Source organism: Diplotaxodon limnothrissa, linkage group LG10 (genome assembly GCF_057381915.1).
Source record: "Diplotaxodon limnothrissa isolate DT_005_m linkage group LG10, D_limnothrissa_male_GT1.1, whole genome shotgun sequence".
NCBI classification, from domain to species: domain Eukaryota; kingdom Metazoa; phylum Chordata; class Actinopteri; order Cichliformes; family Cichlidae; genus Diplotaxodon; species Diplotaxodon limnothrissa.
The window spans coordinates 11236744-11380922 of record NC_140605.1 but is presented as its reverse complement, the minus strand read 5'-3'; the positions used below and the strand labels follow the sequence as shown (position 1 = coordinate 11380922).

Sequence of the window (144179 nt, the reverse complement as noted above, 5' to 3'; positions counted from 1 at the left end):
GGGTGCTTGGAGAGCTCTGCATCCCTCTTTAGATGTTTTTATCTGAGGTTTCCATCAGGCCTGAAAGGGATTAAAACCACACCCATACGCTAGAGATGCAACATGAGGAAAGTGTGATCACGATAGGAGCTCATGCATGCATGAAACAAAACAAAGAACAATTAATAAGCCACGATTTCTTTAGAAGAATGTTCAACAAAGACAGCCGAGCCCACAGGCACTACCTTTAATAAAGCAAGAATGCAGGAATGCATGACGCCTTCTCTTTTCCAGCTTTTTTTCTCCCCACATCAGATTCAAGCTCCAGCAAGCACGTGCTACAAATAATCAGTTTGTGCCAGTGTCAACACCCCCTCACCCACCCCTCCTCTGGATGGGAGAAAAAAAAAAATCTATACGTAGATGATTTTCACAAGTTGTGAAAGCTGTACAACTTCCTTTTAAAACCCATTTCCTCATTTGATCACGCCCCTTTTAACACCAACAACACATACACTGCTGTCCATCTCGCCCTTACATCAAGGACATTTTACTACAGTCAGTCAATTTTTCATCACAGCCAGCAATTCTTCAGTGTCCGCTGGTTGTCATGCTACCTCCCTGAAACCTGAAAAATCCATCATCATTGAGCACATCAGCTTTGCTCTACTCTTCAATTTTCATGATGACTTGTCACATGGCAGTCATGCACCATGAAGATCAAGCAGTCTGCATGTGTAAACAAGCAGGTACTGCATATTTTGACTCATGATGGGGCGGCTGTAGCTCAGGTGGTAGAGCAGGTCATCTACTGATCGGAAGGTTGGTGGTTGATTCCTGGCTTCCCCTAGTCTGCATGCCAAATATCCTTGGGATATAGGGCTGCCACAAACGATTATTTTGATAGTCGACTAGTCACCGATTATTTTTGCGATTAGTCGACTAATCAGATCATCATCCATTGGACGTAAAACTACAGCTTATTGCACCAGCAGCATCTGCTCTTATATAACTATCATTAGCTTACAGCTTTAAGTGTTTAAGGTCTGTGCTAACTAAAAATAAAGACAAGATGATAGTTTATTAAATTTTAATGAAATTTGCAGATTGTTTCGGTGAAGTTTAATAAACTCCTTGCTATCTAAAATATACCCCAGAATATGCTCCAGAATATACCCCAGGACACTGGGGTATATTCTGGAGCATCTCACACTTCTGATAATCAGTTGTCTGCTTGACGTTTATTCAGCTGTGATTAAACTATAACTTTAATCTCAGACAAACTGATTTACTCAGGAACAAATAAAATACTAAAAAAAAAAGCCAAACAATAACATTTTAAGTTATCTAAGTGACTCATATATATTTAACCTGAGTAGCGAAAGACGGTGGTGGGTTTGAAAACGATTTGCCGGGAGTCCGGTGTTCTCGCGGCGCTAGTGAGCCTAGCCCCCGGCTCGCTAACGAGCTAGTGGGTAACAGATGTCTCCGAAAACGTCGGAGCGCTTTTGAAAATATGTGGTGTCCTGATAAACTGAGCAGATATTTGAGGTTTACACAGCTACATTCTCGCCTGAAAATATGTTAAACGTTTATTTTGTGACCCAGAAAGAATAATAAGAGTAACATTAAAACTAACTAGCTGCCGCCATTGTTGGAAACTGCGCTGGGCCGCGCTATGAATTCTGGGACACAGCTGCTTCTTCTTCTTCTTCGGGGTTTAACGGCAGCTGGCATCCTTGTACATGCAATGCTGCCATCTTCTGTTTCAGTCCGTTATTACACTCTTAAATCCTGCCACTTATTCCTGCGTCTTTTGTGATCTTACAAAGCTTCAAACGACGCTTCGACTATTAAATCAGTCGTCGACGATTTTGATAGTCGACGTAATCGTGACTAGTCAACAAATCGTGGCAGCCCTATTGGGATATTGATATTGCATTAAAGTTGTCTATTGAAGATGTTCATTTGAGGATCCTTCCATTATGTTAACTTTTATTACAAGTACGGTCAGAAGGATTTCATACACATTGCATATTTGTGCTTATTTCGAGTTGATGTTCGGTTCATTAAGGGTCTTAAGCGTCACTGGCGTGACTGTCCAGGTGATACATGCTGAGGGAAACTAGAACATAGAAGGATGATTGCATGCATGCTTACAATACATATAACACATATAATCTAGGAATGTGTCAGGCCTGAGGCCTTAACTCATTTGGTGTCTCACTATATTTTACTCTACTTGGCAACAGATGACCACAGTCAATAATTAGCCCCAGAGACCCTGAGGGCTTGAAGTTTATTACCTTGTATGGAAGGTGTTATAGAAAAGAGAAGTTCTATGTCTGTTTGTAGCCATTAAAGATGTACAAGATGTACCATTAACTGTGACTAATGTCTGGAACCTATTTTTCTGGGCCCTCCATGGTTTGTCTCACTGCTCTACATTGATCGATTTCGCGACAATACTAACCCCAAATTGCTCTCCGGTGTATCCATCGGAGTATGAATGTGTGTGAATGTTAGCTATAAAGCACTTAGAAAAATGTGCTTGTGCGAATGGGTGAATGCACAAGTTGAGTAAAGCGCTTTGAGTGTTCAGATGAGTAGAAAAGCGCTACATAAGAACCAGTCCATTTACCATGATCTAAGTGTTATTTAACACATAAAAGCAAAGACACAGCTCCCTAATGCTGATTAAAGAGTTTGACATCGACCTCAGGCTGGAATTGACCTCACCGGCTTACAGGCTGTTGATACAACAGCTTCATAAAATAATATTTGGAGACAAAGAGGGGGACAGCTCTGGTTTCACAGCCAAGGAATGAACTTGAGATGTCTTCTTTCGTGGCAGCACTGGACCAACTCCCTAACACACGGAACAATGATGTCCAAACAAGGCTCAAACTTGTACTTTCTTACCGAATTTCCTGTGGTTTTTAGAATCAATTTGCTTCTATTACTTTATTAAAAAGCTTTAAATGTGCTACATATATTAGTTTATAATTTCTTCCCCTGTTCTAAGCCTCGCATGGCTCAATAAAAAGCATGCTCATGTATCTCAAGGCGCCATAAAGCCATTAAGAGACAGTGATTGCAAAATATCGATCAGGGTGCTCCACCAGAGCTGGAGATGGGTGAGATCAGGTCAACAACCAGTTAATGAAAACAAGGGCTTCGAAGTCCAGCCAGCACACTAAAATTTATACCCCATCAACCCATCAGCTTTGAGAGGACAGCTCGGAAGAGAAGATGACATCTTCTAATAAATCCCCACTAGTCATACTCGTAATCCTAAAGGGCACACATCAGCTCTTTCCCTCCAGTGTCATGCTTACCTGCACCATGGTGACGACATGGCAAGGATTCAGCAGATATATCAAAGTCTTGGTTGCAAACTTGAAGCCAACCTCCACTCCGAAAGTCATGCACAGGGTAACCAGCAACAGGTTCTTGCCCAGACTATCCTCCTTTGCCCTTATGCAGTCTTTCCCGGCTACTCTGAGCTCTTTAGAGATGTTTATTTTCTTCAGTGCCACCAGAATCTCCACCAAGGAGATGAGGACGATGACCAGACTCTCGCTGATGCGCTGCTGTGGAGCGAGGAAGGCAGCACACTCGGGGCCCCCGTTGCCCTCAAACTTGGGGTCCACCCCGCCGTAGATCCAGTCCAGCAGGCTGTATATGTTATATCTGGACATATTCCTCTTCTCGTGTTGGAAAAGATACGAACAGGATGGAATAAAAGACGCCACACCGACCTCTTGGCGAAACATGAACTGCAAGATTTGCCTTTCGCAGCTCGCCTCGTGGTCGACAGATAGACATGTATAGACTGCCGCCCCGGTTCGTCTGAGCTAGCTAAACTACCTCATCCACAAACGGAGGAGGAACTTCAGCTAGCGACAACAGACAGCCGTAGTCAAGATTACCAGTGGATGCTGCCGGTGGTGGTGTTAGAGGGTGCTGCCAAGCCTCTCTTCTTTCACGTTCCTCACACACTTAGCTCGCTAGCATGGACAGTTAAACTGTAGTCGGCATCATACAAAGCAAGCCAGTGCGCTGGCTATCAGCTCTCAGACACATCAAGCTGGAGAGCTGGTATAGTTAGCATGTGTTAGCAACAGCGCCGACAGCCGTTAGATAGCTAGCTCATCTACCGAGCCTTACTGAAACGAACAGGTATACATTATAGATTTTACCCCGAGTTTTGCCTTACAGGCTCATCACAATGCTAAAGGAAGATAAGATAAGATAAGATAACCTTTATTAGTCCCACACGTGGGAAATTTGTTTTGTCACAGCAGGAAGTGGACAGTGCAAAAGTTATGACGCAAAAATTAGAATACAATAAGAATAAATACAGTACACAGCTGTACAGAAGGAAGCCGAAATATAAATAAATCTTACATCCAAAATGAAAAAAAGAATGCAGTTTTCCTCTTATGTGAATTTCCAAATTAATCGATACCATGTTCAATTATATGCTAATATTAAAGTTCGAGATATTGATGTCTGTATATCTAAGCTATGTTGTTACGTCTCATTAATCACTTGATGTTCACAGGTGATATTTACGACTGTTTGAATGTGCAATTAAATTGTAAAAAACTCAAAAGAAACTAAAAAAAAAGTTTATTGAGTGACCCGAGGAATTAACTTGGTTCAATGAATATACACACTGCCTGAGTCTCTCTTCTGAGGGCACATAAAACAGTCTCTTCTTTGACACACGTGACACTTGCCGATGGGGCGTTCAGGGAAAATACGGAAACCTAATACTAAGCATCTCGTTGCATTTGGGAGAGGAAAAATTTAGCAGCCAGTCAATACAGGCATAGTAATGTTTCTGTTTAAGTCTCCGTTGCTTTATCAGTACAAATCACTAATGCTTTCAATTCAGTTCTATTTAACTTTATTTATTTGGCACCAGTTCACAAAAATAATCCCCAATGTGCTTCTTTTTTTAAGATGAATACCAGTCATCATCCTTATGAAAAAGCACTCAGAAAGTGATAGTAGGGAAGAAGAGATTTTCTTGAAGTGTAAGAAATCCATCAGAAGCTAGTTCTGCTACCAAACCATCTATTGTAGCTGGTTGAGAATGACGGGAATGAGAAGACACCAAAACACGAGTACAAGGACACAAACAAGAGAAAATACAATCTATGTGCGTGAGAGAGAAAATGACATGCTTTAGTCATATATCAACACTTCTCCACAAGGGCAACATCTAGGCTAAAAACAGCTGTTCACTTAAATGCAATTCATACATATACAGTGGGGCAAAAAAGTATTTAGTCAGCCACCGATTGTGCAAGTTCCCCCACCTAAAATGATGACAGAGGTCAGTAATTTGCACCAGAGGTACACTTCAACTGTGAGAGACAGAATGTGAAAAAAAAAAAAAAAAAAAATCAATGAATCCACATGGTAGGATTTGTAAAGAATTTATTCGTAAATTAGGGTGGAAAATAAGTATTTGGTCAATAACAAAAATACAACTCAATACTTTGTAACATAACCTTTGTTGGCAATAACAGAGGTCAAACGTTTACTATAGGTCTTTACCAGGTTTGCACACACAGTAGCTGGTATTTTGGCCCATTCCTCCATGCAGATCTTCTCGAGAGCAGTGATGTTTTGGGGCTGTCGCCGAGCAACGCGGACTTTCAACTCCCGCCACAGATTTTCTATGGGGTTGAGGTCTGGAGACTGGCTAGGCCACTCCAGGACTTTCAAATGCTTCTTACGGAGCCACTCCTTTGTTGCCCGGGCGGTGTGTTTTGGATCATTGTCATGTTGGAAGACCCAGCCTCGTTTCATCTTCAAAGTTCTCACTGATGGAAGGAGGTTTTGGCTCAAAATCTCACGATACATGGCCCCATTCATTCTGTCCTTAACACGGATCAGTCGTCCTGTCCCCTTGGCAGAAAAACAGCCCCATAGCATGATGTTTCCACCCCCATGCTTCACAGTAGGTATGGTGTTCTTGGGATGCAACTCAGTATTCTTCTTCCTCCAAACACGACGAGTTGAGTTTATACCAAAAAGTTCTACTTTGGTTTCATCTGACCACATGACATTCTCCCAATCCTCTGCTGTATCATCCATGTGCTCTCTGGCAAATTTCAGACGGGCCTGGACATGCACTGGCTTCAGCAGCGGAACACGTCTGGCACTGCGGGATTTGATTCCCTGCCGTTGTAGTGTGTTACTGATGGTGACCTTTGTTACTTTGGTCCCAGCTCTCTGCAGGTCATTCACCAGGTCCCCCCGTGTGGTTCTGGGATCTTTGCTCACCGTTCTCATGATCATTTTGACCCCACGGGATGAGATCTTGCGTGGAGCCCCAGATCGAGGGAGATTATCAGTGGTCTTGTATGTCTTCCATTTTCTGATGATTGCTCCCACAGTTGATTTTTTCACACCAAGCTGCTTGCCTATTGTAGATTCACTCTTCCCAGTCTGGTGCAGGTCTACAATACTTTTCCTGGTGTCCTTCGAAAGCTCTTTGGTCTTGGCCATGGCGGAGTTTGGAGTCTGACTGTTTGAGGCTGTGGACAGGTGTCTTTTATACAGATGATGAGTTCAAACAGGTGCCATTCATACAGGTAACGAGTGGGGGACAGAAAAGCTTCTTACAGAAGACGTTACAGGTCTGTGAGGGCCAGAGATTTTCCTTGTTTGAGGTGACCAAATACTTATTTTCCACCCTGATTTACGAATAAATTCTTTACAAATCCTACCATGTGAATTCATGGATTTTTTTTTCACATTCTGTCTCTCACAGTTGAAGTGTACCTCTGGTGCAAATTACTGACCTCTGTCATCATTTTAGGTGGGGGAACTTGCACAATCGGTGGCTGACTAAATACTTTTTTGCCCCACTGTATGAGATCATATGATTGTTGGAGCTTTCTTTATATTATTGTAGGGTCTTTACCTTACAATATAAAGCAGCTTGAGGTGATTGTTGTTGTGATTTATCACTATATAAATAAAACTTAATTAAATTAAATTGAATTGAACTGAACTGAATTCATGCAGTTATTTGCCATCTTTTCAGCTCTCCATGTAAACCCCACCAATGCATGCCACCAAACTTTTCTCCATCATCTCATATCTATGGACAAGAAAGGCCAGAGGAACATAAAGGCTATATGATTAAAATTATAATGGGACCAAAATACTGCCTTTCGAAAACCAGGTTATTAAGGATGAGGAACAGGCTCATGAAAGTCCTCGGAGAACTCATTTGTAAGCTGCTTTCTTTCTTCCTTGCTTAGCATTGAATTTCCGTTCTAGAAGAGGGTAGTGACGTCTGCACTCTCCTCACTAATTGGTTTGGAGTGCACTTCAGTGTAGCAAATATTTTTCACAAACATGCAAGGAGAGACGCTGTGGATTGGATGATGTCGTGGGGATTGGATGAAAATGGACTCATAAGGCAAGGAAAGAAAGAGCAGTAAAAATAAGACCGGGGATGAAACTAATGTGTCTCCTAAGGTGCTCGCTTTGATTTGCATGTACTTACTTTTTTTTTTTTTGCCATAGCTTGGTGGCATGTTTGACTACTTGTAGTTGTGGCCAAAACTGCTTCCTTGTGGAAAATGGAAAGGACGAGCACTGGAGGTTCATTTGAAAAGTTATGACATAGATAAGATATAATTTCTTGGTTATCTAATTTCCTGACATCGACAGTGAGATCGCATAAGGAAGAAAAGATATGAGTTAAAACCAGTTAGAGCGGTATTACAGCACCTGCATAAAATCATCCTGTATACTAGAGTGCCATTATCTGATCATTCATTTCTACTCCAGCTCTGTTTTAGCCACATTTATCTATCTTTTATTATTATCGGAAAAGCCACGTAAAAATGTAACTAAGCAGTATGGAAACAGGTTGCTGTGGAGACAGGCTTCTATTCAGGTACCAGAGAAGCTGCTCACATTTGATAAGGCAACTCGGCAGAGCCTTTCTCACAGTGCTGTCCAGGAAAATAAACTGGACCCAATTTTCAACATCGTGAAAAGGGTAATACAGTATGTTCTCTCAGTCCCACGAGGGAAAATGCTCTGACTCAGTTTACAAGCTACAAAGTCCAACAGGCCTCGCTTCAGGATGTGGAGCAGAGCGGAAAGAGGGCTAAAGATCAACTGGCCTCCTTGCACGTGATCTCAAGGGGAAAAGAGTGAAACGTTTTCCTGGCTTGAGATCAGAATCAGAATCAGGATCAGAAAGTGTTTTATTGCCAAATGTTGAGCAGGTTTACAACATTAGGAAATTGCTGCGGTACTTAGTGCAAACATACTGTCATATAACGCTTAAATAGACATAAAAGAATTAAAAGTGCTAAGTAGATAGAGTAGATAGATGCTGAACACCTCAAAAAAGAAAAAGAAAAGAAAAAGAAAAGAAAAAACAGTCAGATAGAAGCAACTTAGTGAATCTAACCCTTTAGGCCTGCTGGAAAGAGATCATTTAGATGAAACTAAGATGAGCAGGAAACAGGGAGGAAAACAGAAGCCTGGCTTTTGTAACAGAGAAAATGGATTTCGGGACTGTTAATGCACCTCTTCTTATTTGATGACTCAGGTTCAAGGCTGTGTGGGTACACACAGAATATCAAAGCTTAGGAAGAAAACTGAAAAGAATATTTTTGGTCAGAAGCTTTTTCAACAAAGCTGCCATTTTAACATTAGCCTGAGATTTACTTTGCACCGCTAAACACATGTTTTTCCTCTCAATGTTCCCTCCACGATACATTATCTGCAAAAAGAAGAATTTGTGTACCGAAAAGTCTTTAGAATTCGGACGCTTTAGGATTTACATGACAGTGCTGTCACTACTCAACCTCATTTTAAAATATAACACGGACTGTCCTATAAAAGCACACACACAGACACATAACATCCTGTCCCACTCTATGCTATCAAAGCCATTTGTAATGTCCTGGATCTGCGCATATCGCATCGCTTTCTCAACAAAGCAAGTCCTCATTTCAGTTTCACTCAGACTACAGTTTAAACTTCTTTCATAAAGAACAAGCAGTTTCTCGGTGTTGTCAGTGTCACCAGGGGGCGATGTTACCATTTTCCCTGCTCTGTGTGGATTCACTCCACATGAGGCCCTTTTTCTTCTTCTTTTTTGTTAATGTTTGAAAAAGCCTCACTTTACTGAGAATCCCAACCCTCTTAAAAAGAAAACAGGCCAATTGCTTTTATAGTTCTGGCTCCTTAGCTGGTTAATGTGCTTTAAGTGAAAAGACTGCAAACAGTATTTTGTTGTCTTTGAATCATTTTCACTTTGACAGAGAGAGCTTGGAGCCAACTCCACACTGTGCAGCTGCCAAACCTCATTTTCAACTCCCATTATAAAATTCAATTTATAGAAATAATTGTAAGACATTTCAGTTTAACATGAATTATCATTCCATTTGGATTCTGCTTCCTACATTCTGTGTCTATGTGTTTACAATTCATGTATATATGTTTAAATTAGGCTAATTTCCTTGATGAGCTGGTTGGCATTCATTTCTTGCAGCAGTCTCAATTTTGCATGCACACAGAAAGAAAGAAAAAAGGGGGATCAGACATGGCCAGCTGTGCCCTCGAGGTGATGGCTTCTACATGAACAACAGATAAATAGTTTTGTGACTCTGTGTTTGTGTTTGGCAGAATAGTGAGAAAAATCAATGGACTCCTGAGTGGGGAGGCCTTGCTTTCATAGGCCTGCTCCTCCTCTTTGCACTGCAGAGTGGGACTCAGTCAAGGATATTAATCTCAACATCAGTCATGCATGGGGAACACCCCACGAGGTGAATGAGCCTGCTCATCCATGCATCTCCTGGGGGGAGGTAGGGGCGCTTAGAGGAGGGACTGGAATGGGTAAATGCGTCAGGGTATCATCTCGGGAGATGCCATGTGGGCCGACTTGAGGCGCACAGTCAATGAAATTCAAACCGAGGCAGATGCTGGCACCATCAAAACCCAGCGAGCCACATTATAATGTCAGATAAAGCTGAGAAATGCACAGTTCAAACTGCGAACAGCAAAGAACAATGTGTGTGGGAAATGCTGCGCTTTATTTCTCTTATATGTAAATGTAATTCCTCTGCTTGCAGCCTAATCCCCCAGCCATCCCTGAAAAGCCACACAGGTAGTATTATAATTCAGGGTTCATTTTCTCATTACCGCCAATATGCCACAGTTCATTTTCTCCTCTCTGCCTCTCTGTTTAAGCCGTTCGAACTGCGTTATCTTTCCAAGGACGAATGCAGCTGTTGAGCTGTTTCCTCTACGAGGATCCTCCACACTGACTGCAGGGCATCTGAGCTTTCCACTCTGCAGTTAATCTAATGTACCGCAACTGTCAAGTGTGCTAACAGCTACAGAAACAGGCCAACATAGTTCATTTTTACCCGCTAATCGATACTAAAACATGGGCAAAAAATCATGGGGCATAGGAGGGGGATTTGAAATGAAACTCCCAGCGACACGGTACAGCAGAGCAGGGGGGAGCTTTCTCACCCAATCCATATTGCTGCTGTGGTATCTGTTCTACAAGATCAATACATTTCTTAAGAAAAGGTAAAGTAATAGCAGAGATTTCAGAAAAGTCTTGTTATGTTTGCTCTGTAAGTCAGAGAGTAAGAACTCACTGGGTATTGTTACAGCTGTCTGCAGGGGTTTGGTTGACTCAGAGCGGTGCAGAGGAGGGGTGGGGGATATACATGCAAGAGCATTCGAGTAAGGGCAATAGGTTTGTGTTGCCTTACATGACAGCAATCTCTGCATTTCTGGCCATTTGATAAATAAAAGTGTCCACTCTGTTTGCATTATAAAAGCACAATTCACACACACACACAAAAAAGGACAAACTTTATCACAATGCTGATGGTTTTCCTTTGACTTCAGCTCACGTCTCTTATGTGTCCAGTGTCTCAACTTCATTTAAGACAAGTAAACAAGGCAACTTTTCTCCAAATCAAGTTTTCTTCCCTTATCTTTCCTGTGGTCGTGACATATTTCTTTCCAGCCCCGTTCCTTATAGTCGCTCACAGCGTGCAGCCACGGGGACTTTAACTCGTTTCAGCATCAGCAGAGTGCAGCATCACAAGTTAAAGCCAGATGAACAGCCTCATTGCAATCTTTAGAACAGTCCGTCTGCTTTTATATGCTTGATAAATCATTAGAGATAGCGAGGCAGTCTCTTCCCAGGCAGATAAAATGACAAACCATCAAATGAGACGCCTGAGAGAGAGAGGGGGGCTACGTTTTTTTTGGAGGGGGACAATTTTCTTTATGGATAGATTACAGTGAAATGTGTCACACACAGGCATGTAATAGAAAATTACAGCTTGTTTCATGGACATCATAGTTCAGTATTATTAGATAGGACATTGCGTAAAAAAAAATAAATTAATGTGTGCAGCCCATCTGACCTCTCGGGATAAGCTGATGTTTTCATGCTGTGACTTTAGCATATTGATGAAGACTTTTCATACTATCATTACTTTGCAGGGGGTCCAGGCCCTCCAAGAACATAGGAGTGAGTCAGAATTTGGCACTACTTGATACTAATTTTTTCCAGCATATTTGCGCCCTAACGACTTATAAAGTACCGGAGATGTCTGTATAAAATTATCAGGTCTGAAGCAGGAAAGTATTAAAGAAAATTTCAAATTGCACTAGAGTTAAAGAAACAAGCACTGGTAGAAGATCAAAACATAGGTGCAAAAGGAGACCTTTGAAATGCGGCACCTTATTTTGACCAGCCATCTATGGTGATATGACCCCTGAAAGTTTAGCCAAAATAATATTAATAATTAAAAAACATTTTCACCAGTGAACAACAACTGGTAGCACCTGGTGCTATTGCAGTCATAACATATGACATGATATTGTTGTTAAGAGGTGGCTGGTTTTCTTTTCTTTTCTTAATTTTCTTTTCTTTAATGTGTTTTTCAGCCATGAGAGTTTCATGTGCTACTAATAAAAATTGGGCCACCCATGTACGCTATGAGGGCCTGTAACTTGGACCATTTTCAAAGGCGTAATTTAGCATGGCTTGATTGAAAATACAAAATTGCTGAGCAAAAAAAATCAGCTTATTCAAAGGGAATTTTTAAAAAAAGATTTGACTGATTCTTTATCAAACAACCAAGATCTAAAACAGAAATTCTAAAATTATTCTCTGGGTGATAAATCCTGTGATTTGACTGTGAAGTTAAATTAGTCCTTATGAATCAGGCTAATTCTGCTTTGTACATGCCTATCATGCCACTAAAATGCCTACTACACGTGATGCTTTTCAGTTCCTGTTATGTTTATTTTCCAAAATATTTACTGATTGATGAAACGTTTTCCACAGAGCTGTTTCCACTCGCATGTTTTTTCCAGATTAGCATACTTCTTTTCTGGTAAACACAAACCATCGAACGCTCCATAGTAGAAGAAACTAGGCATGGATAGAGGCAATTCCAGCATTACTATCACTTGTATTGCAAACAAGCAAGCTAATTAACAACAAAGCTACAAGAGGCAGCCCTGAAACAGCCTTCAGGCAAAGTATCTGCCTGCAGGGTTACAGTACCTAAACTAATCACTGAAAAGCACCAAGTGCCAGCGGTGTCTTCTTCAGTACAAACCGACGAGCTGAGCTGACGTTCTGTAACTGAGAAAAATGCTAAAATTGCAAGGTGTGACTGAAGGTGGATGAAAGACATCGAAGCTGATGTAAAGGTTCGATATTTGAGTTTCGCCTCACACGTTTTGTTCACAACCTTTTCGTAGAAAACCTACATAACAATTAACAACAAGTCTTAACAAGTCTTTACAATGACCCACTGCCACATGGTCATATTACTGTACTGTGAATTTTACATAGTATTAGGTATGTATGAAGAATTAGTGCCCTGTATTAGTTACACCTTGCTAGTACCATCTTGGGCCTTCTTTTGGCTTTAATTCTTTGTGGCATGGAGTCAACAAGATGCTAGAAACATTGCTGAGAGATTTTTGTCCATATTGACATGATAGCATCACACAGTCACTGCAGATTCATCAGATGCACATCCATGATGTGAATCTCCCATTCCACCGCTTTGGACTGGATGGGTTTGAGATCTGGTAACCCTGGAGGCCATTTAAGTACAATGAATGTCATGTTACTGTCTTGTCGTCTTCAGGAAACCACTTTGACATGATTTGAGCTGCGTGATATGGTGTGTTATTGTGCTGGAAGCAGCCATGAGGAGATGGGTACACTGTGATTATAAAGGATGGATACGGTCAGCAACAATACACAAGTAGGTTGTTGTTTTTGAATCATGCTCAGTTGGTACTAAGGGGTCCAGAAAGTGCTAAGAACCCCCCCCTCCCACACACACACACACACCATTACGGCACCAACAACAAAGCAAATCATTGATGGAAGGCAGGAAAGCGTTAAATTCTGACCTATTACTATTCAAATATTGCAGCTGTAATCAAGAGTCAGGACCAGATGTTTTTTCCAGACTTCCAACTTCTAGCCTCAGTTTCCCGTCCTTACCTGACAGGAGTGGCATTCGGTGTGGTCTTCTGCTGGTCTGTTCATCTGCTTCAAGGTTCACAGATGCTCTTCTTTTTTTTTTCTTTTTTTTGGTTTTTTTGTGTGTCCCGTTTGGATCTTTAGCCATCAGAATTGTTGTCTTAAGGCCAAGAAAGATGCCAAGCGGATTTATTTTACCAAGTGGATCATCATGGCCTTGCCATATTGGTCCATTTGATTGACCTTTATTATAATTATGAATTTATTTTATTTTCAGTTGCTACAAACAGGACAGACGTGACTGGGGGACAGGACAAGGAGAAAGAATGAAAGAAAGAGAGGGAGAGAAAGAAAACCAAAGGGGAGAAGAGACGGTGAGAAGGGGGGGAAGAAAGAAAGAAAAACAAACAAAACACCTGGATCACCTGTATGGAGAAAAGAAACAGAAGAGAAAGCAAACAACAAAGAGCAACATAATAAAAAACAGCACCATCACAATAAACTAGCTAGCAGTAGATAACAGTAGATACTAAATAATAAACGATATTGTGCAGCACGCAAGATAGACAGCGCACAATGTGCTTTGAGGCAGCAGCCAAGAAAGCTGTAGTCCGCGTCTGTGAACACCCGTGTGAACACCTGTGTGCATACCTGTGTGGATCAGCATGCTTGTATTCCAAAGGTTTCTCCATGTAACGATCTGCTAGGGAGTGTGGGGAGCCATAGCCCCGTCCACCAGGGTATGAAGCAGGTATGGAGGAGATCCAGGCCCCAGATATCCAGAGGCCCCAGAGTACAAGGACCCGAGGAGGACCACCAAAGGGGGGGAACCGTGCCACCCTCCTGGGAAGAGCTGAGTAGAGCCCCAAAGGAGAGGTCACCCCGCAGCTACGGAGCAGAGGCCAGTGGCGTGCCCGCAAGTTCTGCCGGCAGCCAGCTGTGCCAGAGAGGACCGAGCTTCAGGCCCAGAGGCCCGAGGGCATCCCACCCCCCGGAAGGGGCCCAGCTGGGCCACAGGCGCCCGGCCCCGCCAATCGGCCACCAGGAGTGAGCCGGTACATACATGAGCGCCCAGCCCCAGACGACAAGGACCACCAACACACCAACGTCTGAGGGCATCAGCCACCGGCAGGGAGTGTGGTGAGGGGAGATAGGCCTCCGTACTTTAGAGGGCCTGTGATGTACCCAGAGAGGTTGAGTCTAAGACCCAACCTGACATATAGACACAGACGAACAGGCGCACGCGGACACAAACGTGCATTCCCACCCCATATGCACAACCAAATACTCGGCACTCACCCAACGTGTAGACAGACACAAATAGACACTGCACAGACAGTCGCACTCCCCAAACATACTCTATATCCCAGGTCCAGGTACCCCCGCCCTCAGAGGGGCAAGCCGCACCTAGACACAGGAGATGTAACCCTTCTCTCTGGGGTGGAGGCACACGGACCACCTCCTACCATTGATGTTTCTGTTTCAAAATAATTTTTTATAGGATAAGGGTCTTCTGTGTACTTTGGAATCAAGTGGGGGTTTTTGAGCTACTGTTGCCTTTTTATCAGGTCACAGCAGTGTGACAGTTTGTCTTCTGACCTCTGGCATCAACGTGGCATTTTTACCCATAGAACAGCAGCTGACTGGATACTCTTTCTTTTTCTTTTTCAGACTATTCTCTGTAAATACTTGAGATGATTGCACAGATAAATCCCAGCAGATCAACGGTTTCTGGATCCAGCCCACCTACCACCAACAACCATGCCATGTTCAAAGTTACTTAAAACACATTTCTTCTTTATTTTAAGTTATTATCAATTTGATCTTCAGCAGGTTGCCTTGATCGTGCTGCCATGTGCCTGGCTGGTTAGATATTTGCAGTAAAGAGCAGCTGACCAAGTGTGCCTAATAGAATGGATGTTAGTAAAGGTCAACACCAAAGAAAGTACTATACCCTATTGACAGAGCTACTTACATTTCATTCATATGTTGTTTGTAAAGTTTTTTTGTTAGTAAAAGAGAAATGTCACACTGTGCCTGGTCTTCTGCTTGCAGTGGACAGTGAATCATTTTTATACTGATTGTTCCAATCCAGTCATTTTCAACAATTTAGTTCCTTTTTCTGTTCCAAAGTGAGTTGCAGCTAACACCAGTCTTTGCAAAAACTAAAGTTAATACTCATGAGAAGCCACAGCTATGGCTCCAAGATAGCAAGCTAGTACCCTTTATTGTTTCAAGGCTATTATCAGTAATAAAGTTCAATATCTCTATGAGTGTCAGAGACACCACGATAAATAACAGTAAGGAAGATGCTGAAAGCTGATCGAAGTATGTATCAGTCCACATAGATGCTTTTCCAACCGTCTGACAGCTGTGACAGTGTCATTCCCAGGAGATATGTATTTAGCGATAAAAGTCATGCAGTAAGTCATATTAAAAAACTGTTTTTTATAGAACAAATTTGCTGCAGTCACAAACTTGGTTCACAGGCAGTTACTTCAAAAAGTAAGAAATATTTTTGCGAGGTTTCCAGTTTACATAAGGATATCTATGATATCTATTCCTCCATGCATGGCTGAAGGTGTCTAATGCATGAAGAAGTGACATTTTAACTTGTCCAAACTAATTCATAGATATCTTTAATTCAATAATAGTCATCTGTAGGCTAATGCAAGTAGTGCTAACAATAATTAGCACATTCATTTTTTTAGTTTTTACCCTAAGCATTTGCATTATGGATACGTGGCCTAAATTTGTTTAATCATTGCAGATAGTTCATGCTGATGAATATATTCAGCTTGGATATGTAGCCTGAAACCATTTCATCATTGCAGATATGTCATTTTAATAATCGTATTAATTTGGGATTTTAAGTTATGTCAACTAAATGTAGCATATTTGTGATTCATATGTTGGTTTAAGTATTTTTTTTTTAAATGCTTTAATTCAATTCAGCTTGTTATTACGCATAAAAACTAGGTAACATCACATAAATGACAATCCATAGCATCAATAAAAAATGAAATAGAAACTAAAGGGAAAATAATAAACGGTCATTTTACATTCATAGCCTCATGACAAGAGTAAATAGTTAAAACATATAATAAACTTAGTATAACACATTTGCCTATACTGCAAGTGTGGCATTAGGGTAAGTGACCCATCTGGTGCCATTATAATGTCTATGTTATATGTGAAAATCTGCAAGGAGGTTTTAATAAAGCACCAATTTTCCCTAATTTACTGAACCAGGCAGCAGGCAGGTCTCTGTTCCAGCCTTCCATACTGCCCCTCACTGAGCAACAAGAAGGAAGATAACCAGCTCTGGTTTGAGTCATCTGGATCTTATTAAGCTCTTGGTTTGATACACTGGACCAGATTGCTGAACACTATTCAAGAAAGTGTAAGAGCACGCTCAAAACGCCCCTATTAATGTCAGCTAACCATGAAAATTAAATGTTGACACCCAGTAATTTGGTGTTTTTAACCTGCTTCCACCACATTTAGCAAGAGCGCAGATTTGTTTGAGATTTTAAACTCGTGGATAACAGCTTTAGTGACCAGTGGAAATGATTTTTGATATCTAAAATTCAATTCTATAGATACTGCTATATTTCAGCTATCACACACCCAAGGAAATGGCAGACAACATTCAAAGTAGCAAACACATATTATTTGGTGCGTTAAATAGCAGTTGGACAAACAAAGCCAAATGTGCTGGTCCCTTTTTTCTTCTCGTGCTTCATTTTATTTATTTATTTCTTTTTCTTAAAAAACATTTTAAACCTCTTTTGCTCTCTTTCTGTCTCTCCTTGTCTGTGGTGTTTGTCACTGCTACGTCCCAAGAGGCATGGCTTCTGCTGGTCACGCTGGTTCTCTGGCTGGTGCACCTGCTCTCCGTTAACTGCTCACTCACCCTCTGAATTTAAACACCAGCTCTTCCACCCACTCTTTGCCAGATCTTTCTGCCAGCTCTGTGATTGTATCAGTCAGGCTCCCTGATGTTTTGGGGTTTTTTTTCGTGATTCTTTGTGCTTTTTTTTTTTTTTAAATCAAGGGACATGTCTTGTTTTTCGCTGCGCTTCAGATCTCCTTCCTGTGTGTCATCACAAATCCTGACCTCTAGCCCCTGCATCAGAATTATGTCCACTTTTTTTTTTTTTTTTTACTTATTCTCTTAATTAGGGAACTCTTGAATAGGTGTTCTGGTGGCTAAATCATTACAAATAACCAACTTGGAAAAGTAATAACACCTCAAATATATCTGTATCTTAATTTAAAAAGGGTCAGTGGTTGATTAGTGGAATTAAACTAGAGATAATTCGACTGTGTGACTCTATTGTTGCAGAAGCACCATATTTTCGGAGTGTTTTGAAGATGTTTGCATTACTGCAGTTCGACTTGTCTCTTGTTTTAAACAAAAACTTCAAGGTGAGGTTGTAGTTGATTGTGATTGGTTGTTGATACTAAATCCATGCCAGCAAAGGCACCTGCCTCCAAGGATGAGGAGTGCAGACTGTCAAACATTAAGCAAGCAATAACCTCTGGTGCTGAAAAATAAAGCCAAAGCACAAGTGCCAAAAAAAATGCAGTTGTGGGAGTTGCAACTTGAGGCTGTCTCAAAATAATCATGGTTTCATCTCAGTTTCACGTACAATGGGAACACGGCTGCTTTGATTGACAGTTGGCAGCTGCAGTCCATGGCCAGGTCTCACTTATACTAATTTGAGTCGCTAACTGAATGAATGGACAAATATTACAAGTTTCTGTGTTATACATTAAGTATCTGATGAATGGCGTGCGATCCAGGCTGTATTCCGTCTCTCTCCTGGTGTCAGCTCCTGTCCAAGTGGTAAACTTGATGGATGAATGAAAGGATATATAATGTGTGTGAAGAGGGAAAGGACACAGCTTAAGTGAGCTTGCTTGCATTAACTGATAAGATAGCAGTCAACATCTCATCTAAATACCACCCCCCCCACCCCTCAAAAAACAATCAAGCAATCCAAAAAAACCCAACATGGTGCACGTTCTCACTTTAATGTGGCAAAAACTCACAATAAGTAGTGACGTGTTGTACACAACAGTATATAACGTTCTAGATTCGGGTGTGTTAAAGAGTTGGCTATTCCCCTTTTTCTGGTAAGAACACTTTTTTGTGCCCGTTTTCAGTAACTTTAATTAGCATCCCATTCAGTATAAAGCCTATTCACGTGGTTGCCGTGCCACTTAACAGAGTATGCAGCATGCCGAATTACTCAAATAAACAAATTAGTCCTAAATTGTGAGTCAGATTGCCAATCGTAATTCTATCAATCCTTTGGCCAGATTGTTGAACCATAACTAAACAAGAATAACCTCAAGTGTTGGATTACAGGATTACATCAGCAGAGCTGGCTACTTCCTCTCTGCTTCTTGTTGCTTGGGAGACTCTTCTAGTCTTTTTGGTTGTCACATAATTATGTTTGGGTTAATGTCACAATCTTTTTATACCTTTTTTTTTCTCTGTCAAGGTTAGTTTATGCTACTGCCACACTCAGCTGCACTCATTCATAGCTTCACTCGTATCTGTACTGAAGGTCATTTGCTGTATAATGGTAGAGCTTCTGAAATATTAATATAGTTTACTTAGCATAGAATAGCTCTCGAGTTAAATTTTCCATCTGCCTTTGAAGATCCAGTATTTGTTTAATTATTATTTCTTTTATAAGACTTCTCCTCTTGAATAATCAGGCCTCATTTTATCTTAAAGACCTCAGAGTATCTTATCATCCCAACAGGGCACTTTTCTCTCAGACTGCAGCCTTATTTTTGGTTCCTATTATATTAGCCTATTAGTAGCCTATTTAATAGTAGAATGGGAGGCAGAGCCTTCAGCTTTCCTGCTCCTCTTCTGTGAAATCAGCTCCCGGATTGGATTCATGAGGCAAACACCCTCTCCACTTTTAAGATTAGTCTTAAAACTTTCTTTTGGGATAAAACACATAGCTACAGCTGGACCCAGAATGATCAATGAATTATGCTGCAATAGATCTAAGCTGTTGGTGGACTTCCCATAATGCACTGACCGTTTCATCTTCACTTAACTTTTTTTTTACTCTCCATGTGTTTATACACTAATATGCATTTAATCATTAGTTATTATTAATCTCTGGCTCTCTTCAACAGTGTGTCTTTTCTCCTTTCGCCTCCAATTGGTTGTGGCAGATGACAGGGCCTCCCTGTGCCTGGTTTGCCTGACGTTTCTTCTTGTTAAAAGAGTTTTTCTTTTCCACTGTCACCAAGCGCTTGCTCATGGAGACAATCTATCAATCTATCTATCTTAAACTGAAAATGAATTGAATTGAAACAAATTCTCTGGGATGTTTGGTTGTGCTTTGTTTTGCAGTGGTCACATGTCAGCTGCAGTTGTTCCTCTCTTCTACATAATCCATGTGACTTTGGTCCACTTTGTTTTTGCTGTCTTGCTGTTCTAAACGTGGTGTGTCTGGTTTCAGGCAATGACTAGGCTGGGGTTTACACAAACCCTATTAACCTTGTCCGTTCTGCATTCATATGAATCTGTTCCACGTGAGCTGGCTGGCTGTAATGTTAAGACGTGTTTCTGCACCTTTGAATTACATTAAAGTCACCCCCCTGAGCTAGCTGCATTCTGACGGTATTGTCCCTTGTGCAGAGTTGCACGTCTGTGAGATTGAAGACTCCCCTGAGTGGCTTTTGGTGGACTAGACTTGAGGTTCAGTAGCCTATTCTCTATAATGGTTTTCATTAACTGAAATCAGACATTTATCTGACCAAACACTCAGTCACACTAGCAGAAGCATGAAAGCACTTCAACTTTATTTACTGTAAAGAACAGCGATTCCCGGACAAAAGGATGGAGACAGCTTGTCAGCAGCCCCACACAAACCCTGTGTAATAGAAAGGTGAAAGGTTAAAATAAAAGAGCTTATGCCTAACAGCTTTGCTTCACAAGTAATTAGAGATGAGCGTCCTTTACCACAGCAACCCATTTTTTTTCTTTCTTCTCTTTTTACATCAGTGAGTTCCATCCTTCATCAAACCAACTTCACGTCACAAAAAGAAGCGCATTAGCCCTATTAGCAAGTTAGGTGTCATCATCTACTGGCTTACCATAGTAACTGGTCTCCAATTTGCATAAATTATACAATAAATTTACTGATGGCATGTGCGATCTATGCAACTTGGCATCTTACTGAAAGAAAAGCATCCTTTGTGTGATGTCAGGTCACTGGTGAAGTGAAAATAAAACTTATCTTTGATGCTTTACTCAGTGTCCTGCTAATTCCACTGGGTTCACAAAACATTTGTGTGTCATCACGTTGTTCCGAGATGTGTGTCGGGACTCTCATTTTAGCAAACGGAGTGGTTATCCCAGTGGAAGATGGTGTTCACTCCACTGAGTGTGAACAGGTCTTTAGTGTTGCTGTAGTCAAAGCCTTTTTCCACGTTTGAGCTCTGGGAGATGAACAAAACAGGCGCGCAGACAATAAAACAAAGCACTTTACGGGCTAAGAGATAGCGCGCACAATATCCTTTTAGTGTTAATGAGTAACTTCATTTATCATTGCACAAGCATGAAAACAACCTTTTGTGTCTATGTCGTGGGCGGGGTGGTGGTCTAATTTTCTCAGGCGTGTGGTTGTAGCTAAATTTAAAGGTTGTAGTTTTACACATGACGCCGTTCCTGTGCAGTTGAAGGTACCTACAGGGCAGTCAGAACTGGACTCCAGCCAGACAGCAACAACTTTCAAAGTCTGTGGACAACAGCACAGCTGCCTTTGTCAAAAACACAAGCTAGTGTTCATCAAATGTTCATCATCAAAACTCTTGTGCTGTGCAGATTTTACTTCATTTTTAATTCTCTGCTGTCACTTCAGTTGCAGTTACTCTTTGTAACACTGATGCCTCCCTCCCCTCTAAAAGCCGTCTGGCAGTTTTTGGCAGTTTACTCATAGTGAAAGGCTCTCGAGGGTTGCATTTTTTTTTTTTACTTTGTAACGTAATGTGTGTAATGTAATGTCTGGCTCATGTGCCTTCTGGCCAATGTGCAGCATTAAATCAAGTTTTACAGGTAACCTCCAGTGTGTGTACATCTACCAACAGTTTTTTGTGTGTAATAGAAAACTGTAATTTCATAAATCCTGACCATTAAAATGTATGGGAATAACACTGCATCTGTTAATTTGGACAATTCATTAATAGCAGGCAGCACATGTTAAATAACCATATAAATGAGGTACAACATTAAATATAGACTATTTATCATGACATATATTAAAATCGTCAGCATACACTTTAAGCCAGATGTTGTGCCCTTGCTGTTTTGTCTGATTTGTGTGTAATCTACAGTGGCTATAAATGTTGTGAAATATAATAAATTTTAGGTGACTGTGCTTTGACTTGAATGTGTGCAATATGTTTGTTCCCTGTAGGATGTCTTCAGGCTGTAACTGAATTTTCCCCTAATCAACCACAAACAAAAAGGACCCGCATGCACAGCACAGACAAACACACAAAGGGTTAAACAACAATAGTCGTCAAATGAGCCTCTAAAGGAGCATCAGGTGAGTCCAGCTTGTTGAAAGCGTGCACCTTTGAGGCTCGGATGTCACCAAGAAGGGCCTTTTAACTCCAAGACAAAATACACGGTCCTTTTAATCCTCATTTCCATTTGCTATATCCCATACAGTAAGCACATGAATGACAGAGAGCAACACAGAGTCCAGTCACTGAGCATATAGAGACCACTTCCTAACGAAAACACAAAGTCCACAAAGTTCCCGGAGCTGTCTTTGTAGAGGAAGTCTTTGATCTCTCAATGCGTAGAGACATGCAGTGAAATTGCTGGAGAGAGAACACAGTGTGTACGACTCTGCTTGCAGACAGCTGCTTATTCACAGTTAGGTTTGAAAAGTGCACACAAGGTACGGATCGTGTTAATAGCTCGATGAGTATTATCTCTACTGTACATCTTTATAATACCATAACACGTAGTGTTACAGAGCTCAATGTAAGACAGCAGTACTTATCAAATGTAAAAATAAATGACATGACATATCAATATTCACAAAAACTATCGGAATTAATTTCACAATATCTACAAATTCACAACTTAGTACTATTCTGAGCAATTATTCTGCGCAATTAGAATTGTTGCCATTTAGTTGAATCATTTGTTTAGTTTGCCTATTTTATCTACAGCTTTCTACGCATCAGGAGTTTTGCATAAATGCTGTTGAGGTTACGTCGTATAAAACATAGAATATTTAATGCTGTACTGAATAGCATAAATATATTAATATAGTAATATAGTCTTAATATACTCTATCTCATATGGATGACATGTTTCTGCTGAAGTTAACTCTGGCCCTGTGAGAAAAGGATTTACCACGTGACTAACACAATCATAGCAGAGCCTAAATGGCAACAGTACAGTGGAGTCCTGCTCATCGAAATCATCCCAGGAATGTTCAAATCAATCAATCAATCAAAACGAAATAAAACAATTACCACAGGTGTACATGCAGACTCTTCAAAACACAGTTTTTTCTTACAATTTCTAGTTTTAAAAACTGCTCAGATTCTTATTTCTGCACTATGACATGTGTTGGCTGCTATGGTCTTTCCAAGCAGACTGGATGACAATGATTACGCTGTAGTTTAGCGGCAGAGTGAAGTGGTCATGGTCTTATAGCTCCGGAAGTGTTTTACCCTTGTTTGCTAGTCACAAACACACAACATATGCGGATTTAAATTTTTTTTATAATTGAAGAGGTGTAGAGAAGTATGTTATTCTGTAAATATTTAACTTGATCAGTACAGTCAGTACAGCTTGGCAGTCACACTAATTTCATGTTGTGAATGGGGTTAGACATGAGTTTATGAATGCTGTAGTACACATGAAATCACAAAGCAAATTGATCTTTGGTTATCACATTATACCAGATCCTGACATGACAAGGGTCTTTGGGCATATTAAGTAAAGTGACTGTTTCTGCTTAGAAGTACGTACCTACAGTACATTTATCCCACTACCCAGAAGAGTCATACACAAACATTAATGCTGTTTAGCAGCAGCCAGCAGGGTTTATAAACCCTCAGTGGATGTGTAAAATGGATCATTTTGTTTGAGACTAAATTCTAAAAAAAAAGAAGAAATAAAGAAGAGGAAACAGGGTGTTTTCATTGAAAAGTGTATAAATCAATGAAATGTATCGGATTAAAAAAAGCTATACTGCGCCGGGATGATGTGTGGTGTTCAGAAATATTTAGAGGTAATACGTATCATTAAGACACAGCGACGTGCTTCACCCTGTTTGTTATTATACATTTAATTTGCCCGATGAAATGAAATGAATTTCTATTCCTCGATTTCAGTGCAGAGGTTAGTATCACGCCTTATTTTGCCATTATAGCCACTGTGTTTCTAATGTCTGTATAAGGTTTACAAAGAAATGCACATGCTGTTGCAATTTAGCTGCATGTGGAAGAGAGAGATAGGGTCTAGCTTTGTGTGTATGTCCACATACATATGGCTTGAAATTAGACGCACTGATTTATTGTAATGGCTAAAAGAGTCAGTGCTCTACAAATAGCCACTGATTACATTTTATAATAATAAAAATGTAAATATCTCATTTGTTCTTCATTTGATTATATATCAGTTTTTAAAAAATATAATAATACATCTTGTGTTAAATTATACACATTATTTGATAAGAATAGCTTGTTTTCATCATGTTATATGTCGGTTAAATTCACAACTTGTTCGATGTACTTAACTTAATTCTTTCAATCATGGAACAAAATTTTCTATTGTATTGTTGTTGTCCTGTATCTTCATGTATGAACTGGCTTAACATTATTTAAGATGACTGCAGAGCCAGTTCAGTATGTGCGAACTGTGCGTGTGTGACCAAATAAGGGTAAAAACACTCCCAAAACTCTGTACCAGCTGTAAAGCATAAACATTGCATTAGTATGCACAAATAGTTGGAATTATGCGTGTTTATACAGATGCTGGATTATGAGAGGTTATGAGTAACTGGGATGAAGTACAACACATTGATACCAAGCCCTATTTCCTTAGTGACAAACACCAATATTTGAGGCCAAAGACGAAAAAACGTGTACAGACTTCACCATGCATTAAGCTATGACTGAACACTTCTACGTGGTTTGTATTAACAAACCTTTACAGGTGCCACAACACGGTTCACTCACTGTCCTAAGCTTACCACTGAAAATGGTAAGCTTAATGTATGAAAGAGTATCGAGTACAGTGGTTGTCAGAGCAGGTATTTAACATGATGAAAAACAGTTTGCTTAGCATAAAAAGCAACAGAAATGGCTTTAGAGTTACACCTGCATAAATGCTTAGCACACATAACACAGAGTGTCACAGGAATACAGACACCGCTAAACAAATCAGAGACAAATTCAATGCACGAGCGATCATCGCTCCATCGTTAGTGGCTCTTTGGCGCGATCAGAACAATTTGTTGTTGTTTTATTATTATGAATTTTGCAATGCAACTGTCGCCAGCGATGGCAGTGTCTCCGAAATGTGTTCAGAAATGCTGCATGACTGTGACTCGACTTTTACTACAAAACACAGTATATGGAGACAATCAAATCAACACCGACCGACTTTACACGATAAAGTATAAAAGGGCAAAAAATACAGCACGAATCAAAACGCTTGTGCATGAGTGTGGCTACGGTGACCGATGGAAACAAAATAAGGGTGAAAAACAAAAACAATAAAAAAAAAGGTTTCAAGGTGCCTGCTCACAGTTTACTTAAAGGGCGAGTGTCTGCTATGATTTAATTTGTGAAACGTGTCACGTTATTTGCATTTGAACGGCGAAAAAAAATAATGTGTGAATTCGACTTCAGTCTGAGGTAATGGCGGTAGTTTGTAATGACTGCTCAGCTCACAGAGATGTCAAAACATAAATGGCACACGGACTATGATATATCCTTTAATATCTTTGCTTCAGCTTTTCACTAGTGCTGAAAGGTCTGTTAGCCTTCGGCACTCATGGGAAACATTTACACTTTATACCCATCTCCCCCGGCGCGGTGCGTGATGCACAGCCCATACTGCACTACACTGCAGAGCATGGATGCCAGTTTGTAAATGTTTGTATGTAATGTAAACACACAGACCGTCGTCTATATGTGTGGAAATGCAAGTGTAAGCATGTCAAAGCCTTTTTTGCTTCGTGATGTGTGTATTTACCAAGGCACGCAGCTTCTCTGTCGTAGGACATAGCCAATTAAACCTCAAAGAGCCACTGAACTAGAAAATGTACAGGCAGCCCAATGAGACGCGAAAGCAGTTGCAGATAATACTGTATTGGGACTGTTGAACTTCACCGCAAGCTGAAGGTCAGACACTGACGATTATTAACGATGTTCCTATGGACCTACACAGGCTGCCCCCAGCTAACAGAATAACAGTAAAGCGACCAGCAAATGGCTCTCTTGGTGTCTTCTGATGCATGTGTTCGTGTGCATGTCTGCATGCATATCTCAACTCAATGCACGTGACAGTCTTATTATTGGTAATGAGCTACAACGAGAACGTTGAACGCATGCTTGCCCTGACTTATCATAAGAAAAGCGCAAACATGTCCAAATTTGGTGGAAAATGCAATTTGACTACTCTACAAAACAGCAAGCCGTCAAAGGTACAGCAAAGATCACCGGGTTACTCACAACAGAGAACAGGGCCAGAGCTAAGTGTGGAGGGGACGAAACTAAAAAGAAATGCTGCACAAACACAGACTGACGTGACAATGTGCTTCCTCCACGGTCCACTACTCTATGTGAATCTACTGTATGGTCAAATTTGCCTTCCATCTATACGGACGTGCAAAATATCAGATGCCTAAGAAAAAACAGACACACAAAACATGCGCGCACACACGTACACACGCACAAAAAAAGATGTAATGGACTTGGCACACCGAAACCAAACCCAATCAAGCCGAGCATTTGGTCAGACTCAGTTTAGGTTGTTTGCCTTCATGATAGCGGGCTTTCTGTTGACATATGTGGCCCAGTAACCCAAGTTGAAGATGAAGAACAAAATTGGGAAAATGATGCGTGATATCTTGTCCACTTTGCTGACGCGGTTGTAGGATTTCTTGGCCTCTATGTAGGGGTCAGGCATATAGGGATGCTTCGCCGATGTTCCCGCGCTCTTGGAAATGGTCGTTAAACCTTGATCTTTAGCTACGTTGATGGCGTAGGTGGTTCCGACAATGTTGAAGGTGTTGTTCGCCTTTTTGGACAAAGTCGCAGATTCTCTTCTCTGAAAAGGAAGAAGGAAGTAAAGCAAAGGTCGTTAGGAAGGGGGGGGCACCAGACTCAACCATACTTCCATTTGAACTCATAAAGAGGAAATAGAAGCAACACCACGAGACACGACACACACAAGAACAAAACAAAAGCCTAACCATATCTTTAATCCTGGCCATGTTAGCCTGAAACGGTTCCTGAAAAGAAAAGTAGAAAAGAAAAAAAGTTTACCAATTATATTAAAATTACCCAACTTACATACTGTATTCATCAGTATCTAGCTGGAACTACTTTTGAACATACCGTCAAATCAAATCTGCATCATACAAATCTGGATTGCAGAACGTAAAGGACCAAGATCGAAAAAAAGAAAATCATGATGAAATTAAGAGTATGGGAATAGGAACAGTTCTGATTTGCATCATTGCAGAACCAGGCTGGACTGGCGTCTGATACTGCTAGCAGTAGCAGTAGCAGCACAGAGCAGGATTAGAAGGAAAAGCAAAATAACAGCGCCTGAAAACATGTCTGACAAACTGTATCAATGAGAGCAGCCAGACCTCTGCAGGCAAACAGATTGCGATACAACAAACACGACAAAGGCTCTGTGTGATAAAGCTGGCTGGAGAGACTGCCGTCTTAGTTCTACTAGAGGGAAATCATTAGACTGTCTTTCATATTGAAGTCGCACAGGGAGCCAGAATTTTATTTGCTAAATTGGTACTGGCTCAAATAGCTAAACTTGCATCACTAGAGGATCCTGTCAGCCTAGCAAAGAACAGTACAGCGCACACAGTAGATGTGGGAGAGCAAGTAGGACACTAAGATTGATTACCAGGCAGAGTTTTAGTTTCCTGTGTGGCATCCAGTGTGCGAGTCTGTACTGTGGTAATTTCCTTCACACCATTCATCCCCACTGTGGCCACTTTAACAGATTTTCACTTTCACAGCTCCCCCTTTTCACTTTTGCTTTGAGCCCAGTTTTAATTTTTGCTCCACTTTTTTTTTTTTTAGCTTCATTTAATTTTCCTTCCTTTTTGCTTCTCTCCATCTTTTTAATTAGCATAACTAATGTCCCCTCTACCCCAAAGTGCTTCACGGTGAATCTCTTACAGCGCACAGCTCATCACCAAATATTTTGTTTGGTCTTTATGCTCAGTGTTCACATATACTCACGAATGGAGGCACAGCAATGGTTTTACACGTGACAAGACATGTGCCGTGGCTATGTTCAGTGTCTCGAGTGCGTGTAAATCTCACAGGGAGTCCTTTTTAATGTCTGCCAGTAGGTTTTGCTTGTTTGTTTTTTTTTGACTTTGTACTGGAGGCAGCAGGATTGAGGAGGAAATATATTTACTGTCATAAGTGTGTTTCCTTGAGTGAGCAGGGCAACAGGATGGCTACCCGTCACGCATCTTTAAAGAGCAGAAATTCAATCATAAAATTTGTGAAACTGGATCGACTGCAAAATGGATGGAACACAGCAGATAGCCATCAGTCACTGCCAGTGGTGAGTGTCATGTCCGACAGTAGAATGACTTGGCTGATGAATATGTGTATCCGAAGTGGCAAACACCAGTCCTGAGAAATGAAGCCAAACCACAACTTGATTTCCTATAATGGCCACTTGAGACTGGCTCCAAACGCAAGTCCACACAGACTCCTGTGTTTTCACAGCCTGCTACAAAAATCAGTTTTGGCCTCGATAGCTAACAGACACTCAATTTTAGCCTCGATAGCTAATGACCGCTATACCTTTTGCCACTGTACCTGTCAGGCGCTATTGTTTTAGCTTTGATTGCTAGCAGACAGTATATTTTTAGAGTTGATACCTAACAGATGCTATATTTTTGTCCTCAACAGCTAACAGATGCTAACAGATGCTACCATTCTGGCCACTATAGTATCTTCACGGAAATTGTATAAGAGGCCTACGGTATGTATGTTTGGAGAGGGAGCTTCAAATTAATAAGTATGTAGCCGCTTTGAATGACAGGTGGGTGCTAACAAAGGATTCTGTAGTTGCTAACCGCCTGTTTGCCTTCCCCTGAGTTAACTTGAATGGCTAACTTGAGAAAACTCTCAAATGTTCCTGCGGTGCTGCCTTTAAGAGCATTTTTAATCAACAGAAATACTATGTTTAGAGTTCTCCACCAGTCTGGAGAAGAAAGCCTGAATGAAAGTGGTTATTAGCCTGTATTTAGAAAACATAAATTGCAATTTTATGGTCGCTAAATTAGAGGTCAGTTTATGTCTGTTTATAGTGAAACTTTCAGTGAGTACTAAAAGTGTTTGGCCGTCTCAATTTAACTTGCTGTACATTATGAAGGCTGTGTACCAAACTTCTAAAACCAATTTTCATACTGATCAGTGAATGTTCTGCACTTACACCTCTAAGCTCTAATAATACCATCCCAAACTGTTCAGTCTTTTAGACTATGGATGCTATCTGCACAGTAATGTAGCAAATTTTCTCTTCTTTTTTGCTGTTCCATTGTCCTTGTAGGTAATAATTTATATGGTCTAATTATTGGGGGAACAGTATGTAGCACTGGGCTGTATGCATGTTTTTATGAACCTTATGTAACAGAGCACATAATTCACTAGCAGCCACAGATTCCTGTGTACTATTCAAAGTCATTTCAATAGCTGCAGGCAAAAATACTCCATGAATACAATGCATCTATTGACCTTGTCTTTGTAACTTCTGAAAATTGTTGCATCAGAATTTCTTGATGAGTGTGTTTAAGTGTCCTGGGGGTAATTGTGCCTTGCTGTGTCCTGCTGTTTGGAGCTCAGTGTGTGCATGTGTGCGTGTAACTGAACCTTGTGACAGTCTGTCCCTCTCTAAGACTGGAGCTGAAGTGTTGGCGTAATAAATAGCCCCAAGTATGTGAGCATGTGGGTATGTGAGTGTGCAGACTGTCTATAGGGAGCCACGATGTCCCTGTTTGTGTTCCTGTGGACACGTTTTGACGTGAGCATTTAAGTGTGTATTTAGGTAGAGGCACTTGCACTATCAAAATTTGGAGGAACTTGCTAGTTGCATGGGTGGCCTCTCTTAATAATTATGTCATTTAGTTATGATATTATATATAAACATGAAATAGACCTTTCTGATTTCACTTAAGGATGTGTTAATGTACACTATATGGAAAAAAAGGATTCTAACATTTGAATTCAGGTGTTTTCTGTCCTTTTGCCACAGATCTATGAAATCAAACACCTAGCCATGCGGTCTGCCTTTACAAACATTTGTTAAAGAATGAGTCACTCTAAAGAGTTCACTGATTTCAAGTGTGGCACTGTAATAGGGTGCCATGATGGCAACAAGTCAGTTCGTAAAAGTTGCAAGCTATTCCACAAACAGCTGTGAGAATCTTGAGAACTGGATGAACTCGGGCAACGTAAATTTACAGAGTGGGGCTGCCATGTGCTGAGGTGCATAGGGTGTGAAAGCCACCAACAGTCTGCTAACTCTGGCATTAACATCAGCACAAAAATGGTGCACCAGGAGCTTCATGACATGGGTTTCTTTAGGAGAGCAGTTCCTGTAGGGTCTAGTGTGTAGGCGGCCTATTACATTTGTTAATATAGCATCGCATGGAAAACGCCAACAACAAGGGGTCAGCAATTTAGTGGTATTTCATGCTTGCTACATCAAAAAACTTGTACAAAAGAATGCTTCCAAGTATCCTCCTTGCAGTGAGGAACACAGCTTAACACCCAAGTATCTCTATCATTATTGGGACTGAAAAAGTACAAAAGTGCACCCCTGGCCTCCAGAAATGTCAACTCACCTTTGTTCTTTCCACCTGAGTGCATCAAAACTTCCAGAATACATTCTACTGACATGCAAGTGCTTGTGCTAATAAGAGATAATGAATTATTCTGGTAAAATGTTGATGAAGTTATTATGTACTGCAGGTGCGTAGACACACACATGCGCACACACACGCACACACGAAACCGCGATCACCCCTTGGCCGCAGCAGAGCAACCCACAGCCAGTGCAACCCACAGCCAGTGCTTCTGCCTCTGCTGATAAAACAGCACATGATATCCAACATAGCAGTGTCCAATCATGTGTCACAGAGTGCTGAGAATATGCAGGCTTTTCCAACCAAACTCCCCACCGGCTAATTTCTGTAATAACCTCACCTTCAGCCGGAGAGGGGAGAGCTAATTAGGCAGATTGCCTGTCACAGAAAATGGTCGAATAAAAGCAAAGGAAAATTACATCGATGCTCCATAACCAGTAAAGTAAATTAGTGCGCACACACTCATCTGTGGATCATATCTGAGACCTAAAAAAAGAAAGCAGCCTAAGGGTGATGAAGTCATCATTTGGTTCCGGTAGGAGTGGTGGCTGAAACCCTAGCTCTGATGGCTGCGGGGCTAGATTTTTAAAAAAGACTTACTAGCTAAAACTTCTCTCCTGAAGAAGAGGTTTTGCTTATGTAGCTCGTGCTCATTAACAGTCATTTTTCTAAATTTGCTAAAAAAAAAAAGGGAAATATATGCAGTGCCTGATTGCTTTGGATTCCAGTAGCTCGTTCTAGCAGGCAGTGTGTTAGGAGTGTCACGTCTCCCTCTGTGACCCCATTCTATTTTATCTATCATGACAACTGCATGCTCAGCACAGTCCCTGAGAACCCAGTCCAGGCTGTTGCCATTAAGACGAGCCATCAAAGAGGAGGGGCGGGGAAAAAAAAGAAAAAGAAAAGAGAAAAAAACCTCCTCTCTGCAGCAGTGTAACGCAGCAAATTATCCCCACCAACTGAAAAGTTCTGTGGCAGCAATATGCATTTCTGCCAATCGCTCCGAGGACCAAATGTCAAACTATAGAAAAAGCGGGAAAAGGCTGTACTGATTGTGTCAAACAGTTTGTACAATGGTAGCAGAAAATAGATTCGTGGCACTGTCTGTCACAGAAGAAATAACTTTCCCTTTATGTTGTGTCTGTGGCTGTGTTTTTATGCGCTCACAGCAATACAGTAATAGCACTGCCACTATTTACCACTGGCACAGCTTCATAATGTTTCTTATATGAGTCTTATATGTTTTTCCAAGCACCCCAGAAGGCTGTCCTTTTAATATAGCTTTGCTTATAAGCCACAGTTAATACTCCTTTTCTCAGTTTGAAATGGACTGTGTTATACATTTATCAGGTAAACTCATTTTAGCTGCACAATTACTAACTTATATTAGTCTTTTTATGCTGGTGTGCTTTGTTTTTATTGTTCTAATGTTCAGTTCTATGTACCAGGTCTGTCCTTATTGAACTTAAGCTACTTCTTCATGCAGCCCCCCCTTTTTTAGATGAACTCAAAGAAAAGTTGCGTGAGCCTTTCCCCTGAACTAGCTGCCTTTCATTCTGTTTTTGTCCTCACATATTGGTGATAGTTAATGTTGGTGCGCTGCGATGACTCGAAAGAGCAGGCGTCACACATCCATCATTTTTTTTTTGATTACATGAAACTGTTGCAAATGAGAATCACTCACCCTTATTTCCATGCCCTCTTTTTTCCCATCCCATGCCCAGCTGCGCTTGGTGAAGTAGTTGACTGTGGCAAACTCAATCAAGGCAGAGAAGACAAAGGCATAGCACACAGCCATGAACCAGTCCATGGCGGTGGCATAGGCCACTTTAGGAAGGGAGTTTCTAGCACTGATGCTCAAGGTAGTCATGGTTAGGACAGTGGTGACACCTGAGGAGAAAATAAAAGATCAGCAGATATTTCATTATTTCTGAAATTAAACATTTGCGGTAATTCAATTCAATTTTATTTATATAGCGCCAATCACAACAACAGTCGCCTCAAGGTGCTTTATATTAAGCGTAAGCAAGTGCCATGTAGTTCCTGTGCATTCAAGAGAAGGAAATTTTCTACCAATGTCTTCAGTCACTGGGAAATTCTCTTCAAAAATTGGATAAATAACAATGTGGCAGTGAACTGTCCCTTTAAAAGAAAGTTACTTACAACTCAGTCATGGTTTGTTTGGGTTTTGCTATCCTGGCACTAAACTCTCACTTTATACTGACCAACATCTCTTTAGAGATTTAAGAGAAAAGAAAGCTGCACTGCAACATAACAATAGTCTGGATTATGGCTAGAAAAAGAAATGTTAATGCGTACTGTCTCTTTAAACCTAATATAGATTCACTTTCCTGGGTTTGGTATTAGGTGTAAGTTATAAACTAAAAATGATGGTGTAGTTCCCTGCATTGCAGAGCTTTACATAATCTACTGTATGAAATCAAAAAGTCTAGCCTCATACAGATGACATAACTCAGTGGTGCATAAACATTCAAAGTACACTGGGTCAGTCTTGCAAGTTCAAACAATGAGAATGTAGAATCTCTGTAATGACCCACTACGGAGGATTTTTCAGGCTATGTTCTTCTGTTCAAACCAGTCTGATGAATGTATTTTCTTACTAGACTTATCTACAGTACAACGAATGAAAATATTGAAAGTTTCCTTTAGCTTATACACAAACAAAGAGACATGCTATTGACCTGCATACATAAAGCACAACCTGTCTAAGCTGCAGGATTGCGTGCAAAGGTAAATCGCTAAATGACACCACTTTTGAAAAATGAGCAGCAGATCTACATCTGCTAAAATTAATTAAGGCGAAAACGATGTCTTAAAACTTTCTAAATTTCGCAGATCATTTCACAACCTGGCCTTTACAGTCAGGGCGAATGGAAAGGAAAGGCAGCTCGGACAATGTTCGCCCATCGAAGCGCATCGCTTTATCTGTTCCAACCTTTCTCATCTGATAAAAGACGGATACAAAGGAGGCTTAAAAAGGCTGCAACAAAAGAGTGATACATGGCTATTCATGGGCTGATTGATTTGCAGGTAATGCATTTCTAATCTTGACTTTGTTCCACCATTTACATAAAATTAGAATATTCATCTGTACAAAAAGCAGTCCTCATTACAACAGCAATTAACTGGTGTCAGAGACGAGGACATCTGGTGCTTGCGGTAACAGTGAGTAATGGTCTTATATAAAATGCAGGTATAAATCAAAAAGTATCGAGTCTTAACTAGAAATATAACTTGGAAGGTGACTGAGGATGCAAAAACAAAAAAGATAAATTAGATTACGCAGGTAATGACAGCCACATGCTCTCATAAACCAAGGGACTGTAAGCATGATGGCGAGAAAACTAAAACCAACACAGCTTGAAACTGTCCACTGAGAAAACGGCACTGATTAAAATTACTATCATAATGTGAAGGAAATTGTCCCCTAAAAATTCAACCTCTTATGGGGCTGAAGTGATTCTTAGACGACTGTGTAAGAAAAATCTAATAGTGGGTGTATTTGTGCAGAAGTGAAGGAGATATGGTTATTCAGACTGCACAAAGGGAGCTGGAACAGTTTTTATCTTCTCAGCAACGCTTTGCCTTGCATACATTTTTAAAATCTTTTGCGCAATATATGCTTCTGCATGTACCTGTCTAAATGCAAAAATGCTAACCATGTTTAGATTTACATAAGACTACTCATATTGATTATGCAGCACAATAACAACAACTGCAGGAGAAGGAAAATTACATTCCTTATTTGAGTACCTTTGAGTTGATCACATCTGACGCAATGTTCTTAGCATGAATCAAGTTCGATGGACAAATTGAATCTATTATTATTCATGGCTTAAAGGGAGAAAACACAGTCAATTGTCGCGATGGCAACTGGGAAATGTCTCTATATTAAAGAGGAATTGTTATGAAAAATAAAGGAAAAATATGACATGTAAATGCTTTAAATCTTGTTTTATGTTCTCTGTATTAACAGCAGAATAAAGTCAGAACTGATAAAATAAATTATTTTCAGTGCTCCTGTGCACCTGAATGTACTAAGCTAACTAAAGCTAAAAAAAGAGAACTTTCATGCTCAAACCTTTTCAAACCGTTTACTTGTTTGCCAAGTCCTTAGACAGTGCATTTCTGTTACCTCATCATTTAATAGCCCTCTGATTAACTAGCTTCTTCAATGAATCATTTAATGCATTTATTTGAGCTGGATTTAAAACACGAGATAGCACTCACCGAATACTGTGCGCGCCGGAACGGATTCTCTGTTTAGCCAGAAGGAGACCTGAGACAGTATGACAGTCATGATGCACGGAAGGTAGGTTTGAATCACAAAATAGCCAATTTTCCTTTTCAAATGGAAATATGTTGTCATCACTACATATTCGCCTGAGGGGAAAAGAGACAAACAGAAAAAGATGGAGAGACACAGACAGGGTCATGATTATTAATATACTTGTTCCTCGCTCAGAGCAACACAAGGAAAAATATTTGAAAATTGATGCATTAATGTTTGAACATTAACGTGCATGTGACAAGACGTGAGCAGTATTGAGACAGAAAATGCTTAGATGCTTAAAATATTCCAAAGATGTTGATGCACACTTCCAAACCTTAAGCTACAGACTGTATATAAAAGATGGACATAGCCACTGTGTCAACACCCATTGGCTAGTTTGGCCTTAATGCCTCAAGCTGAGAATGCTAGGTCCTAATGAGCTGAAGGACTGCATTCTCAAAGGTTTCTATACAACATGATTTGATTTTGGAACAACAGGAGTCGCCACCTGCTGGCTGATAGTAAGAATGTAAGTTTAAGTAACTTGCATTGGCTCAGATGAGAAGCTATGTCCATCTTTTACTTACAGCAAGAGTTTTTAACCGTAAGAGACAAAAAAGTATAATAATAACTAAATAATAAATACTGTAAACAAACAGACTGGCAGATGACATCACATTGATGTCATTAATAAGACATATACAAAGTGTCACATTCTTTTAAGTGCACATTTACATGTTCCTTGGGATGTTTTTTGCTGTTCATATAAATATGTCAATTATACTAGCAAATGGATAAACTCACATCTTCTCCAACTGCCAGCTCTCAGTGCCATGTTTGCAATCTGTGTTACGAAGATAGGACGAAAAACAGATTTCCATCCCTGAGGTGTTTTTTTGGTTTTGTTTTTTTCTGAGGAGAATCAAACCAGAGCTGAACGGGCTCAAATCCTCCCATCCCCCTAGATCACTATAGTCCATTAGGTTTAAAGTCTAAGGAAATGAGCTTTTCCAACCGCCATAAGCTGAAGTGGTTTATGAAAGAAATCGCACTGACTCTATCATGAATCTTTGGTACTTGTCAGACTTCTGTTGGTCTTCTTCCATCGCTGCAATTTTCCTGACTTACATTCAACCCACCAAACAGCACAAACAATAAAGATACTCTCAAGGAACGCATCCTCTGTAGAGTTAAACAGGTGCAGTTATTTAAAGGAGACACACACATACACACACACACTTTTATTTCTTGGAAAACAGGAGTGCCATCTAACAAAGTGGATTCTTGGTGCTTTAGTCTCCAAAGACAACTGAAGTCTGACAGATATCAGCGACTCTGTGGCTCACCTCTTGAAAGTTTCACAAGCAAACAGCTTGAATGCAAAGGTTAAATCTCTCAAAACTGAGAGCAGCGTGGCTCGCTGGTAAGCTGTTTTACTCTTGTGATTTCCAAATGCCCCACTAAAGCAACTTTTTATTTTTAGCTTTACCATTACAAGCTCTTTGGTACTTTATCTAGTCCTATTACACCATTAACTAAAGCTGCTGATTGATGTTAGCGGTACATGATAGTGACTGATAAGTATAATAAAAATGCAGCACATTCTTGAAGGTGTTTGAACTCAAATGATCTATTACCAGTGAGATGCTGCTGCTGTAAATATTTGCAGCATATGTGAGTACCCTGCCCTCACCGTGCTATTTCATCCCTTTATATTAAATTGCTAACATAAGCTTTAAGCCCTCCAATGGGGAAATAACAAAAACATTTATTTTTGTGTGACAGATAAAAAGGATTCTGCAACAGTTTTGAAGATAAGATTTTAAGATCAAATGAATATGCAATCAAAAGAAAGGGCTAGACGATGGTTATCATAGTTGACTCTTGGCTGAACCCCAAAGGAAAGTGAAAAAAACCAAAAAGAAACTTTCACCTCTGGCAAACGTCTTCATATTATCTTGGTAAATATGCTGAATAGTTTCAGTCATCATTTTCTCGATGGAGCCAAACAATGCAAGATGAATTTAAACTGACAGAAACTGTTGAGAAACTGCAGACTGTTTATTAATTTGGAAGACAAATTACACAAGAGCCACTATATCTCAGTGGAATAGATTATATGCAGTTTATCTTTCAAAAGTGAGAATTCGATCACTTTTGAGTACTCAAAATCAACTTTTTGCCTGTTCCAGACAAACTCTGATTTCCCTTACAGTGTATTGTATGCTGCTGTCTGTACCCAGAATGGCATACCTGTGCTGGAACTGATGGTTTCTTTGCCAATAACATGTCCCAGTAAGTCATATTGGTTCAGCCTGGAGCCGTCCTCTGCCACAGCGACAGACCTCTCGTCACCCTGGGTCCACAGGTAGATCACCTCATTATTTGTGTAAGCATCTGAGCAAACAGAAGACAGCCCCCAAAAAACAGACAGCATAGGTGAGAGCTCAAAATATGGGTGCAATATTTTCTGTTTTTCTCCTACCTCTGCACATTGTAGGATTATCAGCATTTGCTTTGGCAAAAAGTTAACTGCTGACTTCAGGATCTAAAAGACATTTTTCGATAATGATATCAGGTTTCACAAAAAAATTCCTTTTACTGTGTTCACCACCCTGAGATTTAATCCTCACGCTTCAGGGGATCACTGACTTTTCCTCCATTGCCACTTTTTTAACTAAATGTATCCAAAATGAATGCTCTACCTATCAGCATCATTTTATGTTGAGAGATATAAGCATTGATGCTAACACATCAAACTATATCTAATGCTGTGTTTGAAACAGTAAATAGCCTATGCTTGTGTATGAATGGTTACATGCCCCGCACTATGAGCATACTGAAAGTAATTTAAGCACATTAACTGTCGCTGTGGCGATGCCTAAAGGGTGCAGCCCAAAGAGGGAGAAGATCTTTATTAATAAAATTTTCTCTTAACTGCTTTTGTTATATTACCAAACATCATACTGCAGTGTAGTTTTAGCCTTTGTTTTGTTTTTCTTCTTTTTTTATAGTTCAGGAAAAGGTTCCTAACACCTGCAGAGAACCATCCCCACTGTTTCAGATGTCTGATCTTATATAAAACACTTTTGTTTTGACCATCTGGACTGACTTACAACTTCCAAACTTCAGAGGACAGGCGTGTGCATCCATCGGGAAATCCTCCAGGTGCATGGGGCACTCGGCATGAATGGTCAACCTGTGGGGGCAGAGGGAAAGAAAATGCATCACTGTTCAGTCTGCAGGATGGTTGAACAGGTCATTATAAACAAATGATGATGCATAATGATGTCAAATATTTCTGCAGAAACATAATTTGGAGCATTTTCATAGAGATATGTGAGACATGTTGGGAAGGTCTTATGCAAATTGCTTTATCGTGCATCAAAATTGGCTTTCCCACAAATCCAAATGTAGACCAAATAATGCTTTAATCTCTGAGTTTATTTCAAAACCAGGGATTTGTGTACGTGTGAATAAAAACTGAAGGAGAACAGATTATATCCTCTCTCGCTCTCCTCCTTTGCATCACCACCCTGTCAGTGGTAATTAGAAGGCAGACATGGACTAAATCTCCAGAGAGCACCCAAATTTGTTTCAGTTGGTCAAATGGCCAGGCCACAAAAGGCACTCTGCAAGTAAACAGAGAAATTGTGCACGTTATCTCACTCATACATGTTTAATCAACATCGGGGCTACATTTGCCGAGTTCAAACAACACAGCAACTAATTAAATGCCATCCTTTGGTGCACTAACTCACACATAAACCCCCCAAACTGGGTTATTTAAACTCAATTATACCATATTTACCCTGTACATCCATTGAAAACTGGGTTTTTATTGGGTAGATTCTTTTGGTCTCACTGTTTAATGTTGCAGAAAGTCCCACAAGTTTATTTGTAGCCACAGCCTTAAAATGTGTAACATCGCGGGCTGCCTCCACAGACAAACTTTCTGTTTCCAATTAGCTCATTGTGTTGTATTTACAACAATGCCAAGCCTGTTTTTGCCTCTAACTCGCTTCTGTGCTCTCTGTTGCTGCCTCATTACTGATAAGTGGCTCACTATCTACACAAGCTAATGCTTTACAACATAAATGTGAGAATCTTTTGCATCACACGGCACTTAAAATCAACATTCACGCGCTGTACTTATACTCTGACAGAAACAAAGGCTACAAGAAGACAGAATGGTTTTGATTAAAGACAAAAAGGCAAGCTGTCTTCATACAGAGCTTACAACTATATCATCAGCCTTGCAAAGAAGCGCTTGGGCATAGAGGTACCTTACACAGCATGTGTCAGCAATTTATGGTACTCACAATGACAATGCAGACATGCTGGTGTTTTTTGGGGAGGTGAAGTCTGATAAACTTTGGCAACGTTTACAGAACCATAAAACACCAATGAACACACATTGAAACCTCTAAAAAAAGGTTCCTTTTTCTGTCAGCCACTTCTCCTTAGCCACCCTTAGTAACCTAGTAAATGGTATTTTTTATATTCTAGAGGTGTTTACATTTCAGACTCAGGATTGTAATCAGGTGAAATGGACCACATGTTCCAATATATGATAGAGAGAAAAAAATTAACGAAAATAATAAAATTGCAAAAATAAAATTAGTACTAGTAGTTTTTTGGTAGGGTTGTCTAACATTACAGTGTGATTGCGTCTAAAAATTAAGTTAAATGTATTTTGCTTAATGTTTCTTTGCTGCCTTCAAGCCGCTGAATGGAATTCTTGTCTGAACCGACATTTCTGCCTTTCTTCTCTTAACCCTTCCTCTTGCCTTACAATTTGTTCTGGCATTTTCTCTAAAATAATATATTCCACTTTAATGTATTTAAATAGACCTAGCTTATTATACTTTCAAAGCCTTATTAAACCTCTCATGCCTAATTTTAGTTTTAGCATATATATATTAAAATATATGTATATATTTAAAATCATATGATAATTAAATATATACAGAAAGAATTGGCCACACTTATATGTGCAACCGGACAAAAAAAATAAAATGTATACATATTATAAAAAAGTATTATTTCACCCATCACTTATGCTCTGTTTCATAACCCGAGACTTATCAAATCAAACAAAAACACTTAACTGATTGACAGTGACTGATTACTCAAATTTAATTTAACAGTATTACTCCTTCCAGTATTAATTTATTAAAGTACTGCTGATGATGGGTGACAGGAATGGCAGCACTGTTCATAAACCAAAGCACTGGGCAATTTGAAATTGGATCTGATGACTGGTGCAAGTTAAGTGATCGTTATTACAAAGTAAATATTGATGTGCAAAGTGAATGACAATCGACTGAATAGCTGTTAAAACATGTTACTAAAATATTAGTATAATTTGAGTAGAAAGCTTCATTTGGAAAGCATCGTTTTGATCTGCCCCCACAGAAATTCTTAATTTCTTGAAGGGCTTGAAACATTTGCAGGCATATGGAAGAACAGCCAGACTAGAACAATAATAAAGGAAGACAAAGCAAAGAATTAATGAGGCGACTGCTACCACTGTGCTCTTTTGAACAATGTGAGACATGATGGGTACCACCCAACTATTTTCTAATCCAGGACTGTGGGGGCAGCAGTCTAAGCAGAACCCCACCACCTCCTCCACTTCTTGTGTATGTGTGCATATGTGTGTTTCGGATATCAGAAAGCTTCCAAACCACCAGGGAGTAAAAATTTCCCAAGTGTGTCCCAGAACCTCATCGGAATCTTCTCCCTCCTGAACTCCCTTCTTAGAGTGAACCCAGACATCCTTCAGGAAAAGCTCATTGTGTCGGTCCTTTTGTTTTGCTCGCTACTGACTGGTTGTGGCCATAAGGGAGGGTCTGAACAGTTGCTGCCCAGAAAATCAACAGCTATGCCTTGTGGCTGTTTTCACCACAACAGACCTCTATAGCTGCACTGATCCACTGATCAACCTGCTGCTTCAAGGTAGAGTGATCAGTCCACCCTCTTCCAGCAGAGAACCATGTCTTCAGACTTTTAATCCTCATACTGCTTAGCTGCTTTGCAGTGTATTCACTGTGTACAATAATACAACACTTGCCTTCACAGATACCAGTTTTTATATTTGTTTGATGCCTGTCTTTATTTGTTCATGTGGATCACACCCACTGCCATCACTGAAGTCTTTCTTTAGTTAAATACAATTCTTTTGTTAAAGTAAAAATGTATTTCACTCTGGAAAAGGGGGGGGGGAGACACAGGAGTCATGCTACTAGCAAGCTATAGATCATATAAAACAATCTATTTATTTAGTTTTTTATATACTAAATATACCAAATGTTTAAAGACAAGACAAAAACTTGTGTCTTAGCAGCATTGCTTTTGTATTGTGTTGCTTTTATAGTCACATAGCAGCGTGTTAAGTGAAGCATTACTTCTCAGCTTTGGCCGTGTTGAAAGGGCTTTCTGGCATTGTAAATCCCCAAGTACGGCTGTACAGTTGTATTTGTTTTTGGTGGTCTCTAAGCTGTTAAGTCCACTTAGTAAATGATACATTCGCATACAATAAATTCTTGAAACAGCTTTTAATGACAAATATAAACCTGCATAAACCTCTCTCTCTTTAAAAAGTACACCTGAGTCTTCTCACAAATTAATATTAGTGAGGGACAGAGAAATGCCGAAGAAGAAGCAAGGAGGTTGAGTTAAAATGAGGTGAACTGTAAATGAGTGACAAATGCTTTCACAAAAAATAACCGCAGCAGCGCTGGCAGACAATACCAGCTCTCTAAATTCAGAAATAATGATGCAATCCTGCAGAGCCGAGGCCTTCATAGCATTTGTCAGTTCAGATCCTGTAGACGTGCTGATTAAATGGATTTAAGCAGTTGTTTAGTGAGGAATGTCAATCAAAGCGGGGCGCTATGGTGACGCACTGTGCACTAAACTTCCCGTGAGACAGATTTATATTCTAAAGCCTAATACCTGTGCAGTATGTGGAAATTTAAGGTATCAGTCTCTCCTTGGGAGTGTTTTCCAGTACCTCTAATAACACAGCAATATTTTCATGCAGATCCCCTTCAACTAATCACCCAAAGCTTAAGATAGATGAAAGGTAGCCCTAAAATTGAGAAAGTTCTTTGCCAGTGCTTTCAAAAATACATTCCATATTAAGTTTATGATATGAGTTTTATGATAGAGTCAGTAAAAGTAGGGATGGTCTAAAGAATACTTTGCAGTTTTTCATTAGGGCTTGGCAAGATATCAATATATTTGACAGAATTTTATATAAGACATGACATTATTGATGCTGTACATTGAGCGCGCAGATTTTCACCTACATGCATTTTAGCGGTTCAAAACAGTTAATCTCTCTCGCCGACTGCTCACACATTAGAATTCCAGATCTTAGTGTTTTTACTTTTTTGGCTCAACTCTGCAATGATAGAGGGGGATGCAGTTGTAAATTTGCATGAAGTAAGTGTTTATTTTCTTTATTCAGGCAGTAAAGATGGTTAACAACATTTGGATTTATGTAATAACACTATTTTTACTTGAACTATTCAGTTCATTTCCATTTTATTTATATAGCACCAAATCACAACAGCAGTCGCCTCAGGGTGCTTTACATTCTTAAGTTAAGACCCTTTAATAATGTAGAGAAAACCCCAACGATCAAATAACCACATTTGAACGTGCAATTGGCGACAGTGGGAAGGAAAAACTCCCTTTTAACAGGAAGGAGGGGTAGCCATGTGCTGCAACCATTTGGGGATGATGGGAGGACAAATAGCACACTGCGGAACTATGGTTTTAATGCTAATATTATATAATGTAATAATATTAAGGTCTCTAATGTATAATAGTGTTAATAATATTAAAGTATGCCATCCCCCCCAAAAGCATTGCAATGGGAAATACAGAATTCCTATAAATGAGTTTTATTTGCTGGTGTTTATTTTAGCTCCATAATACAACTAAGCTGGTTCCAAAAATGCTTTTGGGCCTCTAAGGATTATCAAGGATGCCAAGGATTATCATACTTAATCATGCAACTTTTTCATCATCTCACAATACATTTCCCTGCTTATTTAAACATGTTAGTCCTTGTAATACTACATCAGAGCTCAGGGATCTTTGTTGGCCTTGGCAGAACTGCCACAGCATCAGATCTACTCATGTGGGAGCACAAAATGATTTTTTCACCATTTCATTTTCACCCCTAAAAATCTATACTGACCTTGTGCACGAGCATCATAAAAACATTTCTGCAGCCTTTTCACGGCCTAGTGCAAAGCTGGTGAATGCTGATCGACAGGTTCAGTGTTTCCAGCCAAAGCAATCACAGAATTATTTTTGCTGTTATTCAGTACATAATGGTATTCAGTGACTATGACTGTCTTGCTGATGCTATTTACAGTGTACTTTACGCATGACATACACACAATGACACTCCTTTGATCAAGTGAGTATTATTCACTCGGCTGTCTGCGTGTGATACATATATGGGCCAGACTGGCTGCAAGTCAGCTATCTGACTCACAGACAGGTAAAAAGCACAATTTTATTCCTAAGATGTTAATTTTCACCCTAGTGCCACCACGGTGTTTGCATTCATGCTTTTAAATAAAATGTCTCTAGCTATTGAATTTGCTGATATACACACATCATCTTGTAAAAGCTAAACTAGGTTCTCTCATAATCTTCTAACTTTTCTTTGGAATCCGGGACTATAGTTTCCAATTTTCTTTCTATCAAATGTTCATGTTCTAACTGAAAAAAATATGACAAACATTCCGATTTCATTTGATGAAGGATGAGAATTTTGTAAATTCTCAGCTTGAAAAATGTTTTCAATGATTCAATATTGACTATTATTGCTGCTGTTCCTCTAATAGCCAGTTGAGGCAAGCTGGGAAAGTGAGTCAATAGACTGCCATGTTCAAATATCTGTATATAATGATTAGAGCATATTTATGTAAATATGCCTCTATGTACCCTTAACATTGGGCCAATCTGAATGAAACTTTGCATGGACATGGTGACACATACAGTAACTTCCAGTACCTTCTATATGATCTTTAAAAAACCCCATTTATTATAAATCAAAACTAAGTTTTTAAAAATGTTTTAATATTGGCGACAGAATTTTGCTTGACTTGACTAAATACAGGATGATGAATTTGAAAAACCATTACAGGCCTGGCAAAAACTGCCCACAGGCTGGAGTTTTATTCGTCCAACAAAACAACATTAAGAAGCATTTTTACACACTGATACAGAAAATGCCTTTGATCTTTATGGATAGTTTTCCTTTTCATATGGTGGGTCAATTTTGTTTTAGAACACCCCATTTTTTTCAGTTATTTATTGTGATTCAAGTTGTTTAAGTCCAATGCATAGCTTGAAATGTTACAAAAGTAAGTGCTCAGATTTAAAAAATAAGGTTCAACAGTATGCCATCAAGCAGACGAAAAGGATGGTTCCACAGTGTGTGGCATCAACTGTCAGACATGGAGGAGGAGGTGTGATGGTCTGGGGCTGTTTTGCTGGATCCAGGGTCGGTGACTTGTACAGAGTGAGAAACTAAACTAAAACAGCTACCACAGAATTCTGCAGTACCCACTGGTTGCACCTAGTTGGTCAGGGGTTCATCCTACAGCCAGATAGTGATCCAAAACTTAAGTCCAAGACATGCCAGAACTACCTCAGGAAAAAAGAACAAGATGGTAAGCTTGAGTGGCCAGCACAGTCTCCAGACTTAAACCTCAGTGAGATCGTTTGGGATGAACAGGACAGAAGAGTGAAAGCAGAGCAACCTTTAAGTGCCACACATTTATGAGAACTTCTGCAACAGATATATGAAAAACTTTCTGAAAATCATTTGATGTCTATTGTAGAAAGAATGCCAAGGGTGTGTTCAGCTGTTATATCTGTCAAAGGTGGCTACTTTGATGAGTCAAAAATTAGAAAAATTGGGGTGTTCTAAAAGTTTTTACTGGTAGTGTATAATACTACTACTACTATTACTACAACTAATAATAATAATCCAGTCGTTAAGTCTGACGTCACTAGCCGTGTCTGGGCCTAAACTCCGCTGCAGGTCGATCACTATGGCATTACTGAGAGTTGAAAAACTGTCTAAAGTCTTTCATCTTTAATAAAATGATCAACGTTCTGCTCTACCAGGTGTAACAATTGAGTTTAACATCCAGGCATCCATGAAAACGGAATTTATGACATTTAACGGAGTTGGAAGTTAGCAGGAAGTTAGCTTGCTAGCTTCCATCGAAATACAATATAGCATGTCCTGACTGCGTGGTTTTGGAAACAAATTAAAACATACAGCTCTGTTATCACTTCAAACATAAATGAAGAAAGAAAACTAAACAGCAGTGACGTTTGTAGGGTTACTGAAGTTTGGCTAGCTGTAGCTAATGATGTGCTACATGACCGCTAGCGACACAGCTATGTTAGTATAATATAAACAAGCTAACTTTTTTTCCACTCGATAAAAGTTAACGTGAGTGCTGAGCTGTAGTTACATCCTAAGGTTTTAAAAACTGAGCTTAAATAAATGATTAGCGGTAATAAAAGCCGAGGGAGGTCAACAGTGATTACTGACTGTTTTAGGAGCTTTTTGAGATTAAATAGAAGAAAATACAAAACATTAAACATGTTAACAACACAAAAGCCATATTAAACACAGACTACTTTAGGCCCAGAAGTAGGATTCGTCATGTCATCACTTAACGACCGGTTAGTGTATTTGAGGCTGAATGATAGGAGAGGAATGCTGTCACAGTCAACTGTATCCCAAGCTTCCTAGCATAAGCTTATAAGGAAGCGAGTCACCCTTTCATACATATGGAGAACTTCTGGCTGTAAAAAGTGCTGAGTGCCAGTGGGTGAAATCTTTTATTATGCTTTCTTTTTTCTTTTAGGAATGTCAAAATAAGGATGCTCTCATGCCAAATTAAGACGGTTAATATATCTACTAAACAGCACCTGCAGATTTTTTTTTTTCAAGTGATGGTGTTGACCTCCGAATCACCACAAAAAATGCTCACCTCATTGTGTATAGAAGCGTGCCGTTGTCGACTAGTCGTAGCAGTTTGTTAGGAGTTGTCATGTTGTGGGCTACAGATTTCTTTCCGTTGTGGAAAAAAGTATCAGGAGTCCAGATCTTACTGGCCAGGAGGTTGTTGAGGGGTAAAACCTGCATGGGCCCATCGAACTTCAGCCGCTCATCCCTCCAACTCTGGCGAAAGAAGACATCGATGGTGTACTCCTGATGGGAAGAGAGTTTGAAGAAATAGTTAGCAAGGCAACAATTCACAAAACTGGGAACATGGCTCTCATTCAAGCCTTACGATGCTCTTATTTGTGAAAGCATACAAAAAAAAGGCTACATGATGTTAAGTTGAGCCACCTTTTTTGTTCCTTTATTTCCACTTTTGCTTTTCCTGCTTTAATGAGTCAAAGTGCATTTCCTTTTTTGTGTGACACGATTACTGCTCCGTTAACAATGTTGTGTTTCTCTCACACTTAAGGTGTTGGAGCCTCAGCGAGAAAGCTTGTAGAACATCTGTTTCATGTTTTATTAATGTGCGACACAGTATTTCTGCATCGTCACCAACACACGAAAGACCAAACAAACTAAAACAAATGCGGGAAGTAGCTGTTCAAAATGAATTTATTTCACATTATTCATTCAATGGGTCTTGGTGTCCTAGCAACTGCTTTTCCTCGCCAGCTGTGTACAGCGGCTTTGCAGACAGAGAGCTGAAGCTTGAACAGAGTGAGATGTGGGGAAGCTATGCCACAACAGTGCGCAACAAAGGCACGGTCCACGTGTTGCTAGCCATTTTGGAGCTTTTTGCTTGTTCGCTGAAACAGCTCAGGTACTGTGAACTGTAACTGGCTGCCCCCCTGAGTGACACCTTGATTAAGTCATTTCCCATTGGTTTTAACAACAGGATCCCGTCATGCTCAGTGGGAGAGGGTGTGCAGCTTTCATTCAACACAGCAACAGGTCTCCTCTAAACAGCACAGGATGGGCGTCTGTTAATTGATGCGATTGACCTCCTAAAGGCCTGCAAACTTGCAATGCTATACAATAATTATATCGCATCTGTCCTCACAGCAGTGCTCTAAATAAAGCCCACAGAGAGCTTCACAGACTGATAAAAGCCAGAATGTGACTAACGTGCGCAACCCTCAATCACTTTATTTCATCTTTGCCCCATTTATTAATTAACTGCAGTCTCTGGTTCTTTCTTTTTTTAAAATGGTAAATGGTCTGTATTTGTATAGCGCTTTACTTGGTCCTAAGGACCCCAAAGCACTTTACACTATACACAATCATCCACCCATTCACACACTGGTGACAGCAAGCTTCAGTGTAGCCACAGCCACCCTGGGGCGCACTGACAGAGGCGAGGCTGCCAGACACTGGCGCCACCGGGCCCTCTGACCACCACCAGTAGGTAACGGGTGAAGTGTCTTGCACAAGGACACAACGAGAGACTGTCGGAGCCGGGGCTCGAACCGGCAACCTTCCGATTACAAGACGAACGCCCAACTCTTGAGCCACAATCACCTACTAAAGAGTTCAAAAAGTAAATCGTTAACTGTTTTTCCCATTAATTATGTCAGACTGATTCCTTCATGCATTAAGTTCTCAGTGCTGTCATCAAAGGACTCTCCAGGTCACAAAAAAGACTAATGACCAAACACATGTGGACAGTAGGGCAACCATGACACTGATTTATTGTTCTGTCCTGTGCATCTTTAACAAAAACTTTCCTGCACAGTCTAAGAAAGTTTGCTCTATCTTGGCATACAAAAAAGGAACCCTAGTAAAACATTTAAATCCCCATCGCCAAGGTTATCCTTTTGTTATGCATGTTAATCACGTCTTTATGAGATGCCAAATCAGGCCTCAATTAGTGTAAAACATGCAGTGATGTAAACTGACAATAGTGAGCTTGGCCCAGCTGGGGTGAAGCCATCATTTGTTTGTTTCTTTTGGACAGAACCTTCTGTAAACATGGGGAATTAATTTGAAGACTGAAAGACAGAAGTGAGGAAAAGTATAGTCAATCTCCACAAGGCCAAATGGCACAAACCATTCAGATGCCAGCTGGTGTTCCTCCAGGGACTGAGTGATTGATTTCTCCTTGACAGAGGAGACAGAGCGGAGCGTCTACCCAACAGTGGCTGTCAAATATCTTTTTTTACAGCAGTCAGAATCATGAATAGATTAACTATGGCAAACAACTCTAATTTAAAGAACCCCTTTAAACACATGACACAAGTATTGCAACTGCATTCATTATTTGTCTTCACATAATACACAGACCATTTTTACAAGATTGCTGGCATCTTGCCTTTATTAGAAAGATGGATATTTGGGGTGATTGATGTGCCCTGGATGGATTCAAAGTGAAAGGTGCAGATGCTCTGCCTTTTTTTACCCAGACAGCCCACAAATAAGTACAAATTCCATAACTGTAAAAACATATTTGCTAAGGATGTATGTTTATTGCTGCAGTTAAAAAACCAATGACATCATAAAAGTGGCAACTGGATCTAGACTACAAGAAAATTTGTGGAGCATGCTGAGCTGTAAATTAAATCATTTGATTGGGCTCTGATAAAAAAATGTAAAGATTTGCATTTTATGGGTTGAAAATTCCTCAACAGGATGTATAAGCTCACCTTAAAACAAAAAGGTGCCTTTAAATGTTATGTATTGTGGACATGTATATATAACCTGTGAAGGACTGCTGACCTGTACAGGATGTACTCTGTTCACTATCAGCTGAGACTGAATCTATTTCCCTGGAATCCTAGTTGGATATTCAGTTTTGAAAATGAGCAGATGAAGGGTCACCTTGTAAAGCTAGTGCTGACATAAAGTCAACAGCTTGAGACCAATCAGAGGTGGGTGGTCCACTTCCTTCAGCTGCCCACCCTTCAGTGGCAGGTCTGTGAAACGGCGCTCATTTTCAATTAATCCTCAAGGCTCCCGATTCACAGGAGTGATGTTTGGAGCTATAGTTTAAACTTGGACTTCTGATGTCTGTAGAAGCATCACTGTACATTAACCCTAGACATTAACCCTAACCTAGACTTTTAGATGACTTGGCAAAGGTAGCAGCTGGCAGGATGGGCTCCTTGACTCATTTTACTCCTCTCTTGGTCTCGCATTGACTAAACAATAAAAAATATCCCTGCTTTTGACATTATTGGGGATATAGCAACAACTCTAATTGATAGAGATGTAGTTTTCCGCAACAACCAATTTTTAGCCCACTGTTTGCGAGCAGATCTATTAAAAAATTCTAAAACAATTTGCATGAAACTGTTACTTTTGGAGTTGACTGAAATTTGGGTTCATGAATTTTCAGTAGGATTAATTACCGCAGCAACACAGGAAAAAATGGGAGACATTCTCTTGATGACATACTTCTGGAAGCAGGAACTCAGTTCAGGTATGATGTGGAGGGAATAGTCAGCCTTTGTGTGGGTGTGCAGTCTTGGACTGTTGTTCTTTTGTAATTTAGCAGTGGGGTGAAGTTACAGTTTAATTACTATAGAAAGTAATTATCTAAGGCTACCCTTATTATAGTCATTACTTAATGTGAAAAAGAACTAAAGAAAGGTACTTCACAACAAAATACCGTAAATGACTGCTATAATCAATATTAGAATAACAATTAAACCAAGACTAAAGTAAACTAAGATGAGCTCACTGGCCACTTCACTGAATGCCCCTTTTCTTTCAGAATTGCCTTATTTCTTCATGCCATAAATCCACAAGGTGATAGAAACATTCCTCAGAGATTGTGGCTGCAGATGTGCCAGCTGCATGTTTGTAACCCATGATATGAATCTCTTGTTCCACTAAATCCCACAGGTACTACTGGATATAAATCTGATGGTCATTTAAGTAAAATAAACTTAATATCGCGTTGAAGAAACCAATCTAAGGTGATCTGAGCTTTGTCATATGGTGGGTTATCCTGCTGGGATAATGCGCCTTTGTCAATGTGGTTATAAAGGAACGGACAACACCAATACTCAAATGATGCTGATTTGGTACTAAACACCCAAAAGGTGGCAGGAAAATGTTCCACACAACATTACATCACCGACAGCCTGAATCATTGATACAAGGCAAGATGGATCCATGCTTTCTTGCTGTTTATACCAAATTCTAACTGAATGTCACAAGACTCAGACTCATCAGAAAAAATCAGGACTCGTCATGCTTTTCAAATCTTCTATTGCCCAATTTTGGTGAGACTCGCAAATATAGTTTCCTGTTCTTAGTATACACAAGTGGCAACTGGTGTGGTCTTCTGTTGCTGTAACATATTAGCTTCTGCATACCTTGGTTGTAAAGACTAGTTATTTGAGTTAATTTTGCCTCCATATCAGCTAAAAAACCATTTTCCTCTGACCTCTCGAATTAGCAAGGTGTTTTTGCACAGAGAACTGACACTTAATGGATATTTTCTCTTTTTCAGACCATTTTCTGTAAACCCTATAGACAGTATATGTGGGAAAATTGTAGCACATCATCAGTTTCTGAAATTTTTAGTTTAGCCCATATAGCACCAACGACCATGTCACATTCAAAGTCACTTAAATACTGTTTCCTCCCCATTCAGATGTTTGGTTTGAACTTCCAAAAGTCATCTTGACCATGATTACATGCCTAAATGCACTCTTACTGCCATGTGAATGGCTAATTATATTTGCATTAAAGAGAAGTTGGACAGGTGGACCCAAAAAAGTGGCCAGTGAGTGTATTTTATGAAAGGATTCAGTCACAGTTACAAAGTCACAAATTATCTTTCAAGCCCTTAGTTGTTTCGAGAAGCAGCAATTTTCAGCTACGGAGCTTTGATGAAGCCTCTGTACCCTCGCTGCTCACCAAAGATAGCAACGAGCTGGGATGGACAGATAGATTAGACTGACATTTTTCTCACATGTTGTGAAAGGACCACAATGTGGCTAAACGGCGAGAAAATCTGGACTTTGATCTGATAAACACAGCGATGACTCCAAATAAATGCTAATAATGACTTTTGAGTTAGATGTGTAAGTACAAACAGTTTCCATTTGATTTTTTTCTCACTATATCATCAACAGATTTATCACCAGCTGCAGATGTTTGATAATAAATGTCCTCTTTTAATGGGCTTAGATGTAAATTAAATTCCTCCTAAACTGCCTGACTGCACCCCTCTAAGACCATAAAAAAATGAAATTTCATGAAGTGAAAGCTTCAAAGGGCACAGCTGGGGTTACAGTGGGGCAAAAAAGTATTTAGTCAGCCACCGATTGTGCAAGTTCCCCCACTTAAAATGATGACAGAGGTCAGTAATTTGCACCAGAGGTACACTTCAACTGTGAGAAACAGAATGTGAAAAAAAAATCCATGAATCCACATGGTAGGATTTGTAAAGAATTTATTCGTAAATCAGGGTGGAAAATAAGTATTTGGTCACCTCAAACATGGAAAATCTCTGGCTCTCACAGACCTGTAACGTCTTCTGTAAGAAGCTTTTCTGTCCCCCACACGTTACCTGTATGAATGGCACCTGTTTGAACTCATCATCTGTATAAAAGACACCTGTCCACAGCCTCAAACAGTCAGACTCCAAACTCCGCCATGGCCAAGACCAAAGAGCTTTCGAAGGACACCAGGAAAAGTATTGTAGACCTGCACCAGACTGGGAAGAGTGAATCTACAATAGGCAAGCAGCTTGGTGTGAAAAAAATCAACTGTGGGAGCAATCATCAGAAAATGGAAGACATACAAGACCACTGATAATCTCCCTCGATCTGGGGCTCCACGCAAGATCTCATCCCGTGGGGTCAAAATGATCATGAGAACGGTGAGAAAAGATCCCAGAACCACACGGGGGGACCTGGTGAATGACCTGCAGAGAGCTGGGACCAAAGTAACAAAGGTCACCATCAGTAACACACTACAACGGCAGGGAATCAAATCCCGCAGTGCCAGACGTGTTCCGCTGCTGAAGCCAGTGCATGTCCAGGCCCGTCTGAAGTTTGCCAGAGAGCACATGGATGATACAGCAGAGGATTGGGAGAATGTCATGTGGTCAGATGAAACCAAAGTAGAACTTTTTGGTATAAACTCAACTCGTCGTGTTTGGAGGAAGAAGAACACTGAGTTGCATCCCAAGAACACCATACCTACTGTGAAGCATGGGGGTGGAAACATCATGCTATGGGGCTGTTTTTCTGCCAAGGGGACAGGACGACTGATCCGTGTTAAGGACAGAATGAATGGGGCCATGTATCGTGAGATTTTGAGCCAAAACCTCCTTCCATCAGTGAGAACTTTGAAGATGAAACGAGGCTGGGTCTTCCAACATGACAATGATCCAAAACACACCGCCCGGGCAACAAAGGAGTGGCTCCGTAAGAAGCATTTGAAAGTCCTGGAGTGGCCTAGCCAGTCTCCAGACCTCAACCCCATAGAAAATCTGTGGCGGGAGTTGAAAGTCCGCGTTGCTCGGCGACAGCCCCAAAACATCACTGCTCTCGAGAAGATCTGCATGGAGGAATGGGCCAAAATACCAGCTACTGTGTGTGCAAACCTGGTAAAGACCTATAGTAAACGTTTGACCTCTGTTATTGCCAACAAAGGTTATGTTACAAAGTATTGAGTTGTATTTTTGTTATTGACCAAATACTTATTTTCCACCCTGATTTACGAATAAATTCTTTACAAATCCTACCATGTGGATTCATGGATTTTTTTTTTCATATTCTGTCTCTCACAGTTGAAGTGTACCTCTGGTGCAAATTACTGACCTCTGTCATCATTTTAGGTGGGGGAGCTTGCACAATCGGTGGCTGACTAAATACTTTTTTGCCCCACTGTATGTCTGTTTCACCATCTTGTGAGAAGGTTTACTGGGGAAATCAGATAAGGTTTCATTTTATTTGTTGCGTATAAAGAGCACAGTGCATTATGGGAACAACTCTTAATAAAATCGAACATATTTGTGTTCATGTTTTTTCTGCCTTGGGTACTGCAGAACCAAATGAACTAAAATGAATTAGGTAAAACCAAATCTCTGCCACTCTCTCACATGCCACAACTAAATGGGTCTCTAATGTTTTCAAGTTGGGTTTAATGGCTGAGAAATTTCAGTAGATACTGAAGGGCTCGCCACTGCAGTAAAAAAAATAATTCACATTAGTGAATTATGGAATGAAAGGAAATTAGGAAAATATGAACAGTTGTTGAGGTAGGATGTACACGAGACTGGGCTAAATGAGTCTAGATGTTAAAAAACGAGATCGAGTGTCTGGATCTCTGGTAATGGCAGGAAGGTTGTGTCTAATATCTGATAGAATATTAATGCAGCCTTTTATCATAAATTAATGAGTTCATTAAATTCTAAACATTTAATTATTACATCCTCTTGTAATAATGTCACTATGGCTTTGTTTTAAATTGTTTCTTTTCTTTTCTTTTTTTCGTTTCAATGAGTTCTTTTTATCAAATCAGTTTTTAGCCAAGCAACCTGAACAAGCCGTTTATGCCAGGGAATTTCCACTCGGTAACCCATGCTACTGTTATTCGTGACTACAACTGGAGACATTTTTTCTTTAGATTAGCAGACTGGTTTGACAGGTTTGATTTAGTGCCTCTGACAAGATAGCATATTGTGCACAAGCGCCGTTTCCCCAATTTACTGTGCAGAAATGCTATGCGTGGTACACAATATGTCATCATGTCTTGTTTTTGACAGTGCACAGCAGCCCAGAGATAAGATACTGGTTCGCTGGTGTGGTAATGATACAGAATTAACACAGCTTTTGGGCCCAGTTCTTCTCTTCTGTGGGCATCGTGTCGATCAGTCAGAGGCTTGATTAATAATTACAATTTCGCCTTTCTCTCTCCCCTTGCCAATTATTTTGTCTCACTTGGATTCTTGTTTGCTGTTCACCTTTCCCTGCTGAGAGTAGAACCTGCGTGAGACTTGCATTGAGTTGTGAATCCCATACCAACTCCAATTATTGTCAGAGCTCACAAGCTTCTGCAGCTCTGAGCCGTAAACATGTTTTAGCACTTCACTGCATCACACTTCAAATAGGAACATTTTGTTCCACGAATATAAAGTCAAGTATGTAGCAGTAATCACATAAAAGCAATATGGAAATGGGACTCATTAGCAAATTATGACTGTTTGGAGCTGCATGCAGTGATGCAAACATGAATGAATTACATTTAGAAAGGAAATTTTGGTTTATCCATCATCACTACTACAAAAATAGAATAAATCCATCCATGCATGTTAAAAAAATGCATACGTAGTGTCCCCTGACAGTGTTTTCACAGTCCGCAGTAGAAAATGCAAGAGAGATTTATGAGAGATCAGGGTTTCCATCTTGTGTCCAATGGAAATCACGTGATTTAGATGGAACATATTCAATTCAATTTATATATCACCAAATCACAACAACAGTTGCCTTGAAGTGCTTTATATTGTAAGACCCTACAATATCAGAGGAAAATCCCAACAACCAGACATCTGTCCCTCTGAGCAAGCACTTGGCAACAGTGGGAAGGAAAAACTCCTTTTTAAAAGGAAGAAACCTCCGGCAGAACCCAGCTCAGGGAGGGGCAGCCAGAACAAAGGACACACTAGAGCTGGGCTATATGGCCTAAAATTCATATCGCGATATAATTTGAAGCATATATATCACGATATATTCTTTTCTTCTGTATAACGTATTTTCTACACTATAAGGCACACTTAAAATCCTTTAATTTTCTCAAAAATCGAGAGTGTGCCTTATGTATGAATTCTGGTTGTGCTTACTGACCTTGAACCGATTTGGGCGTGCAGAAATCTGTTAAAAAATGTTTTAGTACAACTTTGGTAAGCCGCACTGCTTGATGGATTGTCAGAGCATTACGGCTGCCGTAGTGAGGAGCTTCGCGGAGTAATCTGGGTCCAAAACTCCGTCCATTTCAGGTCCCAAAGTCAAACGAACACTGAGAGTTAAAAAACGGTCTAAATTCTTTCATCTTTAATTAAATCATCAGCGTTGCTGCTTTGTCGGGTGTGACAATTAAGTTTTAGAAGTTACAGGAAGTTAGCTCGCTAGTTTACACCTAAACATTTCATACCATGTTCTGAACGAGAGATTTTTTGAAAATAATTAAAACGTACAGCTCTGCTACCACTTCCAACATAAATGAAGACAGAAAACTAAACAGCAGTGGCGTTTGCAGGGTTACTGAAGTTGGACTACCTGGTATATAATGTTGTGCTACATGATTGCTAGCGACACAGCTATGTTAGCATAACTTTAGCACAGTGAAGCTGGAGGATGAACGCCAACTTTTTTTCCACTCAATAAAAGTTAACGTGAGGGATTCTGGTGGTCAGGGACAAATGCAATCACATAGCAGGATGCTATACACGGGCCAAACTTCAGTCAGGAGAACAACTGAGATTATTCATCCACAATACGAGGTTAGTTATTGATATACTGCAACAATATGGGAATAGAACAGCTGCGAGAGAATTCAACATTAATGAATCAATGTTACGGAAGTGGAGGAAGCGCAGTTTTTGGCTTTCCCCTTATTTCAAGAGTGATTAATCTCTTTGCTATGACTGTCACCCGCCATAATTTGCAGATGATAATGGTTGTAACCGCTGCGATGCTTTCGACCAAAACAGGCACAGCTTGATGACATCATCAACATGCGCTATCGCGATAGAGCGATATAGTCAAAATCTCTATCGTTGGCCAAATTTAGATATACGATTTATATCGTTTCTATTATATATCGTTTCTATCGCCCACCCCCAGGACACACTATGGAATATATGTAAACTGATGTGTGGCATATGTATAAAAACTGAATACCATTATAGTAGATCTGCTATATTAGATTTATAGTGGCTCTGCTGTACTACTTTAACATGGATGTTTTTTTTATCCTTGAACTTCCCTTGAGTTCTAGTCTGTATTTATCTTACACTGCCCTTTGGTGCAGTCCCTTAATTCATCCTGTTTGAAAGAAGCTGATTAGCGTTCCTCTATTTAACCCTCAAGCAACCAAGCACTTAAATGTAAATCTATATGAACACATTTACATTTAATTACAGAATCTAATGCTACTTGTTGTAATACTAATAATATTTCATTTTTAAAACCTGAGGTATGTTTGAATCAGTAATGCATTGCAGTATTCTGGTATTTTAAATGACCAGAATACAGTTTTCTCATCCTTTATAAGTGCAAACAAAGATTTTTTTCTGCAGATTTAACCTATTTTGTGCAGAAACATTCAAAATATTTAGATTACTGAAATATCTAGAAATATGGAATAACTGCCTACAAGCTCGAGTAAGGTTTCACTGGTCAAGTTCACATCTTGCGTGTATTTATGTTTTAAAAATCAATTGCATAAAGTATGACTTGTTTGTGGCTTTGCTCTGGGCTGCGTTGGTGAAGCGTTGCTCTGGTTCCATAGGCAGATTCTGTGTCAGAATGGTTGGACATCTCAGGGATACTACCTTCACTATCCGGTGCCAACTCATCTCCGTCCTTGAGCTGTGTTCACTGTCACTTTGGGCACTTTCAGCACTTTGGGAAAGTATCCAGTAAATTTTGATACTCTGGGTCTGTCTGAATGTATGAGAACAGGACATTTAGAGCTATCTGAAGCCTGTGCTACCGGCTCACTACAATTTCAAACAATACAATGAGCTCCTTATAACTTTTCCAGTATTTAACATTAGATTTCCCTTAAAAAAAAGAGAAGATGGCTGCAGCTGCAAGACTCAAAAGCATAGAAGCCATACAACAGTTTTGCTTGTAATCAAAAAAACGCAAGCCGCCACTGCCATTTACTTGCTAAGGGATTAGGATTAGGGATGGGAATCATGGGGTTTCAAGTTAGTAGTTCAATTCCTTGGAATTGGTAGTCTGCTAGCCTATCGAACCTGCTTATCTGTTCCACTTTCACTTGCGCTACAATCAACTGATTTCAGTTTGTGTGCTGAAGGACGACTATAGAGTTGCAGTCTACAGCGTGAACATGGACATTACTTTTATTTTTACTGGACAAAAAAACAAGAGTGTTATGGTGCAAAGTGCATCGGGGACAATTGCACTATGCGGCTAACACAACTTTGGCTCTTTGCAAGCATCTGCACAGACATCATGCTAACGCTAAGCTAGCCAAGAACCCAAAGCAACGTTAGCTGAGCCAACCCCCGCCCAGCAGGCAGACCCTAAACCTCAACAGGTATCAAACTGATAAGCAGTCAGACTCCAGCCTGTGTTTCTACCTATTCATGTTTCTAAGGTGAATCGCTGTGGCGATCACTTTATAGTCTCTTTGTACTGGTTTTTGTCTTTGCTTTGTGTTCATACCTAAATACGAGGAGAGAGATCATATGTGTAGCCTCATTCAGATAATGATTTGTCTCGGTGTATAGATCTGTAGCCACATGAGACTGTGTTTTGGGTCATTTTATAGAGAAAACTTTATTCTGGGAGTATTGCTTTAAAGAGTTCTGTTCTGTGGCATATTTGTAATACATTACTTTTTTTGAGTAATGACTCTAATGCTGATCACAACAAAAAGGTGAAATACCTCCAACATTCACAAAGATTTGACCACACAGCATGCTGTCAAGTTGCACCAATGTAATGTCTTGGATATGCTTCTTAGCGATGGTGTGTGGTGACATCGAGGCCAACGAAAACCCAGTGAGAACCGATAAGCAATTGAATGAATAAGTGATATCGATAATGGAACTGGAATAGCTAAATTCTTATCACTTCCCATCCCCATGAAGGATGCTACAGCCTTCTTACTTCTGGCTGCTATTAGAAGAAAAATATAGGCTTTTAGGTTGCAAAAAAGTCTTCCTGTTCTGCTTTCAAGTTGTTCCTGTCCGACACATGAATCATGCCGCGACACTGGGGAATACAATGACCTGTACAGTGAGTGGAAAAAAGCTCTATTTTCAGAGTAAAGTTTTTTTTTTTCACTTTTTTTTTTATAAAAGGTGGTGGTGATGACCAATTTAAATTTGGTTTATTCTCTAAAAATGGCATAACTGGGTTAGCAAGTCCTTGAATAAGGACAACATGATTGATACAGATTCCAGGAGTTAACCTTCAAATTTTAGCAGCACAAAGATTCATCTGTTCTCTCCAGAATTTTAACTTGTAGGGGGTTTGTTTTTGGAGCAAATTTTTTCTGAATTGTAAACATACAAATATAGGCTGTCATTTTTTCACATAACCCAGTAATTTTTATCCCCAGAAAATTTTGCAGCCCTGGTGAGATCGGGCCATCACTGCCGTCTTTGTCAAACCGAGCCTCAGCACAGTGCATGTGACAGCCTAAATCGCTTCCCATTTCATCAGCAAAGGCCTGTCAAATCCCACCATGAAACAGGTACATGTGCTGTGACACAGCATGCATGTGGATACGACGTGACTCCATTGACTTACCGAAAGGGCAGGAGAAAGACACATACGAAAGACAGAAAAAAATCCACCAGATCGAGTGAGAAAGGGGGAGCTCGGGATAGAGAAACACACCAACCTACTTACTAGAGATCAGCATCAAGATCGTAACCTACATTCTGTGTCTTAGTGTGACAAAGTGCAGAAATCTTCTCTTAGTCAGACACAACTGTACAAAGTGCCCTGCTACTGGCCTAATATTTGAATCAAGCACGATGAATACGCAGATGTGAGCGTTCCTCTTCTTCCAGTATGGGACACTAAAGGTAGATGTGGCGGAAAGGGGTACAAGTGACGTCTAAATGTGTGGCCCCAGGGCGAGCAGACATTTCTAGGACACTTGATGTTACGGAGATCGGTAGTTGGATGTATACAGTAGAAGATAAGATTAAGAGGTCATTGAGTGTGCTCTGACTGTGAATTTCTTGTAACAGTTTGGAGAGAAATATCTCTACAAGTATAGTGTTTGTTTTTTCATGATCCCACATCAACCTATTGCCTGATCTGATTTCATGAGACTTTGTTTGGTGATATTGTTCTTCTTGAAATTGTTTGTTTCCCCTTATACACATAAGAATGAGGTCTAGTATGAGAACGCTTTTTTTTAGGAGACAGCGTTGCACGATAAGATACTTTAATGGCTAATTCAAATAGAGCTGGTTTGCCTTTTTGTTTCAGTGACTCTGCAGCTGCCTCAAAGTAATCAGTTAAACTGCGGTTAGCTGTAGACAAAGCAAAACTCTCTTGTGTGAACACATCAAGGGAATACCTCAAAAAGCTTCTCTCCACCTCTGAAATACCTCCAAGATTAGCCGTTTCCTCTTTTTTAACTGACCTAGAAAAATGGTTCAGGCTTTTGCTTCCCCAGTACTGTTTACTGCAATGCCCTACTCAGAGGCTGTCCTGCTCCACGCTCATTCAGCTTGTTAGCCTGAAAACTCATCATCCAGAAAACACGATCCCGCGACCTCAACCTACTCTAGAGATGCCACCGTCGGCTCTGACGAGTGTCTTCAAAGCTCAAATATACAACCATAAAATAACCCACCCTATAGGATTATATATAAGACAGCACTAATTTTCTAAATTTGAAAGAAAAACTACGCCAACTTCACTTGTCCTAGAAGTCACCCGTCGATGTGGAGACAGGCACCAATTTCAGACAACTCCTTATTAAAATGCACAATGGGGATTTTAACCCAGCCTACTATCCACATATTTTCCTTGTACAGCAGTTGCTCTTGTCTTGTGTTATTTCTTCCTCTGCTTAAAGGAACCGAAAAAGCTCAGAGTGCTGATCTATGACCAACATTTTATTCATGCAATGCTACACAATACCTTTGAAGACAGAATTTAGTAGATAGTGTAGGAGGAGATTACTGGAGTATATAAAAAAAGAGATGTTAATCTCCATAAAGTTGCTATCTGAACTGGACCCTTGCAATGTATGCACAACAATGCAAACACAACACTTTAAGCAGTTCACTGGTACAGACAAGATGTGAGCAAGCGAGAGGAACAAAAAGAGCGTCGGCACTACATATGCAAAAGATGTCCTATAAACACATTTGCAATGCAGATATTCAGACACTTGACTTTCGACGTCAGTTCCATTGTGGGATGCCTTTTGACGGCTTAAGCCTGATCATCTTTTCAGACTAGGCTGTGGAAAATCTTGAAAGGAAGTACTTGGAGCCGTTATGCAGCTTTCATGGAGCAAGAAAACCCAGTGTAGCCTGGGGCCAAGATGAGTCCTTCTTGGGTAATGACCTAAAACTGACAAGACAATGAAGAAATTAAAATAATAATAATAATATGTTGATGCTGTGTTTCCCACGCTGCTACTCCACATACACTGACAGCAAGACAAAGGTGCCAGCGTGTGTGAACCAGCACTGACCTAGCTAACTGCAGCTCTGACCAAAGCATTACCACAAGTGGGCTTCTGTGTCCCGTGGTGTTTTCTGTTGATTCATGCAACTGCCAAGTGGAGCATGTGAAGAGAATAAAAGACTGGGTCTAGAACTGAGCTCTGAGAGACCCCAAAGGTGACATGTCCTGAAAAAGAGAAAGCACTGTCTTCTGTACTAATGCAACAGAGCCCTTCTCTCAAAGCAGGGAAACTGCTGTCTTTCTCATATTAATAATCATACTCAGCAAGTGTCACATGCAAACATTAAATGAGTAATCACTTTTTTTAGGCTAGTTGTAGGAGGGACATTGATATGTCATTAACTTTTAGTTGACATGGCACAGTTGTTAGCATACGGGTACTTATTCACATATAAAAATTTCCTCTTATTTTGTTTTATTTGTGTCCATATAGTGAACATTGATCCCAGGAAACTCTTCTAGCACTTTATTTGGTGTCTGCCAACACATGAGCCAAGTGTCTCCTTTATTGCTTAATGCTATGTTCACGAGCTAGTTACTGCCTGCCACTGGATTTGGAGCAGGCTGCGTACAGCGGGACAGATGTGTTCTGTGGCAGCTGGAATGTGGCATGTGTGAAAAGGTGGCTGTGAGTGCAGGTGTATCAAAAGGCCTGCGATATGTTGAGAAAAAAAATGCAAAGAACGAGTCCCATATGGAAATGCAGTATTTTACATGTGAATTTGATGATCATTGAAAAGTTATGGGCCTAGAGTTTTTGTTTGAAAGATACAGAGTTGTCAGCAGATCTGCACTTTATGAATGTTCACTTTTGCTCTGTGGTTAATAAACAAGAGTTTGCAGATGAGTCTTCCATGCAAACTAAAGACAACTGTGGCAAACTGCTAGCAACCAAGGAAACGGCAAGGAGGTTTTTGGTGCAAAACCCTCTGTCACTCGGCAACCTTCAGCAACAACTCATCAATTGGCCAGGGAATGCACATTTTTCCCTAGCGATCGGTTGTTGACAGGGGGCACCTGAATGGTCTCAGTGAAACTGAGGGTATTAGCGATCGATATCACAATGTCTGCCTGCAATCTCCAGCAACTGGCAGGGGAATATTCCTGTAACAGTTGGTGGTTGCCAGGCTGTCGCCTCTGATCTCTAAGCCCAGTGTGACTGGAGCCATGGATAACCAAGTCAGTATGTTAACAAAGAGCCTCAAGCTTTTCCAAGACGTTTAGAGAAGATTTATCAAGATTTTGATGTGAGTGTTCCTTCTTTACAACAGTTTGTCAGCATGCTCATGTACTGAAATGATGCCAGCACTGTTTGCAAAATACAAAAGACACAGCTGTTGTATCAGCCTTACATGACAGTCACATAGCTCATAGAGCACATACTTATGGATATGCTTATTTAGATCGACATAGAAATAGCTCATGAAATGAACTGTGCTTGATCAGAAGCTACACTATCATTTCATCTGTCAAATAAGCAGTGTGTTCACACTGTAGCTCACATTATGTTGAAATAAATGTTGAAAGACCGCTGTTTGAACATCCAATCAATATGCTGAATATTTATATATTGCGGGGCAGCACGGTGGTTAGCACTGTTGCGGTACAGCAACAGCAAGAAGGACCTGAATTCAATTCCACCATCAGGCCGGGGTCTTTCTGTGTGGAGTTTGCATGTTCTCCCCGTGTTTGTGTGGATTCCCTCTGGGTACTCCGGCTTCCTCCCACCATCCAAAGACATGCAGCTTGTGGGGATAGGTTAATTGATTAATCCAAAATTGCCCATAGGTGTGAATGTGAGTGCGAATGGTTGTCTGTCTCTATGTGTTCGCCCTGCAACAGACTGGCGACCTGTCCAGGGTGTACCCCACGTCTCGCCCTATGACAGCTGGGATAGGCTCCAGCGCCCCCCGCGACCCTGAAAAGGATAAGCGAATGGGTGAATGGATTTATATATTGCCCTTGTTATGTATCCATGTATATTGTCATTTTGTTGCTTAAAAGAGAACAAATCAAGCAAACAAACAAAAAATTACAGCAAAAAGAACAACTGGACCGACCCCTGGATGTGGAAAGGTGTTTTTTCATCATTAGACCACAACCTTTTTTTGACTAGTGACACATCACTATGCCGGCACTATACAGTATATAAATGGGTAAGTGCATTATACACAAATAATTTGTAGTCTTTTCAGGTATCAAATTTGGGATTAGAAGTCATTTAACTACCATGATTACTACAGTGGCAACCCTATTTTAAACACTAATATAATGAAATTATTTATTACAGTTACAATAATTTCTAATTATTAAAAGTCAGGATTATCGCTCAGTCACAGTAGAATAAGAACAGGATGGCAATTTTCTCGTGACTACCAAAAGCCAGTGCCTGCCCAGTTATTGCATTACATTTTCGCATTTGACAATCAAAAGTAAGTAGCTGAAACAACCACAGTTGACTGCAGAGTTACTGAACAGGTAGCAACTGGTCTCCAAACAGTTGAGTCCCGACTCTGGAAACATTTGCAAATAACTGTTGTCTAATTTATAAATGTGGACAGATTTCCAACACATCTGAATCAATCTCAGACCCCATTCAACTGATAGAGAGATAGATTTATTGTTGATTATCACCATCCTGAGACACCAAAGTTGCTTGAAAGAAAGCGAATGACTGCAAGTGGTTGCAGGCCTGGTCTTTGAATCTAAAGTATTGAGATTGCAAGCTGACTGCACATGATCGCAATAACTTTGGATTGATTTGGGCCATTAGAAAGGTGTGTGTTGACTCAGGGATTGCATAGCATAGGAAAATAAAGAAGCCACCAACCACGTAGACTAATATCAATTCTGACTTGCATGGCGGTACCTCTTTTGTCGTCGGTTGGCTGGTCTCCTCCTCTATTTGTTCTTTTTTCTTTTCACTAATTAATTAATTTTCTGATTCTTCCAACAAATCTCTTCTTTTGTGTACTAATACTGACATTTAATTACTTCATCTCATTTAATTATATTTCATTTACAGTGGGGCAAAAAAGTATTTAGTCAGCCACCGATTGTGCAAGTTCCCCCACCTAAAATGATGACAGAGGTCAGTAATTTGCACCAGTGGTACACTTCAACTGTGAGAGACAGAATGTGAAAAAAAAATCCATGAATCCACATGGTAGGATTTGTAAAGAATTTATTCGTAAATTAGGGTGGAAAATAAGTATTTGGTCAATAACAAAAATACAACTCAATACTTTGTAACATAACCTTTGTTGGCAATAACAGAGGTCAAACGTTTACTATAGGTCTTCACCAGGTTTGCACACACAGTAGCTGGTATTTTGGCCCATTCCTCCATGCAGATCTTCTCGAGAGCAGTGATGTTTTGGGGCCGTCGCCGAGCAACACGGACTTTCAACTCCCGCCACAGATTTTCTATGGGGTCGAGGTCTGGAGACTGGCTAGGCCACTCCAGGACTTTCAAATGCTTCTTACGGAGCCACTCCTTTGTTGCCCGGGCGGTGTGTTTTGGATCATTGTCATGTTGGAAGACCCAGCCTCGTTTCATCTTCAAAGTTCTCACTGATGGAAGGAGGTTTTGGCTCAAAATCTCACGATACATGGCCCCATTCATTCTGTCCTTAACACGGATCAGTCGTCCTGTCCCCTTGGCAGAAAAACAGCCCCATAGCATGATGTTTCCACCCCCATGCTTCACAGTAGGTATGGTGTTCTTGGGATGCAACTCAGTATTCTTCTTCCTCCAAACACGACGAGTTGAGTTTATACCAAAAAGTTCTACTTTGGTTTCATCTGACCACATGACATTCTCCCAATCCTCTGCTGTATCATCCATGTGCTCTCTGGCAAACTTCAGACGGGCCTGGACATGCACTGGCTTCAGCAGCGGAACACGTCTGGCACTGCGGGATTTGATTCCCTGCCGTTGTAGTGTGTTACTGATGGTGACCTTTGTTACTTTGGTCCCAGCTCTCTGCAGGTCATTCGCCAGGTCCCCCCGTGTGGTTCTGGGATCTTTGCTCACCGTTCTCATGATCATTTTGACCCCACGGGATGAGATCTTGCGTGGAGCCCCAGATCGTGGGAGATTATCAGTGGTCTTGTATGTCTTCCATTTTCTGATGATTGCTCCCACAGTTGATTTTTTCACACCAAGCTGCTTGCCTATTGTAGATTCACTCTTCCCAGTCTGGTGCAGGTCTACAATACTTTTCCTGGTGTCCTTCGAAAGCTCTTTGGTCTTGGCCATGGCGGAGTTTGGAGTCTGACTGTTTAAGGCTGTGGACAGGTGTCTTTTATACAGATGATGAGTTCAAACAGGTGCCATTCATACAGGTAACGAGTGGGGGACAGAAAAGCGTCTTACAGAAGACGTTACAGGTCTGTGAGGGCCAGAGATTTTCCATGTTTGAGGTGACCAAATACTTATTTTCCACCCTGATTTACGAATAAATTCTTTACAAATCCTACCATGTGAATTCATGGATTTTTTTTTCACATTCTGTCTCTCACAGTTGAAGTGTACCTCTGGTGCAAATTACTGACCTCTGTCATCATTTTAAGTGGGGGAACTTGCACAATCGGTGGCTGACTAAATACTTTTTTGCCCCACTGTACTTATCTAATTATATACAGATATACACCCACTCATTTTATTTGTGTCTTTGTTACCCGGCACACTTAACCATGACAGCATGAATATTTATGTGTCTCTGTACTCTACAGTTGAGTTAGTTAACATAAAGAACATCTGTCATATACCATTAAGGAAGTAAAGCCGTTCACCTTTAACATCCTCTGTAACCATCTTCACACAAGTTTATGACATCCTCAGGAGATCCTCATCGACTCGCGTTCGAGTCTGACAGTGTGAACACAAGCTGCTGTAGAGGAGCTACGCTTAGAGCCCCAGAACAGAGTGAAGCAGAGCTCCAGTGAGACCGAAACACTCAAAGTTTGGGAAAAACGCACTAATCTTGCTATGTCATGCAGGCTGTCAAGCCAGCTCTGTGCTCAGCCTCGGAAACAAACCCAGAGCTCAAGGCGGTCAATTAGAGCTGCATGATCAAATATGTCAAATGCTGTACAGGGTCTCATGACAACGCATAAAAATTCTCAGGCAATTGCTGCTTAAAGAGGGTCATCTGAGGCTTTTAAAGGCTGTGTTTTACAGGGAGACCACTTTGACAAGGAAAAGCACCATCCGAAAGTTGTCTGCTAGTATATAACATAAATATATGTACACAAAACCATTACTACTACTACTAATAATAATAATAAAAAATGCATGAATAGCTAAGACCAACAAATCCAACATCCTCTACAAGGACCTTGAAGCAAAGATGCTTACACAATCCAAATGCCACACTAAGCACCTCTGCCAAACAGTAACAGGTAAAGGGATGAAAGCCTTCTTAGGTTTGATGATTCTGATCAGAGTGAGGAGGAAGCTGAGGAAACTGATACTCACCATGTCTGTATCTGAAACGGGTCCAAAACTCGTGACATAGATGTTTGTCCTCACTTCTGTTACGCTCTCTGAGGAAAAGAGACAACGAGGACCAGAACACATTACGGTCATTACTCAGTCTGTACACAAAAAAAGCATTGCTGGAGCTCTGTCTTTGTTAAGCTGATTGTTTGTGTGCATGACAGTGAAGTTTGCTGGTTGGATTTTAACTAAGCTACCTTAGAAAAAGCCTAGAGTATTAAACGGTTAGAGAAACACCCCAATTTGAAGGAAAAAAAATAAAACAAATGCAGAAGACTTATGCATGCTCAGGGAGGAATTTGTGTCCTCCTGGACGGCTTAATACCTGGATTCAAACTGTCTTTATGGATCATTTCATCAAATCCGTGTTCTTGTAGCACAGGCTGCTGGTTTAAGAACATAATGCTACACCAATAATATAAGACATTTTCTAAAATACACACAGCACTGGCTATAACAGTCCTAAGGATTTGGCCCAGGAGTTGTTGTTTGTTTTTTTTCCTTCTTCCTTGACCTCAATTCGGAGGCAAAATGTTGCTGCGAGCAGCTTCACAGATGCTTCTGAAAGTTATCCATTCAGTAAAACTACCATTTGTTTGGCTCAAGCTCGTTTTTGACCACTGAGGCATAAAATTTGCTTTGGGCCACGCCCAAGTCTGTATCTTCAGAGATGAGATTCCCTTTTGACCCAAAATGATTTTAGTCAGCCTTAAAGGACTACTGGCTCAGGAATAATATGCAGCAGCTTAACATTAAGCATTTTTTAACTCAGATAATGTACACATGTTTTGCAGTTACACACACATACAAACACTGAGTCTGATTCTGTCATAACTCTATAAGACTTTCTACTGTGTCTATTCTTAAGGAAGATGTATTTCTTCAGTTTTAATGACATGCATCCTTGCATGTTATGTAACAATAAAAGCCCCATAATTGCTTTTCTGTCATAATGATTTATAGATGATTCCTGAATTTGCAACACCGATCACACTGATCATTATACGGCATGCTAGTGCAGACCTTTAATTGTGATATGAAATATGCGATGTGGAAGGATTGTTTCCAAACACGTCACTAATGATTTTAACATCGCATTAAGTAGGGCATGAGATGAAAGTCATGACAGATCAAAATTTGCCCTCTTCAGTGTGGGCTGAATCAGCTCCTCTGGGGTAACCGTGTAAAGCAGGCTCTTGGGCCGCTGGCGAGACAAATAGCTGCTCCCGGTGGTGCAACGACTAGAGAGTGATGAGGCTTTTCTCCAAAAGTGAATGGATCCTCGCTCTAACTGTGTCCCAGATCTAAATGGCCACCCACAGGTGAGGTCTTTAATCCTTTAGCAAAGACCCCCCCCTTTCCATCCCAAGGGAGGAGATCCACTTCCACATTAATCATTTCTGTGACTCAAATAGCTCTCACAAATACACGATTATCACAACACCAAGTCAGCAGTTTGCATGGAAGACATAGGCAGGGGAACAGAATGATTTGCCCTGTTTCTGTTTACAACAAAGCACTGGAGCATAGGGCAGAGCTAATAGATGCTGCTGAAAATAAAATGAAATGGCATTTTTCCAGTTTCTGCCCAGTCTGCTTGTCTGAGATGGTCCCACATGACTGTTTTTTCAGAAGGCATGGGGTGGCCAGCAGGAGGAAGATTGGTGCTTTTCTTCTTGTGCAGGCAGCAGCTTTAGACATTAAAGCGTCCCTGCTATACAAAAGCGTGGCGCCTGGTCTGTGTGAAGGGCAGATGCTCCTAATCTAATCTGCAGATTTAAACCTGTGTCAAATAGTTTTACAATATTTTACATTTAAAATACATTTTAAAATATATCATAAAATGTTAAATTTATAATTTATATATTTTATACATTCCTGTCATATTTTTGATGAATAAAGAAATAAGAGGATAATAAATGTCACCACCTTCCTGTCTATTAAATATCAAAGAGGATTTCAAATATGAAAAATTCAAACAGGTCCCCATTCTGTGCCTTCATAAAAAGTAATAAAGCTATGATACACCAGTGCATAAAGCAACTTTAGAAATATGTACAGCTATGGCACCCTACTTACATACAAATAACTGACATATTTTAACCAATCAGAATCATTTCAGCTTCAGTCCTACTATTTGCTTTGCTTAGTGACAATTTTCCTAAAGAACTGTGAGTAAAGAGGTGTTGATAGAATTGTGCTTTAACCTATAGGCAGTCACTTCTGTACAGAGAGACACCTGATCATCTGTTTTGCCTTTGGAGATGGGAATATAACACGAACAACCTATGTTTGGTTCCTTTTCCTGGTTACTGCCACAGAGCCCGAGTCATCCAGCATGGTAGGCCTGTTGCCCAGTAGGTATGCTCATGGCATGTGAATCAAGCAGTAGAGCAGAATTGGACATTCCAGCTGACTGGCTGAGAAATGGTAAAGCACGTTTGAGCATGTGGGCTTGCTGTTGTCCTTTAGGGCACGGATATTTGGATGAAATGGCATCAATTAGTGGGATTTCCACTGACGTGTGTGCTTATTTGCCATTTGGGCATGATTGAACAAAGATGTTCACCCAAGGGAACGCACTTTTCCACAAGAGTGATGTAAAAAAAAAAATGCTCCGTATTGTCCACTAGCAGTGCATAGTGTCAGTTTGGTTTCATGAAGCCAAAAACCTTCAGTTGAGAAGAAAATTGAAGTTTCAGCTACACTAGTCTAATATCTGATATTTACACCACAAAGAAAATGTCAGTAGTTTGTTTGAATATATACATTTAGAAAAGAGCAACATGAAAATTGCATAAGGATATATAAAATAACCTGCACCCTGTGCATGTTGGGCCAATGGCACCTGTAAGTATGTGTGCTGATGAACAGGAGTGTGCTACAGGCTTAGAAGTTTATAACCTTCATAAATATGTGTCAGGCACTGCTGCAGCAACTGCTGACTGTGTTGATAAGGGGCCAAATTAGCCTTCCGACCTCACCTAACTCACTTCCTCAAGCACCAGTTTGAGATGTAGAACATGACACATATCAGTTATGTAACAGTTTTTTTTTAAAGAAAAAAATATATCAATTCTATTTATAAATAAATGTGTCTCCTATACATCTGGACTGAACCACAGTGTTCAGTTGGATCAATAAGTGCCTCAGTGAAGCATAGAAATGCTGCTCCTTAGACCTGCTCTTTTGACTAAACATAGTCAAAAGACATACAGTGGGGCAAAAAAGTATTTAGTCAGCCACCGATTGTGCAAGTTCCCCCACCTAAAATGATGACAGAGGTCAGTAATTTGCACCAGAGGTACACTTCAACTGTGAGAGACAGAATGTGAAAAAAAAATCCATGAATTCACATGGTAGGATTTGTAAAGAATTTATTCGTAAATCAGGGTGGAAAATAAGTATTTGGTCACCTCAAACAAGGAAAATCTCTGGCTCTCACAGACCTGTAACGTCTTCTGTAAGAAGCTTTTCTGTCCCCCACTCGTTACCTGTATGAATGGCACCTGTTTGAACTCATCATCTGTATAAAAGACACCTGTCCACAGCCTCAAACAGTCAGACTCCAAACTCCACCATGGCCAAGACCAAAGAGCTTTCGAAGGACACCAGGAAAAGTATTGTAGACCTGCACCAGACTGGGAAGAGTGAATCTACAATAGGCAAGCAGCTTGGTGTGAAAAAAATCAACTGTGGGAGCAATCATCAGAAAATGGAAGACATACAAGACCACTGATAATCTCCCTCGATCTGGGGCTCCACGCAAGATCTCATCCCGTGGGGTCAAAATGATCATGAGAACGGTGAGAAAAGATCCCAGAACCACACGGGGGGACCTGGTGAATGACCTGCAGAGAGCTGGGACCAAAGTAACAAAGGTCACCATCAGTAACACACTACAACGGCAGGGAATCAAATCCCGCAGTGCCAGACATGTTCCGCTGCTGAAGCCAATGCATGTCCAGGCCCGTCTGAAGTTTGCCAGAGAGCACATGGATGATACAGCAGAGGATTGGGAGAATGTCATGTGGTCAGATGAAACCAAAGTAGAACTTTTTGGTATAAACTCAACTCGTCGTGTTTGGAGGAAGAAGAATACTGAGTTGCATCCCAAGAACACCATACCTACTGTGAAGCATGGGGGTGGAAACATCATGCTATGGGGCTGTTTTTCTGCCAAGGGGACAGGACGACTGATCCGTGTTAAGGACAGAATGAATGGGGCCATGTATCGTGAGATTTTGAGCCAAAACCTCCTTCCATCAGTGAGAACTTTGAAGATGAAACGAGGCTGGGTCTTCCAACATGACAATGATCCAAAACACACCGCCCGGGCAACAAAGGAGTGGCTCCGTAAGAAGCATTTGAAAGTCCTGGAGTGGCCTAGCCAGTCTCCAGACCTCAACCCCATAGAAAATCTGTGGCGGGAGTCGAAAGTCCGTGTTGCTCGGCGACAGCCCCAAAACATCACTGCTCTCGAGAAGATCTGCATGGAGGAATGGGCCAAAATACCAGCTACTGTGTGTGCAAACCTGGTAAAGACCTATAGTAAACGTTTGACCTCTGTTATTGCCAACAAAGGTTATGTTACAAAGTATTGAGTTGTATTTTTGTTATTGACCAAATACTTATTTTCCACCCTGATTTACGAATAAATTCTTTACAAATCCTACCATGTGGATTCATGGATTTTTTTTTTCACATTCTGTCTCTCACAGTTGAAGTGTACCTCTGGTGCAAATTACTGACCTCTGTCATCATTTTAGGTGGGGGAACTTGCACAATCGGTGGCTGACTAAATACTTTTTTGCCCCACTGTAATTAAGATTATTTTTCGCCAACCCTAATAATGGCTAAAGAGCCATAAATATCTGACACCTTGTAACCCATGCATTTAAGTCACAAGTTAAATAGATGGATTCATGCTTCACACACCCCTTGATTACAAAAACGCCAATAATTCAACTTCAACATTTTCTTTAACAGGACTCATATTCTATTACACAACTATGTTAATAAATTTTGCACTATAGCACTTTTTTCCCACTCCCTTAGGAAGATGTAAGTAATTCTATTCTGAAATGAAACAACTCCTGATATTTAAATTAAATGCGACTGTTACGCTTTATTCTACTGTACGCAATGATTCACGCATCAGGACGACAGCTTGAGGTTTACATCAAAGTTCTGTCTTTGCACAGCAAACATCACTCTGCAAAACACGATGATAATTTGCTACTTAAATCCAGAACTTACCCAGCACACCCACTCTATATTAACTAATATTAATGGGAAAAAGCCACAACAGTGAAAGAAAAGTATGAAAATAAGTAAAATGACTTAATCTCACTTAATCTGCAAAAGAAGTTCAACTTAATCAAAAATAATCCATTTCATTAACGCAACAGGAAGGAAATGACATAGGACCTAGTAGATTAATTAATGTATTTAATGATTTTCAGCATTTGGGATTACAGTGTGATTAACATTTTTGTGTATCCATCATCAGTACAGCTGTTTAGGAACTAAGCACTGCTTACCTCCCAACCCGGGACGGAGCCTGTTGTCATATCCATCCAACAGCCTGTCTAAGATTCGGGTGAAAATGGTGATGTTGTCTTTACTGTCATCAGGCAACGGCTCTCTGTGTCCAACTACTGCCCTGCAGGGAAAAACAAGGAAAAGAAAGTGGAGTTCAAGAATAACAAAAGCTGTCAGATTTAGCAAAACCACTGATATGCTGACACTGCGTACAACAGTGTGAAAGCCTGCTGTTTGTTAGTATCTCCCACTGTCTCGACTGGGTGGACTCTCCGTTTTTAGAAAAAGAATACATTTATAGTAATGAGTTGTTTCCCAAAAAGAAAACACTCAGCAGCATTTTGTTAGAGAATTCATCATATGCTATCAACCATTAGTTATTAATTTACACGACCCACAATCCCCAACATAACAATACTGTAGTGAAATGAAAAGGCCACTATATGTGGAACAGTGATGAGTTAATGAGTACCATCTTTAATTAAGTTAAAATCCCCCTGGGAGCTGACCTATAATATAAAAGTAATCCTCGTCAACCACCCCTCCATGCCCACATGCACTCTTCCACATGCAGCCCTTCACACTTCTGTAAGGAAGGAAACGAATCGTGTATATTCCGTGAAAGATCCTCAAAGGAAATCCCAGAAAACTGGGAAACTGTGTTTTCTCTTGACTTTCTGTAGCTTAATGCCTGCTAAAATAACAAGTCAATATAAAGAGTCCACTGGAGCTACAGCATTATCCATTAAAACACTTACTGGGTGAAGGTCACCTCTTTAAATGTATGCAATTGTAATTATTATCAGCTCGGGGAGTTAGGGATCTTAAAAATGGCCTTCCTACACAAAACGCATCATAATTTTGAGGCATCTGGGCAAAGTACTTCAGTTTAGCTAAGTGGCCATTATGAGGGCATGTGTGGGCAATAAAAAATATCAATTAAGCATCAGGGTTCCTTCGTGTTCTAGCGATTATTCCCTCCATAATGTAGTGGCACTCATGTTGTACAATACACCAAGCATAAATGCTTTTAAAGCTTTACAAAATATGATAAAGTGCTGTTTTTATATTAGGCAGGTTGAAATGTGTAAACTCTGCCAGTTATACTTTATTCGGTGTTAAATTAAACATTAAAACCCTCTGGTTTATATAAAGGATACTGTGCTATCAATATTACAGGGAACTTTGTATTTATATTGATTATAAAGGTAATGTAATGCGGCACAGTTAGCACTTCTTTTACAATGTGTTTTTTATTGCTTTTAACTTTCTTTTATGTTCTGCATTAGTAGAGAAACCTTGACTGTTTACTAATCGATTTCCTAACATGTACTGGGGGCTGCGTTAAATTGTTGGCGCCTCACAGGGAAAGCATTTGGGTTGGGTGACTTTTACTGTGAAAAGCTAATGAAGCAAGATGGTTATTGCATAAAATGCATGTATGAAATAACAGTTTATTTTCTTTTTTGACAGTGGATCAGTTTTAATTATGGACGACAGTAATAGAAGTTTAATGGGGTGAGCTCTTAGATGAAGAGCCGGAGGCGAAAGACGGCACACCTCCACTGTCTGCAAATTACACTTCCAATTATTTGTGATTGACTCTTTGAAACATTGTTTGTTGGACTTCACAGTAAACAGAAACAAGTTGCTCTTGTGTGTTTTAAGTATTTAACTCATCTGAAAACTGCTCATTTTGAAATAAGAACACTGGGGGCCTTCTACCAGTACATTGCATAACTCTCACACAACACTACTGAGAAAAGTACTTGCAGCACTCAGTGATTTGTGTCTTTAATAACATAGCATTCAACATGTGCTGTAAAATCTTCCACTGAGGTCTCATACCATGTCTACAGTTAGGTTCATACTTTGTTTTCTGTTATTTTGAACATCACCAAATGCTGTGTTTCCTCAAGCAGCAAACAGTTGCTGCTTGTTTGTGCTTCTTTCGGCCTCCAGTTTTGTATTTAACAGCAGAAAAGCAAGCTCTTTATTGGACTGAGATCAGGTAACTGACTTGGCCACTGAAGAATTTCTCATTTCTCTGCCTTGAGAAACTCTAGGGTTGTTTTTGCAGATTGCTTTGGGTCAGTATCCATTTACAATGTGAAGTCCTGTCAGTTTTACAGCTTCTGGTTGAAAAGTTCATCTTGGTTTTATCTGTCCAATGAGTTTATTTTTTTCAGAACTTTGAAATGTCTTGTTCGAGAGCTGTTTGAAACCAGTGGTTTCACTTGGGCAGCAAACAGCTTACAGCCAATTGTCCGACTGGTTTTGAGCCTGAGGCTCAAGTAAAAATGGCTCCAATTACTAAACAGTTACTAATTTGTTGTAAACCCTTAAATTAAAGCTGGAAAGTATGCCCTTCAATCACATCTTGGTTGTTTGATTTAAAATTCACTGAGGTTGTGTACAAAAGTTGTGCACCTGGGACTAACTGTATGACCACGACAGGTTCACAGGTTTGGCTGTACCCCCAAGTATTAACAGCACATGCTCAGAAAGTCCCAAGAAAGTCGGAAACTTTCAGAGGGTTCATATCACTTCCCCGGGTGAAAACCTTCCTCAGTTATGAAACTTGTGCTGAAATGCTGCTGGTAATTTTAGCATTCAGGGTGGCAGCAGAGGGACGAGTTGAGACTTCACAATAAAATCAAATAGGGCCCAAAAAAGTTGTCTACCCAGAGGAAAAATGTAAAATGGAAGAAATTGCCTCTGCAGCAATCTCCCTTGATAGACTTGATGATGCCAAGCAGGCGCAAGTACACCGAGTTCACTAAGTGCACGTTTTGTTTGAACAACGACAGTGGTGTTTTTGTGCATTTCTGCTGTAACTGCACAAGATTTAAAAAAATCATTAATCTTCTTCTCGTTTTGTTGACATGACACAACTGGAATTTCTGTTCGTCTTTCCTTTTCATGCCCTCATAAATGGACACTCTTTTCTATGCTGTATATTAGTTATTGTAACAAAATTGACTCTTCTAGTATGACTCATCATTTTACCATTAAAAAAATATTTTAAAAAAAGACAAAATCTGATTACAATGGATTTCTTTTTACAACCGCGTCCATCAAAATGACAGAATCAAAACCTAATGCCACCTCTGCACCAAGGTGAACATGGAAAATAATAAAGAATGCAACTTCCAGAACCGAGGGCAAGTGATAAGACAGATGATGTCAGATGTTTGAGGCTTCGTAACTTGTGAGTGCACTCCACTGAGACCGAGCCTTTTAACTCCAAGCTCACGACTTGAACCCCATCGAGCAGGGCATGTTTTGATATATTCCAACTGTCAAATAAGCACCTACCTCTATAATTATGCTCTGGCAAAAAAATATATTAAAATATGACAGCATAACAGTGTACTCATAAATATTTGAATGAAGTAATACTGGATAATTCTGGATTTTCCATTCACGCAACTTATCAAAAATGGACAGGCATGTGTGTTTGAAGTAGCTCAGACACACCGAAAACACCAAAATACAAAAAAAGCTTTTAGAAATGGCTGGGAAGAGTTTAACTGCAATAGGTGATATCTCACTTAACATGAATCATATATCAAACAAAAAGCCTCTGTGGCCTCTCAGACGGCACCGATGGAAATTCAAAAATTAATGAGAACCCCTTAGTCGCTAAGAAACCGTTCGAGCAACATCTGCTGCACAAATATCCACTTCAGAAAAAAAACAAAGCAAATGTGTGGCGTGTAGCATCTGCATGTTTAACTGAAACACACACGCTTTCTGTGACACACACACACACACAAAAACACACACTCTTGTAACCTCTTCCAGTAGGCGCCAGCTGTTTAAATTCACTGATGAGGACTAAAGAAATGGGACATTCCCTCTGTATTTGACATCATTTTTATTGAAACACAGAGGTTTTATAATCGTGCCAGCTGCTGTTTCACTCCCTCAACCCCCTTCATTATTCACACCATCTCAACACAAGCACATGAATCCAATTTTAAAAGAAGCACAAAGAACCAAACAGCCATTATATCTGCACATAACACGATGTTTGAATTTCGGGGGGGGGGGGGGGGGGGGGGGGAGTTGCAATAGGAGCAAAAAGACCCCCGGAAAAAACAATTACTGCTGTATGTCTTAGTTTCGTGTCAACGCCAAATTTGACAAATACTTTCTTTTATTAAACATTGATATTAGTCATAGGCTCAGCATATAAATACTGTTAATTATTAATGACTTCCAGGATGTCTGATCGCATTATTCTGTGTAGCTACTCTAAAGTTGGACTTTGATGGTTAAAAGTGAATTATGAATATTTGAACATGAGATGAGTGATATTTACCGATGCTGTGTGAAGACAGCCCGGAAAACTATCAGTAAAAGGCCCCAATTCATCATCAGATCAGTTTGCAACAGAATTGTGAGAATTAATTAATTTTCATTAGTGGCTGCAGGAAGACATGGAAAGATTAGTTGGACCTCGTACTTTTTAATTCTTATTGACCATTTTCATATCAAATGAGTGACTAACACAGACTAACACGAGCCACTTGTGACATTGAACACAAGTGGCTCGTGTTTTATTTACTGAGGCAGTGACTGTAAATGAAACCGATATGACTGCTCTAAAAAAGGTGCAGTGCGCTAGCGCTCGGAGCTTCGGCTTGTATTCTTCTCCAGCCTGAGCAGGTTTAATAATAAGGATAAGTGGAAACAGCTGTGTGGGTGTGCAGGACCTTTAAGCTAACAATGGGCCTTTTTCACAGTGGGTACTTGACTTGTATCTAGGAAGAGCACAGGTGTTACAACTAACTTTAACAATGGCTCTGTTATATCGTGCTGCAGAAAACGGCATGGCAGCAGCAGGAGCCTGAAACAGGAGCAGATAAATGGTATTCAATTCAAAAGGATAACAAACGTCTGTGCTTTGTAGTTCTTTGTTCAATTTGCAAAATTATCCATATGAAAAATGCATTTGAAATTCTCGTTATCCATTTTATTTTCCTGGTTGCTTCACTTCATTTGTAACATCGCCACCTGGTTCTTTGCTTTGTTTTGTCTGTGGGAGTGGACTGTACCAGTTTCCGGGGGTGTCTAAACCCACTAACTTGACGAAAATATGACGTAATATGTGCATTTGAACACATGTTAATTTATCAGCAACACTAAGGCATTAAATGTTAACTCGTGGACTGGATCCAAAGGCCAGTGAAGTATTGTTGATGAGAGGACACAGAGTAACCTTCAAAGCGCCCACCTTGAGCATGTCCTCTCTTTCCACACCGCAGAGGGTTTGAATATATTGTGTATTTAACGATCCTTATATCTGAGTTACAATGACTAGCTACTGCTAGTTAAATGAATAGACAGAGAAATGTAAGTAAAGACTTGTTAGTTGCAGTCTATTACTGCCTACATGACAATGGTACAGTCCATGTTTTTTTCATGTAAAATATCCATTTGTCTATTTATTTAAAAGGGTGGTGTAAGCCCATTTTTATGTTATTTATTTTGATGACACAAATTAAAAAAAGAATTGAACTGTGAAGTGTTACACTGAATGATTACTTGTTAACAACCATTAACAGGAGTCACTCTGTGCTTTTGGTCCTCTTGATAGCCGATTCCTACATATTTTCCACAAAAAGTCTCAGTTTCCCCACACTGCACAATTGCTCACTTACATGAAAAGGCAGACAGTGAGCTGCTATATCTCAAAATCCAGACAGTAATTAATATTTGTACACAACAGCACTACACTCCCTGTTAAAGTGATGACGACTGACTATTTTCTATAGACAGGAAACAAACTTGCATGGACTTTTGCAGAGCTTTATCCTCGATGTTTAGGAGCAGCAAGCACACAGTGTTGCAGAAACAGATTATAGTAAAGCATTTTACAGCCCTGAAATTAAAAACCCAACGCTGCAGCATTTGTCACCAAATTAATGATATCAAAAACGCCGACTCACTGGAGCGGCGAATGGTGCACGTTAACCTGAGGTTGGTGTTACCATAGTTTTAAAATATTTAAAGCCTAAATTATAATATTTAATCACTTTAATTTAGTTTGGATTTTTGGCTTAGATTTTGACTGAGTACTTTTGCAGAGAAAGCTTTAATTTGGAATTTAAATTGGCTGTTTTGTCACTTCCATGGTTGCAGTACAAGGCAGGAGAGCGCATTAAAACCAAGCTGCTGGTGGCATATTTTCTGATGGCATCATTAGATGGGATAAACACGGGTATTAAATCAAGGGTATTCTGCCTCCTGGAGCACAAGGAAAAGTTTCTTTTTTTTTTTTTTTTTTTTTTTTTTGCCTGTCCCGTTTGGCTCTTTTGCCATCAGAATTGTTGTCTAAAGGCAAAGAAAGATGCCCAACGGATTTACTTTACCAAACTGACCATCCCAGCCTTGCCGTAATGGTCCATTTGATTCACCTTTTATTGTTTATTTTATTTTCACTTACTGAATACGGGACAGACTTGACTGGGGGAAAGAAGGGGAGAAAGAAAGAGGGAAAGAGAAACAGCTGAGAAGAGGGACGGGGGAGAAGGGCAAAAGACAAAAACCAACAGAACGGGCAGAGAAAAAAAAATGCATATATCAATCACCTGGATCACCTGCTGAGAAAGAAAAAAGAAAGCAAGCAGAAGAGAACAAGAGTAATAGAATAAACAACATCACAATGATATATGGGAATATGACAGTAAATACTAAATATTAAACATTATTGTGCAGCACATAAGATCAACAGAACACAGTGTGCTTTGAGGTAGGAGCCAAAAAGGGTGTAGTTTGTGGGTGTGATCACCCGTGTGTACACCTGTGAGCATGGACGCGCTTGTTTTTTGTTTTTTAAAAGGTTCCTTCATGTAATAATCTGCTAGAGGGTGTGGGGGGGGCCACAGCCCCGTCCTCCAGGGCGTGAAGCAGGTGTGGAGGAGATCAAAACTCCAGACATCCAGAGGCCCCCAGAACACAAGAGACCAAGGAAGACCAACAGAGGGGCAGCTGCGCCACTGTCCCGGAAAGAGCTGAGGAGAGTCCCAGATGAGGGCTCACTCAGCAGCCGCGGAGCAGAAGCCAGGGGGAGTTGCAGTGATGCGCCCGTGAGCTCCGCCGGCAGCCAGCTGCGCCTGAGTGACCGAGCCCCAGGCCGAGAGGCCGGGGGCACCCCACCTCCGAAGTGGCCCGAGCGAGCCCCAGGCTCCAGGCCCCGATAAGCGGCCGCCAAGGAGTGAGCCGGTGTGTACCTGGACGCCCATCCCCGGACACAAAGAACCACCAACGCACCGATGTCTGAGGGGGTCCGCCACTGGCAGGGGAAGTGGTGGTAGGGGGAGATAGGCCTCCAAACCTTGGAGGGCCTAAGATGTCCCCAGAGAGGTGGCGCCTGACACCCAACCTGACATATAGACACAGACATACAGGCACACACAGATACAAACATCCATTCCCACCCTCATGCTCTCATATACACTTACTCCACACTCAACCAACGTGGAGACAGACATAAAGAGACGTTGTACACACGATCACACTCCCCAAGCGTACTCTACAAACCGGGTCTAGGTGCCCCCACCCCTGGAGGGGGGAACTGCACCCAGACCCAGGTGGTGTTTCCCTTTTCCCTGCGGTGGGGGGAGGCAGACCGCCCCGACTCCGCAGCAGCAGGAAGGCTCCACACTCCAGACCGCAGTCGGACGGCCAACTCCTCCTCCTAGTCCTAGCCCCCCTGCTCCAGCAGGTCGCAGAGAATGGGGGTGAGAGAAGACTCCAAACCTCCCTCCATTTAAAACCCAGGAGGGCATGGAGCTACCTGCCAGAGAGCAGCAGGTAAGCGCATGGTCCCTCCTGCTAGCCCTCAATGTCTACGTGTATTTAAAATTGAGAGGTGGGCAACGATGCCAGGGGTGGGGTGTACACCCTGATGGTACTTTGGACTCCGTGTATCGTGCCCACCCCCAAGATCCTATATGTATGTGTAATGAGAGTGTGAGTAATGTGAATGTCTAAGTTGTGGGATAAAATTGAGGCAGAGGCAGCCAGAAGGGGACGGGGGGGGGGGGGGGGGGGGGGGGTAGCCTCCTCTGCACCCTGGTGACATACCCCTACTCCAAGGCCCTGCATGTGTGGGTGGTTGTGGTGGAGCGGGAAGAGGGAGGCAGCTGGAGATGGGGAGGGAAGGAAGGGAGGGGCAAGTTTCTAACCTAATCATATATGCGTAAACTTTTTGGGAAGTTTACTTTCTGTAGTAGACACTATGGATTTAAATGTTATCCTGTGAAAGTTTCTTAATTAGCAATGTTCTGTAAAAGGCGTCTCTTTAATTAATTATTACTTAGTCCCATTTCTGAAGGGCATCCCTGATTTCCAATATTCCTCAGCTGAAATGAAAGGGACTAAACATCAAAGGCCTTTGATACTTTTAGTGGCACACCATATTGTTTGTGAAAGCTAACCTCGATGTGGTCACTTTCTGCTGTAGTGTTAGCGTCTTACATGGATGACTGACACCCTGAGAAGAAGAAGCAGACTCGCTGGGCTGGTGGTGGGAACAAAATGCGTGTGGGCCCAGCAGTCTGAGTTAGTGGAACGGGCATGCACTGAGTGAGTGGACTGGCGCCAATCCAAGGTTAGTGCACTGAACCAGTCTGACAGGTGAAGGATTGCACTCTTGGCCGGGGAAGAGATGTAGTGTTGGTCTCCCAGGGCATGCTGGTGCCTGCTGGCAGCCAGAAGGTGTGGAATGAGCAGCGAGGCTGGAGGGAAGTGAGCGGTAATGAGAGCTGTTCGGGTGGCAGGAAGAGATGAAGGTGCTTCATGAGCTGACAGAGTGATGGCAAATAAACCTTAGTGAAGAGGAGTAATTGTGGAAGCTAAAGTTCAAGTGTGCTGTTGTGTGCAAATGTGTGCTTCGCTCGGTGACGGATCTGCCTCGTTTTGTGGGGCCAGTTATTTTATCCCACAGCCTCAGGATGCTGAATATATAAAGCAGTTTCAAACTATTTGATTAAATCTTCGCTGTACACACAACAGGGACTGAATTTCATTACCAGCTAAAGGAGCTCTGAGGTTACATCGGGACTGGCCAGAGGAAAAGGTAACCAAATCAGATTTTAGAGAAAAGTTGTGATTGGATTTGAAGATTTACTGCTATACACCTACCACCAACTTAAACGCCCCGTCACCTCAGTGTGATGCATCCTCATTTCAAACAGGATGTCTGTGAAGACAGTGAGGGGCGAATCTCAAGTGTGAGGCAATGAGCTTCGGTGGTTTTATTAGAGAGAAGGGTCAGAAAGGTGAGGCCGCTGGAAAAATTGTGAGGATTTTATTCATTGAACCTTCAGGTTACACCCACTTGTGCAGCATGAGTCACCTCTGAAAATGCTTTGTTCTCCTGAAGGTTCTCAGTAGCTTTGACCTAAACACAGCTAAACAAACCAAATCCATGTTGAACCCCATTTAAAAACAAACAAAAAACCAGCCTTTTCATTAACAAGAATGTGACTTGTCTAGCAATGAAGCAGAGTGCGCTGAAGAATACAAAATAGATGGACCTATTTGCTTTTCCTTACTGTCATCGATTCTGTTACAATGGTGGATGTTCATATTAAACACAGGCAAAATTTAAAGTAGCAGGTTTTTCCTTCCCACCATTCCCAAATGCTTGCCCATAGGGGTTCGTCTGATTGTTGGGGTTCTCTCTGAGTCTTAGCTTTACAATATCGAGTATTGCAATATAAAGGTGGCTGTTGTTGTTTTTTGGAGCTGTATGAATAAAATCTAATTGAATTGCTCTAAGGAACTACTTTCCAACTATTTTTTTCTACTTTTGGCCGTGGCTGATATTAACGGCCAAAGTTTTTGTCTGTATATTTCACAGACATCAAATTCACCCCAGAGCCCAGGAAGCAGTGTGTAGAAACGTTACCTTGCTCAAGGGTACCTCAGGGTAGCCGTTCAGTGGATTTGAACCCTCGAACTTCTGATCATGGGGCAAACACTATACCTACTGAGCTATTCTGGAATTTTGAGGTAGAAGCAACATTAAATCACTTAAAGACAAATGTCTTGTCTTGATATTCAAACCCAACTGCCAGTCCTGTCAGCTAAAAACAGGAAACTGAGGCTACTGTTCACACAGTGATTCCACCAAAATTGGATGATAGAAGATGTGAAAAATGTTGGTCTGATTTCTGCTGCGACATTGAGATGATAGGGTCAAAAGCTAGGTGTAAATAGCATGAAAGCATAGATCTATCTTGCCTTAACAAACAAATTAGTTGCCAGGAACAGTTTGAAACCTCCACAGCAGCAGGAAGAGGAGCCTCTTTTTCTGCAGTCAGTCAATCAGAAGAAAGTCATCTTTTAGAGAGCTGCATAAAGGGCCAGTATCAGTTAAATAAAAGGTTTTTCTTTTTTCTATCTGCAGCTTTAAAAGTAAATTATGCAAAGCTACTCTAGTGGAGTCCCAAAATAAAAAAAATATATTGCTGGAAAAGAGCAGAACGGGTCCCCTTTAACATTTGATGGAACAGGAGGAGGCAACAACTGGAAAGATGTCACATAGATGCTCATTCCTGGTAGATTACATTGTAATAACAACAGTGCAATGCTTTTCACACTAGTACTTGCAATGGACTTCATAAATTGTGTTTCATATGTTAATCCCCAACAGTGTGTGCCCTTGGATTGTTTTTAAATGAAGAAAGAAGGGCATGATTTTTGTTCCTGTGCACATAGTGAATACATACTTGTACACTGGAGAATTACAATATATATTGGACAGTAAATGCAGCACTCTACAGCTCATATTAAAGCAGTACATGTGGATTTGACGCACCTATTGTAGTGCTGCATCATTCGTATATTACCGAGAGCACCCTTTTAAAGTTAGCGGCTTGAAAAGCTGTTGAACCCTGATAATAGAACAGGAGAAAAGGAAGGAACAAACAAACGGTCTCGTTGATTAACTTCCATTCCAACAAATTTTTAATCTCTTAAGCATTTGGCTGCTGCTGCTGTTACTGCTCATGCAGTCTGAATTCCAAGTGGGCACCTCAGGAAATGCCACAGCATCCTCGTCCAACTACCTTGTCTCTATCTCAAATGTGCGTCACCCCATCTGAGTTGACGTGAGAGCTGCCGGATGACTGATAAGAATCCTGATATCCAAAGTGGCCTGACGACGCACCCGCTGTCTTGCCGCTGAGAGCCAAAGGCGACTCAAATCGAATGGAGGGGATTAGTGAAGCTGCTTGGAGCTTTGGGAGAAAAGATATACTGGAAGCTGATCATTTTTCTTGACTGCAGCTATGGGAGGGACTGATTAATTAATTAATTTAAACATATGAAGACAAATATTTCCATCTTCCTGGGAAGAAGGCATGATGGGAAGAGATTTCTACAGGCCTTTTGTCAATAAATTTTGAATTTAAAGTTTGCATTTATGCATGAGATAACCTTTACATTATAACTAATCTTCCTCACCAGATCCTCCCACTCATATTCTTGCCACATCTACCAACAATATATTGATAATATTATCCGGCGTGGCATTATGCAGTATATTGTCCCTTGCCTTGTATCATTCATAGCCTTTTCAATGTGACTGATTTTTCTTTGCTTGCGTCTTTATTCTGTCATCCACTCGCCTGGTTTAAGCAGATAATATGCACCAGAGAGAAGCTGAAGTAGGAGGGTGGGGGTGAAGTGCTTTGGGTAATATCAAACGGTACCTTTGCCCGACTGCAAATGTCTCATCTGCAGTCATTCCTCTAGGCCAAGATTTCTCACATCTTTCACTCACTGTAGTTGAAGTGTTTGAGAGGAGCTAGTCAAAGAAGTTCAGAATCTGTTGGAGTGGAAACTGTTTGAAAATGTGATAAACAGGCGTTTAAACACATCAGAATGACAAAAGGCCTTTTGGCCGTGCTAACGGTGTTCTTGTTGTCCATCACTTTCTTTGGGAGCATTTTTCTCATTGTGATGGCAAGCCACACATGGTAAGCTCCACACCTCACCGCCACTTTAGTTTACTTTGCAGTCACTACTTTAAATATATTCTACTTATTGTTCAATGTTGTTTCTTTATTAAATTTATTTATTTTTCCATCGCACCTTCCAATGTTTATATGGTGTGCACACATATTAACACTGCAAGGTCAAAGTTCTGTTTTATGTTATATTAATACATCTTTCTTTGTTTGAGTTACCTGGGGTTTGGCTTCTCCTCCTGTCTGGCTAAAGGTGTGGCAAAGGACTGGGAGGCTGAAGTACCACTGACAGCCTAATTGGATAGCACCACATGCTTCATTGCCTGGGGGGTGTTTCAAGTTTGTTTAATTGTTTTGTATTAGTTGGTTATATGGCAGCCATTTTGTTTTCCCCCTGTATGTGTCATTTGGTTTAGCTAAACCAGTATTTATGTTCCCCCTGTGTCATTTCAGCAGGTCAGTTTGTCTTATGTTTGTTTCAGGGTTTGTTAATTGTTATCTTGAGTTTAGTTTATTGAGTTGACCTCTTTTATTGGTCTGCCTGTTTAAGTTTTTTGGCTTTGTTAAATATATTTTCATATTTTGGGGTCAATAAAACCCCTTTTTTTTTAATTAAACACCTGTGTCCTTTATGCCTTACTGCTTGGTCCCTGATACTTATCATTTCAGATGCTGTGAAATTGTTGTGCACACACTCACTCCCTGTACAAAGAATCCATTTTACAATAACACCTTTTTTTTTAATGACATATTTATACTATATAAGTACCAGTTCCTACCATCATTACAGTTATAAGTGCGATCATATTGTGCATCCAGTGCATTGGTTAAGATTCAAAGAAATAAGAATGTCGGACTTATTATGTGCTAAATTCCTAGACTTTTTATACCATGCAGCCTGATAAATTTTCCTCTTACAGTCCATCTCATCCAATCATCTTTCTACTAAACCTTGAATCTTTCCCTATGCAGTTTCTTATGGCGCTCTTCCCACAGGAACTCCAGGCACTCCCCTGGCAGCTGGGCTGGAGTCCCTCCAGTATTTTCTCAGTTAGCCCCCCCCCTAGGCCTTTTACCAAGTATGCCACACCTGGCACTCTTTTTAAGGCAGGCACCACGGGGACATTTTTAGTACTGGACATACTTTTCTAGTGTGTGTTTGGAGTAGATGCCAACTTAGGTTATGTGTCCACTGGGAACATTTCCTCTGAGCTTTATATCACTGTATTGACTTATGAGAAACTGCTACAGATTTCATACGATGTCGGGAGATTTACATTGAGTTTTTCACTCAGAGCAGAAGAGTGAAAGAAACCTTTGGAAAAAGGTTTTCAATAATTGTTCAGCATTAATGACAGGCATGTCCAGCAATTCTTCCCAACATCTGTTTAACACTAAAGAAACAGGAGCAGGCCAATTTGGAGCCTCCTCAGCCCATTGATTACCATTAGGCTTAAAGTTGGAGACTGTGGCACAATCTGTTCAGACAGAAGAACAAGAAGAGGAAAATAAAATCAATTGAAAAACGTTAATTTCCAGCTGTACTACCATCAGATTTGTCGAAAATTGTTCTGTCTCTTGTGGTTGCTGTGTCATCGGTATTTTTGGAAGTTTGCAGTCCCAGATTTGCACAGAAATACAGTGGGGCAAAAAAGTATTTAGTCAGCCACCGATTGTGCAAGTTCCCCCACCTAAAATGATGACAGAGGTCAGTAATTTGCACCAGAGGTACACTTCAACTGTGAGAGACAGAATGTGAAAAAAAAAAATCCATGAATCCACATGGTAGGATTTGTAAAGAATTTATTCGTAAATTAGGGTGGAAAATAAGTATTTGGTCAATAACAAAAATACAACTCAATACTTTGTAACATAACCTTTGTTGGCAATAACAGAGGTCAAACGTTTACTATAGGTCTTTACCAGGTTTGCACACACAGTAGCTGGTATTTTGGCCCATTCCTCCATGCAGATCTTCTCGAGAGCAGTGATGTTTTGGGGCTGTCGCCGAGCAACACGGGCTTTCAACTCCCGCCACAGATTTTCTATGGGGTTGAGGTCTGGAGACTGGCTAGGCCACTCCAGGACTTTCAAATGCTTCTTACGGAGCCACTCCTTTGTTGCCCGGGCGGTGTGTTTTGGATCATTGTCATGTTGGAAGACCCAGCCTCGTTTCATCTTCAAAGTTCTCACTGATGGAAGGAGGTTTTGGCTCAAAATCTCACGATACATGGCCCCATTCATTCTGTCCTTAACACGGATCAGTCGTCCTGTCCCCTTGGCAGAAAAACAGCCCCATAGCATGATGTTTCCACCCCCATGCTTCACAGTAGGTATGGTGTTCTTGGGATGCAACTCAGTATTCTTCTTCCTCCAAACACGACGAGTTGAGTTTATGCCAAAAAGTTCTACTTTGGTTTCATCTGACCACATGACATTCTCCCAATCCTCTGCTGTATCATCCATGTGCTCTCTGGCAAACTTCAGACGGGCCTGGACATGCACTGGCTTCAGCAGCGGAATACGTCTGGCACTGCGGGATTTGATTCCCTGCCGTTGTAGTGTGTTACTGATGGTGACCTTTGTTACTTTGGTCCCAGCTCTCTGCAGGTCATTCACCAGGTCCCCCCGTGTGGTTCTGGGATCTTTGCTCACCGTTCTCATGATCATTTTGACCCCACGGGATGAGATCTTGCGTGGAGCCCCAGATCAAGGGAGATTATCAGTGGTCTTGTATGTCTTCCATTTTCTGATGATTGCTCCCACAGTTGATTTTTTCACACCAACCTGCTTGCCTATTGTAGATTCACTCTTCCCAGTCTGGTGCAGGTCTACAATACTTTTCCTGGTGTCCTTCGAAAGCTCCTTGGTCTTGGCCATGGCGGAGTTTGGAGTCTGACTGTTTGAGGCTGTGGACAGGTGTCTTTTATACAGATGATGAGTTCAAATAGGTGCCATTCATACAGGTAACGAGTGGGGGACAGAAAAGCTTCTTACAGAAGACGTTACAGGTCTGTGAGAGCCAGAGATTTTCCTTGTTTGAGGTGACCAAATACTTATTTTCCACCCTAATTTACGAATAAATTCTTTACAAATCCTACCATGTGAATTCATGGATTTTTTTTTCACATTCTGTCTCTCACAGTTGAAGTGTACCTCTGGTGCAAATTACTGACCTCTGTCATCATTTTAAGTGGGGGAACTTGCACAATCGGTGGCTGACTAAATACTTTTTTGCCCCACTGTATGTATGTGACATTTCTGTCACCAGAAATAAAAGCTACACGTATATTATACTATGATAGGAGTTAAAACCATTAATATGTAATTTCTTTAAGTGTACAGCAGGTGTATGTTTCAGCTAGTAGTTGCTCATTTTTAGAAAAACTAGCTCCTCTTTCCATTCAGTACACACATTCATCTTGCATGGTCATCCCACACACAGTCTGACTTCCCCAGTCCATCGCTGTAAAAGCCTCTGACTTACTTGATCTTGGAATTTAACAGTTTTCGCCTCTCTTGTTGTCCTTGATCTGTAACTAGCTTTAATTCAGTGCCATGACAACCAAGGTCGGCGAGAGGGCAGAGAAATGTCTTTCTGGTGTCCGTTCAGCTCGCAGACAAAAAACTGACTAATCAGAAATGATCGAGTTGCAGCGAAAAAGAAAAGCCAGAGAAATGAAATCTCAAAAATAATGAGAGCAAGGTCAGCATAGTTCAGTATTGCTGTCATAACAGCTATTTGAGTCTAATCAGATTTGGACTCCATGCAGAGATCCACAGCAAGGTTATACCATACTGAATTTAAAGTAACACGTGCTTTAATACTCCAGTAGTGATGAGACATTGCAAGAGGAAAGCCTTGGATGCTTTATTTGGAAGTATGCCACCACAATAGATATATGCTTTGGTGTAACAACTCCTTACAACAGGAGGAAATTATCTAACGTAGAGATATGATCTGAAACGTGTTGCGACACCAATCTGCTTTGGAGGCCCAGAGTTTCACCTGCACTACTGATTTCATCGGGGATTACAAAAGCTCTACCAGCACCATCAGCAGCAATGAAGATATCAATTACAACTTTAACCCTCTCACATCTAAGTAACCCTAATCCCTAACTCTCTGCTTGCAAAATATGTAATATCTGGATTTTGCAAATTACTCTCCAAGAAAAAACATAAACAACTGACAAACTATTAGTCTTCATTATGAAACATGATTACAGCAGTCGTGTGAAAAAGAGAGATCTCGGAGTCTAAGCACATCATTTCTGCTTCCATGGGAATTAAAAACAGTAAGTAGCAGCCATTGCAAAATTCACCTGAACAAATCACAAAGCTTCTGGAACAATGTCCTTTAGGCAAGCGAGACAAAGTACAGCTGTTTGGCCATAATACACAGCACTACAACTGTCAAGCACGGTGGTGGAGGGGCTATGGTTTGAGCTTATTTTGCATTCACAGGAAAAGAGTCGACCATGAACTTATCTGTATACCAAAGTGCAGCCGACTCCCGAAACTTTTGAGGGTTACACTTAGAGAGCACCCGCGGAATAAAAAACGGCAAATTTTGGATGCGTTTCCTCCACTTCCATACCATTGATTCATTACGTTAAATTCTTTCGCAGCTGCTCCATTCACATGTTGTTGTAGTACAGGGGTCGGCAACCCCAGGCGCGCGTGCCACAGCTGGCACGACCATAGCTGGGCTAATGGCAAATGCCCGGTATGCCCAATGGTGATTTTCCGTTTTTATGGGCCGATGATTTTTTTTTTTGTAACGGTATAAACAATGAAAGGTTGTGGATTGGCCAGATGCTGGCCGGTGTGTAAAAATAACTCAGTTGTTTGGTGGTGGCTATCGCGGAGCTTCCACAGATTCAGTAACATTAGCAAGTGGTGGAGGCCAGCAGGTGGATGAGGGAAAGGGGAGGCAAGAGGAGGAGAGACCCGGGGAGGCAGGAGGAGGAGAGACCCGAGGCGGCCGCTGGTCCGAGTGTCAGGTGAACTGAATTTCAGGTAAGAGGTTATGACCTGCAGTTTATCTGGGTAAAGATATAAGCCAAGTTTAGGGGTAGTTTATTTTCATTGTGCTGACTTTTTACAGTCAGTTACAATAACTCGTACTGCGTACTAGCTAGCATGATGGAGTTTCTATACAGCTGGGTCGGTGCTATGATGTTACTGATAGTGAACTTTATTTTATTCATAAGGTTAGTTAGTAGAGTTGCCAACCGTCCCGTAAAAAGACAGAATCGTCCCGTATTCAGAGAAAATATTACGCGTTTCGTCTTGACACAAAGCTGGAGTTATTCTGTGTCTTTACACTGCACAGTTGCCTCGTCTTCTGTCATTCTCTCCCCCTCCCTCTCCTGTTTCTACTTCAATCATGAAACCGTTCAATGATCAGCTGATCGGCTTTTCTCTCGTTTGTTTATCGCCCACTTTTCGCCAGAAAGAGGAAACCGCCGGAGGTCGCGTTAAACTACAGCAGCACGTTTAAGCTTGATCAGCTGTTGTTAGAATTTATTTAACATTAATTTCCAGTATCAGTTGATGTTTGCTGGAGCCACAGCTGTAAAAGCTGCTGGTCATGATGTTGGTTTGGTTATCAGGTCGGAGGGAAACATGCAGATGAAACCAGGAGATGTCCTTACTGAATCATCAGAGCTGAACAGGTGATGGAGAAACAGGTTTACCTTTTAGGTGACATGAATGAGTTGAAGGGAAGTTATAAGGGAAGGAAGAAATACACGGATACATCTGTAGATTCGAGACAGAATTCACAATGCGTTTTTGGGACTTTCAGGTGTATGGACCAATGTTTTATTTTCTGATCAAACCAGAAAGCTTTAATGAGCAGCTAGACTTGTCTCGCATTAACTGGCTCAGTTAATGCCAGTTAATGCAACATCGAAGCAGCTGGAATCTACAGCTGTGTGTGCTCATGGAGCTTGCATTTTCACCTGCTGAACATCACTACCTGACAAGTTTAACTGTCTTCAGAGCATTGCAGAGGCCCTATTGACAGTATTTGGCTCTACATATCTGTGTGAGCAGATTTTCTCTCACATGAGTGTCTTCAGGTAGCCGTCTGAATGCTGGACACTCGGAGACCTGTGTCTCTCAGTGGGAGACCAGAGATCCGAGTGTATTAACAAACATGCCATATTGGCTCAGTTTATTTTTCTTATGATTGTTGTGAGGAGACCATAAATAGCATTTGCATTTTCTGTTGTACAGTTCATTTGCTGTTATGGAATTCTTGTTATGGATAAAAAGTGTCTTTCTTTTGTTTCAAAATAGCTGATAACTTCGCTGATAGCTGCCAACATCTGCAAATAAATATAATTCTATAAAGTGGTTCTCTATATTGTGTAACTGTTAATATAGAGTGTTATTAAATTTATTGCTAATGCAATCATATAACACACTGACTTCTGAGGAAATTTTAGATGGCACTCGTCATCAGAAAGGTTGCCTACCCCTGTTGTAGTATATTAATGAGTAACCTTGTATTGTGGATGAATTATTTCAGTTGTTCTCCTGACTGAAGTTTGGTCTGTTTACAGCATCCTGCTATGTGATTGCATTTGCTCCTATCTTAGTGAACCCTTATGTTAACTTTTATCAAGTGGAAAAAAGCTAGCTTTCATCCTCCAGCTTCACTGTGTTTATGTTATGCTAACATAGCTGTGTCGCTAGCAATCACGTAGCACATCATTATATACCAGCTAGCCCAACTTCAGTAACCCTACAAAAGTCACTGCTTTTTAGTTTTCTGTATTTATTTATGTTGGAAGTGATAGCAGAGCTGTACTTTTTAATTTTTTTTAGAAATCTCTCAGTCAGAACATGATATATCATGTTTAAGTGGAAACTAGCAAGCTAACTTCCTGCTAACGTTAACGGATGTTAAAATTAATTGTTACTCCTGCAGCAACACTGATCATTTCAGTAAAGATGAAAGATGAAAGACTAAACATTTTTTGACAGATTTTTGACCACATAAAATCGCTTTGAGGTCAGTAAGCACAACCAGAATTCATACATAAGGCGCACCGGATTATAAGGCGCACTGTCGATTTTTGAGAAAATTAAAGGACTTTAAGTGTGCCTTATAGTGCAGAAAATATGGCATTTTCATTTTATTTTTAATCCTAGATATGCGTTTGGGTGCCATCTAGGATCTAGATGACAATTCCCACCTTTAAATTCAGAATTACTTCACAGTTTCTTTCTGAATATATTGCAGCTACAAGAGAATTAATTTCATGGGAGCACGCTTTGCAGTAAAGTCTACACCTAAAATCTCGGTCATACATGTCGCAATCCATGGAATTTCTAGCAAAGAAATGGGTGTCTATTTCTTTTTACGTTTCTTAGATTGTCATGATTTACTGATTAGGAATCCATCTTTAAAGAGTATACACAGCAGAATCTTGCAGCTTTTATGACCAACATATGTATCTCCATCTGACGGCGAGGTGAAATCACTGGAACGGCACTTTTTCTCTTCCTTGACAGAAGTGTTATCCTTTCATCGTTTTCCATCTCAGAATCACATGTTCTCCCGCCTTACTCTCTTTTCAACTTGATATCCCCCTCTCTGTTTTTAGCTGCCTCCAGCAGAAACAAACATCTTCCGACCTCTAAAAATGTAAATGTTATTGAACTAGTATATACTATTCACTACTGTGTCATCTATTACAATATATCCAATCATGTGTTGAAGGTAAATGTGTGAAGCAAAAATTTACCATCTGACGTGACATTTTTCATGGGTGTTGGCAGAATAGCTCCTGCGGTAAAAGCCTGTGGTCAGTGAGTCAGTCACAGCAGCTACACTGCAACATCCAGGACATTCAACTGACCTTCCATGCGCACAATCGCACATCTGCAGTACTCAGGTCCATTTGAGAATTAGAAATGAAATCATGGACTCTTAATTTGAAAATCAAACTAATTTGTCTTTAAGAGTAAGATGAAAAAATGTCTCATTATTTTTTTCTGAAGGAGGCCATTGATGTCCTGATGTTGGCTGAACTTAAACATGTGATGCGAGTTTTCGAAATAATGCTACACCCAAAGATTATCATCGTTATCATACCTTTATTAATTAAAATATCCATTATGTACTTTTTTCAGTATTCAATTAATAGATCGATCAAGTCCTGTTTTATTCAGTGTTTGTACCAATAAACTCCAACATTAGAACCACTGACAGCTGAAGTGACCCTGATGATCTCATTAGAATGCCACCTGTCAGGGAGTTTGATATATTACATAGTTTTTTTTTCTCATCTTTGCCGTTTCTGTGCATGAAAGCCTGCAGCATGCCACTAGAGTTATGTTGGCTTGCAATGTGCCTGCAAAGTTTTGCAATCTGTCACATAAAACAGCCAAGTGGGCTGGGCAAAAGTCACGAAGCTGGAAGCAAGTTGGTCTCATTTGTGTAGAATTTCTATGATGTATCAATCCAGGAGCACAGGTAGTAAATTAGGTAAATCCCAGATTTTGTCATGGTCTGGCTGGCAGACCGTGGGGATGTGAGAAATGAGGACCCAAAATGCAGGACTTGGCGCTGAAGGCAGTGCGTTTATTTACAGTGGTGACAATCCAAACAACAATAAATTCCCCGTGCGATCCCAACTCCCGTTCCGTGTCTTCTCCTTTATCCCGTGCTCCGTGCTCTGTCTCCGTTCCCTGTGTACTGTCCGTGTGCTGCCTCCTGGTCGCCACAATTCCTCGGGAAGTCACTCAACGATCCAGCGTCGAGGAGCTCTCAGCCACACTGTTTTGAAGCTCCTCTGACGAGGCTTGATCGGCGCCAGGTGTGTGTGGATTCCTGGGTGGGACCGGTCAGCTGGCAGGGCCACACCCACCAGGCCTAAAAGTGCCTGCCACGACCGCACCCTCACATACACAAGCACACACCCCTAAACACCTGACAGTACACCAACACGGAAAAACAGGACAGCAGACACAACCATAATAACAACAACCACAATAATGATAATGATAATAATAATAATAATAATAATAATAATAATAATAACTACAATAGTAGTCCACACTGCTCACGGACCCCGAATCCCTGGAACTGGGTCCGTGACAGATTTAGTGTAACAGCTGTGAAAGAGGAGATGTTCTGCAGAAAACTATAGAAGAATCCCCATAATTGTTTTAGTTCCTGTTTTAACCCAAGTTGAGTGGTTGGTACAACAGAAAATCATTCCTCAAGAAACTGGTCTGGGTGGCAGCACGATCAAGCTCCTTTGGCATGTGCACAAAAAAGCAAGTTGGATCCCTACAAGCCCTACTCTGCTGCTAGCGTCACAAGGAGGACCTACCCAATGTAGCATTGTCCAAAAAACAAACAAACAACAAAATACAACTTGATACCAAAAATTCAGATTAGATACTCATTTGCAGCAGTATTTATACCAACAACTTCTTCACGCCCTCCAGTTGACAACTTCACACACAACCACTGCAGACAGATAGACACACAGCTCCGCCCCTCATTAGCAGCTAAAGTTGACGTCCACAACACTGAACAACATTTTAGGAAGAATTTCAAAAGTTCAGTAACATTGAAGTGTTAAACACTTTTCATGACCTTGATGGAATACTGACCTTAGTTGTTTAACTATTAGTAATAACCTGGAGCCATATTAGTTTTCTATTAAGTCATCTTTAAGGTACTAGGTACTGGTTAGGGGCTTTGGCTAATAATAAAATGATAATGTTTGAGCTATGTTATCAAGCCTGAAAATGCTGCATATTGTCACCTGTAAAAAAGTACTTCAGATACTATGAAAACTTACTTGTATAGTAAGTTTCTGTTGATTAACTTACTGAATTTGTTAAGAACGTTAAATAACTATGTAGGTTAAATCTGCACTATGAGCTCTTGAATGTGATAGGAAAAGAAGTTGTACATATCTTGGTTATAGAAAATATTCAGCCAAATAAAAATATTTATATCTATATGCATCTATATCCACGCTGTAACTGCGCCACTATTTTCCTCCCCTGGGACCCAAAGTAAAATCAGCTGATTCTCTATAAGAACCAGATCTTGATTCCCATCCCTCTAAATGAATTATGAAGAAGTCTCTATTCTTTTCGCTTAATGCTTAAAAAACAAAAACAAAAAAGTCTGTTTCCATCTGCTGTACAAAGTAATTTGTACAGAAATATGTTACGTCTGAAGAATGGGCACCAGCTGGTTAATGAGAAAATAAAAAAAATGGGAAGTGGACTGTAAACCCAGATCAACTGGCACACCTGGATGCTGTCTAAAGCTTCCAGGCAACATTGTGCTTGCCGATTTCAATGAGATGTGACAACCTGGTGGTGTACATCACACCACCACCTGCGACACCACATGTGCTAAAGCTACCGGTACAACTGCAGCTGAAGGAAGGAAGGAAGTGCTATGTAATCGATTAATAATCTAATAGTCAGCAATATGTGTTTTTTCACTCTTTAAGGAAAAATTGCTTCCTGCTGCACAGCTTTAACTAGCCAGTCACTGTAATTTCCCATATAGTCATTGAGCCCATCATGTGGATACAAAATCTTGACCACATTTAAATCTGCAAGTCATTTAAAAAGAAATTCCTAAAGACATGTAGTCTCCCATAGCTAATTATAACCAGAACGACACCGGCTCCCATATTTTATGAATCTTTTCCTGTGATATAACAAGAATAAATGTGCACAGCTCTGACTGAACGGAAAACTGAACACACAGATGTTCTCGTCTTAAATTCAATATCAAGTGTCGTATCGTATCAGCCTTATAAACAGTCAATATATTGAGATGTCTTGAAGGTGTAGGGCTGTGGTAAAAATAGCACTTTATTAGTGGTAAATAGATGCAAGATTTTAAATATTACACACCTTACGCACATTCTGTGTTAAACATTTTTACCACGTTTAGACCAAAATTCAAGTGAGCTGCAGGAATATTTCAGGAACACTAAGGCTACGTTCACACTGCAGGCCTTAATGCTCAATTCCAATTTTTTGATCAAATCCGATTTTTTTGTCTGGTTGTTCACACTGCAAATAAAATGTGAAAGCAAACAGCTCTAGTGTGAACGGTTCATGGCCCTCAGAGCGGCCCCGCATGTGCAAAAGAAAACGTCGCAGACAACGCGCTCTGTTTCCGGAAGTAAAAATGGTGGCTACAGAGCTAGTAGGTGTTGTTGCAGCAGTCTATCGATTTCTGCACAGTCGTAACCGACAGAATTTTGACAAATTAATTAGAGAAAAAAGGACACTGAGAAAAAAAGAGAGCCCGTGCTTTAACAATGGCTTTGTTTGGAGTAGTGGCTGCTACCTCCGTGCAGAGGCATATATGGACACAGAGTTGTTTAGCTTGAATAGAACTGTCTCCCCACATGCTAATCAAGTCCACTGACTCGCTCCGTCTCCAGTGTCCGCCGCCATGCTTTCTTGTTTGTCTTCTCCGGCGCTGATAATTGCCTTTTGTCTTGTGTCAGTGACGTAAAAGACGGATTTAATGTTGACCATTCAAACAGCAGTCGCTTTCTAAAACATCAGATATGTATCGGATTCAGTACCACATATGAAAGTGACCCAGATCGGATTTCAAAATATCAGATTTGTGCTGTTCAAACTGTCATACCATGATCGGATATGGGTCGCATAGGGTCAGAAAAGCAGGATTTGATGCACTTTCGCCTGCAGTGTGAACGTAGCTTAAGTTTTACTATAAGGTAAATATCACATTAATATTAATGAGAGTAAAACTTAATATGTGAGCAAGTTATGAGCTTGCTGATAATTATTTTTAGATAATTAAAAATGATTCTGTGGTAACTGAATTTGAAAGCAAAAGATACTGTGCTCCCTTTGATTTTGTGATAAAGAAATATCACAGACATCCTCACCACCAAACTGGACCACCTTCAGATCCCCCCGCCACCTGATCCTGGATCAAGGACTTCCTAACCAACTGGCCTCAATCGGTCTGCCCTGACTGTACACCAACCCATCCAACCAACGTCATTGTCAAGTATGCCGATGACACCACTGTGGGTGGGCTCATCTCCGATGGGGATAAGACATCGTACATGGAGGTAGAGAACTTGTCCCACTGGTGCTTAGAAAATAACCTGAAGCTGAACGTTCTTAAAACCAGAGGTGTGGAGTCGAGTCACATGACTTTGACTCGAGTCAGACTCGAGTCATTAATTTTATGACTTTAGACTTGACTTGAAAAAATGTTCTAAGACTTGTGACTTGACTTGGACTTTTACACCAATGACTTGGGACTTGAATTGGACTTGAACCGGTTTACTTGAAAAGACTTGATATTTCACCCCAAATATAAAATTTAACATGCATATTATATAGAGATTGAAAATGTGACGTCATTCAGGGGTAGAACCGCAAAGGATTCTGGGAACTCGTGGCAAGAGGTACTAGCGCACGCAGGCTTTCAATTGAAATCAGTCACACAGCGATAAAAAGAAACACAAAAATGTCAAGAAGCTGTTGTATTATTAACTGCAATAGCCGGTCGCATGACAGCCACGGGAAGCCGACGGGTAAAGAGATCGGTTGTTATCGGATCACGTCGTTGAAGAGAAATTGTTCGAGCCATGTTTCCGAAGTAACAAAGACGCGACGGATGGCCTGGATTGCAGCCATTCAAAGATCAAATATAACGTCCCAGAACACTCCAGCTCACAGGTTAGTCTGCTCCAAGCATTTACACGAAGGTCAGTGTTTTTTAGTAGTTAATACGTCATGTTCTTAACATAATTGGTGATATAGGTTACAAGCAAGTCTGGCGCTGAACAGAAATTGTCGCGCTATGCTCCTTTATTTATTGTGCATAAATAGTGAATTGTCCTGACACAATATTGCGTTTTGCTTCTGTTATTATGGTACATTGACAAAAACATATACTTTTATTCACAGGATAAAACAGGTTTTTTGTATCACTAATTGCCCAGTACGATTACAGCATACAATATTATTGTCACTGCTACATTCCTGTAACGCGTACCAGAAATTATTTCCACTACTAATTAATTACCCTTGAGCTCAAAGGTCCTATTAATAAACGGTTAACGAATGTGTATTTATGAAGACAATTTGTGAGACTGGTAAACTTATGATAGGTACGATCAGAAACGGCCCTAACCAATCTGGCGCCCTAGGCAAGATTTTAGGTGGCGCCCCCCTACATCAGCAGTGTAGTGTAATGTTGTAACAAATAATATTTCTATTAAATAAGCTTTACTTTGCATTTTCATTAACGTGGGATTATTTTTTGTATTTAGAAATAATAGTACCAACTTTTTTTTTTTTTTTTTTTTCAACATTTGTGGCACTGGCGTGGCGCCCCCTGATGGACAGCGCCCTTAGCATTTGCCTATACGGCCTGCCACGGGCCGGCCCTGGGTACGATGGTCTTTCGTTCTACACGGTGCATTTCAAGGTCCTGCACCCATCCGGCGGTAAACTGTACCTGGACTTGTTGCAGTGACCTGAAGTTACTAAACTTCATGAGTGTATGCACTCACTCCAAGAACCGTATGATTATAAATATGCATATAAATATGCTAAGATGAGATAGCTGACTTCATCTAACTAGCAAATGTTGTCCAGGCTACGTTGGTGATGCAGTTTTTTTTAATATGTATGATATTTTTGTCATGCGATTTTAAAGCCGGTCCTACAACCGCATCCAAGAATAACATGCAGCTTATCTCAGAACTGTCGGTGAAAATTATTCTTGGAGCTAGGTTTAATTCAGCTGCATTCTAAAGAGGTGCAATTTCACAATTTGTGTATATTTTCTAAGTTCACTATTTTGTCATGTGTTGAGAAAAACACAGATTTAAAAATTACATGGTCTAATATTTACATTTAGCATAACTGCAACATTATTTTTTCGTTTTTTTTTTTAAAGACTCGAAAGGACTTGAAATTCAAAATTTCAGACTTGTGACTTGACTCGGACTTTTACACCAGTGACTTGAGACTCGACTCTGACTTGCCTGACATTACTTGAGACTTGACTTGAGGATAAAGACTTGAGACTTACTTGAGACTTGCAAAACAATGACTTGCTCCCACCTCTGCTTAAAACAAAAGAACTCATAATGGACTTCAGGAGGCACAGACAGGTTCAATCTCCTCTCATTATAAATGCCCTGGTAAAGAAAGCCCTCTGCCATCCCTGGAGGCCATCGCCAGCTCCTCCTGTCTTGTTTGCATTTCTCTTGTTTTGTATATATGTATTTCTCCCGATTGCTATTTATTCCTGCCTCGTTCACCATAAACTATTCTTTGCATTAGGTTTTTTTTTTTTTCAGTAAAATTTTTCCCTTTGACTTCCACATACTTCTCCCCTGGTAGCCAAACCCTAAAGCTGCTCTTCTTGTATAAAGTCTTTGGCTGTTGACCAAACAGCTATTTGAACCTGTTTGCTTGTTAAATTTCAAGCAAATAATGTGTAATTCAGTATGTAAACTGTAATACTTCTACTGTGTTTTCAGATGAAGAGTAAAATAAAATAAAATAAAAAATAACTAAATAAAAAAAACAAAAATCACTTTCAAACTGAAACAGCCCATGTACTCTGAGGAACAGAGTTCACAGATGCAGTTATGATGATGATCTAAAAAATAAACTTTGATGCATATCACTTGATGAAAAATACAAATTAGCTCATAAGATGTAAAAAAACGTTTTTATACACTTTTTTTTTGTATATCTACGTCTATATAGTCCATGAAAACCTATTGCAATCTTTTGTTCACAACACTGGAGTCGGCGCGACAATTTCAAAGGCACCGCTACGTTTAAGTATTTTAATCTGTACGGCTTGTTTATCCATAGCTTTACTGACTCAGACTCAACTTCAGAAGGGGTCGGGGGTGGATGTTGCTGGTGGCAAAAAATATGGGATGCACTGAAAATGATTGTGCTCCACTGAAAGTCAGTCAGAGCTTTTCCCAAAAAGAAAGGAACAGAACCCACAGAGTTATGTTAAAACAACAAAAGCAAAATTGAATCCAACAAGTCTATAAACTGGTAATATCTGAGGGGCCATTTTAACAAGGATCACACATTATTTTCAACATTTGTGCATTTTCAGGAATGAGCGGTCTGTGTCTAACACCCAGCTGCACAGACACTGGGAAATCTATTCTGTCTTCATTTTGATTCATGCCTGCTGGGGATGTCAGCTAATTGGTTGCTTGGAACATTATTGACCAGATCTTCAGTATATCAATATAAAATTGACTGAAACTTCAAAGTAATTAGAGCACGGATCAATAAAATTTTTTCCCTTTCATGCTGTACCTGATCTAACTGTATATTTTGTCCATGATCCCTGTTCAGTTCTATATTAGCGTCTTGCTGGTGCTCTTAAAGGACCCAGTTTGGCACGGTTTGTGGTTGAGCTGGTTTGTGGTCCAAGTGACCTACAGCCCTGCCCCTGCAATTTTCTCTCTCTCCCTCTTGAGCCACGCCTTAATTTTTTATATTTTGCTAGGAAAACTGGAACTAGGTGAAGAGATTTTCAGGAATAGTTCCCCAGGCTTCTAGAAGGACATTCAAAACTCGTCTTTGGATGCTGTGTGCTTTTTGTTCTGTTCTCCATCTAGATGATCCACTGTGTGTTTTTCTATGTATGTATCTATGCTTTTAGTGCATTGGCAGTATGTTTGCGATCATTGTCATGACGGAGCATGTATTGTATCTAAATCTGTATTCAACATCTATTACAGCTGTAGACACTCACTTTTGTACCTCTCTTTTGACCTCCTCCACATATTTTGACAATGATTTTAAACCAAAAGGTTCAAATTTGGAGTCATCACTCCATAAGACCTCTGTCACTGTCTGTCAGTTTAGTTCTTGTATAATTTATCATACATTTTTTCCCTGCTTCCTTTCCTTAAGTATGGCTTCTTGACAGCCACCCTTCCCCTGAGACTACTTTTGATGAGGTTTTTTCTGCATGTTAGATGGATCTGCAGAAGGCCAAGTTACACCTGTCAAGTACTATTGGTGGCTGTAGCTCAGGAGGTAGAACAGGTCATCTACTAATTGGAAGGTTGCTGGTTTAATCCCTGCCTGCTCACGTCTACATGCGAAGTATTCCTGGAGGCAAGATACTTACCCCAAAATGTTCGTCTATGCATCCATCAGAGTGTGAATGTTAGATAAAAAGAACTTCTGTGAATGACGCAAGCTGTATAAAGCGCTTTGATTACCGTAAATGTCGGGCTATAAGCCGCTACTTTTTGCACAAGCTTTGAACCCTGCGGCTTTTAGTCAGGTGCGGCTTTTCTATGGATTGTCCATGATTTTTGTCATATCGTAAGACGATTTGTTTTGTTTGTTCCGCTGTTGTACGGCACTACGTTGCCTGGCGGAAGGATCGGGGTTCAAGAGTGGTATGTTAGTCACATGTCCGTCCGCCAGGCAACGTAGTGCCGTACGAAGTAGCTCGAAAAACAAACTTCAAAGTAGCGCTACGCGTTCAGTGGGAGGCGTGGATGATGAGCGGCGATAAACTTGCGAAAAGCAAGTTATGCCCAACTCCACCGGTGGATTCTGACAGCGTGGAAAAGTGTGAAAACATCCACGATCACCAACGGATTTGAAGGGCTGGACTGCTGCATGATGAAGAGGACACCGCCACGGCCCTTCTGAGGGTGTTCGACTCTGACACTGACAACGAGGATTTCTTTGGTTTTGAAAGTGACAACGAAGGAGAGAAGCTGAGAGTGGATGACGAAGCCATCCTGAGCCTGTTTGTATCCGACACTGGAGGAGAGGACTTTGGTGGTTTTAGTGCGCAGGAAGAAGAGAAAGATGGTGGTGAATGACTGACTTTTCTTCTTGTTAAAGCTGTGTCACTGCACCTGAGCCTAAAAGGTAGTCCGAATCTATTTTTCTGGTGTGCTATAGGTTACTGTTATGTACTACATGTGCAAATATGTACCTATAACTTGTTTTTCAAAATATTAATAAAAGTGATGTGTCTCCAAACAGCCATCTCTTTCCTGACAATTCCCTTTGTGCATATTCTCTTACATATGATAAGTCAACATTGAAACACCTGCGGCTTTTAGTCAGGTGCGGCTAATGTATGTACAAAACAGGATTTTCCCCTGATTTTAGCTTGTGCGGCTAATATTTAGGTGCGCTTTGTAGTCCGGGAAATACGGTACTCAGCTAGAGTAGAAATGTGTTTTAAAAGGACCAGTCCATTTATTGTACCATTTATTTCAGACTTGAATTTTTCATATTTCTTAACAACATGACTTTCAGATACCGTTTATCTGCTGTACATTGTGTTTTTTTTGGCCTGACACTTGTTTGTCCTCCATTTGTTCAGTTTCCTCATATTTTTGGAGGATGCACTGCATATCATGCTGAGATAAATCAACTTCTGGGAATCAGCTTGGTGCAGAATTACTACTTCATGTCAAACTCTGCTATTTTTCCCCTTTTTAAAGCTTCAGCTAAAGAAATTGGAAAAGAACTTGTGTGTTGCAAAAAGGCTTCAGGTAAAAAGTGCCTGAGACGTCATTGGTTCTTTGCCAAGTTTTCTATTATGTGTAGACACAACACTGTTTCATCCCATAAGTGCCTTTTTATGGTCGAAACTTGAATGGCTCATAGGTCAGTGTTAAGTTGCTTAACAAACAAACTAAAAAAAATCCCCTGAATGTGAAAAAGGACGTTAATGTTCAATGAAAAACTTGATTGAAAAAAGATCTGTGTGTGTGTGTGTGTGCTCTTTGACCACTTGACCAGTGACTCAATTGTTCAAATGATTGAGGCCCCTATAACACTGGCTAAGCCAAAATAACTGATAAGCCAACTAATTAAATCAAATTAGAAAGGAAACGCGGTGTATACAATTGGCAAATCTTGACAGGTAACCTATGATTTGACATTAAGTAGATTCTCAAACCTCTGACTTTCTATTTCTTTTGACTCCTCTGAGAAACTATTTGGCTGGTCATTCAATCAGGAAAGCAGTTCCGCCATGAATACCTTACCCTTGTCCAGACCCGTGAAACATTAACCTTGACAACACCACTGAAACAGAATGTTAACTGTTGACCTGGTCACTTCTCAAAGTGATGCCCCTCTCTGCCCTGCTGTAAATAATTCATGTGGGATGAGCTTACAAAGCCAGCAGAGCCTGGGTGTCATGGTCCTGGGTCATTTTGACCCAGTGTTCTTAGTTTTTCTGTAGTTTTGTATTTTGTTTCTTATGTCCATTGGATTGTTTGGTTTGGTATTTGGATTCCCTCTGTGTCCATGTTTTTATTGTGGTGTTTGCTCTGGTACCGTGTTCCCATCCTATGTGTTCTGTGTTCTCCTCATCCCCTCATATTCATCCTTCTTCTCTGCCTCTCTCTCTGCCTCTCTCTCTCCGTGCTCATCTCTGTGTACTGTGTTGTGTTTAAGGTCCACATCTTGGTGTCAGTATCGTCAGTTTCGTGTCCTCCCTGCTCGGCCATGAGTAATTGTCTTCAGCTGTGTTCCCCGTGTGTTCCCACTTCCCTCGTTACCTTCTGTGTATTTATGTCAGAGTGTCCCTTTGTTCTGTGTTGCGTCGTCCCTCTAGGTTGTGTGCATTTTCCGTGTCTTCCCAGCGCCTCAGCTTTTAGTTGCTCCCAGTATAGTTTTATACGACTTCATATGTTCCTGTTAATAAAGACCGGCCTTTGAGTTCATCCCCGTGTGTCTAGAGCCGTGCATTTGGGTCCTCTCTTGCCTTCACACAGCCGCCGCATGACACTGGGCAACTTCAGAGCCAATATACAGGCAAAGTGTACATATAGCACTTTCATTCTTATAGCTATTGATTATGTGCCATGTTATCCAGAAGCTTGGCAATAGATTACAAACAAAACAGACAACAAGATGGCCTGACTGTCGACACTTGTTAAGCGTTGACTGTATAAGTGGAAGGCAGAGTGGAAGCGAGGCAAGCTGAAGGACTGATGGACCTTCGCCATTATGCAGACTTCTCATTTATATGTGGTCCATGGATTGCTGGGAATAACAGCTTAATCATGCCCTGACTTTCAGTGTGGGGTGAGGAAATTTGTTGATGTGCAGAATGACAGATCCTTATATAGAGGATTTGTCTGTTACACCTTAATCCATTAGGAAAGTCTCCTGCTTCAACTGTAGTAAAGCCGATTTGGAGCTTGTTGATAGCATCAGTGGGCATCAGGGAGGTGGCAGTTCTCAGAGAGAAACAGCTTTGCTGATATGCAGATATTCTGGGAGCATGTGCAAGCTCATGGTCTGAGGATTATACCCAAAGTTTGATGGACAATTAAAATATACTTTTACTTTCAGATGCAAAAAAATCCATTTTTCAGTTTAGGTTTAGATTTCAGGAGAGGCAACACATAAAAAAAGTCTTTATTCAAATAAGCAAATGTGAAGCCTCATGTAGTACAAGTTAAACCAAAGAAAAATGTTTTAAGCAGAGACTGCTGTGCTACATTGCGTCTGAAATAACTGGAAGATGATTTTTAGTGAGTCCCTGTCACGTGTCACATCAGGCACATGCATTAAAACCTTCTCTGACTGCTCGGGCAGTGCTGCAGCAGCATGTGGGTAGGGCTGCTGTGCTCAAAGCCAGATGGCCATGCAAGGGATATGTGCTCTCATATCAGATATGTTAGAAACTAAACGTTAGCATAGTCTGCAGCCTGAGCTTTTGGATCATAGAGATATGGCTGCCATCACCAGATGCTTTTAAACTGAAGTAAACCTTAAAATTAGATCAGTCTTAGCCAAGTACTGCAGATGAAGGGAACACCTTGTTTTCTAAGACCAGGGGAGTTTAGTCAAAACCTCGAGAAGAAAAGGTAACACTCTTTCTAAAAATGTGTGTTACGCCGGCGTGCTCCTGTTTGACTGAGTTATGGTACGGATACAAATTTTGATGCAAACTCTAGCTCGAGGTAGTGTGACACCTCCAGAGATCAGCTGTGAAAAACGTTCAGTGAAGTCACTGAGACACTGTTTACTGGAGACAATAAGTTTGCAAAATAAGAACTGTGTGCATGCGTGTGTGTTTGGGCCGGCTGAAAGAAGTAGGCTCCAGAGCTTCATGAAGAAGAAGAATGTCTTAAATAAAGTAATTTGCCTGGTTCTGCTGCATCTATTTAGATAAATGTCAAACTTTTTTTTATAAATACAACAATGTGGCACAAGTGCAGCTGACTGTTAGAGTTAAGTTCTGTCTTATATGTCTGGACACTTTTTCAGTCAGTTTAGTCTGTGTTCATCACTGACTAAAGATCTGTTGATCTACATACACTGTATGAACCTGGCTGAATTGAAAGCTACTTTAAGACCAGGGCACAGGTTCTTGTAAAAAGATGTCTTGCCAGGCTTGGCCAGCACCTTCCCCTGGTCCCACATTTCTATTTAATATATGTAATTACAAGCACTGTGTGCTCCTAATAAGCAAGAAGAGCCAAGTGGCACAGTGACAAAGCAAACTGGGCTAATCCCTGTCACAGTGTTCTGATTTCCTTCCCCGACCGGCTTTCTTCCAGGTTCGGCAAGCCTTTCCTAGCGTGTAAAATCTTAAAGTGATTTACACTCCGTCGCGTCTGCCTGCCATAACATCCTACCTTATCAACAATGCAAACAAGGCAACCTGTGCAATCTCTGCGTTTGAAATTACAAGGAGTATGATTAAAATGACTCCTAGACATGCTGGAGTTTTCTTTTTTCGCTGACTCGTAACACGCAGCCTGAAAAAATATGCACAGGATGCAGGAGTGAAAATGCTGTGAATGGACAATCATAGCTATGTTGTGCTGCACAACGCAAATTAACTCAGCAGTCAGTGAAATTTAGACGAGTGGTGAAGACAGCACTAGGTGCATTTAGATGGGAGGATAACTCACTTTATGTCTGTTCTGTTCTTGAGGACACATGTCATGTATTCTATTTTAAGAGTCACAGTGCTCTGAGGTCCTTGGGTACAAAAACTTCAATATGTGCAAGAACAAAAGAAGATGAGTTTTTCTCTATACACTGAATTATTAAGCTCTTGCAGAACTATATACACAAGAATTGAGCCATAATTCTTAACATTTCAATTCAGGTGTTTTCAGTCCCACTGTCACAGGTGAATAAACTGAGCATCTGGCCTTGCAGTCTGCCTTTACTGTAAAAATATTTGGGAAAGAATGAGTCGCTCTGAAGAACTCATTGAACTCATTGAACTCAAGCGGGGTGCTGTAATATGATGCCACTGTTGCAACATTCACTTTGTGAAATTTCTGCCTTCCTGGATGTTCCACTACAATCTCAAAGTGGTAGTATTGCAAAATGGAAGCATTTAGGAACCACAGCAACTCAGACCACGGAAAATTAAATGAAGACTCAACAAGTTGCCAATGCTCTGCGGACGGAATAAGTGCAGAGTAACAAATCTCCTCTGGTGTTAACATCAGCACAAAAACTGTGCAACGGGAGCTTCATGGCATGGGTTCCCATGGCAGAGCAGGTGCAATGTATAGGTGGTTCAGTAATCCATACAGCATTACAGTTATTGCATCTGACAGTCACAACTAAGATTCTAATTTCATACATTTCTTAAATTTTCCATGCAAATAAAAAAAGTTGGTTAGGCTGCAGAAGCGAGCCTGATCAAACAGGTCCTAAAAAAAACAACCCCACATCAGCAGCAGACACCCGAGTACTGAACTTGAATGGGCATTACAGCGTGACATATATATTTTTGTGTACCTGCATTCAGGAATGAGGCTGAGGAGCAGGAGGAGCCAAAAGCCAATATCCACTGACTGAGGCTTCCAACGTGCAGCAGCCATAGTCTCTGCGCAGGTCTGCAGAAGGAAAGAGGAGACATAAGTGGATGGTGTTATGTTTGGAGACTCAACCAAAATATCCAGTTTTCCATTCCTTATTTATTCCATAATTTATTTCATCTTCGCACTCTGCACCACTGCACATATCAATATAAATATGCTATACATGTTGTTATTGCGACCTGTCCAGGCTGTATCCAGCCCTTTCTCCCTATGGTAGCTGGGATAGGCTCCAAGCCCCCCGCGATCCCGAATTGAACAAGCGGAAGAGAATGGATAGATGGATGCTGTTCTAGTCTGTCTACTCTGCAAAATACATTGAGAGCAAAGAAAATAACAAGGCCCAATTCCCTGTATTTGTGCACATACTTGGCCAATAAATGTGATTCTGAATTACTCAGACTTCTGAATGTATTACTCACAAAATGTTGTCCGATCTAAGTCACGATTATAAACAAACAACATGACTACGCTATGATGAAATAACACAAACAACTGGACTAAATATAGTAACTCAGAACCTCTTTTAGTAGAAACCGTCCTCATCAAACTACACCCTTTTTGGCTCCTTCCTCAAAGCACACTGTGTTCTGTTGATCTTATGTGCTGCACAATAATGTTTAATATTTAGTATTTACTGTCATATTCCCATATATCATTGTGATGTTGTTTATTCTATTACTCTTGTTCTCTTCTGCTTGTTTTCTTTTTTCTTTCTCAGCAGGTGACCCAGGTGATTGATATATGCATTTTTTTTCTCTGCCCGTTCTGTTGTTTTTTGTTTTTTGCCCTTCTCCCCCGTCCCTCTTCTCAGCTGTTTCTCTTTCCCTCTTTCTTTCTCCCCTTCTTTCCCCCAGTCAAGTCTGTCCTGTATTCAGCAAGTGAAAATAAAATAAACAATAAAAGGTGAATCAAATGGACCATTACGGCAAGGCTGGGATGGTCAATTTGGTAAAGTAAATCCGTTGGGCATCTTTCTTTGCCTTTAGACAACAATTCTGATGAAAAAAAAAAAAAAAAGAAACCGTCCTCATCAGTGTTTTCTTGTAGCTGTTTAAAAGCTCCGGATAATAATGTTTTTTAAACCTTTTAATGATTAAACAGCCCTCTTTAAAACAGACCTGGGCTATGTCTATGAAGAGGTAGAGTGGCACCACTTATTGGAACAGGCAAATGCAATTTAACATATTTCATAGGATATATTAGACCCCTTACATACGACATAAAATTGATAGTAATTATTGCCCCAGATGCTTGAGATGTAAGGTCACAGATGGCAATCTCCTATACATGCTGTGGAATTGCGCAGTGATAGAAGAATTTTGCAGACGGGCCATTCAAATAATCTCAGGGGTAATGGGGATCCAAATTGAACTGGACCCAAAACTATGGATTCTAGGTGACAGAGGTTCTATTAACGTGAATTACCATAGGTGATGCCCCAATATCTAAGTTGGATTATGTTCAGGAGTCTTGGTCTGAATTCCATTCTTTCTCAACTATTCGGTTCTTTATTTGTGTGCCTTGGGTTTTCTTTATTTGTAGGTCCCAGACTGCCCTGACATACTTCTGTAACACTGTAACACTGTTTAATTCAATTTACTTTACAGTCTATTGCAAACTGTTCAGCCCTTGAGGTCAAAAAGCAGCTCCAAACCAAGTTGCTCCCTCCACCTTGCCTCACAGTTGGGGCTAGTTCTTGATGTTGGTGCGCAAAGTCTCCTTTTTCCCCCACTCCAAAAAACAAAACGATAGCAGTGAATGTATTTGATGAGGGCCACTTAGGAGAACTCTTTTGTCTGATCTTTTCAGAAAGGCTCTTGAGGCAAAATTGAGAAAATAGAGAAGATACTTCTAAACTGACAAAGCTTGTCTTGCAATTTGGACACAAACCCAAATCTCCTTTTTAAAATTCTTGCATGCGATGCACCAACAATCGACACCAACAAGCAAAAATATTTTCTTTAGGTTTGTAATAGCAATTGACTGATTCTACTGTGAACAAATGTTTTAGCAAGTTGTAGAGATTTCTGCAGGTGTTTATTCTTTCTATTCTTTCTGTTACGCTTTTAAAATTACACAGTGTGCTCTTGGTGTGCTCTTAGTAGGACGCCCACACCTAGTAGCTCTACTGAATTTCATCCATTTGTTGACAGCTTTTCTTATTGTGGATAAAGAAACACCAAAGTCTTTAGAAATGCTTTTGGAGGATTTCCAGCTTCTTCTAAGGTGCGATGAGAGCGTTCGTGATTGAAGCATGGCTGCACGAGTCATTCTTTCTCAAGAAAAGCAGACTCAGCAACTGGGTTTTGCATGGCTGAATTCACAGGGCAGGGCACCTCTAAAACTCACACTTCTAATCTCATCTCCTTAATTTGAATGCCTGACTTTAAATAGCTTTAGCACAAAGGTTCACTTATTTTTCCCAGCCTGCCTTTTGAATCATTACAATTTATTCAGTGAAAATGTGAAAAGTTCAAAATTTTTCTTGCAACTGTAAGTACAGAATTGATTACTGATCAAACCAAACCTAAGACTGCTTTTCTTTTAAATTACTCACCAAAGCCTCAACAATAACCTGCCTGTTCTCCTGTGCTCGATAAGTTATATTCATGGTATTTATGGTGTTTTTCAGTCTTAAACACATAATCCTGTGAGTCTGTCTATTATGTGGGTTAAAATCAAAAGACGCTGTATGTCCAACTCAGTGTTTAAATGATCAGTGTGGAAGAAAAAAATGACACATTGTCCAAATAATACTCAGAAAAGCAATGTGTATAAATTTCCTCTGTGCTTAACAGGGATGGCCTGACTTATTTACGAGAGCTGGCTTCATTTATTCTGCGCCTTTATTTTCTTATCATAATAGAGAATTTCTTTTAGGACACTAGTGACTTGAAATGACATGGGCTTATAAGGTTCTTTTGCATCACCACAAAAACAGAACAGCAATGAAGACAAATGTGTCAAAAACAGTTAGATTTCACAGTATTTTTGCATTTTGCATCTCCTTGCATCAGCAGGTGATCTCAAAAGACACTCTTTGTATACATGTGTAACCTTGCAGAAGTTTTGCAGTTTAATGCACCAACCACACAAAACTGCAGCTTACTGGTGCACAGAGTAAGAACACAGACAGCTGTTCCCCATCAGCAAAGACTTCATTTTCTTCCGTGCTGGAAACAGTCCCCTCTGAGTTTCCGTTTGCTGATCCAAAAACGAGCCTGGTTAGCACACCAGACAATGAAATAAGGCACGACTCTTTGCTAAAGATGTACACTTATGGAACTGAAATTGTAACCAGTAATAATTATTTTTTCTACATAATTATTTGACTACAATAGTCAGTAATAATACTGTTTATACAGCCTTCAGAATCCCTTTAAGCACATGCTTATTGTAAACTGCATGGTTTAGTACTTAATATATACTTTACTTTAATTAATGATTAGACCTTATCTCTTTAACAAGCATGCATAGGCTATATAAACAACTTCGCATACTGTGCGCTAATTAATGGTTGCCCAAGGGTTTTGGCTATCTGGGAGAAGAACTCAGGCCATGCAGTAAAACTGTGGCTGCCAGTCTAAGTGGGGCACAGGATGGGGAAAAACGTCTTCAAGACATTGTGTGCATGAGAGGATAACCTAAATGGCTCTGTGGCAGCCTTCATCCTCTCCTTCATCTTCCTCCCTTGGGTTCTGCAGTGAAGTCACATCATCTTCCTGACTTCAGCAAAGTTTAAAATGTAGCTCCATAGGCTCAGCTGTGAACACGCAACATGCACTTGTTAGAAACTTGCTTTAAAATAATCTGCCGGAAAATGTGATGAGGTTTAGATAAAGACTGCTGTGGTAATTATCAAAGACAGCTTGTTAGTTTGTTGTTTTGCCACCACAGGTTTATATTCTACTTGTTCTGCAGGTGTGCAACACGACAGAGAACAGAGTTTAACACTCAACTCAGGTTTCAAGTGTTTGCAAATTGTTTGCAACAATGCTTCACTTTATCAAGAATTGTTATTGACTGAAATTCTATTATCGCAACAGTAACATTCATTTAATTTTCTGAATGTCTTTTTTATCCCTTACTCCACATCCAATTTACTTTATGATTTGAGACCTGGCTGGAATGATATTATTGGGCTCAAGCCCATCTGTAGACAAAGAAGTGATGCATGTGCTTAGTTAAAATTCAATTCATTGTTTTATTGTTTGTCATGAATGTCTTTGGTGGCAGATATTGAAAGTAATAGTTCATAATTGGATTAACAGTATATAAACACATGGTTTCCAGAATGAGCAGGCCCATTAATTCTGCTGTAAAAATGTCCAAACATCAATTTTACAAGGACATGTCTAACTATATTTATCCATAGTGTTTAACACAGCACAAACTAGAAATGTACAATGACGTGAAAATGATTTTGTCCCCTGTTAATTTCTTAGATTTGTTCATATTTCTTATACATTAATGTTTCAAAATGCAGTCTTCAAATGATGATTTCATTTATAAAGGAGGAAGAAGTCCATCCAAATCTACCTGAAAAAGTAACTGTAACTGTGATTAGTAAATTCGTTTTTGGAAAGCTGAGTTCAGTTTCAGCAGCCACACCCAGGTTTGATTACTGCTACACATGTGGAATCAAGAAATCACTTAAACAGCCTCACAAAGTGAAGCTGGCTTAAAGATCTCAAAAAGAAACAGATCGTACCACAGCCTAAAGGAACTCAGGAACAGATGGGAAACAAAGACATCATCTGTGGTTATAAAGCCATTTCTAAGGTCATCGGACCTCAGCAAACCACAGTAAGAGCCATTATCACAAATGGAGAACTTAAAATAGTGGTGAACCTTTGCAGGAGTGGCTGGCCTACCAAAATTAATCTAAGAACACATTCACGACCCATCAGGAGGTCAGAAAAGAACCCAGAACAACAACTAAAGAACTGCATCCAAAAACCAAATAAAGGACTTGGATATGCATGTAAATAAAAGCTCAAAAATGGAGATCTCTTCTCTCTGGGCCTGTCTGTGAGGGACATCATATACACTATATAAACGCAACTTCATAGTGAAATCACGCACATACTGTGACTCTTTCCACAGCTGTTAGGCTAGAGTAAAAAAACTAACCTTTATTTATGCCTTCATGTCTATGTAACTATTACCTACAGCTAAACTGAAACTAAATTCATAAAATTCTAAATACATATTCTCAAAACAAATGATGCTGAAAACATACAAGCTATTATTACCACTCACTGCATGACACACATGTTCAGTTTGTTGCTTCATGTTAGGATCTTCTGCATTTGCTGTTGCACTCAAACAAACATATTAGTACATGCACCTACATAAAACAGTTTCCTTTATACAGTATATGCGCTCTCTTTATGATGCAGAACAACTGCTATCTTAAAATTAAAACGGTCATTAATAATGCAGCTAATAAGAAGCGGGGCAATTTACAGAAAGGTATTACCTTGCATTAAAAATGAATGCATTCAAAAATTGGCAAAGCTGCTACTGAATGCAGTCTGAAAACACTGAGAAGATGAGAAACAAGAAGCCCGATGACTGGGGTACAGCAGTCACGCAGTCACATGAATGCACGCACACACGTGAAGCAGGCGTGTGGCAATTTCAAGGCTTTCATCATGCTTTTGTGAGATTCAGCCCTCCCTCTCCATTGCCACCGTACAGAGAGAAGATCAAACCCTTTCCTCATGGGAATCACTGATCTCTATGTTACCTTAGAGCACTGATCATTACAGGAGGAGTAAACAAATGAGTGGATGCAAAAATACAACTCGGGCTGGTGTTCAAACATGCAGTCGCATTAACAGTGTTCCAACCTGTGACTATCTTCCTACACTATATCTGCGATGGAGCTGAGGTGAAGCCGTTTCAATAAGGGTGTCTTAATATTGACTAAAGTAGCTAAGCACCAAGATAAGCCAAGATCCACATCTACTTTAAGTCTTTATACTGGCAGCTGTGCTTGCGAGAATTGGCAATTATTTTAAACAGTCTTTGATGCTTCTTGGCAGTTTGTCACCTAAATTTTTCCAAGACCCGAAGTAGCAAATAAAGAGATGCCTCAGTGTTGCTGCTGGTGGCATTTAGGACAAGCCTTCACAATTTCCTTGTCAGATTAAATAGCTAAGACCGCATCACAATGCAAACTGCAATGAACAAACTGTTTGATAAGTAGCACTGCAGCTCTTGTGGGATGTTCCCGGTCTGCAGTGGTCAGTATCTATCAAACGTGGTCCAAGGTAGGAATAGCGACAGGGTCATGGGAGACCAAGACTCACCGATGCACATGTGGAGCAAAGGCTGATCCGTGTGGTCCAGTCCAATAAATGAGCTACACTACCTCAAATTGCTGAAGACCTGCAAAAACTGCTGGTCTGATAGAAAGATGTCAGAATACAGTTTGTTGCCTGCAGAAGAGACTGCAGACCAAACAGGGTGCCTATATGACCTCTGTCCAGTGACGAAAACGCCAACAATAAGCACGAGCATCAGAAGTGACCCCTGGAGAAATGGAAGAACATCATGTGGATCGCCAGCTGCGTCGCTTACCTGGGGAACACCTTGCACTAGCATTGCCACAAAGCAAGAATGGCTCAGGGATTGTCTGAGGAGCACAACAAAGAGTCTGAGGTGTTGACTTGGCCTCCAAATTCCCCAGATCTCAATCCTATTAAGATGACAAGATGCCCCACCTTGAAACTTACAGGACTTAAAGGATCTGTTACTAACATCTTTGTGCCAGACACCACAGCACACCTCCAGTGGTCTAGTAGAGTTTATGCTTCGACTTCTCAGGGCAGCAAAAGGGGGACCAAAAACAATATTAGGAAGGTGGTCATATATGCCTAATCGATGTATGCTTACAGTCTCTGTTATAAACCAGTGGCTGTCATTGTTAAATAAAGCATCACGTATACCTTTGGATGAGAAATATTACAGTGGGGCTTTTTTCTAACATGGAAACGCAATCCTGATGGTCTCTTTAAAGAAGAAAGAGACGGGATCTGAACATGTTTCCATGCCCACCTATCACATAATCTTATCAGGACAACTGAACCAGAATTCAAGAGCACTCTCATTATTTCACATGAATTCACCTAAAACTGGATTACTTGAGCAGCCACATTAGGAGGTGAATTGTAAATGTAGCCATTTGAATTGAGCATGGTTCATGCAAATCAGCTGAAATGCTACTTTTAATCATTTCAACACATGTCATGCTTGAGGCCATGCCAAGACCCAGTGTCAAATTATACCAATCTTGTGCTTAAGAAATGCTGGTCAAACAGAAAGCTGCAGTCTGCCATGCAAGATTTTGTTTTATTCTTTACACACATCACATTCGGTTTCCAGGCTCTGCCTCTCTCTTTCATTCCCTTCTGCGCTGTGTTTTTGTTAAAAATAATCCTGGCTCGTTAGCCATTAAAGATTTTATGTTCCCATAAAAGCTACTTGATGCCCTCTGGTACCAGAGGTATCATTTCCTTGTCTTCTAACGTCTGTCTGAAAATTGCATTGCTAATTTCCTGACATATATTACCACCTATTCGAGTCACTTCCACTCATACTCATCACTGCATATGTGTCATCTTTAAGGCTTCAAATGTCCGGGGTGAATAAATCTTTTGAAAATATGTAGACATTTCTGTGCCCTTAGGCTCAGTCATAACACGGTTTCACCACAAGTAGTCTTTGTAATTTGTGGCTGAAAAAGTATTTTCTAGTTAAAACGATGAAAATACAGAATATTGACTATTTCAAATGACTACGTAAAAAAAAAAAAAAGATGACCTAATTATTTTCATTAGTCAGCCCATAAACTCCATAATCTATCTGTTAATTCATCTAGAAAGCATACGAGACATCACTCTTATTAAGTGTCCTTAAGTCCTTTCCAATAAAAAAGGCAAACAGGCACTAAAAGGCTGGCTTCTATTCACTGTATACAATTCTGCACCAGATTTACCAATACCTGTCATGTAAATGAGGGCTCCAGCCGTCCCTGGGGCTCAGATTGGGCTTGAAAAAGAGAAAACGAAGGAGGGGGAATAAAGACATGGTGCTTTTGTTGGCAAATTAAAAATAGCTCGCCTAAAGTGACAGTAGACCTAAACCACTTTCCGTTTCCTGCTCTTCTAACATTTGTTTTCAATTCTGCTGTCAGTCTATTTTTTTCCTGGGGATAAAAGCATATGTTATGAATAATGCAATCACATTTTACAGAATTAAAGGCTGTAAATGCCTTTGACGCAAAGGAGGTGAATTATCTGAATGGGCAACTATGCTGAGTGATAATAGGTGGTAAAATAAAAAGTGTCAGGGCCTAGTTTCCTACAAGCGAAATGTCACTCTGAGACAAATTTGTTTATTGTTCGTAGTTACACTGCCAGTTGAAACATAAAAGAAAGTGAAATTCAAACTGAATGTATTATACAGGCCATTTCACGGTGTGCAAAATACTACCGCTGCAGCTACTGCACAGCCGGGACGACGAGGAACATTTAATAAAAACAGGAAATCTAATCAGCCAATAAATACCAATCACTCCAGTAATTGTTGAATTCAGGGCACAGCTCTATAGTTATCTAATCCATGTGGCTGTTAACTAAAAATAGCCCCAAATCCTGTCATATTTGCTTTGATGCAATGATTATGCACTGTGCATCTACCAGCAGTCTATTATTTACAACATACATCAAAAAAGACTCATTGCTTCAAAGTTGAGGGAATCACTAGTGTTCAGGATAGCAGGACACATTAATATCGTGGGGTTTGTCTAAAATCATATTAAAGCACAGAGAATTAAAAGCGTACATTCATGTGGAGCTACTCCCAGCTGCAAAACCGAGTGACAAGTTAGGAATTGAAAATAGCTTCATTCAGTGTAGTTAATACAGAGAAACCCACAGATTTAGAGTCGTAAGAAAGCACAAGTACTGAAACTGAATACGTTTCTTTCTCTTGAAACAAATCATTGACTAAATAAAACAGTCCTAAAGTAATGAAACAAAACAATCATGTCATTGGTAATTAATAGTAATAACATGAATACAAACACGAACAATAATTAGAAAAGATCAAGAAAAAACACATCGATTGGTTTGCTGAAATAACTCCCTACAGTCAGACCAGTGAAAACATTAACTGGTTATCAACTGCTGATATCACCAAGTGCAATGAACTCATGATCTTGTTGCCTTTGAAATGGTTGCTCTGGAAATGGGGACCAAGTCTGCACTCACTTTCAGTCTGTGACTGTTTTCAAAGTTGAAAGGAGGCTGCCAACGTACTTTTGCTGTAGTGTGATTGAGCTATTAAGAAAATAAATGAACAGCTAAAATAGCTTAAAGTAAACAACAGGTGTTTAAGTAGCTTAATGTAGCCTCCTGGATAAGGAATTCAAATAGCAAATGCTAGTAGACAGTTGGAAAGTTAGCAAAAATAACTTGATAAATAGTTCAAAGCGTTAGCTTAAATAAGAGCTGAAACAGCGTGGTCATTTGAAATATTAATGGTAAAACTTTCAAACATTTATGCTCTTTTGGCAGCTAAAATACTAAATAACGATTAACTGTATTTGCAAAATATAATGAATGGTTGAAAAAGTACAGTGAACAGTGAAAAATGGGTTTTGGTTATTATTTGCTATTAAGTGGCTTGAGAGTATGAATCCAGCTAAATGCAAAATGTGAAACTTTATTAGATATTGTGAAATATGGCTGAAATTTGAAACTGGAAAAACAAAAATAAAAACCATAAAATGCTTGAGAGTAAACTTTGCTGTGCAATCAGAATCAGAATACTTTATTAATTCCTAGCAAATGATGTATTATGTGTATTAATGATATGTGGTCCAGTTCATAATAACCTATTTGGAACGTGGAGTGAGTTCATCTGTCTGCGGCCATGTCTGACAAATAAAAAAGTCTGGGAACCACCATTGTAAATGATTCCTTCTACAAAGCAGACAGGTGGAGCTCTAATAAGGGAAGAAGCACGATTTTCCTCTCTGCTTTGGGACTGTGTGTGATATAATGATCATCAGACTGTTCTCAACCAAATGATCAATGCATTGGGCTGCAAGGCAAAACAGTTTCTACTGGGACCCATCACGATTATGTTACGCCAGAGATAATTTGTCAAGATTTGGGTTTCTTCCTCACAGACATGTAATGAGAGTAAAATGAATCCATTATGAACACAGCGCCACATGACAATAAGTCTATGTTGCTGTTTTTAGGGAGGAGAGAGAACGATATATTTCATTCAGTTATTTCCATCTCACTGCTAAGGCTTGGCTGACTCATTTGCAGAGTTGTTCACAAGTGGTGAAAGGAATGATAAAATTATGGCGTGAAACAGCTAAAGTGGCCTGATGGTCCAGTTTAATGAAAGCTAAACATATTTAATCGTGTCTGAATATAAAGCGAAGTGACTTCGAAGAGGTTTTATTAGTGCTGAACTTGGCAGGAATCGAAGTCTCTCACTTCCTGCTTTTACCGAGATCTACTTAAGGAAACATCCTCTCCTGACTGAATGTTAACAGGGCCAGAAAAATGTATGACATCAGTGGTTTATTAGCATAAAGGACATAATAAAAAATATATAACAGATGGAGTTATTTTTATAGAGACGGATTTGGACTTTTCATGCCGAGCGCACACATTTACATGACAGCAGAGAGGGAAAAACAGATATCTGGCTTCCAAAAAAATGAGACCAAAGTGGTTGAAAGCAAAACACTGTCACAGCCCTTAAATCTTTGTCATTTGATGTTCAGAGAGTACTTGAAACTTTTTCGGAAATAAAATGTACACAGTGTGGTGACAGTACGTGCATGTGACATCAAATGAGATTTGATATTCCACAAGGCAAAGCTTTCATGGGATTTAGCTTCTCTCGAGGAAACAAGTGATAAAACAGTGAGAGAAAGTGCAAATTCCTGTACATACTTGCAGCTACCGCACTGTTCAAATGCACCAGTGAGCCATATAAGGCCGCTCCCCGGCCAGTTTTGTCACGGGAGTGGAACGGACTCAGGCGCAGACTGAGGTAGCACAGTTCAACGACACTTTATTAATCACACTGGTGCACTATATACACGTGAAGGGGGGGGGGAAACACCAGGGTCCCGGGGATCACTTGGCTGGGGAGACACACTTCTTCGCACTCGCTCTGCTCCTCGTCCAAACAGTCTCCACACAAGCAGCTCAGCTCACTCTCCTACTCACGGGGTCCAGGGGTCACAAAAGGGCTGATCCAGGTAAACCTGTTTACACAGACGAGGGTAAGTCGAAGGCAAACACGGGAACAGTAGAATCGCAAGGAAGCCAGGCAATACTAACGAGAGTTACTCAATATTCCAGCGACGAACAGCTCAGAGCCCCAGCCTTAAGAGCCAGAGAACTGCAATCCGCTCGAGATCAGCTGCAGGTGCGTGGGCCAAGGGCAGGAGCCCAATCAGAGCTCCGCCCAGGCAGACAGGTAGGAGAGACAGAGTGAGAGAAAAACAACAAACACTTGTGGCCACACTGGGCTGGCCGGGGAGGCACAGGGACCATGACAGTACCCCCCCCTCAACGGGAGCCCCCCGGCGACCCACCAGGCTTACCCGGGTGCAGGCGGTGGAAGTCACGGAGCAGGTCCCTACCCACGATAGCCGACCGGGGCACCCAGGAACGTTCCACTGGCCCGTAGCCCTCCCAGTCAACCAGGTACTGAAAACCCCGACCCCGGCGGCGGGAGTCCAAGATGCGCGAGACGGCGTAAACCAGCTGGCCACCCACGAGCCAGGGCGGCGGCGGGGGCCTGGAAGGAGGGCACAACGGGCTGGAGACCACCGGCTTGACCTGAGAGACATGGAACACATCATGAATACGCATGTTGCGTGGCAGCGCCAAGCGGACGGATGCAGGGTTGATCACAGCACAGACATCAAACGGGCCGATGAAGTTGGGGGAGAGCTTCCTGGATTCGGCACGTAAGGGCACGAAGCGAGTGGAGAGCCATACCTTCTGCCCCACCACATACTCAGGGGCGGCCGTCCGGTGGCGATCCGCGAGTGCCTTATTCCGTTCCTTCGTCCGGAGTAAAGCCGCCCGAGTGGCCCGCCAGGCCCTGCGACACCTGCGGAGGTGATGTTGGACAGACGGAACAGTATGCTCACCTTCAACCATGGGAAACAGAGGCGGTTGGTATCCCAGAGACGCCTCAAAGGGTGACACACCGGTAGCAGAGGACGTGTGACTGTTGTGAGCATACTCTATCCACGGCAGGTGTTCACTCCAGATGGCCTGGTTATGGGAGGCGACACAGCGGAGGGCGGCCTCCAACTCCTGGTTGATGCGCTCCGTTTGGCCGTTGCTTTGCGGGTGGAAGCCAGAGGAGAGGCTCACCTTGGCACCTATGGCAGAGCAGAACTCCCTCCACACCCGCGACATGAACTGAGGGCCCCGGTCCGAGACAACGTCCTCAGGGATGCCATGGAGCCGAAAAACGTGCGTGGTGAGGAGTCGGGCAGTGTCCAAGGCTGTGGGGAGCTTAGGAAGCGCAACGAAATGGGCAGCTTTGGAGAAACGGTCAACGACGGTCAATATTGTAGTGTTACCTGCAGATGGTGGCAGACCAGTGACGAAATCCAGAGAGATGTGGGACCAGGGTCGGCTGGGTGTGGAGAGTGGCTGCAGACATCCAGACGGATGTTGATTGGAGTGCTTATTTCGAGCACAAGTGGTGCAGGCGGTGACGTACTCCCGTGAGTCTTTAATGAGGGCGGGCCACCAGAAATACCTGCGCAGGAATGCAGTGGTGCGGTTAACTCCTGGATGGCAGGAAAAACGGGCCGTGTGAGCCCACTGGAGCACCCGGGACCGGACAGCCGCCGGAACAAAGAGTCGATCAGGGGGGCCCGTGCCAGGATCAGGGTCGGTTTCTTGTGCCTCCCGGATGAGCTCTTCGATCTCCCACGTAACTGCTCCAATAACGCAGGAAGTGGGCAGAACAGATCCAGGGTCGGACTCCTCCCCGACTGCGGCGTATTGCCGGGAAAGAGCGTCTGGCTTAACATTACGGGAGCCTGGCCTGTACGTGATGGTGAAATGAAACCGGGTGAAAAACAAAGCCCACCTGGCCTGCCGTGAGTTGAGCCGTTTCGCCGAGCGGATGTATTCGAGATTTTTATGATCGGTCCAGACAATGAACGGCTGTGCAGCTCCCTCCAGCCAGTGCCTCCACTGCTCCAGAGCCAGCTTTACGGCCAGAAGTTCGCGGTCTCCGATGTCATAATTCCTCTCAGCTGGGGAAAGACGACGAGAGAAAAAAAGCACAGGGGTGGAGCTTACCCTCGAACCGTTGGGAGAGCACGGCCCCTACTCCAGACTCCGATGCATCCACCTCCACAACGAACTGCAGGGTGAGGTCAGGCTGGCGAAGGATCGGGGAGGTGGCGAACCGTTCCTTGAGGCGAGAGAAGGCTTCCTGAGCCAGCAGGTCCCAGTGGAATGGCACCTTGGGTGATGTTAACCTAGAGAGAGGCAGAGCAATTTTACTAAAATCCCTGATGAAACGCCTGTAGAAGTTAGCAAACCCCAGAAAGCGCTGAAGCTGCCGGCGATCGGGTGGTCTGGGCCAGTCCAACACTGCCTGAACTTTTGCCGGGTCAGGTTTCAAGTCCCCTCTGGTGATGATGTAGCCCAGAAACGCCACTGAATCCATGTGGAAGTCACATTTCTCTCCTTTAACAAAGAGCCTGTTCTCCAGCAGGCGCTGCAGGATCTGCCTTACGTGGACCTCATGTTCCGCTTTAGATTTGGAGAAGATGAGAATGTCATCTAAGTAGACAAAAGCACATCGGTTAATAAAGTCTCTGAGAACATCGTTAACAAGAGCCTGGAACACGGCTGGGGCGTTGGTCAGGCCGAAAGGCATCACAAGGTACTCGAAATGGCCTAGGTGAGTATTGAAGGCCGTTTTCCACTCATCCCCTTCACGGATTCTCACCAGATGGTAGGCGTTGCGCAGGTCCAACTTACTGAAGATCGTGGCACCCTGAAGTAACTCAAAAGCAGAAGAAAGAAGGGGCAGAGGATACTTGTTACGAACAGTGATTTTGTTAAGCCCGCGATAGTCGATACAGGGGCGAAGGGTCTTGTCTTTCTTAGCAACAAAGAAAAACCCCGCTCCCACCGGGGAGGACGACGGCCGAATGATGCCCGCAGCGAGAGAGTCAGCAATGTAATTCTCCATAGACTCCCTCTCTGGCTGAGAAATGCTGTACAAACGACCAGAGGGAAGCGGAGCCCCAGGCAGGAGATCAATCGCACAGTCATACGGTCTATGAGGGGGGAGTGAACGCGCCCCATCTTTACTAAACACTTCAGCCAAATCATGATAAACACGCGGGACCGAGGTCAATTCCGGAGGCTCGACCGGCTGGTCAGGCCCTGGAGATGTGGTAGGAGCGGGTGCAGCTTGGAGACAGTTCATGTAGCATTCGATGCTCCACCCGGTTACTCTCTCTTTCTTCCAATCGATGTGCGGATTGTGTTGGAGCAGCCATGGATAACCCAATACAAGGGGGGTGCGCGGTGCTTGAAACACGAAAAGCTCGATGCGCTCTGAGTGGTTACCCGAGAGAGTAAGAGACAGGGGTTCCGTGATTTGGGTTATGTCCGACAAGCGTTGCCCAGACAGGGCTGTGACAGCAAGCGGATCGGGTAGGGCGTGTAGTGTGATGTTTAGCTTTTTTGCCAGAGCTGCGTCAATGAAACTCTGCTCAGCACCTGAATCCACTAGAGCTTGAAGAGAGTGGGTAACATTCTTAATGGTGAGTTTTGCAGGCAACATAAGCCGGGGGAGAGAACTTTTAGTAGTTATATCGCCCACCAGTATTCTCTCAACTACTGGCGAGCGCGCCCTTTTGCCCGTGCGCGGCATGAAGAGGCAAAATGGCCCTGACGGCCGCAATATAGACACTCACCGGCAGCCATACGCCGTTGACGTTCTGCGGGTGAGAGCTGCGAACGTCCAAGTTGCATGGGCTGCTCCTCCTCCTCAACCTCGCCGTGCTCGAGTGCCGCTCCAGGCCCCGGTGAGGCGTCCCGCGGTGGCCGAGGCTGAGCGAAGCGACGTTGCGTGCTTCGCCGTGCACGCAGGCGATCGTCTATTCGGATGCATAGGGACATGATCGCACCTAAAGAGGAGGGTAACTCACGCACCATTAGTTCATCTTTAATCTCCTCACTCACATTGTTTAGCAGTGCCGTCTTTAATGCTTCCTGCCCCCACCCCGCTTGCGTCGCTAGTGTCCAAAAGTCAACTGAAAAATCTGCCATGCTCCGCTTACCTTGCTTCAGGTTCATGAGGCGGAGCCCAGCCGCCGCAGCAGTGGAGCCTTTATCAAAAACACTCCGGAACAGAGACAAAAAATCATCATAAGTAATTTCGGGACTAGCGCTCAGCACGGCTTGTGCCCAGGTCAGCGCACGATCTCGTAGCAACTGAACAAAATATGAGATCTTACTCCCGTCATTAGAGAAGGCATGAGGCCGCTGGCGAAACTGGAGAGCGCACTGCATAAGGAAACCCGCACACTTCCCTACATCCCCTGAAAACAGCTCAGGTGTGGGGAGATGAAACTCACACACAGCCGGGACCGGAACCGGTGAGGCAGCACTTACTGCGGAGCTTGATGACGCCTGGGCGGGTTCGCTGGTAGGCGAGGGTTCCGGCAATGGAGTGCGCTGAGCAGCTGCTAGTGTTAAGGCAGCGACATTCTCGCTGAGGTGAACAAGCATTCGCTCGTGGCGTTGTAAGATCGCTTCCAGTGTGACCGGGGCGGAGGGAGACGGGGAGGAAGCTGAATCTGCTGAGTCCATGGTGGCTGGAATATTCTGTCACGGGAGTGGAACGGACTCAGGCGCAGACTGAGGTAGCACAGTTCAACGACACTTTATTAATCACACTGGTGCACTATATACACGTGAAGGGGGGGGGAAACACCAGGGTCCCGGGGATCACTTGGCTGGGGAGACACACTTCTTCGCACTCGCTCTGCTCCTCGTCCAAACAGTCTCCACACAAGCAGCTCAGCTCACTCTCCTACTCACGGGGTCCAGGGGTCACAAAAGGGCTGATCCAGGTAAACCTGTTTACACAGACGAGGGTAAGTCGAAGGCAAACACGGGAACAGTAGAATCGCAAGGAAGCCAGGCAATACTAACGAGAGTTACTCAATATTCCAGCGACGAACAGCTCAGAGCCCCAGCCTTAAGAGCCAGAGAACTGCAATCCGCTCGAGATCAGCTGCAGGTGCGTGGGCCAAGGGCAGGAGCCCAATCAGAGCTCCGCCCAGGCAGACAGGTAGGAGAGACAGAGTGAGAGAAAAACAACAAACACTTGTGGCCACACTGGGCTGGCCGGGGAGGCACAGGGACCATGACAAGTTTGATCAATTACGACCCATTTTTACTTCCCCTTTCACATGTAAGAGTGAGAGAGCAGAATACATTCACAGCCAGATTGATCCAACAGTCCCTTCGGTCTGAATAAAGCCGATTTGGCTAACACCTTGATTCAATATTTCTATACACCATCAAAAGTTCTCACCTGTCAAGCTACAAATGGGAAAGATCTGCAGCATAAAGCTTACCCAGTTGAGCACATTTGCACACATGGAGCACAGCTTCTCTATAAATACTGCTGAGTCGACTATATTTGAGATCCATTTATTAAATCTGCAAAGCATACAATAAAGAAATGGCTGGAATTTGATTCCAACAGAGCTCAACAAAATGCATTCCCACTCTAACCCAGCAAAGCGAACAAAGCTAATATGTCATAGAGAGCATCCCATTATTCACAATATTTTCCAGTCGCTATCAATTATTTGTAAAAGTAATTCCTATTATAAGAGTGGAGCTGAGAAAATAAATGCTGAAATCAAACATGATTATAAGGATACTGTAATGGGGCAATTTTGCCTGCAATAACATTCATTACTCTGCTGGGAGGAAGAGATTTCATTCATTTCATTTCATTTCATTTATTTATTCATTTTGAGGCACAACAAATACCTATATTGAACATAAAATACACAAAACAAAAAACAAAACTTGCCTGAAAAAGGAGTGGGACGAAGAAAACTTATTAAATCCCACCCCTATACTCACTCATCAACAAAAAAAAACAATAAACTTCCCGCAGCTATGCCCATCATTGCATACAGACCCATCAACAGCCCCGGGCAGATACAAGCATCTAAGCGGCAGCTCGCAACCAACAATTAGAGCCTTCATAACTGAATACAGAATATATAAATTATAAATTGCATTACCACAGGTAACAGGCAGTAATAACTACAAGTAACAGACACACATACATATACATACATATATATCTACACACACAAGTACATATATGTACATACATACGCACACTTTATTTTTTATTTTTTATTTTGGAATCCATACCAGCAATGGTAAGAGGACAGACATTACAGAGCACACTAAAACCCATCATTGAGTATACTGTGACCAGACCAAATGTTTGTAGAGAAATTTAAATCTATGAATATTTTTGCATTGTTTCAATTGTAAACTCAGACTGTTCCAGATTTTCACACCACATATAGACACACAAAAGCCTTTACGGGTTGTTCGAGTTCTGGGTAATTTGAATTCTCCAAAGCCTCTCACATTATAAACCTTTTCTCGAATTTCAAATCTAGTTTGTAAATTTGCCGGTAAAAGTTTAGTAAAAGCTTTATACAAAATTATGGATGTATTGTAATTAACCAGATCCTGGAATTTAAGTAACTTTGCCTGAAGAAAGAATTTGTGAGTATGATCTAGATAACCAGCCTTGTGAATAATACGCAGTGCTCGTTTCTGTACTGTGACTAATGGATTAGTTGTATTTTTATATGTATTTCCCCACACTTCCACACAATATGTAAGATATGGAAGAACCAGGGTACAGTACAGAGTACGAAGTGCATCTTTATCAAGGTATGGTTTCACTTTGTTCAAAGCTGCGAGGCTTCTGGAAATTTTGGTTTTTATGTGTCTGACGTGGGGTTTCCATGAAATTTTGTTATCAATTATAACTCCCAAAAATTTGTTTTCACTCACATTATCAATTGGTACACCTTCAATGATAATTGGTAATTCTATATTATATTTTAAATTACCAAAAAACATTGCTTTAGTTTTATTTATATTTAATGATAATTTATTTATGTCCATCCATTTTTTTTATTAATTTTAGCTCCCTGTTTACAGTCATTACAAGATCAGTATAATCATCGCTACTGAAAAATATGTTGGTGTCATCTGCAAACAGTATGAGTTTAAGTACTTGAGAAACATCAAAAATATCATTTATGTATACATTGAAAAGTTTTGGTCCCAACACTGACCCTTGGGGAACACCACATGTAATACCAAGTTTCTCTGAATGGTAATGCCCTATGCTAACATATTGTTCCCGACCTGTTAGGTTACTTTTTAACCAGTTACCAGCTTTCCCTCGAATACCATATCTTTCCAATTTATCCAATAATATTGAGTGATTGATTGTGTCGAAGGCCTTTTTGAGGTCAACAAAAATACCAACTGCATATTTATTTTTATCCAGTGTATCAGTAATTTCTTCTACTGCCTCAATTATCGCCATTGAAGTGGTTCTTTGTGTTCTGAAACCATACTGACCAACATTTATTATTTGATGTTTTTCAAGGAATTTTTCTAATCTTGAATTAAAAAGTTTTTCTAGAATTTTTGAGAATTGAGGCAGTAGAGAAATAGGCCTATAATTGGTAAAACTGTGTTTGTCATTACTTTTATATAGTGGTATTACTTTCGCAATTTTCATTTTTTTTGGAAAACAACCGGACTGAAATGATAAATTACAGATATATGTTAAGGGACTAGCAATATTCAGAATAACCTGTTTAACTACAGACATATTTATGTCATGATAATCCATTGAAGACTTACTTTTACATTTTAATGTGATATTTATTACTTCTTGCTCATTTGTAGCTGAGAGGAACAGTGAAAAGGGATTTGATTTTATATTACTGATATTTTCATTTTTATGACACGGGATGTCCGCTGCTAGTTCAGGGCCAACATTTATGAAGAATTTATTGAACCCATCGACAATATTACTCATGTTGTGATTTTCACCATTTGCATCAGTAAAATATTCAGGATATGATGTTCCAGAAGATCCTTGTTTAATTAAGTTGTTTAACACATCCCAAGTTCCTTTTATATTGTTTTTATTTTCATATAATCTTCTTCTATAATAAAGTTGTTTGCTCGTTCTTATAATATCAGTCAATTTATTTCTATATGCTTTATATCTTTGTTCCACTTCTTTTGTTTTTACTTTGATAAACTGTTTATACAGATTGTTTTTCTTTTTGCAAGCATTAATAATTCCTTTTGTGAGCCAAGGACTTTTTATCTTTTTTTTCTTTGTCATGTGTTCGTTTACAGGACAATGTTTATTGTACCACATAGTAAAAATATCTAGAAAATTATCATAAGCCTTGTCCACATCTGACTCTTCATACACCGAACTCCAATCTTGTTGTGCTAAATCGAAATTGAAGGCATGAATTGCTTCTTCATTTATTGTTCGCTTTGCTATCATGATCTTGGTATCTATTTTTTTTAAATCACAGTCACACAAAGTAAAAACTGGTAAGTGGTCAGTTATATCACAGACAAGCAGACCACTATTAATTTGGAAATCCATGACATTAGTAAAAATGTTGTCAATAATAGTGGCGCTATGTGAAGTTATTCTGCTTGGCTTTGTTATTGTTGGATATAGTGATAAGCTGTACATTGTGTCAGTAAAGTCATCAATGGCTTTTAACCTTGTTGGATTTAGCAAATCAATGTTAAAATCACCACAGATAAATAGTAATTTTTGGTTCACCGAAGCAAACGTTTTTTCTATCCATTCATTAAAAGTGTCAATACTTGAACTGGGTGTCCGATATATACAACTTATTATAACATTTCTCTTTTTTTCATTCATAATCTCAATAGTCAAACATTCCAAAATTCCATCAATAGCCATAGACATAGTTGTTACAACATTATATTTTATAGAGTTATGAACATATATAGCAACCCCGCCGCCCGCCTTATTTAATCTATTCATGTATTTTAAATCATATCCATTCAAACAAAAATCTATTCCTTTATCGACATTGAACCAAGTTTCAGTGATGGCTATAACACTAAAGGGGCGAGAAAATTGTTGCAAATAGTCCTTAATGAAATCAAAATTAGAGTACATACTTCTGCTGTTAAAGTGAATTAATGAGAGCTTCCCGTCTAGGTTAATTTCTTTTTCATATTGTTCCTGAGTGAAATAATTACAATTTTTAACAAAAGAAGAGAGAAAGTTACTTTCAGAATCTATTTCTGGATCTATTATATTATGCTCCTTATATTCACAATCTAGATCAATTACTTTCTGTTGAAGAACTAATTTCAACGTGTCCATGTCATTTCCTGGTGTAATTGATACATTGGTGTCAGTTATACTTGTCCAGATCCTCCATGTTCCTCACTATCAGTACTTTTGCCTCTTCTGGTGTCCCGTTTAGCTTAATGAAAATCTTACAGTTTGTTACCCATGTATGTTGTATTTTACCGTTCTTCTTCAGTTGCCTTGCCTTCCTCGCGATGTCTGCGTTTTTTCGTGTCAGATGCTCATTAATGAAAACGTCCGTGCCTTTCAGTTTGCGTCCTTGTTTCAGCAGTGCGACCTTGTTCTTCCGATTGACAAATCTCATAATGATGGCCGGCAGTCTGTCACTCCTCCTGGGCAGTGAGTGACATGCTTCTATGTGCTCCAGGTCCATCTCTATCCCCTTGCTTTGGAGGAAGGACGCCACCTGTTGCTCTACCGAGCGGGTCTCCTCGTCGCTGGGCTCCCCGACGTTCCCGGCCACCGCGCGCGCGTACGAGCGCGGCTTGATTTTAATACCGCTGATGACCACGTCGTTCGTACGGGTGTACTGCTCCAGCTCATCCACCCGCCGCTCGAGATCCATGATCCGTCTGTCCTTCTCGGCATTTTGGAGGCGTAGCTGTTTTACCTCCTCCAGAAGCCCCAGAAGCAGCTCCTGCTGTGCCCTGACTGCGGCCATGTCTCCGCACAGCGCTCCGAGGGAGGTTTTAATGTCCTCAACCTCCTCTGGTGTTGGGCCTTTCTTGGGTGGCATACTGAAGCGAGAGCACGAGGCGGCCACCACGAGGGACCCGGAAGCGGAATTTCTGATGATGGCGCCTGGCTAGGCCTGCTGGCTGATGGTGGAGCCTGGCTGTGGCCTGCTGGCTGATGGTGGAGCCTGGCTGTGGCCTGCTGGCTGATGGTGGAGCCTGGCTGGGTCTGCTGGATGTGGCCTGCTGGCTGATGGTGGAGCCTGGCTGTGGCCTACTGGCTGATGGTGGAGCCTGGCTGTGGCCTGCTGGCTGATGGTGGATTTCATCAGATAAATAGAATAATCATGTAAATCAGTGCGACTTTTACAATTATAACTAAACTAGTGCGGCTCTGCACACAAGTCAGCGCCGCCACAGCTTGAAAAACTGGAAAGCAGATGTTAAACCGGAGACAGGGTGGCTGCCTCGTAGGTGTAATCTGTCAGAGTTCATCAAGGACTCCTGGTGAAGAGCATTACCTTTTCTAGCACTGACCACCTGTGCACATGCGTTAACGCTGGCCTTGTTACACTGTGTGCAGCTCAAAGCCTGAACAATCCAGAATGAAGACCTTGAGTCTTGACATTTCCATTCTGCACCTTTGATAGAATCTCACTGATACGTCTGCTCTATCACAGATATATTTATCGCCATGTTGTCCAGAATCTGTTTATGTTTTTTACTTTTTACAAAAGGCAAAATATTTCTGTCCTCTATGGTATCGTTGAGGATGTAAATGCTTTGTGTGAATAATAGAAAAATATGAATGACAGAAAAAGTTAATCAGTCATCCATCCAGCCATTCATCTTCTTAACCACTTAGCCGATTCAGGGTTGCGGAGAGGCCTATCCCAGCTGTCAGCTGTTGAGAAGCAATCAAGTAATTTTCTGCTAATGCAGTTTTAACACCATCATAAAATAAATAGAAAAAAGTCTTCACAAAGCTTTTTGGGATAACGAAACCAAGTCCCTGTTTGTCCAAGATCAGAGGTTGTTTAAGAGAAAAAATAACTTTAGATCACATAAAGAAATGAAATTTCCATCTGGTGTCCTTTCAAAAATGCATGAAATGCTACATGTTTTGATCACTAGAAGACTGATTGTCAACTAATATTTCCTTGAGCATTAATTTATCAAGATGAAAAAAAGAAGATTTTGTCTGAGGCACAAATTTTAGATCTACTAACAGACATCGAAAGTACCACATTTGGATCGTTTATAGTTCCTAATAAAAGCCACAAATTTTTTGCATGCTACTGGAAACGAAAACACGCGAGCTTTAAATGTGCTGCTCATTGTAAATAAGAGATGTTTTTTCTCTGACCATTAGCACAAATATATTCTTAGCAGAAAATAGATGTCAAATGGAGTATTTTCACACGGCTTAAGCAGGCAAAATTCCTTCAAAGCTGAAAGCATTACATGGCCAGCAAAGCAGGTCCCCACATGGAGGGAAAATTTATATCCCAGTTCAGACTGTGACAAGTTCTGCATCTCCTCAATGGATTATGATTACAGCTGGAACAAAGTCTTTGCCCAGTAGGAGGCGAATCAAATTGGCTGACAATCAGAAGAAGTAGGCACCAGAAGGAAAGGATTGAGAAGATGAACAGTTTAAAGTATTGACTGTTTACAGAGTTCCCCCACTAATGGTAGATTTCTATTAGGCTGGAGACACTTTGATCATCTGTTTTTTGTGTGTAAATGCTTTATTTTAAATGCTGCCTTTTCTTTTCCTTACATATTTCTAAATTTTAAAAAATGGTCCAGTCGCAAAAATGGAGGAACCAATTTCATCATGGTGGCAGTCCACATCTGAGACTGTGTACGTCTTCTACTTCAATTAAAACATCCTTGCAGAAGCCATTATTGACAGTGCAGTAAGAAAAAAGAACATATCTCTTTAGATGTACGTGAAAGCCGGACTGATAGATTTGCCGTCATCTTACTCTGAAGCTATATTGATGCTGCTGCACAGAACTAAGGCTGAACACAGTGAGACGTGTTTAGCCAATCAGTTAACAGTGACATTGCTATGGGAATACAAATGAGCGTTGCCTGGCAAAGCGTGCAATAGATACGCCATGTACTGGCTCGCCAGAGAGAAAGGACATGTGAATTCAGATATAATGAAATGGGGAAGATAACGTATACGGTAGAAGATAAATTGCCCTGAGGCAACTCTGGGCTAATAAAAATAAGCAATAAGGCTCAAAGTCTGGACCCAGTTTCGTTACTATAAATCCATTTGCATTTAAATTATCACGTGAGAAATCAGATTTAGGTGACGATGCACCCTGCTAACTGGCCTGGGGTGGGGGTAACCTGCATTATTCATGTCACAGCATGCTCCACTTGTTTGGATGGCAGTAATTGTTATATGATTAACCTGCTGGCTGCTCGCTTGATACATTTTCTTAAGCACCTCACCGATGTCTGATTGTTGGAGCAAACCAATCCTTTTATCGCGGTCCTTTGCCAATAAATTCAGGGGAAAATGAAATCGAAAAACAAGTAGATACAGATACATTGAGACAGCGCTCGCTCACCTTATTACCGTCTAAAGTGTTGGATTTCACAGCAGCCTCAACACACTTGGTACCTGGAGGGGATGCTTTCAAGGCTTTCATCACTGAAAGAAATTTCACAATGAATCCAAGTTCATTTTTCTTCTCCATAACCCATATTAAAAATTACCATGCTAACAGCTGTCATCAAAGATTCGAAGAAATCAGATTAATCTCATGGTCATGTTATGAACTCAGAATAATTATCTGTAAAAGGCTTTCGAGGAAAGAATATCCATTACTCAGCTATGAACAGTCAGTTGTTCACCGTCAGATGCCAAGTCACAGCTCCATCGAATACGCTTGCCAAAAGAGCAATGGCTGCAAGCCAGAACACAATAAATCATGAACAAGGAATCACTCTGTACAGAGTAGCTCACAATCCTGTTAATTTTTATCTTTCACATCCAATAAAGTATACGGCTAACAAGACAATTTTAAGATGAGGCCAGGAGCAACAGCAGCTCAGCCTCTCACACTTTCACACCGTCTAGTTTTGTTAATGAGCTGTACCATCCATACCATATTGAAGTTTTCAGGCACTATGCAAAATGCTTTTTCCAAGTGCTACTTCAATACATTCTGAAACACTAATGAACCATTACTTTAATCTGCTGTCACATCACAGCGGATTTCATTTTGCCGAGCTAGGTGTGCTTTACTAATTGGTGAAGGGCTGAACGGCACCCACGGCCTGGTTGCCGCAAAAAGGTTAAAAGAAATCATACGGTCACTATCACCGACACCTAAAACGAGTCACAATGTGCCACCTAGGAAACTTTTCTGCTTTATTTTTAATTATAACAATAAACGTGGATTGTCCAGTCTAATGGCTATAAAATAATGACATCGCCTGCATTTAGACTTGGCTTTAAGTCTTTTACACCAGCCTGTTTTACATACCTGGGGAAATGAAGACGCACAAACACGAAGAGGTAAGTGCTTTTATTTTATTCTGTAGGCTTTGTTTGGTAGCTTAAATAGCAGCTAGTGGAACAACTGGTGTACCTGTGAAAAAGAACCTCATTATCTAAGGAGACAAAGAAGGTGAAGAGGGAAAGTGAAACAAGAGTGAGTCTTGGACAGGCTTGCACTCACTAGAGAGAGGCCCTAGCCTGCAAAGGCTAAATGAAATTCAGACAGCATTAAGTTGACTAGTTATGTAAGGAAAGGTGCCTACTTATGAGCCTAATACGACTGGGTGTTTTAAAAGAGGACGTGACCTGGTCTTTTAGACAGCAATACTGACAAGTTGTCTGTTACCACTGCAGAATCATTTATTTGTTGGTCCATTAACCTAGTGCACCCTGACTTACATCAAAGCTTTCTAGGACATAAAGTGAGTCTGGAAAATGCAACAGCATTAATATTTCAACATAAAAGACCATTCATAAGACTGACAGATAGTCCCCCAAAGTCATCAGTTAAACAGGGTCTGAAGAAGCAGGGCACAGCGCAAATATCTGTCCAACTTCATTTTGTCCGTAGAGTTGTGTGGTTCTTTCCATGTTTTCAGGTGCATGAGTGCAAAAACACGACTCGGGCTGTTAATTCTCCAGTGGGTCTTCCATGTCATTGCCATCAATCAAATGCTCTGTATGTCACTTTGAATCAGTATTGTAGGAAAGACGGTCCGTGCATTAACATGTCAGGGATTCTTCACTGCTAGCTGCAGGGTTTTCGGTGCGGCAGCGTCAGTTTGTCAGACAATTTGCTGCTCCGGACCAGACCAGAATATTTCAATAACTGTCCGATGGATTGACGTGAAATACTGGACAGGCATTTGTGTTCCCAGAGGAGCGAGGCTGACTTTACACATCTTCTGACATTTCCTCTACAGCAGCAGCAAGTCAAAATAGCAAATTTTGTACGGACGATGAACTCTAATGACTTACAAATCCTAAAGCACAAACATGAGGTTGGCATTTGTGATTTGGAGCTAAATGTCTATTGAACTGGTTGCCAAAAATTTTGAAAGCGTACATGCCCCGTCCTCAGGATCAAGTCCGAAAAACTGTGCTAAAGCTATGACGTAATAGAGCTGAATTATTATATTGAGTCATCAAATTTAGATGCCAAAGACAGATGGTCGTGGTGAATCCAATATCGAGATAGACCTCAAGGTAAATACTGACTTCTGCAATGAAAAGAAGATCAATTTGGAACATACATAGCAAGGTTTACAAATTAAATCCCACTCTTCTTTGTTTTTTAAAATAATTTTTGAGAGCTAAGTCTTGTAACTTAAGAGTATCATCGATCATACTGAAAGGGAAAGTACTCACAGGCAGGGTTAAGATTCAGAGTAAGTAGAAGCTATAGTCATTACTAACATGCATGACAGCTATATAGCCCAACTGTAATTGGAATGCAAGGTTTCACTCCCAGGTAATAGCCATACAAAGAGCAGGAGAGTTCAGTACACACACTATACTGGCCCAACAGAATAATTTGAACCATAAATCAAAAATCCATGCAGCAGTTCACCTTGAAGCTCTACAGGCTTGTCTTTGCCACTTATTGCTAAATTGTGTTAAATATGAGTTCTTGTTTTTGTATCCTACCTAAACAAGGATATACTGTAAGGATTCAAGGATGTATTATATAACAATACACAATATAAATGTGCAGCAGAGTGAATGGGGATAGTTTCAAAGGCGAGACAGTTGTTTCATTTGCGGAAATAAATTGAATGTGATCTGTTGTTCCAGTTAAGATCGACCTAAATTTCAATTTGAAAAGAGCATTTTTAACATTAGAGAAAGTCTATTAATATCTTGCAAAGAATTAATTATAAAATAAGAAAGGAATAAAACATCAGTCACAACGCTTTACCTTGATGAGTATTTGCAGAAATATGCAATCTTAAAAACTCAACAATTTCCACTGAAACCTGAATAATTACCTTAATCTGATACAGATTACCCAAGTGAGCAAGAAGAATATTATTTCAAATGGTAATGTATTTAACAAGCACCGTCATCGGACTGAATTTTAAATAGGCAATTCGTATTTAGACTTATCGTCAGTCAGCCGAATACATTATGTAGGCTCTGGCTCTGCCATATGACACAGAGAGATATTACTGATGGTGTTCTTCCATGGAGTACATCAGGCTTGCAAGAAATAGCAAATCTTATCTCAAGAGCAGATGCGCTGCATCAAAAAAAGGCCTTACGTTGCAAATGTGGATCCCACAAATCTAAAGTTGCACACTGAGTTTCATTGCCTTCTTATTACACCACACAGATGGATGGAAAGACAACTTTGATCCAGAGACATTGCTACAGTGCACAAACGCATGTACAGCAAGTTATTCGCAGCATTTCCAGTGTCCCCTACCACTCCATGTTGTCTTTCCCCGGACTGGATAATAACTGTTTTTCTCTTCAGCTGGATGAGGTGCGTGTGAATCTGAACAGAGCTGCGATCTGCTTTGGGCCCTGCTGTGAGTCTCTGTGGATGAGCTGTTTACTGGCGCTTTTTGTGTGGCCAGTAGGATCCCACTTAGTGTGAATGATGGCAGCTGTGAGGGTGCCTCTGGCAAGTGTGACTCCGACTATGGCTGCTCGGTCTCATGTAGAGTATAACGCCAGCTGCTCAGGCTGAGTAGCACTCCAGTGAGCACGACCGATTGTGGCTGAGGTAAGCACGTCTCTGGCGAGAATGATGCTGAACGCAGCAAGGGGTGAGCACAACCCTGACTGTACCTCACCAAAAACATCATCTTGGTGCATCTGGATGCTTGAGATTGTCACTGCATTAGTCCAACTGTGGCAAGTGCGACTGAGTTTCTGTGGAAGGCGTAAGTGCAGGCTGCTGCCACGCAAGCTGGCAAACTGGTGAGGGTGATTTTGTGATCACGGCAGCTTTGACTGCTGGAGCAGCAAGTTATCACTCTGGTGGAGTTTGCTGGTTGGGCAGAGGCTGCGATGAACACAACAACAACAACAACAACAAGTGTGACTGCAGCAGTGGTGAATGCGACTCAGTAGAACATGGTTCAAGCTACACTATTTCAAGCACAAATGGAGTGGTGGACTGTTGGGCTCCAGCACCTTCAGTCTGGACACACACAGTTGACTATTATTGTGGTTACAAAGGTAGAAAGCATCCATTAATTTACATGTGGCCTAGACCACTTGAATTTAGTTTTAGGATAAAACCAGAGGTTAATGTAGCTATGGCAACTGACTAGAAGATAGTTATCCTGACTTTGAAACATGTAACTTAAATAACAGATACAAGTAATTCATAAAGAACACTGGCTTTAATGGTCCTGGAAAAGAACTTATCTAATGCACACCAAGGACATCTACACAGGGCTCAGTTATCACATATAACATCACTACACTTCATAATCATTGACTGGGACTTTAATCTTAACAGAAGTAACAGCTAACCTGTTTTTAAAAAAGGCTTATATATATTTTTTTCATACAGAAAGAAGACTCCTTGTACTCTTGCTTTATTCAGGGCCCCAAAATGTACACAACTAACTAAAACAAAAAAAGAACAAAGTTTTTCACCAGCTTCATAAATCTTGGACAGCACCATGGTCGTAATTTCCTGACTTGTATGGTTGCCTTCTTTTCTTTCTTTCTGATAGAAAGTAAACTTGTGAGGTTACAGTCTGGTCTTAAAATAAACAGCAGCCAATGTTCCCAGCAAAGCTGTGAGTGCTTCCAATTCCCGAGGCACCGCTCACAATGACTAATCTTTTCACTCGTCTATCAGTTCAAAGATGTAAATGTTTCAAAGTTCATCTGCTTCACAGAATGCACCTGAGATATACATAGTAATCGTACTATCAGCATTATGGAAAATGACAGTATAAAACACCGCTATTTCTGTCTACATTACCTAACATCATCAAAATAAAATATAGCTTCTACGTGTAATTCTTAATAACACTCAAAAAACCCATCGCAACAAAAACGATATCGTGATTGAGCGTGATTTTCCGCTCCTTCCTTCCTGCCTGCATTATTTGGTTACTGCAGCTTACTGCAGTCAGTCCGTGTAAGGTCACACCGCTTTAGTCTTTTGCTTTCAACACTGAGCAATCTAATTCACAAAAGCAGCCTTTTATCATGAAAAGTACTTAAAAAACATTTGCTGCAAAGTGGTATTTACCCATCAATAGAAAACACTAAACACAGACCACTGGGCCGTTCCAGTTTATTGTGTGTGTGTGTGTGTTGCAGGTAAAATTCAAGTCAACTACATAAAAAAAAAAAAAAAATAGGAGTGAGCTCATGAGGGCAGGAACGGGCAATATTAAGAGAAAAAGACGGCATTCTTTTTTATGATACGCAAGCTTCCAATTTCACTTCATCCTCATTTCTTTTCTACTGAAAATGTAATAAACCTGACTAACATCTGAATAAGCATGTCATGTCATTCAAATACTTGTGTAATACACAAATGTATAGAATAAAAGACGAAGCCTTTGTTTCAATAATAATTATGAAACTATAGTCAGTTAATAACTATGAAGAGGATAGCTCAAAAGGTCTGAAATTTGAAAATGCAGATTAAAAAAACATAAACATTCTGCATTAAAATCTACAATATACAGCAAGCTGTGGGTAGAGAGAACCGGTGAGGCGATACATTAATGATTGACTAGATGACTCAAAATAGCCAGTATATCTGTGGTTACTGTGTGGGAAGGACCTGGCAAAAAGGAGCAGTATGTTATGGAGGTTATGGGCTTGTTCATAGGCATTGGTATTCACAATGACGAGGAAAGACAGACCTCAAAAGGTTCTGTAGCTTCAGTCTTGATGCCAGATAACACAGTGCACCTTTAGAGCTCTTTTCAGTCCAGACTTAGGCAGCGTGTTGACCTTTCACATGGAAGCATGTGAAAGGTCAACAGCACATTAGATATGGATGCTTTTGGCTCACTGGAGTATGTGATTCATAGAACTTCATGGCAATAAAATATAATGTGTCAGAGGTGTTCTATTGGATTGAGGACAGGTGAGCCTGGTGGCTAGTCAATGGTATCCATTCCAGGAACTGTTTGCACTCACCATAAGAGGACAGGCACTGTCGTGTACCAGGAGGACCCCGGGACCCAGAGCACCAGGTAGGATGTGTAGGGACTGACAGTGGATCCAAGATTACATCCCAAAATGTAATGGCAGTCACAGGGCTGTGGCCCAGCCTATAGAGGTCTGTGTCCCTTCATGGATATACCTTCCCACACTACCACTGTCCCACCATCAAACCGGTCATGTTACCACGTCCTCTCTGGACCCTTTTTTGTCTGTCACATGTGCTCAGGGTGAACCTGCATTTATCTGTGAAAAGAACAGGGCACCAATGGTGGGCCTGTCAGTTCTTGTATTTTCTGGCCGAATGCTAATTGAGCGTCAGGATGCTGGGCAGAGAGCACAGAAACCAATGGAGGATGTTGTGCCCTCAAGTCACCATGTTTGTGATTTTTTTTTTGTCAGACACATTTACATCAATGGTCTGCTGGACATTGTTGCGTAGGGCTCTGACAGTGCTCATCCTGTTCCTTTTTGTACAAAGGAGCAGATTCCAGTCCTGCTGATGGGTTAAGGACCTTCTGTCCAGCTCTCCTAGAGTAACTGTCTGTCTCCTGGAATCGCTTCCATGTTCTTGAGACTTCGCTGGGAGCCACACCAAACCTTCTGGCGATGGCATGTATTGTGCCAGACTACCTGTAGAGCCTCTGTACGGTCCAGGCATCACCTTATGCCACCGGTAGTTACACTGACCCTAGCCAAGTGCAAAACTAGAACAGTCTGAACAGTCAAAAAAGATGTGGAGGGAAAAAATGTCAATGGCCTCCACCTTTAAAACTATTTCTGTTTTGTGATTATTTCATTGTTGCCCCTCTAGTGGACATGTTTTTAATTTCATTAACACCAAAGTAGCTGAAACTGATTAACAAACCCCTCTGCCAACTCTATCCCACAAGTTTAACTGACGTGACGCTAAACTGTGAATATGCATCAACAGCCCCAATTTGCTTAGACAATATCTTGAGAGGAAGCTGTACCTGGAAGAAACCTTTGCAGGCACAAGGAGAACAGGAGAAAACTCAGCCTGGTGGGGTTTGAACCAGGAACCCTCTAGGGATGAGGCAACAGTGTCCTCTCCACCACTGTGCCACCCAGTTAAGACAACAGAATCATTGAGCTATATAATTCCACTGACAGAAAATGTACTGCATCTTTGCAGGACTGCCAGCTCTTCCTATTTTAAACACGTAGCAGAAATGACCACGTTATCTGGGGGTCACTCACGACAGGTTTTACAGGAGGACAGAATCACCACAGCAAGTCATTCTGTCCTCCCAGGGAACTGTGTTCACATTCTTGGCAAGAAGTCAGGCCTATTCAAGGTGGGCATCTCAATCCAGCAAAGTTGTCACCTTGCCTGTCTGCGGTTTTCATGGATATGTGTCGAGGCAAAGCCAAGGTCTGACTCCACAGCTCAGGGACATTACAGTGGTATTCTTGCTGATTACAGAAAAACATCATCTTTTCATCATCTTTTCCACAGTTGGGTTTGCTACTCACATTTGTGCACATCGTGTGTTAAAGGCTTTGTTTTATATAAATATCACTACCCTCCCATCACTCTTAGAGGACAAACTGACACTGCTGACAGCTGGGATTGCTGTTTGTATAGCCCTAGTTTCACAGTGAATAACCCTTCACAGGTCTCTCCTTTGGCTCTTGTATAAAGGTTTCATAAAAGTGTTTTTAGTGTAGTATATAGTTTTTATGTAAGATGCACTATCACATCAATAAAAGCTTGTGGCAGGCTGCAACCAAACAGCGAAAACCTGAGATATAAAAGATTTTGTTTTTGATGTATATTGTGTCTACAATGCACTTTCATGGGCAAATACAAAATCTAATAAAGTGGCACTGTCTCTTGATAAAAGTGTTTGTGAAGCCATAACATTTTAGAAAATCCATGCTTGCTTTTTTGTTGCCTCTCAGTAAGTTTTGAATATTTATAGCTGCAATAAAAAACACAGTAAAATGATCTTTCAAATATCTAGATAGCATTTTAAGTGCTCACAATGACTGCTTTAATATTGCAGCGCCTGCTTTGTCTAAGCTGCTTGAAAGCTTTTCACTAAAGTGAAAGGACAGGAGCATCCCCTCTGTTTTACCATCTCACTGGACGCCTGTTTTAGCATTGATTTTTTTTTAGAGCTCCTAATGTTTAGTAGTCTTTGAATGACCTAGCCCTGGCTTGTCTCTGAACTTAAGCTGCCTTATGGCTCGGTGTGCAGCCTGAAATCCTCAGACAGGAGCAACCTGACAGTTTTTCTGTCAAGGTTAAAGACTAAAGGTGACCATGCTGTTGTTGTCAGAGCTCCGAAAACTTATGAGCCACTTTCCAGCAAGATCGTGTCACAATTAAAGCTTTTTTCTTAAAAAAAAAAAAATCATCTTTGATATTTATTCTTCTTGCATCCCTGCTGCTTTGACGGCTCTCAGGATGTCGCATTTCTTATCCCTAAATGACTCCCTTTGTTTAAGGCATTTATGTTTGTCAGGCATTATAACCTAGACTAACAAATTTCCTGTGGCGAATGGCGAGAAATCTCATAGCCACAGTTGTTGACAGGAACACTTTATGTTGTAATATAAACTGTAAAATCCCCTTTTGCATCTTAAAGATATGTTTCAGCAGCTATAATGACACCTACTCTATGTTTGCGCACAGCAATGCAACAGTGATGTAAAATAATCTGTGAAGAATACATTTTTACTGTGCGGTACCTGGTGTAATACAGTGTGGGTTGAGATGACATGAAGGTGGCCAAAAGCTACACACATTAAATAAAACCAGACACAATCATCTGGCAGCTTGTGATAAAAAACAATAAACACTATGGTCTCAGAGAGCAAAAAGACAAACTGTCTGCATGCAAATATGCTTTGAATCACATAGAAATCTTTACAGTACTTTGCATAGACTATGTCTTTAAGGGACAGTTCACGGTACCAAAATGATTTACATATTTTCCCCTCGCCTTTAGCGCCATTTATCCATCGAGATTGTTTCGCTGCAATTTGCCCAGTTTTGGGTCTATCTGTTGTACAGATATAATGGGATGTGATGGCAGTTGCTTGGGGAGCTCAAAGCACCAAAAAGTTACATTTTTAAAAACTCAGCAACAACGTCTCTTTCTAGAAATCTTGACCTAGTTTCTCAAAAGACCACAAAGTTGCAGTGAGTACTTTCATGTATAAACTACTGAACTACAACACTTTTGCAAACAATATTGCTCTGGAGAAGAAAGCAATCATCAACCAATGACAAGATGCTCATGCTTCGACTACTCTGACAGGATGTAAATGATGAGTGTGTCTCCTTTGACTGAGCTTTAATGTTAGCTAAGTGTAAGCTCTGCTTGACTGCCAGATGTAGCTCAATTTAAATAAAATAGTTCTCACATGAAACCACCCATGGAAAGGTTTGTGGACTTTTTGAGAACCTTGATCATAATTTCTAAAAAACAGATATTACTGCAGTTGTTGCTTCTTTTTTAAAAACTTATGAACACCACAAAAACATGGCACCCAGTTCCATTATAGTCAAGAAAGATCCTTACAGCCACTGTCTCCTCAATAGGGCAACACACACCAAAACAAGCTACAGAGACAGGCAGAGACAGGCTACAGAAAAGAATAATGTATATTGGACAGTGAGATGGCTGTGTGAAAACGTCATGAAAACTTTTGAAAATGGATGATAAGTAAAGATTTACTCTTCAACTTTGTTATGAGTTTTGATTAGTCGCTACCTAAATAATGTTTTACATATTACTCCACATTTAATGCAATAAATTACTTAATTACTCAGCAGAAAAAGTCATTTGTTACACTAGTCATTGGATTACTTACACATTACTGCATTATTTAAGTATTAGTTGATATATCTGATTTTTTAAAGGACCAAATATCGGTATAACTTTTAAAAATCTTATATCAGTCGGGCTATATATTCTTGATAAATCAAATTTTAGTGACACCTGAATGAAGCACGCTGTATCTTAAAGCCCAAGATGTCATCTTAAAACTGCTTGTTCTGCAACTCGAAGGTATTTTACTACCACACTAAACACAAGCAAAAGAATTAAGTGAGAGGATAAAATACTACTGTTTTCCATGCTATTCAATATTCCAGCTGAGGCCTACAGTAAGTGTTATCTTAAGGGCAGTGCCAAGCCTCGAGTCAGCGAAGGGTTAGATAAAACGTCTGTGGGTCATTTGCACGTACACATTTTTGGTAGATAATATGAAGCCATTTAAATTGGTTCAAAGCCCAAACTCAACAGGCACCATCTAGATGAAAGGGCACAGTCAGATTTTGCCCTTGCTCTTGTGTGTTTGATTATTCTGCTTTTATTTTTTATTTTTTATTTAACAGCTCAGTCAAAAATATGCATAAAAGAACTGCCAGTAGAATTACAGCAGCAAACACCAGGATGTTACATAATAATGAACAAACATGCATGCCCCTCACATTGATCTCTTGTATCTTGATGTTCCACACACAGTCCCACTTGATACAGTAAAAAAATAGTCAAATACTTAAATATAATACTTAAAAGAAAGAAAGAAATAAAGAAGAGACAATTAAAGCATCTCTCTCTCACCCCTCAGGACCTTTGGTTCCCAATAATCCCCACTATCTTCAGCCGAAAACACTATGTTACCAGGGCAACAGCTGCATTGATGGTGTAGCTTCATGGAAGCGTGTGTGACAAAAGCGGTACCTGAAGCATCACACTTATAATTGCAATCAAGGCAGACCTGTGGCAGAGATGACTGGGGCTGAATTATTTCTGTGTCTCTAAGTGTGTGGTTTAAATTCCATACATGCACGACAGGAGACAAAAACTAGTGTGCAAGAAATTTATGTAGTCATGTAAATCTTTGCCCGTGTGCCTCCACTCCCTCTGCACACATTACACTTCACTGCATTTTTTTACCAAGCACCTTGATTCATGAAAAGTACACTTGCCGTCTTTGCCAATAACCTTTAAGCAATGTTTCTCAGCTTATCTGGATCATAACCAAAAATCAGGCTACTCAATGTCTTTGCTTTAAAAAGCCAAAAATACCTTTTAGTCGACTGCCAGCCTCGATCAAAAGCCCCGATTTAATACTTTAAATCCCTTCCACTGATAGATGATGAAATAAATGCATGACTTAGGTAATTTCTTAGCGGACACACGCATTTTTAAAGTTATAAAGAAAGAAAGTATCCTTCTTTAAACACCATTTCAGATCCTGAATGTCTATAACAATCGCTGACATTTTATGAGTATCTCAGGACCTGCAAAGACAGTCTGCCTCTCAGGAACAGGCGGTCCCAATATGAAGCTTTAGGCTCTTAGAAGATTCTGACATTTGAAAGATTTGACTGTCAATCTTAAAGGTCATTGACAGTGTGAAAGACGCGTGGGGTTTTGAAGAGTGGGTGAAAATAAGTCAGAGCAAGGTGACGCTATATGTTATACAACCTTCAGCTTCTTATGCATTCAAGTCCCTAAATGACAATTTTATTTCAGGGATTACAGCATACAGATTATATAGAGACTCCAAAGCTGAAGAACGTTTCATTTAACAGTAACCGTGTGCCTGACACAGACTTCATTTGGGTACACTGCTCAGATAAATTAAAGATCACTCATTTGAATGTTTTGTGTTTTTAGTATTTTCTCTGTCTTGTTGGCCGGGTTGATGTTGCAGCTGTCCTGATATCATTCGAATATTTCCTCAGAGAAACATACTCCAACTTCAGCATCTTTGACTGCAGCTGGTGATAGCGATCCTCCACTCATAGTTGGAGAGCCACTTTAAGGCCAACCTGCAGCAGATGGGTGAACTGTGGCGAATATCATCACCAGCTGCAGTCCAACATGGTGGAGGTGGAGTCCATCCGCAAGATAAGAGACTCACTGGAGAGGCAGCTGATTATATTGATTTGTTGTGTGTACATCTATATCCACCACCCCACCCCACCAGTACAAATCCATTCAGCTGGAAACACTGAAAAAAATAATGAATTCATTAAAGATAGAAGTGTACCGAATCCTGCAACATGCTGAATGTTCGTCTAAAGGTTATCTTAGCCTTTATGAAAAACGGCTCAATTGAAAGAAAAAGAAATCATCCAAAAAATAAAACATCAAGTCTGACCTCTGATGATCTAACAAGAAAGGTTGGAATTGTTGTTGGCGCGTTGCGCAACTACAGTTCGGGCTCCTGCAGTCTTTTATCAAACAGCAGATGATAATTTGCTCTGCTCATAATGCACTTGTTGAAAATGCTTTATGCAGCCTTGGCAGGCGGTTCTCTACTTCCTAAATAAATGACTGGGATTTGCGTTCCACACATGATCATCCTCGTCAGGACTGTTCTGTCTCAGCCAAAAATACAGTAATAAAAGTCACCGCACTGGCGGAGGCTTTAACATAAACTACATTTAAAGGAGCAACTGCTCGCAGGGTGAAAATCAGTGACAATCATGGGAATTAGCATAAATCAGCGGGCGTCTGGTGGTAACGTTATTCCTGTGTGAACGGAGCTTCTGTGATTAATCGTCTCTCGTGCACAGAAATGGGGAAATGATTGGATCTCACATTAAGGGAAAAAGACTAAGGCAAGTGCAATTCTTGGAAGCTCCAAGTATGCAGACAAAGAAAAAAAAAAGTTAAGACAAAAGAAGTCAGCAGCTTCAACATACTGCATTTCTTGACTTCATCCAAAACAACAACATTAGGCTTTTCCTGGATGAGGAGAGCATCCAGAATCTGTGTGCTAACCCTGCTCTGCCTTCCCATGGTCCTGCTTTGCTCCACCTCTCATCATCACTGTCACTCTGTGGAGCCAAGCTGTAAAATTTCCCCTCAGAGCTTATTGGTCGTGACTGACACTGTCCTGGTCGAGGTTTCGGTGTATGTGGATGGCTCTGATGATTACCTCTTGTCAGCTGTTTTCATTATCATCCTCTGAGCGTTGCATCATGCCTGACTCCTGTGCCCACTTGACCTGTGTGGTGGAACCTCAGAACACACTGCCATCTCAAAAACAAGACTAACTTGTACGGAAATTCAGTGAAGTGGAGGGTAACGCCATTATTTATGCAGGAATTATTTTCTTTCTGCTCACAAAATACAAACTCACAATTATATATGTATATATATGTATATACATATATATAAATATAAACACTTATACTACTTTTCCCTGGGAGCCATTACCCCCATTTATTTTCTAATCACTCAAGATACTTTGCATTTTTACTGCATCACGTCTTACGGTGCCTCGAGTAACAATAATGCAAATCCCTGCAACAGTCTGCCTCTGTCTTTTATTTGCCTGCATCTGCACGCTGAATCCCAACAATAGCAATTACAAAATAGATTCTCTAATCACTTCAGATGCGACGGGTTCACACAAGTCTCACACAAGCACGGCACATCCATCTGTAGCTCTCGGATGAGACAGCACCTTCTCCTTCAAACAAAATCTGCTCTGGCTGACACATTCCCTGCTGGACAATAAATCTGAGTTTACTTCCTTTTTCACCACACACCCATGCACTGCGAAAAGGGTTCTGTGTGTGTGCGGAGACTCTCTCTCCGTATGTCTCAACAGATGAAGAAACTGGCTGAGAAAAGTCATTTACTTGTGGTCACACTCACGGGCGTCATCGCATTACGAGCCCTGTAGCTTGCAAGACTGAGAGCCGGATGACTGTGCATCACATCAAAACATGAGGTGTGGTAGGAAGAAAAAAAACATTCATGCATGATGTTGCAGAGGAGCAAACGCCTGAAAAAACGTGGCAACATCAGGGTGAGGGAGGGAAAGGATGAGCACCATTCAGTGCTGTGCTTGAGCGACGCCTCCCAGGTCTGGCAATTAAAACCAGCTCCTGGCCTCTGACACAGGCTGGATTCAAGCGTGGAAAAGATGAATGCAAGGATTCATGCAGGTGTACCACAGCTCTTCCTGACGTGTGTCTGCATATGGAGCCTGCTTGTTAACCTTTTCACCATGACACTAAAAAAAAAAAGACATGCAGGAGCAGATGTCTGAAAAGGTGCCACACTGTCTATTACAAAAAAGGAAAAGATCAGAACCAAAGGACTACCCTGTCAGGGACTCCATTCAGCACTCTGACAGCATGGATACCATTTGTTGTCACCCTTGTCTCAGGCAGCAAACAAACAGGAGATGCAAATTCTCTAATTGTGTCTTGTTTGTGTGTGTTGACCCAATTTCACATGATTTTAAAGAGGGGTTGGGATTGCTGGATTTACTTGTGCACTTGGGAAGCTCATGTCATTATTACATTTGCATCATTCCAGCTGGACATCGCTCAGCATGTGCGCCCACTGACACTCCATAAGCTACACCACGCGTGGCTAACTGACAGAGAGGATGACGAAAGAGATAGTCGTGTTCCCTCTCGTGTTGCGCTACGGCAAAAGCACACAACTACGCCGAATTTAAATGATTAAGAGCAAGAAAATCGTTTAAATAAGAAATAAAAAACGCGCATGCACATGGAACTGTTTTTCCACTGTCGTCATCTCTTAATCTGCTTTTTTTTTTTGGTAAACTTGTCAGTCCCGGTGAATTAAAGAAAAAAAAATACTGATATTAATAAAAGACAAACCGCAGTGGTGTTTATTTCACTGGCGGTGGAGTTGAGACCCTTCGCTTTAATGGAAGACGGTTTTTAATCCAAGGTTAAATTAGCCTGTGCTCAACAGTCTTGTCACAGGTTGCGGTAGCTCGTTCCGAACACGATTCCCAGCACGCGGGGTCAAAGCACGAGCCCGGAGTTCCTGTGCAGGTGCGGCTTTTTTTTCCCCTTCTTTTTTTTAATCATTACCAGAAACGTCTCGCGCGTCTTCACCGCTAATTACCCATTAAGGGAAAGTAACAGCCGCTCAAGCAGTAGTGTCGCATTGTGCTGCTATTTT

At 40.9% G+C, this 144179-nt stretch overlaps 2 protein-coding genes across 2 annotated transcripts in view; both read right to left on the bottom strand.

Annotated features, from left to right (window-relative positions):
* Positions 1 to 4105, bottom strand: part of tmem164 (transmembrane protein 164) — a 21071-nt gene extending 16966 nt beyond the window's left edge. The window contains exon 1 of the mRNA XM_085363518.1: positions 3318 to 4105. Coding sequence (XP_085219644.1) covers positions 3318 to 3755 — 438 coding nt within the window. The 5' untranslated portion in view covers positions 3756 to 4105. The remainder of the gene's footprint in view (positions 1 to 3317) is intronic.
* A 22447-nt stretch (positions 4106 to 26552) lies between these two features.
* On the bottom strand, positions 26553 to 105330 carry gabra3 (gamma-aminobutyric acid type A receptor subunit alpha3). The gene is made up of 10 exons (XM_085363513.1): positions 105248 to 105330; positions 71441 to 71562; positions 65877 to 65944; positions 46009 to 46229; positions 38080 to 38162; positions 37217 to 37360; positions 34921 to 35073; positions 32354 to 32559; positions 27007 to 27045; positions 26553 to 26861 (listed from the first exon to the last, which is right to left on the bottom strand). Exons 1-10 carry the CDS (start codon positions 105328 to 105330, stop codon positions 26553 to 26555), a joined length of 1428 nt encoding a protein of 475 aa, XP_085219639.1.
* Positions 105331 to 144179: the final 38849 nt, after the last annotated feature.

Bases quoted from the DNA above. Each gene is read 5' to 3' on its own strand.
- gabra3 (XM_085363513.1), bottom strand. From the start codon at position 105,330: ATGGCTGCTGCACGTTGGAAGCCTCAGTCAGTGGATATTGGCTTTTGG. The intron at 46,230-65,876 runs GTGAGTATCAGT...TCTTCCCATCAG, and splicing joins CCGTTTCAGATACAGACATG to GAGTACACCATCGATGTCTT. The intron at 32,560-34,920 runs GTGAGTGCTATC...TTTTCTCCTCAG, and splicing joins TCCGGCGCGCACAGTATTCG to GTGTCACCACTGTCCTAACC.